General features: G+C 35.1%; 4 protein-coding genes and 2 non-coding genes across 9 annotated transcripts; 1 reads left to right on the forward strand and 5 right to left on the reverse strand.

The window, feature by feature from the left end:
- Positions 1-14,782: 14,782 nt before the first annotated feature.
- LOC123530714 (ankyrin repeat and zinc finger domain-containing protein 1-like) lies at positions 14,783-56,868 on the reverse strand. Its single transcript, XM_045311467.2, has 17 exons — positions 56,748-56,868; positions 53,612-53,795; positions 52,783-52,895; positions 51,178-51,274; positions 50,658-50,821; positions 50,224-50,319; positions 49,863-49,978; positions 29,440-29,587; positions 28,132-28,354; positions 27,153-27,416; positions 26,619-26,720; positions 25,155-25,253; positions 22,927-23,806; positions 22,305-22,416; positions 17,324-17,503; positions 16,742-16,812; positions 14,783-15,325 (listed from the first exon to the last, which is right to left on the reverse strand). The coding sequence occupies exons 2-17, from the start codon at positions 53,772-53,774 to the stop codon at positions 15,208-15,210; spliced, it is 2,946 nt and encodes a 981-aa protein (XP_045167402.2). The 5' UTR covers positions 53,775-53,795; positions 56,748-56,868; the 3' UTR covers positions 14,783-15,207.
- A 164-nt stretch (positions 56,869-57,032) lies between these two features.
- LOC123530713 (uncharacterized) lies at positions 57,033-67,079 on the forward strand. Of its 2 annotated transcripts, none has more exons than XM_045311465.1 (9): positions 57,033-57,168; positions 57,788-57,896; positions 58,330-58,637; positions 59,029-59,159; positions 60,643-60,745; positions 64,031-64,162; positions 64,614-64,699; positions 65,319-65,405; positions 66,775-67,079. In XM_045311465.1, the coding sequence occupies exons 2-9, from the start codon at positions 57,788-57,790 to the stop codon at positions 66,857-66,859; spliced, it is 1,041 nt and encodes a 346-aa protein (XP_045167400.1). In that variant the 5' UTR covers positions 57,033-57,168; the 3' UTR covers positions 66,860-67,079. The 2 variants fall into 2 exon arrangements, with proteins under 2 accessions (XP_045167400.1, XP_053373389.1); XM_053517414.1 differs by having other exon boundaries at positions 57,042-57,166; positions 57,771-57,896.
- Positions 61,309-61,381, reverse strand: Trnat-agu (transfer RNA threonine (anticodon AGU)). Its single transcript has one exon. It is a non-coding gene; the product is annotated as a tRNA-Thr (tRNA).
- On the reverse strand, positions 63,076-63,148 carry Trnat-agu (transfer RNA threonine (anticodon AGU)). The gene has a single exon. It is a non-coding gene; the product is annotated as a tRNA-Thr (tRNA).
- Positions 67,080-100,232: 33,153 nt separating the features above from the next.
- On the reverse strand, positions 100,233-111,978 carry LOC123531309 (uncharacterized). Of its 2 annotated transcripts, none has more exons than XM_045312150.2 (7): positions 111,552-111,978; positions 109,544-109,634; positions 108,398-108,552; positions 106,475-106,559; positions 105,788-105,891; positions 105,333-105,459; positions 100,233-100,699 (listed from the first exon to the last, which is right to left on the reverse strand). In XM_045312150.2, the coding sequence occupies exons 1-7, from the start codon at positions 111,713-111,715 to the stop codon at positions 100,637-100,639; spliced, it is 789 nt and encodes a 262-aa protein (XP_045168085.2). In that variant the 5' UTR covers positions 111,716-111,978; the 3' UTR covers positions 100,233-100,636. The 2 variants fall into 2 exon arrangements, with proteins under 2 accessions (XP_045168085.2, XP_045168086.2); XM_045312151.2 differs by having other exon boundaries at positions 108,398-108,516; positions 111,552-111,974.
- A 716-nt stretch (positions 111,979-112,694) lies between these two features.
- LOC123531308 (cation-dependent mannose-6-phosphate receptor-like) lies at positions 112,695-121,682 on the reverse strand. 2 transcript variants are annotated; one of them, XM_045312148.2, is made up of 8 exons: positions 121,430-121,682; positions 120,926-120,973; positions 120,001-120,091; positions 117,706-117,824; positions 115,719-115,803; positions 115,356-115,447; positions 114,244-114,370; positions 112,695-114,063 (listed from the first exon to the last, which is right to left on the reverse strand). In XM_045312148.2, the coding sequence occupies exons 2-8, from the start codon at positions 120,967-120,969 to the stop codon at positions 114,001-114,003; spliced, it is 621 nt and encodes a 206-aa protein (XP_045168083.1). In that variant the 5' UTR covers positions 120,970-120,973; positions 121,430-121,682; the 3' UTR covers positions 112,695-114,000. The 2 variants fall into 2 exon arrangements, with proteins under 2 accessions (XP_045168083.1, XP_045168082.1); XM_045312147.2 differs by lacking the exon at positions 121,430-121,682 and having other exon boundaries at positions 120,926-121,401.
- Between the last annotated feature and the right edge of the window lie 22,497 nt (positions 121,683-144,179).

Genomic DNA, 144,179 nt, shown 5'->3' on the forward strand with positions numbered 1-144,179 from the left:
TAAAAATAATAGAGGTCTTCTACTTCATTATGCCCAAACATGCTATCAAGATTGAAAGTTCTTGATGAAGTGGTTCTCAAGTTTCCGAACAGAAAAAGTTTTAAATGTTCCCCATGAACTTGACCTTTGACTTACTGACCTCTTGAAATAGGGGGGTCATCTACTTCAAAAACCCAATCATGCTATGAAGTTTAAAGGTTTTGGATCAAATGGTTCTCATGTTATTGAAGGGAAACCGTTTTCAATGTTCAGATCCCTGTGACCTTTACCTTTGACTTATTGACTCCCCAAACAACATGGGTCATTTACTTCATATGCTCAATCAAGCTTTTAAGTTTGAGAGTTCTACGAAAGGTAGTTCTCAAGTTATTCGGTGAAACCGTTTTAGAGGTTCCGGTCCCTGTGACCTTGACTTTAACCTATTGACCCAAAACAGCTACGGTAAACCTAATCAAACTAATAAGCTTGGAGGTTTAGGGTCAAGTGCTTCTCTAGTTTTTGGGCTGAAACTGTTTTCAGGGTTCAAGCTCCTGTAATACTGACCTTTAACCTATTTACTTCCAAAACTGTAGGGGTCATTTACTTGATAAGTCTTATCATGCTATCAAGTTTTAAGGTTTTCTAAAGTTATTGGGCGGAAACCGTTTTCAAGTTTCAGCTCCCCCCCCCCCGCCACCCCCGCCCTGTCACCTTGTCCTTTTATCTACTGACCCTAAAAACTGTAGGGTCTACTTCATAGTCCCAATCGTGCTACCAGATTTGAACGTATTTGGTCAAGTAGTTCTTAAGTTATTGGGCGACCGACACGAGCAAGGCAATATACAAATGTGTTGCTTTTTTTACTGTGACTTTGCTCCAGTGGCCATGCACCTCTTGCATACTTAAAACTGAAAACATGTGCTTCAGGTTAAACACTTAAATTCTAAAATCATTATAAAATTCAAAAGTTAAGAGTTAAGAGATTCAAAGTTTATGCAAATAATAACTGTAAATAAAACATGACTGTGTCCTTTTTCCTTTAACATACTGCAAGAATAGACAAGCAAGAAAATTAATGCACTGAAAATTTATTTTTCTAAAATTTCTTATTTGTTTTTATTTATTTTCAATATTTTCAATGTATTTTTTTTTTTTGGGGGGGGGGGGGGGGGGGGTAATATTTTGTCTACTTTATAACATGGAAAGGCAAACAAATATTTAGTAACTACAATATATGTGTCTGTAGGACACAGGGAGTGCCCACTGGTACATTAGTCACAAATAAGGGGCAATAATTCAAATGTTTGCATAAAGGGCCATTTATTTTTTAACTAAGAGCATCACAAACAAAATATCCACTATTTTGGCTATTTCAAGGACCGTAACTCTGTAATTAACGCTAAAGTCTAAGAAGAATATCAAGTGTGCAAGGTCACATCAAGATGAAGACTCAAGCAAGGTTTCATTAATGTATATCAAATGCTTTTTGAGCTAGGCACGTCATTAAGTATAAATGTGCACTTTTGACTATTTCAGGGGCCATAACTTTGAAAATATGGGGTGCAGCCAGACGAAAAATAGGAAGTGCGCAAGTTCATATCATGATAAAGACTCATGCACGGTTTCATCAATTTTATGAAATACTTTTTGAGCTAGGCGCGTCACAAGGTGAAAATGTGCATTTTTGACTATTTCAGGGGCCATAACTCTGGAAATAGACGAACCAGACGAAAAATAGGAGGTACGAATAAAGACTCGTGCAAGGTTTCGTCGATTTATGTACTTTTTGAGCTAGGCGCGTCACAAACCTTTTTGGGATGCGGCCAGATCTATATGACCCTCCACTGAGACGTGGGGGCACAACAAAAACAAAACATTCAGTGGGCTAATTGTGGAAGCTGGGGAGTGTATGCAATTCATAGATAACCAGCTGCCTCCGGTCCACATGACTGCATCGTGTGGCATACTTTGTTTATATACAATATCTCTACCTGTATGGCAACCCTAAAGGTTCATAAACTGAATATACTATTTTGAATAAAACATTGCTTTCAAACCTACTGTCAAAATACTTAGTAAACAAGTTACAAAATCTATACATAAATATTTCAAAGCTATATCACTTTTCCATTACATTTGTATTATGATTATTCAGTTAATTATGTCAAATGAAAAATAAATGTTAACTTAGGAATATAAATACTGATACAATATTTTATTACAATATCTTTGTACTATGTTCTATTTTTAGAACCACCGCTGTTTTTAGTTTCAGTTCACAGGCACTTGGTTGCACTAATAGTATTTTTCTTATATTAGCCTGTACCTACTGTTTGTTGGTTTTAATACCTGCATCAGTGCTCCCTGTATTCAAAAACATTATTTACTGTAAGTGAATCCCTTTTATTAAAAAAATTAAAATTTGGTCTCAGGATAAAAAGCGAATTTTCGACATACCATCAGTGCAACCAAGTGCCTGTGTTTCAGTTCAGATTAGTTCTTCATAGAAACGTGTTATCACCTTTTAAAATGTGCATATTCCGAACTTCTTTATATGAAACGAGGCGCCTGAAACGAATAGTAATTATAGTAAGATGTGATGAAACAATCTAACTGGTTTGTTGCTTTGATAAACTAATACCAGTCTATAAATAGAACATGTTCTAGAGTCCCATTTAGATTACTAAAAATAACGTTTCTATTTTTAGGCCGAAAACAACATCGGCTATTTCCGTAGTCCGCCGAAACTATACATTCTCATACATTTTACATAATTTTCAAAGATATAACTGGTAAATAATCACGAAACTTACACTATTTGTTTAAAATAGAACAATAATAAAAGTTACAAGTGAATTTCAGTTGTCCCACTGCAAATATAAATGTAAGTGCTGTGTAATTTTGCAATGATAACATACTTTTTAGTTTTGGGGGAAAAAAATGTTGATTTTCCGCCACCTATAACAACATATTCAATTTCAATTTGACCAAGTTGTGTAATATTTTGCTTGAATTAATATGTATTTGTGTAATACGTAAAAAGCTCGAATAAAGGATGAAAAAATGGAATTTTATATAGGTTCCACTTACATGCGATTAGTTCTTTCTTGGCGAGGTTGTATTATAATATCTGATGGGCAAAGTTCCTGAAAATTTGCTATTTAATATATCAAACACTATACTTAGCAACAGTTATGTGCAAGAGGTCATTGGAAATGGTGTCCATTACACCCATACTACCTTAAATTAGGGTTACGCTTCTTACAAAGATTGTTTTTCGTATTTATATCAAACTTTCAGAGGAAGACTTTCAGATTAAGTAAGATATGCTTCTATGAGTTATTGCAGTGTTTGGTCATGTGCACTGTTTGCAGTTCAGATACGAAGGAAATATCACGAGGACACAGCTTGAGTCAAATAAATGACAAACAATGACTCTACAGTATTCAGTTTGAGATAGATCTATATTAGGCGTAAAAAAAATTGTTCGTTTCCGGTATCCCGAACTACCCTAAATTTTTGGCCCGACCCTAAATGTTTTTATGGCCTTGGAGAAAAACATGTTTGTGACGTTAGAAATCAATTTACTGATGCTCTAAAGGCATAATCCCCTTATTTGTATTCATTTTTTGATACAAAAATAATTTCCGAAAAGTCTCCCTTAATAAAATAAAAGAAAGTCCAAAAAAAAAATCCGACCTACCTACCCTAATTTTCTTTAGCATGTTACCGGAAACGAATTTTTTAGGCCTTATTTCCATTCTAAAATGGTATAAAGTATTAATTACCGTCTATATCCTCAATGTCATCCACCAAATATTTGCCTGTTTATGTCGTACATGTATTCATTTTCAGCACACTGCTATTGAAGTTTGAGTCTATGACGTAATAAATGTGACAATAAAACAGTGATTTGTTTCATAATAACACAATACATTCAGTCATTCTTTGTTTAATAGGAAAACAAAACAAGTTGTCTTAGAATTTGCCTTTTATTACAGAATGAACTTTGGATATCTGTTGTCTATTCATAGAAGATAGGACATTTTATTTTCAATGCAGTTCTTTTATACTTGTGGGCCTTTAACAAACTTAACTAGGTATGACGTCAGAAAAATGAATTGTTGTATAATAAATCACCATTTTCAGCCTTCTATGTTTTTAAGGGTGGTGTTAGAATATGCAATATTATGTTTTATTACATGAATAAATCTCCAATGTAACATAGAGTCTTTTTGATTTTGTAAACATACGTTTCACTTGTTTATCTTCAAAATGACATATTATTGAATTGTCCGTAAAATAAATTTTAAAATTATAATTTGTATTGTGCTGGTCTTAGTCTTTTTAGTATCAGTAGCTCAAGGTTTTCATTACTATACCCAAGAAGAAGACGTTTCCTTTGGAAAGCCGTAGTTCAGCCACGGAGTACTATTAAGTTTTCTCTGTATAACCATATATGGTTGTTCGTCTACTTCCCTTATCCATTGTTGGAGAAGGAGTATCCAGACTATATCGTGTTCTTCTCTACCGATTGTAAAAAAGGACGAAGAACAACAAACACCGGTATTGTAAATCTCCCCATGATTTTCGACGAAGCATTTAAACTATGCCGTACGTGTTCTCTGTTGAAATTTGTAAGGAAACGAAGAACAACCGACCGCATGTTTTATAATTCCTTCGTTTTTAATTTCATTTTTTTTTTCGATTTCCCAAACTATGTGGTGTTCTTCTCCGTCGGTTGTTAAATAAAATATTGAGAAAAGCCGTACTTCACCCCAGGAGTATACATTTTTAGCTCCACTATTCAGAGAATAGAGAGGCTATTCTACTCGCCCCGGAGTCGGCGTCGGCAAGACCTTTCTAGGTTAAAGTTTTTCGGCAACCTTGGTTTTTCTGTCATATCTTTGTGACTATTGCATAATATCTTACTGTAACTACACATGAACATTGTCCAGCATACAAACAAAGTATTGCAGGGGCTGGGCCCATTATACATAAGCTCAAGGTCACCAAGATGTTATACTTTTTTTGTAAGGTTAATGTTTCTCGGCAACCTTTGTTTTTCTGTCACATCTTTGTTACTATTGCTTATACCTTATTGTAACTTCACAGAAACATTGTCCAGCATACAAACAAAGTATGTGCAGGGGTTGGGCCCATTATACCTAAGGTCAAGGTCACCAAGGTGTTATACTTTGGTTATTTTTAAAGTTAAAGTTTTTCGGCAACCTTTGCTTTTCTGTCATATCTTAGTTACTATTGCTTACATATTACTGTAAGCTCACATAAACATTGTCCAGCATAAAAACAAAGTATCTACAGGGGCTTGGCCCATTACACCCAAGGTCAAGGTCATAAAGTTGTTATACTTGGAATTATTTTCATGTTAATTTTTTTCGAAAGCTTTGTTTATAGACATATCGTTGGTACTTTAAAAAATAATGACTTGAAATTGAAAATATTTCTTTATAATCATCATCTGCATATGTTGTTACAATCCCCATAACTCTTATTGTATTTTTGACAGAATTGTGCCCCTTTCATACTTAATGTTTTTTGGCAATCTTCGCATTCTGGATATAACTTTAGTACAATAAAAGATAAAGACTTGAAACTTAAAATATATCTTTATCATCGTCATCATCTGCATGTGTGGTAAGAATCCCCATAACTTTGATTTGTATTTTTGACCAAATTATGCCCCTTTCATACTTAAATTTTTTAACAAACTTCGTTTTCTGGACATAACTTTGGTACTACATAAGAGAACGACTTATTTATCTATATGACACATATATTTACTATCATCAGCTGCATGTGTGGTAACATTTCCAATAACTCTAATTTGTGTTCTTAACAGAATTATGCCCCTTGGTGCATCTTCCTTTTAAAAGTAGGGGTCTCTTATTGAGACATATATTCATTTTCCTGTCAAATGGCCAAATAGTGGAGCGCGCTGTCTTACGGACAGCTCTTGTTTCCATATATGGCTGTTCTTCTACTTCCCTTATTCACTTAGGGAGGTGTGTGTGTGTTCGGGTTTAACGTCTTTTTCAACAATTTTTCAGTCATATCCAGACTTGGATTATAGGTGAATACGGCTCTCCATAGTTTCCCGTTCAGTAGTGTACTTGTTAAACACACGTTTACCCTGCGTGGCCTTGTACATATCTTTGAAACTTACCGAACAGTCATCAAGAGTTGTGTGTGAACATTTCAGAGCGATAAGCATATTGCAGGCGTAAATTGAAATTTGTTTGCCGCTTAATTCGTTTTTTTTTTTTTTTTTTTTTTTGTATCCAGCGTATTTATAAGTTGGGTTTTTTTTTTACTTGACCAAGTGATCTAGTTTCTGACGTCATGTAAGCCAGTTCTGAAAATGACCTAGATGTTAGAGAGAAAAACATTTTGACATCAAGTAGAAAAAATGTGGCTTCTAAAGTGAAAGTTTTTATTATGAATTAAACTAGAGACATAGTTTGAGTCTTCAAAAAATCCAGTTTTGAACTGGATCCTCGATTACATAGACATATATTATGACAAAGTTTTGTGAAGATCAGGAAGAAAATATATTCTCTAAAGTGTAAACTAGGTTTTTCTTCGATCTGATTTTGTGGCCAAATTTTTTACCTCAAGTTCAGTTTTAATTGTGACATAGAATACATAGAATATTCTGACAAAGTTTTATGAAGATCAAGCATAAAATGTGGCCAGAAGAATGTTAAAATGTTTTCCTATTAACTGACACAGTGACCTAGTTTTTTAAAGTTAAATCCCAGATTCGAATACTTCCGAGATATCACTGCCGGTAACATTCTGACAAAGTTTAATAAAGACTGGGTCAATAGTGTGACCTCTGGAGTTGTTGACGACAGACGACGCATGTCGCACGACAACGGACAAAGTACGATCACAACAACTCACACTGAGCAGCTAAAAATAACAAATCACACTTATAACTAGAGATGACTTTTATTACGGATAGAGTTCCGGAGAAAATACAATCATATTGAAAAGATGAGAACACAGATTTCTAAAGAAAGAAATAATAATAAATGGGCATATTTATACTATTTATATACATCTAAATACTGTCTAAAGACTTAGTTTTCTTGAGATCACAGTTATAAAAACAAATATTGAAACATCAGATTAACATGAACTGGAGGAGACCTCGGTGACCAAGTGGTTATGGTCACCGACTTTCAATCATTTTGCTCCTCACCGATGTGGGCTGGAGTCTCACTTCGGGCATAGAATTCTTCATGAGGAAGCAATCCAACCCCAGGATCCAATCAGTGATGATATAAAGCCAAGAGGGGCACCTGGGATCTTCTCCCGCCACCAGAAGGTGGACTGTCGCAATATGACCTGTAATTATGCCGGTGCAACTTGAAACAGAAAACAAAAACAGAATAAAAACATGAACTGGAATGTGAAACAATTGGGTTTTATTGCACACAAACACTGTTCAGTTTATATGGCACTAAACAAGAAAAAACATGGTTTTACGTTCCATTTACATAGAAAAAAATATATGAGGTATGGAATCAAAACTTTTATACTTGTTGGAGTTACAGAGCTGCAGTAAAAAATACGTATTCAGACTTTATTGGTTACCTCTTACAATCATGCAAGGATAACACAGAGGTTGATAATACAGAGGTTCAAATTCTTTTAATATACAAGTTGTTGTCGACCAGAAATATTAAACACCCCTAAATTTTGGCATATTGCAATTCCCGACCATTTTACATGCAGAGATCGTAGAAAGCTAATTTATATTCATATTCTGCATACTCAAAGAAAACTTACGGAAGCCTTGTGGTTCTACCGAGGAATCCGCCCGTGCCTTGAACAATGCCTAAATTTCACCATTAATAGCTGCTAAAGTCACCATATTTTCTAAACTGTATTGGTAAGACTCAAAACAAGAAGTCCGCACGGGCCTAAGCCTCTCACTTGAAGAGGACCTTGACCATCTGGCCTTGCTTCCGACCAAGTTTGGTGAAGATCCTTTAAGCAGTTCATTAAATGTTATTTTAAGGTTTTCTTTCAATATTTTGCTGTGATGGCCCGAAAAAAGCGTAATCATAGAACAAACTTCATGATACAAAGTTGAATAAAACATTTTCTATTTTTAGCTCCGGTGTCCCCTAAAATGGGCCGAGCAGAACAATAACAATGATGTCAAAGAAAAAGTCTGATGATATCCATCAAGAGAAACTTCAATGAAGATCCAGTAAACAATTCATGAGAAGTCATCAGTCAGTCCGCCCTTTCAGACACAATGAAGCATAGAAATGCCACGTAGAGTATAGACCGCATGCGAAGTTGTTTAAAGGTATTTCTATCTGTAGCTCTAGTGGCCTCAACAAGGGACCCAAATGCCCATATTTTAGAAATAATGGGCGAGGACCTTATAATGATGCTCTATACCAGGTTATGTGAAGATCCATCAAGTGGTTCATGAAAAGCAGTTGTTTAAAAGTATTTCTATTTTCAGCTCTTGTGGTTCTTAAAAAGGGCCAATCGCCTGCACTTTAACAAAGTTTGGAGAGGACCTCACAATGATGCTAAAGACCAAGTCTGATGAAGACCCATGAAGCAGTTCATGAGAAAGAATCTTTACAATACATTTAAATTTTTACTCTAGTAGTCCATAAAACGGAACGAATGCCCCCATATGAACAACCTTGAGAGAGCACCGTATAATGACCAAGTTTGATGAGGACCCATCAGTCCATTCAAGAGAAGCCATTAAAAGGTATTTCTATTTTTAGCTCTAGCATCCATTTAAAAATGGGTCAAGTGCACCCATCTGAACAAATTTTGGAAAGGACCTTACAATGATGCTACAGACCAAGCCCGATGAAGGTCCATCTAGTAGTTTATCAGAAGTTGTTATTATTATTATTATTATACTAGATTTGTTGAGCGCCCTTTTCATATGTAATATACGTTCAAAGGCGCTTTACAATTAAACATGTGACACATCGCAGATATGTAGGAAAATAACAAAAACATGACATATGCAATCACAAAACTGAAACTGAACAATCTGATTAAACGCCTTTCTTATAAATGATATTTTCAATGGCGTTGTACATAATAATAAAAAATAACAACAATATCATAAATGACCAATGACAATATTTACAGCCTTATTGTAACAAACAGCCATGACCGCACCCCCACCCCTGAGGTCGTTGTTTTACCCCTATTGCCAATACCAGTGCTTTAAACATCTGGTACGCCCAGACGGGCTGCATATAGTGGTTCAACCTCCCGGTAAATGGTGCCATCATGTACTGTTTTAGACAGAAATACCACACATTTCAAGTGAAACTCAAGTCTTGCGAAAAACACACACATAGAACGTCATAACCCTTAAAATGTGACATGATGAAATAAAAGATGGATTGTCAATTTAGTTAATTACATGATGAATTGTACAGTTAAGAGACCTTCGTCAGCGACGAATGACTTGCTGTAGTTCTGTATTACAAAAATAACAATGGCATATTTATTATGAGTATAAACAGTCACAGTTGGTATCTATGTGTTGTAGAAAATTTTGAAAAGGTGTGTTTTGAGAGCTCTTTTGAATGAATTAAGTGATGAATCTTTTCTGAGATTGTCAGGTAGAGAGTTCCATAGTTTTGCGGCGGCAACCCTGAAACTTCTATCCCCGTAGGTAACCAGTCGACTTTTTTGTGGCACAAGGGTTGTTGCTGCATTTGCTGACCTCAGATTTCTAGTTGGCACATTCACCTCAAGTAAGTCTCTCATATACACCGGCGACTGTCCATGCAAGGCCTTGAATGTTTGAATGAGAATTTTGTATTTGATTCTATCTTGTATTTGAAGCCAATGGAGATCTTTAAGGATTGGTGTTATATGTTCAAAACGGGTTGTTTTCGTAATAAGACGTGCAGCTGTGTTTTGGACATTTTGCAGTTTGCTCGTTGTTGATTTTGGCACGCCGTACAAAAGAGCTTTGGGCAGTAATCTAATCGTGAGGTCACAAGCGAGTTTATCAGGGTTTTTGTGGCTTCAGTTGTCAAATATGGTCGAATATGACCAACGTGTCGTATTTGCCCGTAGCATGTTCGAGTCACAGAATTAACATGATGGTCCATGTGCATGTTCGAATCAAGCGTAGCACCAAGGTTTCGAACAGTTTTTGATGGTCTTATGCTCGATTCGCCAACTTTCAGTTCTAGATTTTCAACATGTTTGGAGTGTTTTTGACTCGAAAAAAGAATTACTTCAGTTTTGTCTGCATTCAATTTTAACATGTTTGAATTCATCCATGAGATGATTTCTTTTAGGCATTGTTCAACTCGTGTGATTGTGGCTGCCTTTGATGCTTGGTCAACTGGTTTAAACGATAGATAGAGTTGGGAGTCATCTGCATAAAAGTGGTGGTTTAGACCGTGGTTTCTACAGATGGACCCGACTGGCTTTGTGTACATCGTGTAGAATTTTGGGCCTAGAACAGATCCTTGAGGAACACTGAATTTCATAAGGACTGGTTCAGAGAGTTTGCCATCGATGCATACTGTTTGGTAGCGGTCTGTTAGATATGATGCCACCCACTGAAGGGGTTTATCGGCAAATCCAAAATTAAATTTGAGTCTGTGAAGAAGGGTGTTATGGTCATGGTGTCGAATGCAGCCGACGGTCCAACATCACAAGTACTGTGACGTCACCTTTGTCAAGGGATTCGAGAATGTCGTTCTGAACTTTTAACAATGCGGTTTCAGTTGAATGAAATTTTCTGTATGCTGACTGGTTTATTTCATGTAATTGATTGTTCGTCAAATGTTCCTCAATTCTTCTGTTTACCACTTTTTCAAGGATTTTTGAGAGGAATGGCAGATTGGAAACAGGCCTGTAATTCTTGAGGAGTGTGTTTTGGTCAAGACTTGGCTTTTTTAACAATGGTCTAATTCGTGATGTTTTAAATGATTCTGGGACGACTGCACTTTCTAGAGAGAAGTTAACAATTTTCGTCAATATTGGGAGAAGTTCGTTTATACAAGATTTCAAGAGCCATGTAGGAAGAGGGTCTAATTCACATGACTTATTAGCTGACTTTTGAACAAGGTTTTTTCACCTCCTCCTCTGTTGCCGGACTGAAACTAGTCAAACGCGCGGTATCACATTGTGATATGCGTCCGTCTTCTGGAGTAAATGATTCATTCTGATCCTGGGATGCAATATTAGTTCTGATTTTTTCTATTTTATCTATGAAGAAATCGCTGAACTCCTGTGCTAGTAGTTCTGGGTTCTTGTCTGATGGAAGTGCCGCTTCACTTGGACCGTTCAATAAATGTTTCGTTATTTTGAACAAGCTTTTTTGGTCTCGTTCACTTGATTCTATTTTCTCTGAGTAATAATCAGTTCTTGCCTTTTTTAACATTTTGTTAACGATTGCGCATTGGTTCCTATACATTAAGTGGTAAACGGCGAGTCCTGAAGTCTGCCATTTACGTTCTAGTTTACGTTTCAAATGTTTGACGTCGTGGAGCTCCTCCGAGAACCAGGGACAAGATGGTCTTAATGTGATGGTTTTTGAACACAAAGGCGCATGATTGTCAATTAAAGCTGAAAGTTCACTGTTGTATAATGAGACAAGAGTTTCTGCATCTGATGTACTCTGTGACAAATTCAAAAGATCGGATGATAGAATATCAGCTTTGAAAGTATCAATGTCAATCGAACGGAGTTTCCTGTATGTCACAGTTCTCTTTACCGGAGGGGGGTTTCGCGGCAAGTGCATTAAACATTACGCGAAATGGTCCTTGGCTATTTTTCCAGAGCTGTCTGATAACCAGGATCAGTCACTACTACTGCCGATACTGTTTTATCTATGTCTCTGGTGATGACCACGTCTAGGGTATGACCGTGGACGTGGGTGGGCCCTTTCACATGTTGATACATGCCACAAGATTGCAACACACTGTTAAATCTGATGGTGTCACGATCAGAACGAATGTCTAAATGAAAATTCAGATCGCCAGTTATGATGATATTCTTGTCAACTGCGGCGTATTTTGATAAAAAAATCTGGCCACTCGGTATCCAGAAAATCTTTTGTATTCAGACCATTTTTCTTTGATGGAGGTGGTCTGTAAATAACGGCCATGAGCAATGTGTAGTTGTTGATACTAACATTACACTCAATATGTTCAAATGTTGAAAAAGTATTGTCACTAGTTGAAGAGACCACTTTTACATCTATCACCGATCTATAAATGAGGGCCACCCCACCTCCACGCCTACTACCAGGGCGTGGCACATGCTTGATTTTGTACCCATCAGGTAACAGTTCACCTAGACATGCTTTATCGATGGAGGTGCCTAACCATGTCTCAGTCACAGCAATAAGATCTAGATCATTCGAGATAATAAAGTCACAGAAGGCTGTCGTTTTGTTTTTCAAGGATCTTGGGTTAATGCAACAAATTTTTATATTTTTCTGGCTTTAACTATTGTTTGAGTTTCATATTTTATGTGGGATAAATTCATTGTTCTTTTCGAATCAAGCACTTCTTTGTTGATATTTTTCTTATGCTTTGGTCTATCTGTTGATATTACAGTTGAAAATTGCCTCAGGTAGTGTTCTAATATTGTCCAGTTTAATCCCTTGATTGATATCCCAATTACGTGTAAGTTGATTATTACCACCTCTGGCAGATCTATACATCAAAATATCATAATCCTTTAGAATTTTCAATGTTTCTTTGTCTGGTCGTGAAAACCTTCTGGGTATGTTTTCCAATTTCAATAATTGGTCTCTATTATACTTTATAAAGCACATTATGTTGTGAGATTGTGTTCACTAAAAAATATACACTATTTTACAGGTAAAAGCAGTCTATTCTATTGTACATCCAATTGTTTTACTGAATAAATCCACTATCGAATGAATAAATCCAATTAAAAACACAGAAATGTTATCTACATATATTCATGAAACACTATGCAAAAAATCTTGGTTCAAAAGTCACTGGTTTTCACAGAACAATCAAAATATCAAGAGCACAAATTTCTGCTGCCAACACTTGGCGCAATAACAATATTGATTTCAATATTACATCTTTTTGTAGCTCTAGCGGCCTCTAAAAGAACCAATCACCCCCATTTACCAAATCTGGAAGAATACATTACTTTGATGCTAAAGACAATGTTTGGTTAAAATCCATTATGCGACTAATAAGAAAAAGTCATTTAAAGGTAGATGTATTTCTATTTTCGGTGTATTTCTGACCAGTTGTTTCAGGGGAGATGTTCAAAGTTGTGACACAAGATAACAGCCTTTGGACACCACATCATCCACTTATATTAAAGCTCACCCTGAACAAAGTTCAGATGAGGTAAAAAAAAAAGGTCACACTGACAGAATTATTGGTAACATGGCAACTTTTATCTATTTGGTCATTAGATCTTAAAATCATAATTAAATGTAAGCTTTCTAAATATAAAAGCCAACTGAAAACTGTGTATGTGGAACTGCTCTCATGGATAATTTCTTTTGTTAGGAAAACTGCAAATGAGCTGAGCCATGAGAAAACCAACACAGTGCGTTTGCGACCAGCATGGATCCAGACAAGCCTGCGCATTCGCGCAGTCTGGTCAGGATCCATGCTGTTCACTAATGGTTTCTCTAATTGCAATAGGCTTTGAAAGCAAACAGCATGGATCCTGACCAGACTGCGCGGATGCGCAGGCTGGTCTGGATCCATGCTGGCCACAAACGCACTATGTTGGTTTTCTCACGGTGCAGCTCAAATTCTTTTAGCGGCAGATCAATACTGTTGCTGGTTATAAATTCATTAAATGTGTACCTTTGTGACTCTTAACATTCAAAACTATTTATACGTAAATTCCATGTTGACAAAGATGCTGTTTATTTACTGTTTGATATAAAATTTGTGCATAGGATCACACGATAAAAGAATTATCACTGACCACTCACAGCATTGACAGCAGTTAAACTACATATCTTGTAACGCTTGGAAAATACGTATTACATGTGCCAAATTACCAACGCTCTAAACTTTTTAAAGTAGGGACAATGTTTGAACAAGAATAGTTACGTTCCAGGTATTGCATAAGACACGTCTTATTCAAATGAGCTACGAAGCTCTCATGCTTGGACTAGGCCTTAATTAAATCAATTAAATAAAATATCAAAAACTGAAACATGAGAAGATGTATAATCATTACAAATTGAAACAGAAATGCTTTCATAATTATATTGTTCGTATGAAATTCATCTGCATTTTCGTGCTTATAAACCTTAGCCTAAGCAAAATTGCAACAGTTTCCCATCATTTATCTTCCAAAACACTTACCACAATTTTTCTAATATTCATGAACGATACTCTTATCTTCATTAAACAAAATTCTGAACTTTGCCTGTTGACTGGGACCCAAGATTGAGTTTACCTTTGCTATAAAGTTTCAATAATAACTACATGGGGCCCTGTTGCCAAATGGTAGCCGACTTCACATCACTTGTTCCTCAGTGTTGTGGGTTTGAAATCACACTTAGAGTGTAGAATTCTTTCATCCGAGGAAGAAATCATACTTGCTTATAGAAGATCAGTGTCTCTATCTACATGTGTGAAACAATGACGGAGGGGCATATTTCATCTTCCTCGATTACGAATAGCTTGAAAGCTGGATAGCTGCCATACGACCTATATATTATAATTGCACTGACGTGAAGTTAAACCCAACAAAATGACTCCCTAGAATCATAACAGCAACAAAACAACAACAAAAATCACAACGTAGCATAATTCATAATATATCACAAAGACTAACATAATGTTTTTCCTTATTACAACACTCAACATTCTGCATTTTTTTTTTTTTAAACATTATTAATATCAGACTTCAGTTATTTTAGTCTCTCTCTCTTAATGACACATATTTTACACTTAATATAATTAGAAGACAACATTGAAAATTGTCACCATATCTATGATTGGATAGCTTTAAGAAATCTAAATAAGTAAAAGGCAGCACAAAAATGGATTTTTCTAAATTTTGCAACAAAAAATATTTACCATAATCATCTAAAACAATTTCCACCTATACAATGTTTTCAGGACTCCTTTTAAATTTTCTTAGCAGCTGCAGACACTCTACATTAATATCACAACTTATGAATAATTTAAAAATGTTATTCAACTACTAAACATAGTCTCAAGATTTTTTCTGTGACTTTCTGTGTTGTTGCAGACATTTGGAACTGCAGAATTTATTATCACAATATTCAAACGGCACCTTCCCCGTCATGTCTGATGCACACTGGAAACATCGGCTGAAAATAAGTGTAAGTATAAATGGCATTAATGGAAATATCAAGTAAGTATATGTATAAATGGCAATAATGGAAATATCAAGTAAGTATATGTATAAATGGCAATAATTGAAATATCAAGTAAGTATATGTATAAATGGCAATAATTGAAATATCAAGTAAGTATATGTATAAATGGCAATAACTGAAATATCTAGTAAGTATATGTATAAATGGCAATAATTGAAATATCAAGTAAAGTGGCAATAATTGAAATATCAAGTAAGTATAAGTTTAAATGGCAATAATTGAAATATCAAGTATGTATAAGTATAAATGGCAATAATTGAAATATTAAGTAAGTTTACATGACAATAATGGAGAAATCAAGTAAGGATATGGCAAACATGAGACAAACAAGATACTAGAAATTGGAAACATATTCCAAATTCAGAACTTTGAGCTAAAATACATTTTGACATGAGTATGACCTATATCTGTCTACTTTGAAAAGTCCACCATATCCTTTACAATTGGTAGCTATATGATAATATTATATCATATATAAAATCATATATCAAAACGATTATGATTTAGACAAAACTGTCTTCTTTGATGTATTGCACCTCCCTTTATACTAAAGGAATGGCTGGCATGATTAGACCTGTTTATAGATGCCATACTATCAAGTACTTATGCAAATAATGCATCTAGACATAATAATCACCACTGTAGGATTTCAGCCTTGTGCTAATTCATTTCATGGTTTCTAAATAGTTTACTGAAACATAACGGTGGATAATATTTATAACTATCACTTTTCAAGCAGAGGGATTTTTGGTTTATAACTTTCACTATCACAGTATTATACTTGAACTCAAAAAGATATGAATAATAAATAATTGAAGATTTTTTCCCCAAAATATACATCAATATAGACGTATATAACTACCTATCATAACATAAATATATGAACTCTACCATATCAAAAAGTAAAGGAAATCTAAATATATCAAAGAAATATTTAATATTTGTACAATATCCATATTGTGATGTCATGCTTTTGCGCATAACCAATGCTTGTGATGTTGCGTGGGTAAAACTGATATAATTTGATAAAACCCGTTTAAAAGCGATGAAATAAAAAGATTTTTCTCAGTGTTAGATCAAATATCTTTCATGATCACCTGATTTTTACTTAAATATTGCATCTGATATTCATTCAGTGAAAGCTTTTTTAGTGAAACAAACAAATACCCTCTCTACCTTTACGACCAGTAAACAGTAAAGCAGTAAAGTTGATTACATTCTCTGTGAATACATTATCACTGATGAAGTAACAGACAACAAAATTTTGGTCTGTGCATTCCATGACTCTGAAAACATTAACCGAAACTCTGAAAAATGTTTTCCCCAATGCTACAACACATGACATACCTCAGTACTGGTTTTGCTGCACCCTGACTTGTAACCTGTGAAACCAGTCTTTTCTCAGCAGCTAAAGCTCTCTGAAACCACAATAAACACACTTGAAAGATGTTCAGAATTACAGAAGTTGTTTGATTTCACAAAATGGACATTCTCAAAAATATTTATTACTAATTCACTTGATTTTATTTTTACAGTTTTCATTTAAGAAATATACTGGGTGCTTTAAAATACAATGTGAATACAAATATTTACTTTAAGTACACCAAATGTGCTTCATACTCAAACTGAGAATTAAAGACCCTCATGATTTCCCTGAGATTAACAAAATGCTTTTTTGCTTAGATATCAATTTTGTTTCAATACTACTTTGAGAGCACTTGTCTCTAAGAGAATACTATGACAGCATTTATTTGAACAACTAATAATACACCACAACATACATGGCTGATCAACCTTTTAGAGATGTAGGGGTATGCAGTGCCAAATAGGTTGTACAAGTCATGAGGAATTGGACAGCATTCACTTTACTAATGTACTTTGGTTTAAATGCAAATTACTGCATAATATCATATTTATAAAACCCTTTACCTTTTCTCTATCTGAAAGGTTTAGGAATCTCTGTTTTTCTCTCTCCTCAGCTTTCTGCTTTTCCTCCTCTTTTCTTTTTTCTTTCTGTTGTTCCTGTTTCACCTTCTTTTGTGCCTTCTTCCTTTCTGCATCCTTCCTTTTTCTCTCATTCTCCATTTCTTCAGTGAGTGGACCTGGTATCTGTAATAACAAACAAATTCAATTAATAAATCACCATGAAAAGAAAGTTATGAAAATTTATAGGGTAGGAAAAAAAATAATTATATATGTGGTTCAGGTAACATTGCCAAAAAAATTGGGTAGGTAGGTAGGATTTTTTTTTTTTTTTTTTTTAGAAAACCCATGTAAGAGGCTAAAAATATGTGTGGTTCAGGTAACACTGGTCAAAAAAATAGGGTAGGTAGGTAGGCTTATTGAGCAATTCTGAAAGGGGGCTATTCATGGAATATTCCTGTGAAGTTTGATCAAAATTAGCCAAGTTGTTCAAGAGTAGTCCAAATAGTGTTTCAGGACAGCGTGATAACTTTTGACCGTCCCTGTCTCCATCACAGGGATGACAACTATAAAATATCAGATCATAAAATAAGTCATCCCGATAAGCCAATTGAGTAAGGCTAGTTTAAGAGATGTCATTTGAAGCCTCCCCTGGCTCTTTTACACTTGTAGTCATGACTTTAGCCAATTGCAAAAACATTTTATAGCCAAAAGTGCCAGAATTAGTACCCATTATTTTTTTTAACTCTATTTCATTTGATACTTTAACCATGCAATTTGCTGTTGAACATATACATCCTAATATCACACTGAATCAAAAATAGTTTTACAATTTTCTCATAAAACTGTTTTAGCCATTTTTCAAGAACATTTTCAAAGCAAAAGTAATTGCTCAATGTATAAAATTTAGCAATTTTGAATTATCTCCCTTTAATGGGCATTTTGCTCTTGAACATGTACATCCTAATATCACACTGAATCAAAAATAGTTTTTAATCTTCTTATAAAAATGTTTTAGCCATTTTTCAAGAACATTTTCAAAGCAAAGGTAATTGCTCAGTGTATAAAATTTTGCAGTTTTTGAATTATCTCCCTTTAACTTGCATTTTTCACTACTTTGATGTTTTTAAAATATGAATATTTAGCTCTTTAATTTTTACCTTTGTATTTCAAAATTTATATAAGGTCATTTATCAAAAAACAGAGTTGTTTTATTTCATTTGTATTGTATCCTCAACTGAAACTTTAAGAACACTAGATTTATTTGGCATATTTTACGATCGAGAACGCATAAATTATTTAACACATTTCATGAACGCGTAGATTTATTTAACACATTTCACGATCACGCATAGTTTTACGATCGCATATTTTTCGGTTCTCATGATCGGACATTACTCATGATCGACCATTACTTCCGCAAATCGGCTTGATATTAAAAACAAGAGGGCCAAGATGGCCCTAGGTCGCTCACCTAAGAAACACTCCGTAACAGTGTAAAACATGTTTGACCTAGTGATTTCATGGAAACAAATATTCTGACCAATTTTCATTAAGATTGGACCAAAAAATTGGTCTCTTGCGATAAAACAAGCATTTTCTTAGATATGACCTAGTTTTTGACCCTAGATGACCCATGTTCAAACTCGACCTAGATTTTATCAAGGCAATCATTCTGACCAAAATCATGAAGATCAACTGAAAAATACAGCCTCTATCACATACAGAAGTTTTTTCTTTGATTTGACCAAGTGACCTAGTTTTTGACCTCAGATGACCCATATTCAAATTCGACCTAGATTTCATTAAGGCAATCAACCTGACCGAATTTCATAAAAATCAATTGAAAAAAACAGTCTCTATCGCATACACAAGATTTTTCTTTAATTTGACCTAGTGACCTAGTTTTTGACCTCAGATAACCCATATTCAAAATCGACGTAGATTTCATCAACGCAATCACTCTGACCAAATTTCATGACGATCAATTGAAAAATACATCCTCTATTGCATACACAATGTTTTTCTTCGATTTGACCAAGTGACCTAGTTTTTGACCCCAGATGACCCATTTTCGAACTCGGCCTAGATTTTATCAAGGTAATCATTCTGGCTAAATTTCATGAAGATCAGTTGAAAAATACATCCTCTATTGCATACACAAGGTTTTTCTTTGATTTGACCTAGTGACCTAGTTTTTGACCCCAGGTGACCCATTTTCGAACTTGGTCTAAATTTCATCAAGGGTATCGTTCTGACCAAAAGTCATGAAGATCAATTGAAAAATACAGCCTCTATCGCATACACAAGGTTTTTACGTGATATGACCTAGTGACCTAGTTTTTGAACCCAGATGACCCATTTTCGAACTCGGCCTAGATTTCATCAAGGTAATCATTCTGATCAAAATTCATGAAGATCAATTGAAAAATACCGCCTCTATCGCATACACAAGGTTTTTCTTTGATTTGACCTAGTGACCTAGTTTTTGACCCGAGATGACCCATTTTCGAACTCGGCCTAGATTTCATCAAAGTTATCATTCTGACCAATATTCCTGAAGATTAAATGAACAAGAGGACCATGATGGTCCTGAATCGCTCACCTCTTCCCACATGATCCAGTTTTGAGTATGACGTCGTTTTTTCTATTATTTGACATAGTGACCTAGTTTTTGAGCTCATGTGACCCAGTTTTGAACTTGACCTAGATATTATCAAGATAAAAATTCTGACCAATTTTCATGAAGATCCATTGGAAAATATGGTCTCTAGAGAGGTCACAAGGTTTTTCTATTATTTGACCTATTGACCTAGTTTTTTAAGGCACGTGACCCAGTTTCAAATTTTACCTAGATATCATCAAGGTGAACATTCTGACCAATTTTCATGAAGATCCATTCAAGGGTATGGCCTCTAGTGAGGTCACAAGGTTTTTCTATTTCAAGACTTACTGACCTAGTTTTTGATCGCAGTTGACCCAGTTTCAAACTTGACCTAGATATCATCAAGATAAACATTCAGACCAACTTTCATACAGATCCCATGAAAAATATGGCCTCTAGAGAGGTCACAACGTTTTTTTATTATTTGACCTACTGACCTACTTTTTGAAGGCACATGACCCATTTTCGAACTTGACCTAGATATCATCAAGATAAACATTCTGACCAATTTTTATGGAGATCCATTCACAAGTATGGCCTCTAGAGAGGTCACAAGGTTTTTCTATTTTTAGACCTACTGACCTAGTTTTTGACCGCACATGACCCTGCTTCGAACTTGACCTAGATATCATCAAGATGAACATTCAGACCAACTTTCATGAAGATCCATTGAAAAATATGGCCTTTAGAGAGGTCACAAGGTTTTTCTATTATTTGACCTACTGACCTAGTTTTTGATGGCACGTGACCCACTTTCAAACTTGACCTAGATATCATCAAGATGAACATTCAGACCAACTTTCATACAGATCCCAAGGAAAATATAGCCTCTAGAGAGGTCCCAAGGTTTTTCTATTATTTGACCTACTGACCTAGTTTTTGATGGCATGTGACCCAGTTTCGAACTTGACCTAGATATCATCAAGGTGAACATCCTGACCAATTTTCATGAAGATCCATTGAAAATTATGGCCTCTAGAGAGGCCACAATGTTTTTCTATTTTTAGACCTACTGACCTAGTTTTTGAAGGCACCTGACCCAGTTTCGAACTTGACCTAGATATCATCAAGGTGAACATTCTGACCAACTTTCATAAAGATCCCATGAAAAATGTGACCTCTAGAGTGGTCACAAGCAAAAGTTTACGGACGCACGGACGGACGACGGACACCGCGCGATCACAAAAGCTCACCTTGTCACTTTGTGACAGGTGAGCTAAAAATACAGCCTCTATCGCATACACAAGGTTTTTCTTTGATTTGACCTAGTGACCTAGTTTTTGACCCGAGATGACCCATTTTCGAACTCGGCCTAGATTTCATCAAGGTTATCATTCTGACCAATATTCATGAAGATTAATTGAAAAATACAGCCTCTATCGCATACACAAGCTAAATGTTGACAGACGACGGACGACAGACGACGGACGCCGGACATCGAGCGATCAGAAAAACTCACCTGAGCAATGCTCAGGTGAGCTAATAACTTGTAAATTTTATAATAACTTTTTAATTTATCTCGCGTTTTAAGCAATAAGAAAATGGGTGAAGCTTTAGATGAAGCACGCAGCTAATATTTCGTTTCACTTGCTTTCGTAGCGAAGTTTGGGGAATCAGATTAACTGATAATTGTTCTTGCGTGAAGGAACACTCTCGCAACTCTCAGCGAAGTTTTAAATTATGCCACGAGGTGTAATTCGATATTGACACGTTGGTGTATTGTCTTTGTGTATTACTAAATATCGGATTATCTATCGATAGACACTGTCTTCAAAGCGTTTCAAATCGTACTCGATATTTTTCGTCCCAGGCTACTTCGTAACCGCACACAATTTTCGTTCCGAAAATCGATAAAAAGTCTTAGGGTCGGTGGCAAAAAAATAGGGTCGGTCGGGTTTAATACCTGAATCACACCTATTTTTTTAATTTAGCCCTATGGCAAACATTGCAGTATCTAATTTATTCAAGGGAAATAATTTTTAATAATGCTGGTAATAAAGTGGAGATTTTGACAGAATTTGTCTGCATTTGCATCAAACCATCCACCAGTTTAGATATAAACTTTAAGACTATACACTATAACCGAAATACTAGTATTAGCAAAAATGATCTTCTTTTAACAAAACCAGGAGCTATAACTCTGGTCAAACTGAGTTGTTTTTAAAAAATTACCAAAGGACGTATTAACTGACAGAAAACACATGTCAACACCAAAACAATATCTTTTTGTGAGGGATAGAAAGCTCACACAGATGCAACTAGTGTAACTTTGATTAGAATATGGTAAGTAAAACCAAAGACCAAAGTATTTAAAAGACCTACCTGAGCCTTTTCATAATCGTATTTATCTGGCCATTTTCCCATAAATCTTCTAAATTCATTCCTGGTTGCTTTATCTTTTGCTACCATGTATGGTGTAAGGCCACCTTTGTCCCTGTAAATATAAACATGAATCTGCATTACAACAACAGCTGTCATAAACACATCAACCCTTATCCTGCTACATTTCTATAATGGACTAGTCCATCTTTCAATTTGGGCAGTACCATTAACTGTATAAAGGGGAGCTTACCTAAAAATTACTGACTGAATAGCTAACAGTGCAGATCATGATCAGATGGCATGGGTGTGCAGGCTGATCATGATCTACACTAGTCGCAAAGGCAGAATTAATCATGTCGAGCATGATAAGGGTTACATATATTAAGTTTCCATTTATGATACAAAGCGTACAGTAATGAATTTATTCATAAAATAAAATGATTCTTGACAACAAAACAAACAGTGATGTTCTCTTATGCAAAAATTAATGTTACCTCACTGGAAATATCACAATTATCATATTGCATGACTGTTCTAACAGAATAAATAGAAAGTAAATATTTCAGATTTTTTTTCAATAACACCCTACCTAGTTACATATTATGAATAAACATTCAAATACCTGACAGCAGGGTTAGCCCCTGATTCCATAAGTATTCTAATTATTGCTCCCTGGCCCTCCTTTGCTGCAACATGTAGTAATGTTGTATTGTTATCTCCAAAGGGTTCTGTAAGTAGCCCCGGAGTGACAACTGGGGAAAAGTCAGGCCACGTTCCTGTGACACTGGAAATGCAACTGGTGGTGACTAGATGCAGTGAGGCTTTCTCTGTATGTATGTCAGTCTGAGATTTGGAATATACAGCTACATTAATACCTGTTTCTACATTTGAAATATTGGAATTTTCAGAACTGTTTTCATGTTGAAAAGTACTATCAGTTTTGTTTATTCCTACAATTTCTTCTGACATATTATCAGGTTGGTCACCCGTCACCTTCACATTAGTGCTGTCATCTACATTTGCTTGGAAATCAGAGTTCCCAGAATTATCTTTTTGGTAACCTGCTTCTTCTGCCAAATTTATACCAGAATTTATATCAGTAGATGTAGATCTTGGAATTGTGTTGGTTTGCTCTATTTCATTTTTAAAGAGATCACTTGCTGAACAACTTTTACTCTGCTGGTTAACAATTATATCTGAGTCAATAGTTTGTTTTATATTTTCTTCCTGAGATAGAGAGCATGCTGTTTTCTCTATTTCTTTGTCACTGTTTTCATTAAAAGGTTTATCACAGTTATTGTCTTTTCTAAGCTGTTGAGGCTCAGAATCATTTGTAACATCACCATCCTTTTCCTCAGACTCCTGACCTTGACCTTCCTTAGTCTGACCTTCAACAGTAACTTGGGGTGCATACAAGATAGCTAGAAGACTTTTAAGGGCCTCCTTATCTCCAACTTTACATGCTGTGTACAGACTGTTCTTCAAATGGTACTTCTCTTCCTCTGCATAATAAGAGACGATTTTTTTCTAATTATATTTGTTTCAGTTCAATTTGTTGGCAGGATTTTACAAATATAAGGGTAAAATATCGATAACAAACAGCACTGCACAAATCCAATATAATTAAATCATTAGCAAACACCAATTTATACTAATTAAAAATTGGATACAGTTACTTACATAGAAAGTTATAAATACAGAAAGATATATACAAATGTAATTTTGTTGTCATAAAATTTTGTGGACTTAATCAAAACAGTTATTTCTCTACACCTACGTGATACTGCACACAATCAGTCACAATTATGTTGTGGAGACGCAAGAATGAGACATTTGTTAAAAGTTGAGAAAGATCTAACAAAGCAAAAGGTTAAACAAATAAAAAATATTACAATGTTATGGTTAACAAGAGGGCCAAGATGGCCCTAGGTCGCTCACCTGAGTAACACACCATAACAATGTAGACATGTTTTACCTAGTGATTTCATGGAGACAATTATTCTGGCCAATTTTCATTAAGATTGGACAAAAAATGTGACCTGTAGTGTATAAACAAGCATTTTCTTTGATTTGACCTAGTGACCTAGTTTTAAACCTCACATGACCCAGAATCGAACTTGTCCAAAATTTCATGAAAACAAACATTCTGCAAAGTTTCGGGAAGACTGGAGCAAAAAAAGTGGCCTCTAGAGTGTATACAAGCTTTTCCTTTGATTTGACCTAACGGCCTATTTTTTTACCCTACGTGACCCACATTTAAAATCATCCAAGACTTCATGATAATACATTCTGACCAAGGTTTATGAAGGTAGAATCAAAAATGTGCCCTCTAGGGTATAAACAAGCTTATTCTTTGATTTGACCAGGTGACCTAGTTTTTGACCCCACATAACCAAGATAAAAATTTATGCGATATTTCATGCAGACATTCTGACCAAGTTTCATGCACATCAAATGAACAAGAGTGTAAACAAGCTTTTCCTTTGATTTGACAGGGTGACCTAGTTTTTGACCCCACCAGTTTCGAACTTGGCCAAGGAATCATCAAGATAAACATTCTGACCAAGTATCATGAATATAGGGTCAAAAAATTATGTGGCCTCAAGAGTGTTAGCGGACGGATGACGGACGAAGGGTGATCACAAAAGCTCACCCTGTCACTATGTGACAGGTGAGCTAAAAACAAAAGAAATACCTTAGATAAATGGATACATGAATTTGTGGATTTCAAATGCCATAAACACAATTTGAAGGGTGTTTTATTTATTCAATTGGATTAAATTTTGTTGACTTTAGTGGGCAAAGTTAATCAAAGTGAACTAGGCTTGGCTTATTGATCCAAATTCTTACCCATGACATTTGTCTCCGGTTCTGTTTGACATTTCAGAGAATTTGTTCTCTTCTTGGCACTCTTTTTCTTCTTCTTCGGCTTTTTCGTGTATGCAAACTCTGTTATAAGAAAGAGTATCAAATTAAGAATATTTATAATACAGGCCTTATTTTTTCAATGTCTCCTTTAACAAGATCTAAAACCTATCAACGACAGCAAAATTTTGTTTGTTCTTCACACCAACATAATTTTTTTTTATAGTAAGTTCATATGGGACTTTCTAGCTTTTGATAGAGGAGGAGGATCCCAAAAGCCCCTCTTGCCGTTTTTTTCTCACAAGAAAGCACCTAGTAAAACAACCGATCTTCCACTGCATGGTCACCACAGCTGTGATGGGCATGTGACTCGAAGTCGATGACCATAACCATTCAGCTACGGAGGCACTTTCATTTTTGTAAAATATTTTGAATGTAACATAAACACATAGTTGTCGCTGTACCTTCGTTTGTTTGTTTGTTTTGGGTTTAACGCCGTTTTTCAACAGTATTTCAGTCATATAACGGCGGGCAGTTAACCTAACCAGTGTTCCTGGATTCTGTACCAGTACAAACCTGTTCTCCGCAAGTAACTGCCATCTTCCCCACATGAATCAGAGGTGGAGGACTAATGATTTCAGACACAATGTCGTTTATCAAATAGTCACGGAGGATCGAACTCACGACCCCGCGATCCGTAGACCGACGCTCTACCTACTGAGCTAAGCGGGCGGATTCGCTGTACCTTCACACTTGTATGTTAATTTAGGTGCAAAAGCTTTTGAGCACTCACATAGTGGTACATTATACATCTGTGAAAACACTTGATTTGATTATGATAGAAAAGTTGCTAAATTCTCACACGAGAAAATCCTTACTATCCTTCATTTGTTGGAAAATTTTTAAGAGAGATATACATGTAGTTGTGTCAGTGAGTAAAGCTTTTCTGTTGCAAATGGATTACAGCAACTGTTGAATTTGAAATGTAATATACAGCAATAGATGAGGATGAAAAGCGAAAGAATTAATGATATGTGCCACACCATGAGAAAACCAACATAGTGGCTTTGCGACCAGCACATGCCCAGTCACATGCTTCCGCGCAGTCTGGTCAGGATCCATGCTGTTCACTAACAGTTTCTCTAATTACAATAGGCTTTGAAAGTGAACAGCATGGATCCTGACCAGACTGTGCGGATACGCAGGCTGGTCTGGATCCATGCTGGTCACAAACACACTATGTTGGTTTTCTCATGGCGCGGCTCATATGTGGCTTTCTCCGATGCAGTTTGTACCACTTTGGGGCACTTACAAGAACATGATATTCTTGCAGATTCTGTTAATTTGCTTTCCTTAAAAGGTATCAAAACTGACATACAAGACTGATAAAGAACTGTAATGCGAACTTGAGATTAAATGGCACATAATCGAAAGATTACATTACACTACCTTTCAGTTCCATAAAGTTGATAGTTGTCATGGTTTCAACTAGTTCTGTATCGCTGGCTGTTGATGTTCCAGATGACATATGTTCGTCCTCCAACACATGTCCTGTAAAAAAAATAACAAAATTTAATGGAGTATATTTCATTTGAATGGGAAACATTTTAAACAATATATTACAACACATATGAACATGGGGGGCCTCCGTTGCCGCGTGGTTAAGGTCGCTGATTTCAAATCACTTGCCCCACATCGATGTGGGTTCGAGCCTCACATGGGGGCATTGAATTCTTCATGTGAGGAAGCCATCCAGTTGGCTTATGGAAGGTCGGTGGTTCTACCCAGGTGCCTGCTTGTGATGAAATAAGGCATGAAGGGGCACCTGGGCTCTTCCTCCACCATTGAAGCTGGGAAGACACCATATGATTGTGTTGGTGCAACGTTAAACCCGACAAAAACAAATAATTAGATACATAATTACAAACATTGCAAATACACAAATTATAACAATGTTCCAAACATTTCCAGTACTTAACTAACCTGGCAAGAAAGATTTCAACTCCTTTCTATCATCCCCATCAGCTGTTTTTTCTGTATCTTTATCAAGAGATGATTTCTCATCAGCATCACTAGAAGCTTTATTTTCCTCCATTGCCAAAGGACTGGTTCCTAGTCTCCTGTTAAGAAGTTTACGCTGTCTTGGAGTGAGCTGAGTCTCATCCCTGGGTGTCAGTTGCCCTGTCTCTGGATTGAAGACTTGTGGTGGTGAGATAGGAACCAGGTCTTGCATGTCTGTCTCATCACCTACATAGAGAAAACATATCAACAAAACATTACTAGCTTGCTTTCTAACAGGAAACAGGGGTACTGATGTGGAAGGAGACAAACAGAAAACTAAAGGAAGAATAAATTTGAAGTAGTCAAGTTTATATTTGATGCTATTCGTTTCAATTCTAAAATAATCTTATTTCTGTCTAGAAAAAGTCCAACAACGACAAAAACACAATCTACTTACAACATTTTATATCATGAATATCACGTCTCAGTAAAACCTTAATTGAAACTGTTCCCTGTGGTGTATCTACTGTGGCAAACCACAGTCACTCAGACTACATTACTGGTTTATATGTTTTTCTCTTTTTTTAAACTTGCTGGATTTTTAACATCCCAAATATACAATTATATGTCATAAGGTGAAGTGGTACGGTTTAAGCTTTTCCTGGTGGAGGAAGAGCCTATGTGACCCTCCAAGCACTCTTTCAGGCATTGGTGGGTATCTGGATAGAACCATTAGCCTTCCACAAGCCAGTTCGATAGCTTCCCAACATGGAAGAAACCTAAATCTCAAACGAGATTTTGAACCCACAACAGTGAGAGGCAAGTGAGTCTGTGGCCTTAACCACTCTGTAATCCTTGTTTGTTTCTGTATTCTTCAATGTTGTTCACAAGACGAATTTATTAATTACGTAGACATGTTTTAGAGTATTCAGCTGTTTTGTATGTATTAAGAAAACAATACCATAACATTCTATGGATGCCAACATCTCATACACTCTCCTAACTTCATTAAATGTAGGACGTCTAGTCTGGAATGGTATCAGTCGTATTCTCTCATCATCTTTATTCAATGGAGGTGACTTTCCAGAGAAGAAAATCTTTCTGTTGAAGCTTGGTGCCCGCAAAAATATCCTGTCACAGCTCTGAATGTGTTCACTCCATGATGCAATTAGTTCTTGAATTTCCTAAAAAGCACAACAACATGGCATTCAAGGCTATTATTTTGTTCCTGCATTATATATCTGCTTTTATGCTATTTAAAGTTTTAAACAAAACCCAACTTAAAGCATTTCTTTGAAAGTGAACGTGTTTGTGAATATTTGTAAATGTTAATCTTTCTGTTCCTATCATGTATACATGCTTCTTAAATTCATTCAAAAGCATTTTTAGAAATCAATCTATACTACCCTACATTGTTAAGGATAGAAAACAAACCAGAATCAACAACTAGAATGGAGACAATAGGACACGGATGCCCCCACATATTGTGCCATCATCTATATAGCAAAAACTGTTGCAGGGCCATAACTGCAGTAAACTAAAAAATATTCATGAAAGAAATCCTTCCAATAATAGTCGTCTACACATCAAGTTTGTTCATCTGTGAATGTTTAAAACAAAAGTGTGGGAGAAATTGGACATATAAGATTTTTCTCTATATTCTATATAGCAAAACTATCAAAGGACAGTAACTGCAGTAAAAACAGTCACAGAAAAAAATGACTTCCTTTATGGTCATCTGTACATCAAGCGTCTGAAGCAAATCAGGCTAATAGTGTGGGAGGAGTTGCACACATGGGACGTATGTATGTATGGACAGCAGTAACGCTATATGTCCCCCACATAAATGTGTGGGGGCATAAAAAAGTAAAACAAAATTACTGGGAGTAGAAATATGAGAAACTGAACAGCTTTAATTATGCATGTGAAATCCATAGACAACGCTTTCCTCCAGGCAAAAATAAAAACAGCAACTAGCTTGACTAAATTGTGACCAACCAACTGGAAGGCAAACATGTCATAAACTTATAAATGTTCTGTTATACTGTGACATCATAACTGTTATTTCGCAGATGACTACTTTCCATGAATTTCGTGTCAAAAATTATATCCTAACAAAGAATTAAAAGTTCCATTCATTTTATGTTCAAAATTTGAAATCTACGAATTCATATCCCCAGAAAATAGCTTTGGCTAAAAGCCTGAAATTTTGTGTCCATAAAATTAAATGATTTCACAAGTAATATCATTTAGTACAACACCATCTCACCTGTGTAAGGGCTGCCTCATTGTATCTTCTTAATGTCGCCCCTGCTGATTTTGGAGCATTGCCCTGGCTGTCTCGGCTACCTTGTGCTGTTCCCCTCTTTGCTCGAACAACATATCTATGGAATGTTTTGTGTGCTACCATTTGATTTCTGTAAAACAAAATAGCATATCACGTTTTGTTCAGGCAGTCAACGATACAATTTAAAACAAGAGGACCATGATGGTCCTGAATCGCTCACCCCTTCCCACATGACCCAGTTTTGAGTATGAGGTTGTTTTTTCTATTATTTGATATAGTGACCTAGTTTTTGAGCTCATGTGACCCAGTTTTGAACTTGACCTAGATATTATCAAGATAAAAATTCTGACCAATTTTCATGAAGATCCATTGAAAAATATGGTCTCTAGAGAGGTCACAAGGTTTTTCTATTATTTGACCTATTGACCTAGTTTTCGAAGGTACGTGACCCTGATTTGAATTTTACCTAGATATCATCAAGGTGAACATTCTCACTAATTTTCATGAAGATCTCATGAAAATTATGGCCTCTAGAGAGGTCACAAGGTTTTTCTATTATTTGACCTTCTGACCTAGTTTTTTATGGCAGGTGGCCCAGTTTCAAACTTGACCTAGATATCATCAAGGTGAACATTCTGACAAATTTTTATGGAGATCCATTCACAAGTATGGCCTCTAGAGAGGTCACACGGTTTTTCTATTTTTAGACCTACTGACCTAGTTTTCGACAGCACATGACCCTGTTTCGAACTTGACCTAGATATCATCAAGATGAACATTCAGACCAATTTTCATAAAGATCCCATGAAAAATATGGCCTTTAGAGAGGTCACAAGGTTTTTCTATTATTTGACCTACTGACCTGTTTTTGATGGCACGTGACCCACTTCCGAACTTGACCTAGATATCATCAAGATGAACATTCAGACCAGCTTTCATACAGATCCCATGAAAAATATGGCCTCTAGTCAGGTCACAAGGTTTTTCTATTATTTGACCTTCTGACCTAGTTTCTGAAGGCACGTGACCCACTTTCAAACTTGACCTAGATATCATCATGGTGAACATTCTGACCAATTTTCATGAAGATCTCATGAAATATATGGCCTCTAGAGAGGTCACAAGGTTTTTCTATTTTTAGACCTACTGACCTAGTTTTTGACCGCACATGACCCAGTTTCAAACTTCACCTAGATATCATCAAGATGAACATTCAGACCAACTTTCATACAGATCCCATGAAAAATATGGCCTTTAGAGAGGTCACAAGGTTTTTCTATTATTTGACCTACTGACCTAGTTTTTGATGGCACATGACCCAGTTTCGAACTTGACCTAGATATCATCAAGGTGAACGTTCTGACCAATTTTCATGAAGATCTTGTGAAATATATGGCCTCTAGAGAGGTCACAAGGTTTTTCTATTTTTAGACCTACTGACCTAGTTTTTGAAGGCACGTGACCCAGTTTCGAACCTGACCTAGATATCATCAAGGTGAACATTCTGACCAATTTTCATGAAGATCTTGTGAAATATATTGCCTCTAGAGAGGTCACAAGGTTTTTCTATTTTTAGACCTACTGACCTAGTTTTTGAAGGCACTTGACCCAGTTTCGAACTTGACCTAGATATCATCAAGATGAACATTCTGACCAACTTTCATAAAGATCCCATGAAAAATGTGACCTCTAGAGTGGTCACAAGCAAAAGTTTACGGACGGACGCACACACGGACGGACGACGGACGACGGACACCGCGCGATCACAAAAGCTCACCTTGTCACTTTGTGACAGGTGAGCTAAAAAAACGCTATCAGAAACAGTCTCTAGCAAGAATAGTCAGGTAGGCATTAGATAACACTACTAAGTCGTAAACATTTCTGCCTAAATAAACAATCACTGAAGGTTCATTTGAGGTATTGTCTGTTTCTTTGGTGATTTGATATTACACATGGCAATCTTATTTGTCACTTCTTAGGTCATCACAGGCTTCTATCATGGCGCAATGTTTGTTATACAACCTATGAAAAAATGCATTGCAGCATCAGGAATTTTATTCCTTTAATTATGTCGAAAATTGGTGGACATCTGATTGCCAAGCTTGGAGTGGAAGTATTGTTCTCCTCTGCAAGTTATGTTCATGGTAGGTGAGTTTAGCCTATTAAACTGTTCCATATTTAGGAATGTGCAGCTGGTGGATTGGATCTACATAACCCGTTATATCAAGCTGAATATAAACAAAAGCGGTATCCGTACTTCCAAATGACCAAGCGATCTGCTTTGAGATAAACCCTAATTGGACTTAAAAATAGTACTTCCTTTACATCTTTTAGGGATGTGTCTTCAACATTTCTGCAAGCCTGGATGTCAAGATAAGCAAGATGGCAACCCAAAGTTTCGACTTAACATATAATAAAAAATGTTTACTTTGGAATTCACTTCTTATCTTTATGTGCTACCCAGGTAGTGCCGTTGACATTCCTGTGTGCTTATATGTCCATGTCCAATGCCTATGTTTTTATCGCTTCTTCTCATAGATTACAACGATTAGTTTCAAGTGTATTATGAATGTAAACTGCCAAATCAATTTTAATACTCGTTGGAAACATTTGTTTTGTAACTGAAGCAAGCGGAAAATTTCTTCTAAATTTTATGCTGTTAAAAACATATGCTTGCTTTTTTACTGCATCTGAATCAGGTACATGTAGTGTATACATAGTATTATATACGTATGTATACCATGAGTGTAGAAGCGTTTTCAAAGTTGGCGGGTAGGGGGAAGACTACTGGGGACCCATCCTTCAAGTAGGGGTACTGGGTCTTCTTCCAGAAATGTTTTGATTTTTAAATGCTAAATCCTGCATTCTGGTAAGTTTTGAAACAGAAATCTATGTCATAAACTGAAGTTTCACATGTGTTTTGCGTTTTTTACCTAAAGAAAATGTTGAATTCTCACTGGATTTCTTTCATTTTAGAGAGTTACAAATACTGTTATCTACATTTTTTGTCTTTGTGTTGGAGAATATTTATCAATAAAATGGTCTGTACATGAGTGGGGATTTGGAGGTCGTCCCCAAGAAAATTTTGAAATCTGTGAGTGCCATTTTCTCAATTTTATCACTAAAAGTATAGTTTTCAATTACTCTAAAATTAAGTTATCTAATGACGAATTCGCCTTTCGGAAAAAAGATGTTCAAGAGCAGGAACCCCTTCTCCTAAATAACAAAAGCAAGTGGACTAATTTTGGAGCTGGGTGGGTATATGTAACATGATAACCAACTTCCCTCCGGTCCACTCAATCATGATTACGAAAGAATTGCTTTATATATTGGGCACGTTACATTAAGGTTTTCTCACCAGTTGAACTTCTGCATTCAGCTGGTTTCAACTGAAACATACAAAACAACTCCTGATGTAAAGCATATCAGGAAATTTTCAAGCAACTCATAATCTTTAATTTCTTATAATTTGATATTGAATTTATATACTTCTATTTCCGTTTCCTTCATTTAAAACGTATAAAATAATAAACATAAACTTTAAATAAAATGATTGATTACCTGAATAATCTAAATATAGAAACAAGCTGGGTTTTCCATTGTCATTGATCATAAATGTCATTAGAGTTGTGACCATTCAAAAATTTAACAATTAACACCACTTGATCTCTTTGATCTGTAGTAACGAAAACTCTGAGCCAGAGGAGAAAAGAAAAATGACAATGTCACATAATTATAATTATCCAATGTTTTGTTAATATTTTTTTTTATGAACTGCCATGTAACTGTGCGTTTTATTCTATGAAACCTGCATTTTAGTACAATGTCAATGAAATATTGTAAGGCCTAGCCATTGTTCAGTGACTTTCCAGTTTTGTTTTTACAGTGTTTGTGGGTGCGTGTGTGCCTGTGTGTTAGCTTATTTACAGTCACAATCAGTAACCCACATGGGTGACTTTAGAAGTTTTAGTGGGAGTGAAGGCTCTAACTCAAGACCCCTTATTTTGTAGCTGAAGTACCATTTTGAAAACAACAAAAAAGGAATAACTATTTAAGTTTTGGAACAATTTAAAGAAAATAGGTGTCTTTTCTACAATAACTTTTTTTCCAATGGCAATGAACAGCTTACATAATTTAATATGCTTCACCCTCTCAGGAATGCAATATCTATGTTCGACTTGGAGTACGGACAAGATTTGTGACAGACAGACAGACGGGAGTAAATCATGCATATATATCCCATGCAAAAACAGGGCCTTTGCAGAATATATTTTTTATCTTTGCCAAATATTTGCCATAACCTTTGCAGAACAGTTGCAGCACATGATTGCTGAATATATTCCACAGACAAGTAGAAATGGAACGAACGTGCAACTATTCTGCAAAGCTTTTGCAAATATACACTACGCACACAGAATGCAAATACTTCGCAAAAAATTTACAATTCGCAGCTGAAACTTTGGCAAACACATCGCAAAGTGATAGCAAAGTATTTGCAACTTACATGCAAATAATATGCAAAGTATTTGCAGATACGTAATAAATAGCAAAAAATGAATTTCCGAGGTTCAAAGAAAAGGACTTAATATCTGAAAAACAGATGTAAAGTCACAAAACCATTTGCAGATGTGTATGCATGGGCAATATGTCTCCCACACCACGGGGATGGGTGTGGGGTGCATATTTTGTCTATTCAGAAACAAAAACAAAACAATGAGTGGGCAAATTATGGAAGCCGGGGAGTGTATGCAATTCAAGATAACCAGCTACCTCCGGTCCACCTAACTTTAAATTAGGACATGATTCGTTTATATACAGTATCTCTATCTGTAGGACAACCTTAAAGGTTCATAAACTGAATATACCACTTGTAATAAAACCTTGCATTAAAATCCCATGTCAAAACAATTAGTAAATCAGTTAAATAAACTAAACAGAATTATTTCAAGGCTATATTTCTTTTCCATAACATTTGCTTAACAATTATTCAGATAATTATGACAAATGAAAAATAAATGTTATCTTAGGAATATAAATATTTATATATAATTTATTACAATATATTTGTACAATGTTCTATTTTTAGGAACTACCGGTGGTTTTTCAGTTTCTGTTCAGTTCTTCATAGAAAAATATTATCACCTTGTAAAATGTGCAAATTCTGAGATCCTACGTTTGAAATGAAAAATAATAATAACTGTGATAAAAACTATCTTACTGATTTTAAGAAAAGATCAAAATGCTTTTTGATAAACTAATATCAGTCTATAAATAGAACATGTCTTGTTTCCCATTTAGATTGCTAAAAATAACGTATCTATTTTTAGCTTTATGCATAATGACTTTTATTAAGACTGTTTTTCACATATTGTATCAAACTATTAAAAGATACTTTTAAGACTGGTTGCAGTGTAAAGTACAGTGCAATATTTGCATTTCAGATGTGAGGAAATTACACCACGATGACATTCCCTAGTGACATAACAATATGACAAACAATGACTTCATTTAATTTTAGATATATTATTTCCATTCTTACATGATACCAAGTATTAATTACTATCCACATCCACCAAATATTTGCCCACTTATGTCGTTTACTATGACTTGTATTCATTTTCAGCACATTTCTATCACGTTTGACTCTATGACATGTGACAATAACTGTGAAACACAAAACAGTAATTTTGTTGCAACATAACATCATACTTTGTCTTTCTTTATTCAATATGAAAATAATAAAAAATTCTTTAAAACAATTTAAAGAAAATGGGTGTCTTTTTTACAATGACTTTTTTCCTAATGGAAATGGACAGCTTATATATTTATATGCTTCAGGTTAAACACTTAAATTTCTAAAATCACTGTTTCATTCAAAATTAGATTTTAATAAAACATGACTCACAGTGTCCTTCAATAAGATTTAGGTCAGCACAATGTCATATCACTCGAAATAACATTTGACAGGTTAAGTCTAGACATACCACATACTAAACATAAATACTACTACTGATTTCCAAAGATCTTAATGGCATGTAAGTGGGAAAGATATTTAATACCTCCTGTGCAGAAGTGCTATTTTGGTTTTCTGCACATGTGATCTCCTACTACTTTGGCATTGACAGCTGACTAGGCGCTGACTGATACTTGCTTGTAAAGTGTTCATTTAATGGCAGACAAAAAACAAATGAAAACTGGTCTTAAAACAAATTCGCCATAATTTTAGATTTAGGATGATCTCTCTCTCTCTAGTCTTTACAGGACAATAAAAGACTCCAAATATAATGTCTGCATTTTATCTATTTTATGTGTTTTCAGTAAAATAAAATAGGCACTGCATTTCTAAAGACAAGGGCGTAGGAGCTGGGGCGGCACTCGCCGCCCCAATATTTCGAGGAGCGGCGAAATGCCGAACTTGTAATTTTTTGGAAAAGGCTAGAAAATATTTTTTTTTTTTTTTTTTTTTTTTTTTGTTGGGTTTAACGTCGCACCGACACAATTTTAGGTCATATGGCGACTTTCCAGCTTTAATGGTGGAGGAAGACCCCAGGTGCCCCTCCGTGCACAATTTCATCACGAGCGGGCACCTGGGTAGAACCACCGACCTTCCGTAAGCCAGCTGGATGGCTTCCTCACGTGAAGAATTCTACGCCCCAAATGAGGTTTCGAACCCACATCGATGAGGGGCAAATGGTTTGAAGTCAACGACTCTAACCACTCGGCCACGGAGGCCCCCTAGAAAATATAATGGAGAATAAATACAGCCAATTGTCAATTTATCATGAAGTGCATCGGCGACTGATATATACATAAAATCTTATCATATCGCTGACACCTTGCTATATCACCATGGTGACAGGGTATTGTACAAAATCGGTAATCCGCAACGACCAAGATCGCTGTATTTTCACGCCCCGCAGACTCGGATTATAGGCGATACATTAATTAATGAAAGTTAATCGGTAGTTAATTGCTTACTGCCGAACAGATTATAGACACTTGCAATTAATGTTGTGTCTCAAATTCTACCGACAAAGATATATACCTTGAGTAAAACACAAACGCAAACCGGCATCTTTAGATGTCTTTTCATAAAATATATTAAATTAAATATTTTTGACACTTAAACATATTGTTTGAAATATGAAAGAAACCAATCATAATGATTAAATTCAATGCATCAAATGTAGAAAAATCCTCATAGATTTTACGCTTCCATGACGTTTGGTCGAAAGACACTTCGTCTAATTAAAATTAGGTCTAAATGACAATTTCGTCTACTGTGACATTAGGCCGACGATGTTAATTAGTCTAAATTATTTTTTCGTCGAAATTGGTCGAAAACTGGTCGAAACATGGTCGAAAATGGACACAACAATGTATCATACTACTTTCACTTTATTGAGATGAGGCTGCATTCGATTTATGATTACGAACAGTTACGAAATCGATCATTGTATGAACAGTCTATGACTCAATATTTAATATTATATGCAAGTCCTTTCAGAAAATCAATAGGGGGCCTCTTGTCAAATTCCTGGACGATCAAATGCACTTTCTCATTGGTTTTCTTCACCTGAAATAATAAAAAATATGAGTGTTAGATATGAATCAAAATTGAAAACGTGTATTGGTCGCACTAGTGCGTTCTGAAATAAAAAAGATGTGTGAACAAAATTGAAAATTTGTGTGTACTTCGCAATGATCGCCTGAAAATATTTATATATATATATATATATGAAACAAAAACTTGCCTTTTGTCGAGATTCTCCTGGCTTCTGTCCTGCAATTAATGACTCAATCAATGTCTCTGTGCGAGCTTGTTCGCCCTTTAGTTTCTCAAGAAAGAGGTAGATGTTTGGGTGATTTTTATCTACAATTGTCTTGAAGCGACGGTGCCATCCCTCCAACTGGTTGTTGGTCCTGGGTTCACCTTCAAGAGTGCGCTTGTACACATTCCATAAGTGCGGTGGATACATTGGATCTCTCCACTGACGCGACGACGGGATTTCTGGCAATACTTTCCGCCTTTGTCTTTGAATTTTCCTCTTAACAGTGGCCTCTTTTGGCCAGTAAGCACGAAATTCCGAAGGTAAATCAGATGCCAACTCTTTGTTAACAATTTTGGCGGGCTCATCTTGTGATGAGGCGGCAGCTTCCCGCACTCTCGCCATAGACATCTGTACGGCAATCTGAGGAAAATCAGGTCCGTGGAGATCATGGTCGGACTCTTTCGTCACACTGTCATCGGCTAAGGTAATCAGTCGTCCCTTACATTTTCTATTTTCGCATCTCCAGTATGTTTTGCCTGTTTTTGTGTCCAAACGATCTTTACAGTAAGAAAATCCATTGAAACTTGCTTTTTTCCCACCCCTCGAACTAAGAAAAAATTCCGGCTTTGTTGTCATGATGGGTATCGAAACTAATGAAAACGACCCGAAGAAATGGCTCAAATTCACTCAAAAACATAATATACTCACCTAAGGCAAATCTAAAAAACGAGCAAAAATGGGTGAACATCGCTCAATGAAATAAGTATAACTGGTCACATAATTGGTCAAAATGGGATGAATATCGTTCGCCGATACAAGCTTATAATCAATCTATAAAGAAAAAATAGACCAATTGTCTTATTAGACCAGGTGACGTATTCGACCAGAAACCAGTAGGCTAAATTTAGATTAGACTAGTTGTCTTTCGACCAAACGTCTAGTTACATTTACAAGTATTACAGCTTTAACATAATAATGGAAAAGGCCAATCAGCCTGGCAATTTTGCGTTTCCAAAGTGATCATTCGGTAAAAAGAACCCTGAACTCCGTTCATTCAACCCTCAATGGTTCAGCGTATTTCCATGGATTCACTATGATGAGGTAAATATTTGTTGCAAAATATACGATTATGTTAGGTCTCCTGTACATTTGGGATCTGTCAAGTTAAAGCCTCAGGATGCTTTTAAATAAATGCTACCATACATATTACAAATTACAATACGTGTCAATATTTCACTAGATATTCAAAATGTTTTAAATTACTGAATGCATTCATATTAGGAGTTCTTACACATTTACATGTGTATGCATTTTTTTTCAATCCAAAGATCTGGCGTTCTGTTTCATCTGTATGTCGGCTATGAAAGAAGGCAAAATCGCTAACTCGAAGGCCGAGTCTGCGTTCGTATTGGCGGGCTTTTGCAACTGGAAGGACGCCACAACAAAGTACAGAAAACATCAGCAATCAGAATGCCACAAGGAAGCAGTTGAAAGACATGTTACTCTGCCAAAATAGACAAAAGACATTGGGGAAACACTATCTGCTGCTCACTCAGAAGAAAAGAAACACAACCGCGCCCAACTACTTACTATCTTGAGAAACATCCGGTTCTTGGCACGTCAGGGAGTAGCGTTACGGGGGCACGATGAAGACGAGAGCAACTTCTTACAGCTACTCAGACTTCACGGCGAAACAGACGAGTCGATCATAACATGGATGGAGAAGAAAAGGGAGAAGTATACATCACCCGACATTCAGAACGAAGTCCTACAAATAATGGCACTGGGTATTCTGCGGAAAGTAGCCTCCGACATCAAGGAAAATCACTTCTTCACCATCATGGCTGACGAGACTACAGACCAGTCCAATCGTGAACAGGTTGTTCTGGTGTTGAGGCATGTGGATAATGAACTGAATGTGCACGAGGATTTTATTGGGTTGTACATGGTGGCATTAATAGACGCAAAGACACTGACCAGCGTAATTGAGGACACACTCATACGTATGAATCTCGGACTGAACAACTGCCGTGGTCAATGCTACGATGGTGCGAGCAACATGTCTGGCTCGAAAAGTGGAGTTGCTACAAATCTCGTCCAGAAGGAACCACGTGCCGTATATACACACTGCTACGGACATGCTTTAAATCTTGCCGTTGGTGACACTGTTAAACGATCGAAAGTTATGAGGGATGCATTAGACACCGTTCATGAAATGTCAAAGCTGATTAAATATTCACCCAAGAGAGACAGTCTGTTTGAGAAGCTGAAAAGTGATATGAATCCAGACCAACCCGGATTTAGAGTGCTATGCCCAACACGGTGGACTGTTCGGGCCGCTAGCCTAAACAGTGTCCTTGAGAACTATAATGTGTTGCAGACATTGTGGGACAGCAGTTACGATGATGTCAAGGATTCGGAAACACGTGCGCGCATCTTGGGTGTGCAGACACAAATGAGTAACTTTGATTTTCTCTTTGGTGTTAGCTTGGGATTCGAGGTACTGCGACACACTGACAATCTTAGTAAAACACTACAACACAAGGAAATGTCCGCGGCAGAGGGCCAGAAACTCGGGAGGATCGCTACTGAAACGCTTGAGCGCATGAGAGATGAGGATAGCTACGTTAAATTCTGGGACCAAGTGAATGATCAGCTCAACACTCTTGATGTCAATGAGCCAACTATGCCGCGTAGATGAAAAATGCCAGAACGATTTGAGACTGGATGCGCACCCAATGAATATCCTGCCACAGTGAAGGACTTGTACCGTCAAAAATATTATGAGGCGCTCGACCTTACTATAAACTGCGTGCAGAGCAGGTTCGATCAACCCGGGTACAAGACCTACAGACATCTTGAAGACATGTTGATTAAATGTGTGACTGGTGATCTGTCTTTTGTAGATGACATGAACTATGTTGTAGAATTCTACAAGGATGACATCGATCAGACATCTCTACTCACTCAGCTAAAAACCCTTCAAGTGTATGCGGAGAGTGCAATCAGCGACACAAAATGTGTTTCCTTGCAACCTGTTGTTGAGCTTATTCAAAACATGAACCCGGTCTCAAGGAATATGTTCTCTGAAATTGTGACTGTGTTAAAACTTGTGCTAGTGATGCCAGCGACGAATGCGACTAGTGAACGTACCTTCTTGGCTCTACGTAGAGTTAAGACTTATTTGCGTACCAGTATGACACAGAAAAGGTTAAACCATCTCGTGACACTCTATGTGCATAGGGAGATGACAGACAAAATTTACATGATGGAAGTGGCAAATGAATTTGTTTGTGGAAATGAAACACGCTAAAGTACATTTGGAAAGTTTGTTTAACTTGGATTGGTGCTAATGATGTTCTACATATATATGCTGTACATTGTGTGCAATAAATTATGTAATGAAATTAAAATATATAAACATACGAGTATATAATTAGTGCTTATTTCAGAAAGAAAACAGTGAATTGCGTTTTACCTTTATAATGCCATTTAATGACTAAAATTCAGACTAAAATTTAGACTAAATGACTAAAAGTCAGGGTCTTGTGCTCGATCCCCTACATAGACATTACTGGTTCTACCGCCATTACAGTTTTTAAACACAGTAAACTGTAATTATGGGTGAAAACTCGAAATAAACGATAAGTTTAACAGCTACTGCATGAGCAGTCCAAGAAGTCGCCAGATTGCACCATTTACTCTAGCTATATGCAAATTTTTCCCGGGGACACCCCGGACCCCGTTGCTGCGAGAGGGATCCCCCCTCCCAAACCCACCCCCTTCGCCGCCCCAATACGCAAATGGTCCCTACGCCCCTGAAAGAGGGGGATATGAAAAATACTGACTACTCAAAGACCACTCAAAGCATAAATATCAACGTCGGCTGACCCCTTGGTTGATATTCATATGTCTCAAGGTGAACATTTTTCATATTACCCTCTCAGGAATGCAATATCTATAATTGTTGTTTAAATAATACCTTGTTCAGACTATGCTTTTAATCCCATATTAACTTGGGTTTATTTTTTAAAACTTGTTTGCATCCAAACTATATGTGGTGTAAAATGTGAATTATGTAAATGTCAACTGGTTTCTGTAATATAGCATTAAAACTACCTTGGGAGGTGGTTTTAATACTATATTAAAAAGTAATACTACATTATTTTACAAGTGTGAACACAAATGTGAGTTATAACTGGTTTTTCAATCCCAAATCCCCAGATCTTACCTTTTGGCTGAAGAATACCATGTGTTTCTCTTTTGTATCAAACGATTGATGCTATAATGGCTGAAGTGTCGATGAAGCAAAAACATTAAATTGCGATATGAAGTCATGCACTGATGCTCAAAATGAACTATAGATGGAATGAACAGAAATTTTTAGATGAACACTGAAGTTTAAACCTTGATTACTTCTTCTTGTTTCTGTCAGCCTCCTTCTTTGAAACCTTTTTTGCTTATTGCAAAATATTTGTATTTATTTCAACATTGCATGTATATATTTAAACCACATTTCTTTGCCTAGTGTGGACACAAACTAGATTATATTTTGATGAGTTTTAAATGTCAAATACCAATTATAGCCAATTAGTGCCTGATAAAAATAAAACAGATCTGCTAGTGTGAACACGGTATAAGTTATGCAGCATGTATGTAGTCCTACCTTGAAAAGCCTTGGAGAAAAAAAGCTAAACTAGAGCTGTTTTTGAGAATAGCGCATGTCTCCCACAACTGCCTAATCATCTAAATAATGTCAGTCTTTATATACTGTTTACTCACTACAAATATACCTTTGAAGAGTAAAAAGGCTGATATTGGGTAATTCAAGGGCCATAATTCTGAAGTGCCTAGGGCGATTTGGCTAGTTAATAAACTTGGCCAAAGAGTTATGGTCAAAAACATTTGGTTCAAGTTTACTGAAGATCAGATGAGATCTGTTTGACTTAGAGCGCGGACAAGACTAAAAAGGCCAATTTTCTGTAATTCAAGGGCCATTATTCCGAAGTGCCTGGGCCGATTTGGCTAGTTATTGAACTTGGCCAAGGACTTATGGTCAAGCACAGTTGTTCAAGTTTGGTGAAGATCGGATGAGCAATGTTCGACTTAGAGTGCAGACACGATTTGTGACAGAAAGACAGACAGACAGACAAGACAGGAGTAAATCAATATGTCTCCCACACCACTGTGTGGTGGAAGACATAACTAGCAAAAAAAGCAATGGAAATTAAATTTTTCTTAAATTTTCATCTGCATTTTTTTGGGTGGGTGTGCATATTTTGTCTATTCAGAAACAAAAACAAAACAATGAGTGGGCAAATTATGGAAGCTGGGGAGTGTATGCAATTCATAGATAACCAGCTGCCTCCGGTCCACCTAACTTAAGTTAGGACATGATTCGTTTATATACCGTATCTCTATCTGTAGGACAACCTTAAAGGTTCATAAACTGAATATACCACTTGGAATAAAACCTTGCATTTAAACCCCATGTCAAAACAATTAGTAAATCAGTTAAATAAACTAAACAGAATTATTTCAAAGCTATATTTCTTTTCCGTAACATTTGCTTAATAATTATGCAGATAATTATGACAAATGAAAAATAAATGTTAACTTAGGAATATAAATATTCATATATAATTTATTACAATATATTTGTACTATGTTCTATTTTTAGAACCACCTGTTGCTTTTCAGTTTTTGTTCAGTTCTTCATAGAAAAGTATTATCACCTTGTAAAATGTGCAAATTCTGAGATCCTGCCTTTGAAATGAAAAATATTAATAACTGTGATAAAAACTAACTTACTGATTTTAAGAAAAAATCAAAATGCTTTGATAAACTAATATCAGTCTATAAATAGAACATGTTCTAGTTTTCCATTTAGATTGCTAAAAATAACCTATCTATTTTTAGCTTTATGCATGATTTTTATTTACGACTGTTTTTCACATATTGTATCAAACTATTAAAAGACGCTTTTAAGACTGGTTGCAGTGTAAAGTACTGTGCAATACTTGCATTTCAGACGTGAGGAAATTACACCACGATGACATTCCCGAGTGACATAACAATATGACAAACAATGACTTCATTTAATTTTAGATATATTAATTATTTCCATTCTTACATGATACCAAGTATTAATTACTATCCACATCCACCAAATATTTGCCCGCTTATGTCGTTTACGATATATTCATTTTCAGCACATTTCTATCACGTTTGACTCTATGACATGTAACAATAACTGTGAAACACAAAACAGTAATTTTGTTGCAACATAGAGTAAGTGTACTCGGTTTCGCACAGTTCACGGTTTCGCACACCAAAGAATTTTCCGTTTCTTGTAATGAAATACTTGCCAAGAGAAATTTAAACTGGTGAAATCAAGGGACCAGGTCTCCTTTTGAATGTTCCTATAGTTTTCTAAACGACAAGCAGGCATCCTGATAAAAGACAAAGATATATAAAAGTGTAGTAAAAGTATCACCCAGACAGCATAAAATTAGACACCACTGAGGGTACCTCGCTTGTGCATGGTATAGCGACATCATTATGATAATGACAGCTAAAAATACAGTTTCTACAGAAGTATCAGTGTTGTGCAATTTCGATTCAACCAATATCCGTACTGTACAAAGAATTAGAGAATTTTTAGTCACGGTGTGCGAAACCGGGTACAAATATGTCCGAATAATGGGTCATTTTCTGGCTATATTGGAGAGGTAACAGTGGTGAGCAGTTATCACATGAAGAATAACCTAGTGCATAAATAAAGAGCCATGTATCTATTCTTCTGCCTGAAAATGCAAAATAATAAATTGCTTCCACATATTTCAGTTTATTTCAAGAAGTGTGTAAAAAGTGTGCGAAACCAGGTACACTGACTCTAACATCATACTTTCAGTCTTTCTTTATTTAATATGAAAAAAACAAAACAAAATTCTTTATAACAATTTAAAGACAATGGGTGTCTTTTTTACAATGACTTTTTCCCAATGGCAATGAACAGCTTATATATTTAATATGCTTCAGGTTAAACACTTAAATTTCTAAAATCACTGTTTCATTCAATATTAGATTTTAATAAAACATGACTGTCCTTCAGTAAGATTTAGGTCAGCACAATGTCATATCACTCGAAATAACATTTGACAGGTTAAGTCTAGACATACCACATACTAAACATAAATACTACTACTGATTTCCAAAGATCTTAATGGCATGTAAGTGGGAAAGTTATTTAATACCTCCTGTGCAGAAGTGCTATTTTGGTTTTCTGCACATGTGATCTCTTACTACTTTGGCATTGACAGCTGACTAGGCACTTACTGATACTCGCTTGTAAAGAGTTCATTTAATGGCAGACAAAAACAAATGAAAATTGGTCTTAAAACAAATTCGCCATAATTTTAGATTTAGGATGATCTCTCTCTCTAGTCTTTACAGGACAATAAAAGACTCCAAATATATGTCTGCATTTTATCTATTTTATGTGTTTTCAGTAAAATAAAATAGGCACTGCATTTCTGAGAGGGTGATATGAAAAATACTGACCACTTAAAGCATAAATATCAACCTCGGCAGTGACCCCTTCTTTGATATTCATATGTCTCAAGGTGAACATTTTTCATAATACCCTCTCAGGAATGCAATATCTATAATTGTTGTTTTAATAAGTTATGCAGTATGTATGTAGTCCTACCTTGAAAAGCCTTGGAGAAAAAAAAAAGCTAAACTAGAGCTCCTTTTGAGAAAAGCGCATGTCTCCCACAACTGCCTAATCATCTAAATAGTAAGTCAGTCTTTATATACTGTTAACTCACTACAAATATACCTTTGAAGAGTAAAAAGGTTGTTTTTGGGTAATTCAAGGGCCATAATTCTGAAGTGCCTGGGACGATTTGGCTAGTTAATAAACTTGGCCAAAGAGTTATGGTCAAAAACATTTGGTTCAAGTTTACTGAAGATAGGATGAGAACTGTTCGACTTAGAGCGCGGACAAGAGTAAAAAGGCCGATTTTCGGTAATTCAATGGCCATAATTCCAAAGTGCCTGGGCCGATTTGGCTAGTTATCAAACTTGGTCAAGGACTTATGGTCAAACACATTTTGTTCAAGTTTGGTGAAGAACGGATGAGCAATGTTCGACTTAGAGCGCGGACAAGAGTAAAAAGGCCAATTTTCGGTAATTCAAGGGCCATAATTCCGACGAGCCTGGGCCGACTTGGCTAATTATCAAACTTGGCCGAGGACTTATGGTCAAACACATGTTGTTTGGTGAAGATCAGATGAGAAATATTCGACTTTGAGTGCAGACAAGATTTGAGACAGAAGACAGACAGACAAGACAGGAGTAAATCAGTATGTCTCCCACACAACAGTGTGGTGGAAGACATAACTAGCAAGAAATGCAATGGAAATCAAATTTTTCTTAAATTTTCATCTGCATTTTTGGGGTGGGGTTGGGGTGCATATTTTGTCTATTCAGAAACAAAAACAAAACAATGAGTGGGCAAATTATGGTAGCCGGGGTGTGTATGCAATTCATAGATAACCAGCTGCCTCCGGTCCACCTAACTTTAAATTAGGACATGATTCGTTTATATACAGTATCTCTATCTGTAGGACAACCTTAAAGGTTCATAAACTGAATATACCACTTGGAATAAAACCTTGCATTTAAACCCCATGTCAAAACAATTAGTAAATCAGTTAAATAAACTAAACAGAAAATAATGTATCTATTTTTAGCTTTATGCATAATAATTTTTATTTACGATTGTTTTTCACATATAAAGATGCTTTTAAGACTGGTTGCAGTGTAAAGTAATGTGCAATATTTGCAATTGTGAGGAAATTACACCACGATGACATTCCCGAGTGACATAACAATATGACAAACAATGACTGCATTTAATTTTAGATATATTAATTCCATTCTTACATGATACCAAGTATTAATTACTATCCACATCCATCAAATATTTGCCCGCTTATGTCGTTTACTATGTATTTATTTTCAGCACATTTCTATCACGTTTGACTCTATGACATGTGACAATAACTGTGAAACACAAAACAGTAATTTTGTTGCAACATAACAACATACTTTCAGTCTTTCTTTATTTAATATGTAAATAAAACAATGAATTTGTTTCTATTACATAATAAACTTTGAATACAAGTGGTCTATTCATGGATTTTCATTTTCAGAAACATTTTGTCATGCAGTTTCTTTTACAGTTGCGGGTCTTTAACATACTTATTTAGGTATGTAGTACATGTACCAGCAAAGACAAATAATAAATTTTAATCATAGCTGTATTTTAAGCACATATTTTCAAAAAATTTCATGACTGTTAATATTTTGAGAAGTATATTAGATTATAATTGAGCCGTGCCATGGGAAAACCAACATAGTGGGTTTGCGACCAGCATGGATCCAGACCAGCCTGCGCATCCGCGCAGTCTGGTCAGGATCCATCCTGTTCGCTTTCAGATCCTATTGCAATTAGAGAAACTGTTAGCGAACAGCATGGATCCTGACCAGACTGCGCGGATGCGCAGGCTGGTCTGGATCCATGCTGGTCGCAAACCCACTATGTTGGTTTTCTCATGTCACGGCTCAATTATGCTAATAAGACCACAATTTTATGCATTTAGTGGTTATTAGCACAGCTAAAACTACATTTGCACAGGATATTAGCGAGGGTGCCAATACGTGATTTAGGATGCTAGTAAGCACATAAATCTTTCACTGTCACTTAGTGAATTGTCTATTTTGATACATCCCTAAACACGATTCAAGGAACATTTGATAAGTGTAATAATCTAATCAATTCAAATATCCGCTTAAGTGAACTTTTTAAAGTGATGCCACAGAATGAAACGAGGCGGTCCATTAATAATGTTATTATGCATGCTTCCAGTTGTCAGCTGTCAGTTATAGGATTCTTACAACTTTGTTAATATTTATAGTAAGATATATTATAAAGAAAGCAAAATGAAATATAAAGATAATATAAGTATTTGAAATTATACAAACTATTTCAGGGGCAGTAGATGTATTTATTGTGTAACTCAAAATATACTTTTTCGAAACCCAGCACTTCGCCTACTGGCTGTAAACTATTTTGATACATAAACATTACAATGATCTATGAAGTTTAAGATTCACTTGAAGGGAAGTTAAAGCTTACAAAAAAAATATAACAACACTTAGACCTCTGATTACCATGTTGTGGCAGTCCAGTTTGTGTACAAGAAAGTAGTAGAATAAAACCTCTGAGAAGCAGTCAATCTATGGACGTAAAGGCACAGAATCGCTGAAGGTGTGAGTATAGGGGATTCCAAGAATGTATATGGAGTAGCATAAGAAATACATGTATGTTGCCTCAAAGGAACAAATATTGATGCCAAAATTATATCAGACTTAAAGATGTTGAGCAGTCACAAAACATTACTGACCAACATATGTGCAGATAAGCTGATTGGTAAAAACTTTTCTATTTTCAAGGGATAACAAATATGTATTCAAGCCAGACAATAGAAACAAGAGCTCCGCTAAGTGGGGCAATATACGCCCGAACGGTTACATCAGAGGATGGGAACAAAATTTAAAGAACTTGACTGTTGAAGCCCAAAGGACTGGAACAACAAAGGAGAGAAATTAGAAAAAAATTCTTAGTCCACAAAATAATCCTTAACAGGTACAGGTATTTCAAAATACACCTAAGAATTGGAGGTACCACAGAAAAGTGGTCTCGGTTTTTCCCTACGGCCAATAATAAAAAAAGTTTCAAAATAAGCTATTTATAGTAATATAAAAGGGAAGTACAAATGTAATTCAATTTTTTTTATTGTAAGAGAACAAAAAAAGGGATCTGCCAAATAAAAACAACAGCACTGCAATGCAGAGCAATATAAACAAAGCAAAGTCATATATGACCTTTGACCCCTAAGTGTGACCTTGACCTTGAAGAGAGTCATCCGAAACATGTGCTCTGCACATCGTCTGGGTTTGGTGAACATTTGTGCCAAGTTTATTTGAAATTCATTCAAGCAGTTCAAGAGTTACAGAGCTGACATGAAACAAACTGATATGACTTTTGACCCCTAAGTGTGACATTGACCTTGAAGTGAGTCATCTGAAACATACGCTTTGCAGGTCATCTCGATGTGGTGAACATTTGTGCCAAGTTTCTTTGAAATCCTTCAAGCAGTTCAAGACTTACCGAGCGGATACGAAACAAACTGATATGACCTTTGACCCCTAAGTGTGACCTTGACCTTGAAGCGAGACATCCAAAACTTGTGCTCTGCACGTCGTCTCGGTGTGGTGAACATTTGTGTAAAGTTTCTTCGAAATTCTTCAAGGGGTTCAAGAGTTACAGAGCGGACACGAAATTGCTAACGGACGGACGGACAGACGGAACAATCAACAGCATTTCCATTAAAATTTGTATGAAAGAAAACATGAACAAATCTGAAAGAGGACCATACAAGGATGCTACAGATTAAGTTTCATGAACATCCCGTGATAAAAAGCCATGTAAAAGGTTTTCTAATTTTAGCAGAACCATATGAACAAACCTGAGAGAGGAACATATACGGATGTTACAGACCAAGTGTGGTAAAGATCCATCAAGTGGTTCGTGACAATTGTCCTTTAAAGCTGTTTCTATTTTTATGTCTGGTGGCCCTCAAAAGGTCCAAGTAGAACCATTTGAAAAAGGTGAGGAGGACCAAAAAAAGAAACTACAGACCAAGTTTGTTGAAGATTTATCAAGTAGTTCACGAGAAGCAACTTTAAAAATTCTTTTTTTCTTTTTTTATCTTTGGTGGCCCTAATTGGGACGAAGTGGAAGTATTCAAATAATTTTGAGAGATATCCATGCCAGGATATTATGATGGACCAAGTCTGGAGTCATTCTGACCAGTAGTTTCCAAGAAGATGTTTAAGCAAAAGCATTGACACAGGACAATCGATACTGGACATAAGATCCACCTACACTTATAACTCACCCTGAACAAAGTTCAGGTGAAGTAAAAACAAGAGCTGCTTTTGATAAAAGCACATGTCTCCCACGATGTCTAAATAGTCAATCTTTATATACTGTTTACTCACTACAAATATACCTCTGAGGAGTAAAAATGTTGATTTTAATTAATTCAAGGGCCATGATTTTGAAGGGCCTAAGGCGATTTAGATAGTTAATCAACTTGGCCAAGGACTTATGGTCAAAAACATTTGGTTCAAGTTTGGTGAAGATCGGATGAGAACTGTTCGACTTAAGAGCGCAGACAAGAGTAAAAATGGCGATTTTCGGTAATTCAAGGGCCATAATTCCTAAGTGCCAACATGGCCGAGGACTTATGGTCAAACACATTTTGTTCAAGTTTGGTGAAGATAGGATGAGAAATGTTCGACTTAGAGTGCAGACAAGATTTGTGACAGACAGACAGACAGGAGTTAATCAATATGTCTCCCACACCACTGTGTGGTGGGAAACACAATACTGTATACAGCACGTTATTTCATAAATCAAAAGGATGCCTCCAGGGTGTCCCAACATTCGGATAAATAGAGTATAAAACACAGATTTACAGTTTCTCGAAAACTTACTTATTGAAAACTGCTCCAGCAAAGTGCCCACCTGCTGCCATGAAAACTGCCCAGTTCATCTGGTCAGGGACACTGGTTGCCAAGGTAACAAGGTCTTCTTGCTGGCTTGGATGCGACTGCAAGATCAATGTTATATTACTTTATAACTTTTCAACATTCAAGTTACTTAATAACTTCTTCTTCTGCAGAATTTTAAAATGCTGCTTTGATAATTCACAGTTTACTAGTATTATTATTCTACACAGTAGAAAATATAATATGTTGAATAAATTTTATTGATCCAAACATGCAGAACTATCTTAACCCAATACACGATCAAATATACAGAAAACCTAATAGAAATTTGTAAAAATATAATTACCTTCTTATGACAGAGAACACATCTGTATATTGACAATAAGTCTCCATTTTTATTTCTAAAATAAACCTTTGGTAGCCTTCTAGCAACATCTTCTGTCTGAAAAAAAAAAAAGAATAGTTAGAAATGCATTAGGATATTCATTTAGTTTGAAACTGATGTTTTATACAGCACTGAAAAAAGATAAAACTCTTCCCTTTTACTTGCTTGTTGCCAGTTTGTTTTCTAGAACTCTATGCAATAATTTCATATTAGTAATACCTGCTTTTGTGCTGTTTGGTTTGAAACTCACACTGGCACATTTTCAATGCATCCAGTCCAGATTTTGTGATCAAGGCATTTCAACAAATACAAGTTTGGATCAAGTCATAATCAGAGGACTCAACAATCCACTGACGTTTTCCAGACAAAAATTGCAAAACCAACCAAGTATATACCTGGTTTCCAGATTCACTTTCACTGTCAGTACTTGTATTACCAGAGTGTATACGTCTATGAGGAGAACCAGGCAGTTTTTTACCACTTCCTGTTTTAGACTCTTTGTCAGTATCAGTATCTGCTTCACTGTCTGAGTCACTTCCAGACAAACTGGATATGTTACCTGTAATTGAACAATGACAATTGGATACTCATTGCAACTAAACAAAGACAGCTGGGCTTACTGACTGCAACTAAACAATAAAAACAGACTCTGTTAACTGCAACTCAAGATGAAAACTGGTTTTATTAACTGCAAATGTCAAATTGGCTATGTTACCTTCAAATGAAGATGTCAAAGTGGCTATGTTAATAGCAACTAAAAAAGACATATTGCCTGAATAAACTGCAAGGGAAGATAGCAAATTGGCTATATCAACTGCAACTTAAGAGCAACTGATATGAAGCCTAGTTGTGCATACCACTGCTAAGCTATAATAGCCCCTAAGGCAGTTTCGACTGTATATCAATGTAACTCACCTGAGATATCTTCAAACTGTTCCTCGCTAACTCTGTCTTTACCTTTCAGCCGAAGCTTGAGGTTATATCTGTGCCAGTCTGACCTATAGTGCCTCTTCTACAAAATATAAACATCAGTTAAATGTATTTTCGGAAACACACAGCTTAAGCTGTTAACTGCCTTTTCAGCAATTTATTACAATTTCATTAAAATTTGTCATTATTTTATAAACTGATTCCTTAAAGTATGTTAATTTTCTATTATTAAATATTTTTCTGACTTCAGTTCTTTTAATGGCTCATATTGTATCAACAGCCCACTGGGCCTAGGAACTTTGTTTAAGGAAAGAATTACCAAGTTATCTTTGTAGTTAGTGCTCAAGACTATTAACCAAAAGATTACGCGTTTGATCCTTAGGCAAGATAAATGCTCCATATAAAGTGTAATGATTTAATGAGGGAAAGTTGTCAATTATTTGCAAAGAGCAAGTCAGTACTGGTTAGGAATCAAGAAACAATGGTAAGGGTACTGCAGAATCGTGTATTTTCATTGGTTTAAAAGTTCAGTATATTTAAAACTGGTAACTGTTTATGAATTAGAATACTAGAAATACGTACATGTCATCTGGTGAAACATTTAGGGCTATTTGTAAAATTAATAGTTCTTTTAGTAGGATTTATTTTTCACAACTAATCTCAGCAAACATAGCAAAAATAAATCTCTCACGAAAGTTTTTAAAGTTACTGTGAAATTGCTGTACTGGTCTTGAAAAGCTGATTATATCGTAACAAACAAATCCTTGAAGCAATAACTACACACACATTACATTTGTGTATGTAAAGTAATTAAATGCCTTTCAGCACAAAAAAAATATTAATCAGGTTAACATCTTTGTACTAAAGAAAATCTGAAATTATTAACTTACCGGTATATGCATTTTGTACCACTTACATCATTACAGTCCACAACAGTTATTTATGTTGTTTATACTACTTTCAAAGCTAAAGGGAAATAACTACAAATACACGTCTATGGTATCTTGTTTGCGTTTTTTCTCTTACCAGGTTTTAAAATGGAAATACTCAAGGGTGCTCAAAGATACTTTACATAACGATATGTAGTAGTGTGGGGAAGCAAAGAGAGCTAAAATTTATAATTCTGTTTTGCATAAATATCTTCTCTTGGCATTATTTCTATGAAAATGATTAAGTCATGTCTAAGAAAAAATGTCAACAGTACACTAGAAATGTCATTAAAACTTCCAGTCAATATCAAATCCGATTTCAATAAGTGCAGAGCACATGAACTGTACCTCTGTTACGCAAAGTTTTTACAGCACCAAGATTTAGACCATATGACGACTTTCCAGCTTTATAGTGCCGCTCTGCACATTTTTTGGCAGGCACAGACGAGCACCTAGATAGAAACACTTACCTTACACAAGCTTCCTCTCCCGACGATCCAAGCAAGGCTCAAACAAACATAGGTATATAAGTGTGTTCTGTACCAGTGAAAAATACTTGAATGTTATCACTGTGAAATTACCAAAATACACTTTACTTTTATATTTCAATAATTCACTGAAAAACATGTAATAAATTTACATAATTGGATGAAAAAAATACCTGTTCCACTCTATGAGCAAACACAGCATCGCAGTAATTACATGACATCTTGTCTGACACCGTCAACTGTAGAAGTTCTGGTGCTGGTGCAGCCACTTCTTCAACTTCTGAAACTGAAGAGTATTCAAAACTGAAGAGTATTTATTTTACAGATCTCTACAGATATAAGACAGTTATCTGTTAACACATTCATGTTACTTGTAAAATACTTCCTTTAACCTTTAGCCTGCTGGAGGCAAGTGATTCTGCCCTTGCAACCAATGCAGGCTGATCACGGTATGCACTGTGATTTCTTGGACAAGAAATTCCATGGTTTGGACCCTTTTAACTGATAATTCGTGGGGATAAGAAGTCAAGGGTTTCAACTTCTGAACCCAGAATGAGTGGGAATTTTACTTGCTTGTGTGGAGTTAATTTCATGGATTGACAAAACAATGATATACATGCAAATTAGTTCCTCACAAATATTAGAGATTTCACAGTATTTAACCCTTACCCTGCTAAATTTCTCTAATGAACTTGTCCCGCTTCCAGTTTAGACAGTACCGTTAACTGTTAAAAAAGATGCATACCAAAAAGATACTGACTGAATGGCAAACGGTGCAGGTCATGACATTGACCAAACTGCACAGATGTGCAGGCTGATCATGATCTGCACTGGTCGCTAAAGCAGAATCAATCATGTCCAGCATGATAACTTTGGTAAGGGTCAAATCTAATAGAAGCTACATCCTTCTTTTACACCCTTGACTACTATTTTGAAACTGGTTTTATGCGTTTAAGTTAGTAAGCTACATGACATTATTATTTATATGATTACCAGTTTTACCTGTATTCACTACATTCTGTACTCTAGATTTAAGGCTCGGGTTACAACTGGCCAATGTGATGCCTGAGAGCTTGCTCTGTGCTTCTGTTGTATTATATAACAGGCATGTGGAATATGATTTTGGTTTCACTCTCTGCGTCTTCTTCGGAGAATTGGTCGCCATAGTTTTCTTCTTGATTTGATTCTGAAATAAAGCATATAGCTACACTTCTTAAACAAACACTTATCATTTCATAATTAAACAGCAATTTTCTGTCACTACAACAGGCCGTATATTACTGTTAAAGTACGAGAAGGACCCATCCTCTAAGATCTGAAAAATGTTGCACCGTGGTTCAGATCAAAATATGATATACTACAGAAGGAATGTTAGTCATCACACCCAACCCTACTCAATATATCAGTTTTTATCATAATTTTGAAAACAGATGAAAATGCAAGGACATTATGTTTTTGTGTACCCATGGCATGATCTTTTTGTAATTACCTCTGTAATATTTTGAATTGTGAACATTTGTTCTGTTGTAGCTATTAATTCCTTTAGACAGAGTACTAAAGTTCTGTAGTAAGTGAGCTACCTCACTAAAATCAAGCATCCGTAGTACGGTTATTTAATAGTCACCAACTGCAGGTTATTCGTGATGTGGATTACAGTTTTTTTTGAAATTGGGAAAAAACCCATATTTTGCACTGGGAAAGTGTTTAATTGTTGGACCCATGAGACAGCAGAAAAAAGGCCTGACAAGTTAAATGCAAACAAAATAGTTAAAATATTTCTTTACACTATTCATAAACAAACTGATTACTGGATGAAGTATGTATGCATAGAAAACTCTTAGAGGTCAGGCTTTATGTCCAGTCTCTGCATAGGTCGATAGGGCTGTGATGCTTTCCTATAGAGAATAAAGGCCCCAGGTTCAATTCCTGACTACTCCAATTATGGTGTGTCCTCGGGTAAGACACATTATTACAACTGCCTCAGACGACCCATCTGTAAATGGGTACCAGCAAATTGCTGGGGGTAATTTAGACAGCTCTTTAAAGCTTATAAATGTAAATCCTTTCACAAATTGATGGTAACTGTAATTTACCTTTACCAATTACAAATTTCTAGATTTTAGCCTGGATGTCCTATACTGGACGAAAGTGTCTATCAGCATGATGGTTGTGCTGATTATTTTTCTTATTCGCACAACAGTCATGCCAACTAGTATTCTTATCCACACGACAGATGTTTTGGTAGTGTTTCTATTTTTGGGCGTAAAGCATATAGCGTAGTTAAAAAAACAACCTAGTAGCATCAAGTTCATTGTTTATGATATTAAATCAATAAACTGTAATTAGATATAAAAGAACAATGCAACAAATTAGTTAATTCAATTAATTAATCCATATAAACAAAATAAAAAAAATGCACAGAAAACATATTCTTGCATACATTAATTAGTTAGTTATCATACCTTAATGCCGCATTTCTTACTTTTCATATTGTGTTTTTAATTCAAAGAATCATGCATATGTTATTCAACATAATAAATACAGGCATGGCAATCTCACGCTGCCGCTGGTAGGTGCATGCTAAAATTGTCAAATAATCAGTAGTTATATGGAGATCTGAATAGCAGGGAAAACTTAAGAAAAGCTTAACTAAATTTTATATATGTATACAGTATTTTAAGTCCTATGTCTGTAAACAAAAATAATCAACATAACTAGAAGTTTCCATGCATGATTAGCGTGCAAATAACAAAAATAATCAGCAAGACTATCGCGCAAATAATGAAAATAATCGGCATGATGGTCTTGCAGATAACGAAATTTATCGGCAAGACGGCCGTGTGGATAGCCTTGGCAGTTCTAGACGGCTTGATGCTTCAACTAACTTTAACATGTTTAACATATTGTAGAATTTGAAAATTGGTAATCCTACTGTTTACTTTTGCAAATTTAAGTTTACCATCGGCTGGTTGTTCAATGTTCATAGTATAAAGTCAAGGCTTTATAAGCCTTTTCTTTGAAAAAAAAAATAGACAAATTTACGTTTACAAACAAATATTTATTGTCCAATTATGGCAAGTTACTAGTCAAAATAATTCGACGTTTAGATTGTTTTATATTGGTGATGGGCAATCTTATCGTCAAAACTTCAAAGGACCAAAATAATGGGAGGATAAATCACAGTACACCGTAGTGTAAAATTGTTAGTTTTATCGCTTGCGCATATAACTTGAAGACATGGTAAACATTAATCCAGTTCTGTACATACATAGGTTTAAATCACCAGAAAATTTGTATTTTTGGAAATTATTTGATAATTTTTACATAAATTAATGAGGAATTGAATCTCCTTTTGATACATGTAAGTTTTCTTTGACTTTATCTCATATTCGCAACAACAGGGTTTTTTCAAACTAATTTGGTAATATAGCCTATACCCCCAGAATTGGGAATTTTGACGCGTAAATGTTCCAAATTGGGAAATATTTAGTCCCATAGGATATAGTAAGGATGTGTGTAAGCACTTTCTCATACACTTGTTTCACATTGTAGTACATCTTTAACATACTTCCATTACGAAATTGTCCATAACTTGGTCAATTTTTGTGCAATTTTGATGAAATTTTTTTCAGAATGTAGATTGGGAATTTTTGCATTAATTTTGGGAAAAATACCTACTTTTTGGCTTTGGGAATATAGCCGAATAACGGCTATAAAAACGGCCGAAAAAAACCCCTGAACAAAATCAGCATATTTAAACCCAAATCAGCTGTGATGAAAATTTCATCGGAAATTTCCTCCACTATTTTGGTCTTTCGAGAGTTAGACACGAGTGGAGACCCCATAAGAAAAAAACCTCAATATTTCCTATGATCGCATCAAATTTGTTAGACTAGGCGAGTTACACCACAGGTATTTGGCGCGAGGCCATGTCGGAAACTACTACCCCCCATCCCTAAAGTACTACCCCCTCCCATACTCTACAACCCCCCTGATATAAAGAAATAACGGGGAAAAACAACTTTAACAATCATAAAACATCTCATTTCTGCAAACGAAACCATTTTTTTGACATTACCCATGCTTTAATGAAAGAAATAAAATGAAGACAAAGTGATTAATGAACAATAATCCTTACCTGCTCAATTACAGACTGAAAATGAAAACATGAATTTCAATTGAGATGAAATTGATTATTGCAAATGTTGTGACATATTGGAGACATGGGCGCCGCCATATTGAAATGATTTTGATATTTGCGGGTAATATTAAATTTCGTTGTCGTCTCGATTAAATTTACAGATAAAATCTAAATGCATGTAATGGAGATACTCAATTTCCTTTAACTATTTTTTGTTGAACATAAGTTTTTAAAGATTTTGAAATAAATAGCGAGCGGTTATGTGGATAATATTTCAATATGATAGTCTAGACATGAAAGGCTTAAAGCACGTCTAATTATCATTATCATCTCGCCGATAACATCAGACAGTTTTTCTCTGAAGGCCACAACATTAACGTGACCTGTTAAGAGTGTGGATATCTTCTAAACTTGCAAAGTAAGTTATAATCTTTTCTTACTAGTTTGTGTAAATCTGTATATACTTTAATTGAGTACATACATAAGGCCTATATTAGGCCTAGTTTTTTCCTGTATGCATCAATTACAGTAGTGTAGCAATATTCAAGCTGTTACAGAGATCTATATCATTTCTTCATTGTTGTGTTTAAGACACACTAACAGCCATTTAAATGTGTACATACATATAAACTTACATATATTTAAAAGCGATGAACTTTGTTTATCATGTTTATGTCGGTCGTATATAAACACGCTAGCGAACTACTGTTTTCTTTTAAATTAATGTTATTTTTTTTTTTGTTAGTTTCTGAATAGTCTGATCCGGTCTGATGCGCATTATTTGAATACCGACATGTAAAGAAAACTCGAAAACTGAATCTAATCAATTTTGTATAGATCTAGTATCGCAGCAGATGTTTAAATGTACCCAGTATAGTACCTGTAACATTGGAAACGTCTCCAAGCTGCAACGTATATGTCTTGTTGTTTTTTTAATCAATTATTTATCATGAGACCCTGCGGGTGTGTCATGTAACTACGTTATTTAATGTATATCATATTGTATATGATAATTATCACAAGTTAGATTTTGACAGATGGATCAAAAGACGCATGTATCTGGTTTCCATGACGACGCAGCGGTTGCTAAGATGACTTATCACCAGCTTGGTAACACAGGGATGTCAGTATCGGCTCTTAGTTTAGGTAAAACCATTTTTAGTTTATTTCGCACCCCATGTCCGATTGAATGAGGGAGATTATACGCCTGTTCATTTTAGACTAAACAATTAGCATACATGTAATGCATGAAATGAAAAATGAATGCAATACAAGTCATATCTGCTGATAGGGCATTCTTAATCTTGAAGAACTGTAGGCATGTCATAAACTATTAGATGAATGCAATACAAGTCATATCAGCTGATAGGACATTCTTAATCTTGAAGAACTGTAGGCATGTCATAAACTATTAGATAAGATTTCAGTTGTATAACAGATCAAATTTCAATTTTGAGATCTAACATTTATTGTTTTTAAATTATTCGTAAAGCAATATTTAAAAACATAATAATTTATATTTTTATTATCATAGTATATTGTATTTAGCCTAATTAAAACATATAATCTTACATTGCAGGTGCTTCTTCCTTTGGCAGTGTTTTCCGCGATACAGACGACGCAGAAAGTTTGCAGGTGCTCGAGCTTGCCGTGCGGAGCGGGATCAACTTAATAGACACCGCCCCATGGTACGGGCACGGGAAATCGGAGACCGTGCTCGGCAAAGGTCTAGCAAATATCCCGAGGTCGAGTTACTATCTCACAACAAAAGTTGGCCGATATCTTCCGAACCCGTCGGAAATGTTCGACTTCCGGGCAGAAAGAGTTATACGTAGTGTGGATGAAAGTTTACAGAGGCTAGGACTGGAATATGTAGACGTTATCCAGGTATTTGTCACTCAAATATTTATATTTCATTTATATGGTGGCTGATTTCTTCCATTTCGTTCTGGTGTGTTGGCGTGAGCGCCAACACGCAAAAACAACAAAGTAACCGTATATGTCGTATTCGAGCTCGCTAATTTGTCGTTTTGGCTCTTCAAACGCGCCAGCACTCCAGAATGAAATGGCATAAATCAGTCACCATACTTTTATGTTTCTTTGAATACTCATTTATAAGTGAATTTAGACCGGTCTTTTTCAAACGTTTGAACAGCTTGAATCTTATGGTGTTTAAATAAAGTAAATGGTAAATTAAAAAGAAAAAAAGAAAACAACAACCACACATATATTTGAATAGTTTAATGTTTTTACCTAGAAAACTGTTTTTACTGATCAGGTCCACGATATGGAGTTTGCGCCTAGCCTTGACGTAATTATCAATGAGACATTGCCAGCGCTGCAAAAAGTCAAGGAGGCCGGGAAAGCGAAGTTTATCGGCATAACTGGATATCCGCTGGAAAATTTCAAGTAAAATAAAATGATATTATAAAATAATAAAATGGAAAAGAATTTGCAACATTTTCTGTACAGTACGGAATACTGTTTTGTTCATATTCTTCCATCGATCGCCGCATCATTATCAAAGCGCGATGATAGGGTGGTAGGTTTGAAGGATATTAGGATGGGCGATGGTAGGGTAGTATGATAGCGATATTAGGATGGTAGGATAGCGATGGTAGGTTGATATATTGCAACCTTACTATCCTACTGTCGCTATCTAGTTATCCTGTTATCCTACTGCCCTACTATCTTACCATAACCTTTCTCCCTTTTCTTCTCGCGTTAAATACAAGAAACGCCGCTTGGAGTGCATTGCACAACCCACAGACACTATGTCAGGGAATTTGACACCACTTATTATACATCGATTAAAGGATAATTTTAAAGCCTTTCAAATGCAGCTAAATTATTAGCCTATTATTTTAAAAAAAGCAAGACATGTTATGGTAAGATTGTATGATAGCCAGACGGAAGAATATTAGGACGGTAGAAAAGCGCTGGTATACAGGATAACAGGATGATAGGATAGTAGAGTGGCCAAATAGCAATGGTAGAATGGCGATGATAGGATTGTAGGATAGCGATAGCAAGATAGTAGGATGGCCGTTTCATCATCCTATCATCCTACCATCGTCATCCTAGGATAGCGATAGCAAGATAGTAGGATGGCCGTTTCATCATCCTATCATCCTACCATCGTCATCCTACCATTTTGCTTCGCAATCCTATCATCTATTCTACTATCCTATCGCACGACTCTCCTACTATTTTTCGACCCTACAATCGTACTTTGATAACTAGGCGATGGTAGGATATGAACAAGTACAATGCATGTAAAGTGGACAAAAGTTACATTTCTGGTGTACCAGTATTTTTTGGAATGGTAGGTTATTCGTTCAGGATATAGAACTGAAATATGAATAGACAACGTAGTAGGTCACCTGTTTTAAGATAATATAATCTAAGCATTTCCTTATTATTGGGGGTATAAAACTCTCCACAGTTAGTTTTCATGAAAACTTTCGCGAAAATGAAGTGTTCACGTTAATAGAAGGTTTCACGAAAAAAAAAACCCAGACTACTTTGATATCTTAAACTGACACCACTTAAAAGAAGTTTTCATGCAAATTTTCGCGAAACTGATGATTATACAGGTGGTAACTGGAAAAATATCATAAAACAAGATATAATTGTCACGAACACCAATGATTAACAATTTTTTTATGAAAATTTTCGTGAAATCACATATAAAGATTTAATGAAAAATAGAAAATATCTTGATGAAATGTTTCTTCTTTCATGCCATTTAGCTGGTGTCATAAAATTGGTAAAACACTTACTTTAAGATTTTCATGATACTGTTTAGTTTTCATAAAAACCTTCATTATTTTCGCAAATGTTTTCATGAAAATCGTAAGTTTCATTCCACCATACTTTATATCTCTTTCAGAACAGTTTTAACACGAAGTCAGGTAAAGATAGACACAATTTTAACATATTGTCGGGGCTGTATGAATGATAATGCACTCCAAGGATATATGCCATTCTTCAAAGTAAGTAGGCCTATGTCTTCACAAATAACTTACTTAGAACATGCTAGCTTTTGCTGAAAACAAACTGTCAACAATCAAATGGTTGTCTTGTGGTATAGGTTCTGGAGCGAAGCTTTTCCCGGCCTTATGTCTTGTTACTTGCTTATCAGTCATAAAGAAGAAGGTCCAAATTTCCCTCAGTTCGAACGCTTTTAAAGAGCTAACAAACTGTGATACACTTTTATTTTATAAGTATTTAGGCCATTTGGTCCGCAAAGTCTAGACCGGTACCCTTTTCTCGTTACGGTTCATTAACGACCTGGATGTTGAGCATCAGTTTTACAGCCATTCGGGAACCACACCGAAAAGTCACGAATACCTGAAATATGACCGGAAATTCGTCGTTACCAACGGATTTGCCTACAGAAGTAATACTATTAGACTATAACAACTATTTCCGTCTAAGGTGTTGTCCAATTTGTCAAAAAATGGAATATTTTAGATTCAGATTGTTAAAAAGAAAAAGAGAATAACTATCAGTTTAATACCATTATGTGTAAAATTTATCATCATGTAACACGTAAAGGCTCCAGAGGGGATCGAACCCTCGACCTCCTGTTTACTAGACAAGCGCTCTAACCACTGAGCTATGGAGCCGACATACTGTTCTTTTTTCCTTTCACAGAATTTTTTTAAATTCACATATATGATAGGAAAATTTGTGCTGAAAACAATGAACAAATAAAAACAATAGGTCACCAGGCTTGTTTTGTGAAAAACTGTTTTGAACACACCCACTGTTGTTGAAACTGCCAGCGATTTTTCAACATTTTCATAATTTTCTGTTTTTTTTTTTTTTTTTTTTTTTTTTTTATAAATACCAGCCAAAATATACATCAAGTCTGCACAATACGTTTTTTTTTCTTTTTACAGATTTTATTATATACTTATTTGATATCATAGTCATATTTGTAATACTCTATCCTTACAATAATGGGTACAAACGAAAAATAAATATTGTTTCAATTTTACTTTTGTGAACTTTTTTTAATGAAAAATACCCAATCATAGTGAAGAATATATTTTAAATTAAAAAAAAAAACAGCTCTTTCATAGAATTTTTTCCTGTTTTTCTTGTGTATAGATAATTGTATTGTGAGCATAAAAATGGCTAAAAATATATGGGTCACCAGGCTAAATTTTATGTTAAGACCGCTAGAATACAACACTTGTTCGGACGGAAATGGCGCGAACCTGGCCAAATTGATTACATTATGTCTGCTAAAAGTTAAAAAAAAGTTTTAAAAATTCTTATTTCTTTCTATAATTGAATACTAAATAATCTGAAAGGTGACAATGTCTTATCAGTACTAAGTCAATTATCTTACATTATATGAACAACACTGTCTTTGTACTAAAATGCGATGTGAAAACACAACCACAAAATTGCAAGATACCTGTCGGGCATGATACTTGTCAATACAACGTAAACCAATATCAACATTTGATTACTGATATAACTTATCAAAAATGTTATTTCATTCAAGATTCCTCATATTTAAGATTGTCTGTAACATGTTTCAACAAATGTTGACTTTAGTTCAGTTTTCCATAGAAAGTGTCGGCTGCGCAGAAAGATGCGCATAAAAAACTATAGGAATTCCCTTTAAATCATATCTATTGATCAATGTAAAAATATTACAAGATAATTTAAGATTCACACTGAACACATAAAGGAAGTTCTGTATAGCAACAGTCTCTGTACAAAGATTTTTTTCATTCTTTCCAGCGGTTTTTGCTGATCTCTTAAGACTTCTGACTATAATACAATTACTTTGCACAAAAAATCTACCCGGGCTTATCCTCATCAATTTCAAAACAAGTAAAGTATTCAGGCTAGTATATTAGGAAATTAAATGTATTTTGATTATATCACCCACACCACTCTGTGGTTAGAGACATATTGATTTACTCCTGTCTATCTGTGTGTCCGTCTGTCACAAATCTTGTCCGCACTCTAAGTCGAACATTTCTCGTCCGATCTTCACCAAACTTGAACTAAATGTGTTTGCCAATAAGTCATTGGCCAGGTTCTATAACTAGCCAAATCGGCCCAGGCACTTCGGAATTATTCGGAACTACCGATAGGCCGCTTACTCCAACACAGTCCAAAACTATCAAATGTATATTTTCTTAGAGTAAACAGTATACAAAGACAGACTTACTAATCAGATTATTAGGCAGTTGTGGTAGACATGCGCTTTTCTCAAAAACACCTCTAGTTTACTCATGTTATCACCGAGTCTGCAACTTACAAAATACGTTTTATTTTCGAAGTAAAAAGTTATTTAAGGCTCCAGAGGGGATCGAACCCTCGACCTCCTGTTTACTAGACAGGCGCTCTAACCACTGAGCTATGGAGCCGATGCATACGGGATATTGGTAATTATATTTAGTATCTAAAGTATTGTTGTGCGAACTGTGAAGTCGTAAATTTAAATTATCTTTATCAAAATTTGCCAGTGGCCATGTCTTAAGTTTATCTGATATCATTTTGCAAACTCGAACTTAGTATTTTCTATAACTTCGTTATATCGTCTATACATCATGTTGTTGTGATGTTTTGTTGTACACCTATTAATAAAATACACCTACAAATTGCGCCGTGTTGCCAATGTTGCTTGCGACATTTTTTATTGTTTTCATATTGTTGGTTTGTTGTCACACCGACCACTGAACACATTTTCAGTTTTAAATGAATATGTCATATGCTGCTCCTTATAAGGACATAAAGCACACCTGACCCATCTTTAAACAACATCGAACGCTTATAGCTTTTATTAAAATGATCAAGCACATCCATCTTCAAACAACACTGAGCGCGCTCTTCCTAGCTATTAGCAAATTAATCAAGTACATCCATCCTCACACAACATCGAATGTCCCTCCTAGCGTTTAGTATATTCATTAAGCACATCCATCCTCAAACACCACAGAGCGCTCCTCCTAGCTTTTAGTAAATTAATCGAGCACATCCATCAACCAAAAAAATCGAATGTCCCTCCTAGCTTTTAGTATATTCATTAAGCACATACATCCTCAAACACCATTGACCGATCCTTCTAGATTTGAGTAAATTAATCGAGTACATCCATCCTCAAACAACATCGAGCGCTCCTTCTAGATTTGAGTAAATTAATCGAGTACATCCATCCTCAAACAACATCGAGCGCTCCTCCTAGCTCTTAGTAAATTAATCAAGCACATCCGTCCTTGAAACAAAATTGCTATATCTATTTGTTTCAGGAACAAGGGGTGGGGGTGATTAATGCTTCAGCTATCAGTATGGGTCTACTTTCTAACAGAGGCGCCCCGGCATGGCATCCGGCACAGCAAAATATAAAAGATGTCTGTAAGAATGCAGCCTCATATTGCCAGGTATAACTAAATGTTACAAGTACATTTGTACTTTCTACTAACGAAATATTCTCTATATTTCGGAACTCTTCGTATAATGAAAGTTTTCAATAAATTTGTTTCACTGTTTACGATCTGTAGAGTGCGTGCACTACTAATTTGTGTAGCTTTTTTAAAGTATCATACTAGATTACAAATACCGTGTATCACAAAGTTATTCTTTCAAAGTAAGATGAAAACTGTTTCAATACTCTCATAAAGTCCTGTATTTTTCACAAATGATGTAGTAGCCAGTTGGTATTAGTATAATGATTATATAGCCTCGGGTCAAACCGACAGAATAAACACATGTTTTAATTCATTCTCGCATACCAGAGGTCTACCATTGTTCTCGGGAGTTTGACGAACTCTGATGGAAGTTTTTTTTTCCATATTCAGTAGTTTTACTAGCATGCACCGCTCTTTATTTCAGGAAAGAGACGTTGATATATCTAGGCTTGCTCTTAAATTCACAGTAAGCCAACCTGGTATTGCTACGACTCTAGTCAGCACAGCCAGGTAAATATACCAAATAACATTTTGGCAACGTTTAAATATTAGCTGGTACTTAATGTTTGTAAACTCTACTTCGATAGCGTCTCAGACTTCTTTTGGTCCTTCTAAAACATTATTTAATATCTTTCGCATTGACGCATTCATTAGCACTTTATCAAGAGATTTTAAGTACTTACCAGAATTTTATTTTATGGAAAATCGGAAGTAAGGCATCGGGCATTATGGGAATGGCCAAAGGTCAGACTCTTGCAGGCTTTCCAGTTAGAGCTCTCAAGAGGGACTGAGTTTCGTACTTATGACCCTTTCACATTGTTTTGGGTTAAAATGAAGTTCTATCAAGTTTGTGTTTTAAAATGACCTGTTATGCTACGTGATACTGACGTGCACTTTAAAGTATACAATAATCAACGCTCAACGCGGTGTTTTCGTGCTATTTCCAATGTCAGATATGCATTTTATAAATCAAAATGTATGTGAATAAACATGTTTGAAATTTCATCGTGAACGAATACCACATTTTCATCTGGTAGCTTAACCATTCGCCATGTTTGGAGCAAAGAAAAAAAAATAAGTCAATGTAGAAGCGAACTCTTAGATCGAGTTACTGTTACTTACTTTACAGTTTAGCAAACATGCGGAAGAATCTTGATTCTATGGCAACGCCACTGACACCAAAAGAACAGACCGTTTTAGAAGAGGTTATGGACAAGTAAGTTTAAGTATTATATTTATTTTTTGTGTGTGTGATGTTTCATTGGGTACTTTGCATCGTATACGTCATACCCAAAATGTATGGAACGCCTAAACTGCCTTTGCGTGATAATTATTAGTTCGACATGTGCCTTTCCAGTATATTCTGTACAAATCATAATTTGGTATGTAGATCAAGCAGTTTGTTATATACATTTTACTAGTTTGTCCTGTACATACTTTAGTTTGTGCTGTGCATTCGCTAGTTTGTGCTGAACAATTAATAGTTCGTCATGTACCTTTCCAATATATTCGGTATAACTCATAATTAATTTTGTTATTTAGATAAAGCAATTTGTTATGTACATTTACTAGTTTGTCCGGTACATTTCGAAGTTAGTGCTGTGCATTCACTAGATTGTTCTGCACAATTAGTAGATCGTCATATGCATTTTCCAATATATTCTGTACAAATCATAATTTGTTATGTAGATAAAGCAGTTTGTTATATATATTGACTAGTTTGTCTTGTACATATTTTAGTTTGTGCTTTGCATTCACTATTTTGTGCTGTTCAATTAATAGTTCGCCATGTGCTTTTTTAATATATTTGGTACAAATCATAATTTGTTATGTAAATAAAGCAGTTTGTTATATACATTTACTAGTAAAAAAAAGGGTTCAATAGAATTCTACAATGTTTCAAATGTGCAGATCTGTTATAACAAGACAAAAACGCGACTGTATTAATTTAAGAAGAAAAACATAAAAAGCCGATAAACTGAAATAAACACTGATTCGTTACCGAAATGTGTAAAGAGTTTAAGATATTTTTATAACAGTGAAGATGCTATTTCGAGGGTTCAACGCAATAAGGGCGTATCTACATATGATTATTAAATGTAGATACGCCCTTATTGCATTAAACCCTCGTTTTGGGAAATAGACTTTTGTTTGCGTGTTGTGGTGGCAAATAAAACACGGTTTTGAGTTCAAATGCGTAGTAATCTAATTACGACTGCCGAAAGTCGACGCATCTGAATGAAAAATCGTGTTTTATTTGCCATCACAGCATGCAAAATCTGTTTCCATTCGAACACGTTCGAATAACAGCAGGAAGGGATATTAATCTAGAATACTCTTTAGACGTAAATGGATGGAGTAAACCAGACTAGCCAAAAGTATGTCATTTTGCAAAACCTGTTTAAATTGACAAGACAATACACAGTGAAAACCTTTTTTTGTTTATATAATCTTAAAAATGATACAATTAGAAATAACTCCCCTTCGGAAGCTGTCATACACATGTCAGATTCAGTAAATCGGTGAATCGTATTTCTGTTATGGAATAGGATACATTATATCTAGACGACTTTGTTCTATTCCAGGTATATGAAGCCCTTGGACAACCAGAATTGGGAAGGCATAGAAGTTAGCCGATATTGGGAACAGATTAACGAAGCCAAATATTAGCATTGTCACTTTGTTTAGCCGATTTACTAGGAGATTTAAAACTCACGCATTTTTTTTACAAAGCGTCCTGCTTCCTTAAAGGTCTATTATATGTTCTTTGACATAACTTGGAAAGAATTATATCAACTTGTGTTACAATAGAAGGGGGTACTTGCATCTTTTTACTTCTTAAACAGTTGTAATACCGTGAGTGTTCTTTCATTAAAAGTTGCAAAAGAAAGTGTGATTTGATCTTTCTTCCAAAAGGTTCAGATAAGCATTTAGACGGGTTTCCGGCATCCGTAATCCGTCGTTCAATCAAGATGCAACTCTGTAGCATCCTTCTATAGAGTTCTCGAAAGAGTGTTCAAATTGTTACATGTACCATCAGAAGTAGAATTAGCAATACTTTTATACAACCGATAAGCATACACGGGGGAGTGCGAATACGAGTCGAGAAATAGCGAGCATGGATCGGTCCGGTAAGGGATGACGCTCTCCTGAAAGTCGAGGATTGGAGCCTCCCTACGAGACTGGTTTTAAAACTGAAGTGTAGTAAATGCAATTTGACGTATATATGAGAGCTTATTATTTTGAAAGATGGACGATTTATTTATTAATTAGTATTAGTAAGTAGGTGATAAAAAAGTTTTTCATGAACCCGTTTTAGTTTTGTTGCTATGACAACAAATGTGTTTGCTATGGCAACAAATAGTCCAAAATAAAACAAATATGTGATTTTGCGACACTTGTAAGGGTACAAGAAATCTGTTTATGAAGTTTTGTAAATTAGATAGAAGATAATGTGGAAAACATGTTTCATGATTTTATTTTCTCCGTTAGTCCATCCGTTCGCCAGTCTGTGTGTTCAACTGTCAGTGACAACCTATGAATTCTATCAAAATTACACGATATCGTATGTAAAGATAACAGTAGGGAGAATATATTCGCCTTTTGAATTTGCTGCTGTAATAACAAATATGGTTGCTATGGTAACAAATTGTCCAAAATATGGCAGAAAGTGGATTTCACAGTAACTTAAAATGTTAAAAAGATTTTTTTTCATGAAATTTGGTGAATAGGTAGCAGATGATATGAAGGGCATGAATATTATTTTATATTCTTTTTTTCTCTCAATAAACGTTTTTATATTTTACACACGTTTCATTAAATGACGTTGTACATTCATTCAAATGTCAATAAAATGGTTCAGAATTCTTCATAAAGCGTGATTAGAATTGCTTAACACCACTGTGGTTGGCCTATTGCATTTTCAGTGATATTTAATGTATAAAAAGAAACAGTCCTATAAATGAAATCACTTCACCGATATTTGGTAAAATATAGGTCTTTGCCTTTTCTGTAGTTAGCTGTTTGGCTTCGTTTAAAGCAGTTTTGTCATAACTGGGTTGAAATGAATTGACTTTTTCGTTGCTACAGAATCGTATATCAGATACTGTGAAATCTCTTGATTTCTTGGGCTTTAATTTTCATAGCACAAGCATAAAATCGTAGGGACACGAATTCGTGGGTTTTCCAATACTAAAGATACAATAAATGGATTCTTTTATCATAAAAAAAGAAAAAGAAATTTATTTGTTTGTTTGGATAAAATTGCGTGGACTGAATAGCATCGCCAAAGCTTTGTTACGAATCTCTTCTTAGAAAGAAACAGACCAGAATTTGTTCAGATACTTATTATCGATTTTTTTCTTACATGCTTTTTTTATATGCCCGAAGGGACGTAATATGTTATAACCCCGGTGTCTGTCCGTCCTTCCGTCCGTCCGGACGAGCTTACATCTGCATACTTAGGCGGCTTAGGGAACAGAAGGTAGCTGTACTTTTTCTTTGATGTCAGTCATTCCATAAGCCTTTACTTGCCTATAGGAACAAAAGAGTAGCCACAACGCACATGTTCTTGATGGTTCACTTCAATGCCAAGGTCACACTTACGGGTCAAAGGTCATATGAGTGTGTTTTATGTCCACTCTGTAACTATTGACCCCTTTGAAGGATTTCAAAGAAACTTGACACAAATTTTCACCGCATCGAGGCGATGTGCAGAGCGCATGTTCTGTCGGGGTGGCTCGCTTCAAAGTCAAGGTCATACTTAGGGGTCAATAGTCATATCATGTCCGCTCTGTAACACTTGAACAGCTAGATGGATTGGAAAGAAACTTGGCACAAATTTAATGTTCACCACATCGAAACGACGTGCAGAGCACCTGTTCTAGATATCGTTCTTCAAGGTCAAGGTCAAACTGAGGCGTCAAAAATCATCGCTCTGTAACTCTTTAACTCCTTTACGGATTTCGAAGAAACTTGACACAGATGATCACCACATCGAAACGATGTGCAGAGTACATGTTCTTGATGGATAGCTACAAGGTCAAGGTCACAATAAGGGGTCAAAGAACATACCTTCAGTTGTATATTGCTCCGCATTAAGGTGCCCTTGTTTAATTCTGTAAGTGTATTTGTTTGTTTCGGGTTTAACGCCGTTTTACAACAGTATTTCATGTAAAATGGGTGGGGGCAGTTTACCTAACCAGTGTTTCTGGATTCTGTACCAGTACAAACCTGTTCTCCGCAAGTAACTGCCAACTTCCCCGCATGGATTATCAGAGGTGGAGCACGAATGATTTCAGACACAATGTTTTATATCAAATCGTCACGGAGAACATACGCCCCACCCGAGGATTGAACTCGCGTCCCCGTGATCCGTAGACCAACGCTCTCCCTACTGAGCTAAGCGGGTGCTGTACGTATATACTCCAAGTATACGTATATACCGATTAGAACAAAAATGCACCTCATCTGTGAAGGAGTACCTTTAAAATGTCAGCGCGCCCTTAACCTCGCACTTTTGTATAATTATATACAATCGTTATCATTATGGCATATTACGTCTCCGAGGATAGTTCTCGAATTTCTGGAGTATAATGATTCGTGGGGTATGGCTTTTCTGTTGTCAATTGCTTTGCTTTTTGTAAATTCATTACCATGTGACATGTGCGTGCTATTTATAAAGTAATGAGAACTATTGACATTATCTTATGTGAGTAAAGTTCGATGATCGGAAAACACTTGAAAATTGCAAGGCCTCAGTCAAGAAACCCATAATTAGCTATCATCTTTTAAGTGGCAGGGGACAGTTTCGTACTGCGGCCCGAGTACATTTTTTGAATACAATAGGTAGATGTATTTCTAAGGCATTCATATTCAACTAGCTATATATTTAAAAATTCCTGCTGACGATTAATTGTTGAGCGAGGAATCTAGTTTCCTAGCTCCAGGTAGACGGTTGGATCTAAAATCTTACCTGAGGTAACGGAAGTCAGACGAAATGGAAACATCCATCCATCCATCCATCCATCCATCAAGGTTTAACTCAAATTTGCGAAAGAAATTAACAGTTATGAGACACTTTTCTTACCACCGTTATTTTCGTCTTGTCATATGCTGTAAAATATACATAATTTTATGTTTTAAGGCAGGCATTTGCAGATAATGTAGGACGGGTCATTTTGGATCATTTTTGCCTCAACATTAAGTGTCTTGAAACCGGAGTTTTTCTCGTTTTTATCAAAAAACAAAGAAACCGACTGGCTGAAAATGTCATGAAGTCACGATAAAGTGCTAAGTATATGTAATACATCCGCGTTACACTTTCTTGTCACCTTTCAAATTGTAATTTTTTTTTCGCACTGGTATTTACGGATGTTTATGGATTTTTTTTAATACCAGTCGGTAAATGGGGCCAATGTCGACAACGTCTGGTTGATATATGACCACTGTTGCGTTTTAAATTGTTAGAAAAACACAGACAGTGACTGGTGGCATAAATTTTGACCGCTCGCTTCTACTGATATAAAAAATAATAGCAAAGAATATGTTGAAGTTGTTCACATTTATTAGGGCAGACTAAGTGTTTTGTCGGACCTATATACTGATATCGCCACTACCTACCGACAACCATCCAACATGGATGAATTTCTGTTATAATTGACAATTAATGCCATATAACGAGTTCGACATGAGAATTTATCTAATCGGCCGAAGGGTGTAGACCTACGAATCAATGACCAAGAAAAGACTGCATTAACCTTACTTAGGTTTTTACCAGCTTGTTTCGCTCAAATATAGAACAAGATTGGACTTATAAGTCCTTCACCCTTAGAACTGCCTGATGGATTTTTATCAACGTGGTTTACAGCTTCCGTACATGAACATCGCCGGAATATAAAACAAGAAGTTCAGCTCCTTTACCATCAATTCTTTTTCATAAACCACTTATTGAATCGTTACAAAATACGATCTGCAGCAACCTTGAATTTCAAGCAACTGAAATGAAAAACAAAGCACTTAGTCTGTTCTCACGATCTTCACCAAGCTATCATACGGTCTGTATCTGTCTTATATCTTTCATTTTTACTCATTTCGTTATACTACGTCGTGCTCAAGAATGCTAGGCAGTTTGAAGCTGTAAAAAATAAATGAAAGGCTTCCAATACTCATATGTACGTATAAGATTTAAGCTCTCATATAATATTGCCTCTTGTGCAGTTTGAAAAGAGAAATATGAAAAAGAAAGAAAGAAGAAGTGTTGTAAACTATACAAAATTTAAAATGTTGCTGTTCTTTGTTCCGACAAATAGGTTCTGAACTTGTAAAATGACATATTACGATATAGGTTTGTTTCTCTATGGAGTAAAAAGATTCCCGCAGAAAATAAATTATGTATCCTTTGTTTAAAACATCTATGTAGCTGAGATCAGCTTTGAAGTAAGCATACTCAAATCACTATAAATTAGACATATTACTAGAGGTCAATCAATAGCACAAATAATAATCTTACCTTACATTTATCTATAGATCTACACCTGTATGACACAAGTTTTAAAGGAACACAGAAGTAACGGTGTGGTTAAAAGCTAAGTGATGAATTGTTTCATTGTAATGTTAATTTTCATTGTATATATTGAAGAGTTTTTTCTTGTTTTATATATGATGTGTGATATGGTACAAAAACATTACATTTAAATTTCAGCTTTAATAGTGTATTTGAATTTATTTTATCAGATTTAAAATATTTTCTAATGTCATAAAATATGCATGTATTTGACAATGTTTTTGCATTGAGATAAAAGAATTTTTCCCGCAATAACCCAGTTATAGTTGGGAATTAAATATTTATCAGTGACTTAATAGGTAGGACTATCTGCAAGAGCGACTACATGGAAATTAAATAAGAAGTTTCAGAAAATCTTAAACATGTTAAACAACATGCTTCAGAATGATCAAATCAAGAAGTAAAAAAAAAAAAAAAAAAAACATGATATATATGAGCAACCAACGTTTATTTTTGATTGTTCATAACTTCTTATGAATTAGAATTTTAAGCACTATCTCTACATAAAGTCGGGTAAATGAGGAGGTTTTCATTTGTGACGTCAGCGTATTTCGAAATTTCAGTCACTTTTATACAGCTTTTAACTCAATTTGTTTCTCACAGATCTTTACCGATTTCATTAAGCGAGCTGATATTCGCATATTAAAAAAATGCAATCAGTTCTAGAATTGAAATAGATTTATGAGATACATCTGAAAGAAAAACATCAGCCAGACATAAAAATATAACCATGAAATATAAAGCAGCTTTCATTGGCTAGAAACTATGTTACATGAAAATAAAGCGCATATTATCGACGTTCTAGATAATGTAGATCATGAGTGAACTTTCGCATTTATGTTTTGTCGTAAACATGTTTGTCTTGGTTGTTGATTCTTAGATTAAGTCGAAATTCGGAGACGAATTGACAATTTCATCGTGTTTATTCTTGTTTAAGACGTTAAAGTAAGCCTTTTGTGAGTTCAGTTTCAGTTTAGTCTTTTCGAGCAGTCACTTGAAAGACCATTGTTACAATTCTACGCCTTCATGGGCATACATTTTAGCGTTTTGAGACATTAAGTTTAAACATTTTTGGGTCATATATATTGCTTTAAAACTTTTGGAGCATTCAACAAATTGATGCAAAGTAACCATAAAATACAGTTCATAGGTGATTTGTTGACATGACGAATGTTGGAACCATGTACAATAATATTCACTAAGGAAGTATACACTTAACAACTTTTCTAACGCTACCAGTAGCCTTTTCGCAATAACTTTAAAACTGCCAAAGAGAACTGAATACATTTTTCAGGAAATTTAGAACAATATATAAGACATCGTTTGGTACAAAATGAACATGAAATAAGTCTAAAAATAACAGGTTTCATTACTAATACGACGAAACCCCTGTTTTTCATAGTCGCAAATTTAGCCAATAATTATGCTACAGTACTAACGCTAAAGTTAACGGGTTTTCATTAAAAATGTTCTTGCAAATTTATAATAAAATGAATTTTGGATTTTTATTTATAATCGCTGTCATTATTTTTTTTTTAAATGCATGCTTCCAAAAGCCGATAAATAACTGTTTAATTGCTCATGTAAGCATTGCTTTATTTTTCCGAGAAATCGTTTTTAGATGAAACTTGAAACTTAAAACCGTTTTATTTAATGAATATTAATTAACTGCGCGGGAGAATGAATATCAACGCCAGTTTAGATAAAACCGTAATGTAAATGCTTCTTACGTCAATGACCTGGAATATTCCAATGCTATTACGGAATAAACATTGTCTTAAAATATAACTGACCTGGTATAATTGCAGCGCTCCTACGAGACAGTAGAACAACCTGTCTAAGAATATAACAACCTAGAATATAAAATTATACGAGAATATAAAATTATATACAGCCGCGACTATGTCACAGTGACCAATAAAATATCTGTGGCGAGCTGGTTTGGTCCGGTCTGTCTGTCTATCATAATACAGACATAACAATATGGGTGAAAATCTGTATTAAACACCGATATAAAATGTTAATCGTGCTCCTGTTTAAAATGATATATACCAGAGCCATGTTTTAATATATTTAAACACGACAAATAGGCTAACTGCTTATTAAATAATTTCACAAGGACATAGAGTTCGGTCAATGTCCTTTTTTCCAGGTCGATAAATCCATTTACCTGTCAGATTTAAAATGCAACAATGATTTATTAATAACTTAAACGACTCGTATATTATTTTCGGGGTGAAAGACACCACAATACGAACGTGCGACAGATTTTATATGAAATAACAACTAATAAACATCGCCAACTCGAGGTTTCGTGCCGACGGTCATAAGAATTGTCGTTCTGGTGCCCCATTTGTCGAGCTGTCATATGGTTGTGTTTCCTCCCTGCCTAAACGTAAGAACGACACTCGTTTGTTGAGTTGCTGTGCCCGTTGTTTGCTCCACCAACACGACAAGTCGACAAGGCATAAATGAGTCACCATGAAATAGATTTATCAAATTAGGGGATGTTTCAGCTTGTATTGACGTCATATTATTATGATATCACATTAAAATGTTGTCACTGTTGCATAACAGAAAAATATATTTTACCAATAATACAGTCGCTTTGTTTGCAAAATATAATGAAATGCCTTGGACACACAGCATACAAAGTAAGAGTGTTGCTGTACTTTATATATTGCTCATGAATTTCCAGATATAAAAGATGCATTTTGACATTCTAAAATATTTCTTCAAAAAATGACATAATGAAAAACATTTATATTGTTCACCTGCGAGTATATAATGTCTAACGCTAGCTAGGTATTTCCAGCCTTGCTGTCAAACGCCGAAAAATGCTAACAACTACTGTGGTTTTGATGATTCTGAAATATAATACTGTCGTAGAACCGGATATAAAGTGCGGGCTTCCGTTGAAGTGCGCAAGCGTCAAACATATATAGCGCAGTAAGGCGTATCCAATTTAATTCTCAAAGATACACTAAAACTCGCTGCTTATGAATTGTTCATAAAATGGACAGCTCCTTATAAAAAAATCATATTTTAATATATAAATTATATCAACTAATGTAATAATTTAAAATAGTTCGCAAAATGTTATTATAACAGTCTGCTTTTTAACATTCTTAATTAATTAACCAATTCATTAACTCTTCATGTGTAAGGAAGCCATCCAGCTGGTTAACGGAGGTCGGTAGTTCTAGCCGGGTACCCGCCCGTAATGAAATAATGCACGGAGGGACACCCGGGGGTCTTCATAATACCCGGAAGGTCTTTTCACCCCAAGACACCCAAAGACACCCCAAAACATCCCATGGCATCTAAAATATTAATTTATTTTCTATTATTTATTAAAAAATATATTGAAGACATGATATTACAGTTAAATTGACCTTTATAATCGATTCTTTCAAGGAAATATATCTAAGAACATCAGCTGAAACGAACTCGTTATTAATGTAAAAGGGCGGTAAAGCCAACGTTACTATATAATTACGTATGGATTTGTTTCCCTTGGATATGGTCATTCCGCTTGACAATTAAGAGTTAAGTCCATGTTTCAGAGAAGAAAGTTCGAACATCACCAAATCATAGAAAGAAAGAATTGTTTTACATGAAAATTAAAACATTTATATTATTCTACAAAACCATTGTCAAATTATTCATATATATATTGAATTTCAGAAAGGGCCTGCATGAAGGGACCACACTTCTGGACAGTTCAGCGCCTTTAAAAACTCACTATTCTTAAAAAGCTGTTACATGTCTTCGTTTTGATGCATTTGCAACAATGTACGAGTGCTTAAAGTTTACATAACTAGGTTAAACATCGTTTTTGACAATTGTTTACTTTTATTTCTTTACAAATTGCATTCTTTTTTAAAGGGGGACAACTCTTTTAGAATATTTCTATCATCCAATTCTACGGGACAGAACGGTTAAATGTATTTGACAGATGGGTTGTTTATAAAGATGTTGTTTGTTTACTAAAAATTTCTGTGGTTTTGTGATACACTTCTAAACCTTAAATCTATGATATTATAATATTATTACTAAACCTTTTGATTCTATCAATATAAAATCATTTAACTTTAGATGCTTAAATGTTGAATATTTCACTTTGCTCAGATTGTATTTGTTTATAATGTTATAATGTAGCTGCCAATATTTTTTTTGTTGTTGCTTTTTTGAAAAAGAAATACATTAATTTCTTTCTAAATCCTATTCTTGATATTTGTTTTCTCATACATGTGTCTAAGGTTCGAATATGGCTTAATATTAGAAAGTAAGCAATGTCATTTAGTGTTGATAAAATGAGATTGACCGCCTTTTAAATGTCAGCGTGACTTACTTTTATTTTCGCTTTTATAGATATAATCACGATATTTGCGTGTGTAAACCCACTTATATTTGGCATAATTATTCCGATGCATTCCTTTGTTACATTTACCTATTAATAGCAAAGAAACGACGTTTAAGTCATTTCACTCACTGACCGAATTCGAGAATTCCGATTTAACTACGCATTAAAATCACTAACAGGAGATTATATTAGTGTACCCTGTAAGCTCTAAGTTGCCAGATCAAGATGCATTTTAAAGTTCAGGTAGCTTCAATATCTGATTTAAAATAATCCAAAAGTAGTACTTTTAAACATAGTTTTTTAACAACAAAGTGTGAACTACTAGTATAGGTGGATATCTCGTCGGGGTGTGTCACATCCAAAGTCCGGCGTCAAAGACTTTTTTTTAATTTGTCATTACTTAAAACATAATTAGAATCTTTATGTCTGGTGGCTGGTAAATTAACCACAGTTTCAACAATAATTGCAAGGCTGGGTAATACTGTTCTGAAGTATGGAGCAGGTCGCATATTTAGAAGTTTGCTGTGTTACCTATGAACGCTAATGTAGCATGCTCGTTTGCGGCAAAGTGCATTTACCACGAAAGGCCAACGAAATAATAATCCATGTATCCACCGTGGCCCAGTGGATAAGGCGTCCGTCTCGGGATCTGGAGGTCGAAGGATCGAGCCCCATGGGGAGCGTTCGTCCGGGGGATGTTTTTCATGGGGCTCGTTTTGAAAAGGCCGGTTCGTGAGCCGCCAGCTAGTTAAATGAATGGTTACCGACTTCTAACCTGGAGCCTTGCATAGTGGTAGGAGTTCGGAGGTAATTGGTACCCACAATAAAGGTGTCTCATAAGCCAAATTGGCTGGCCCTTTCAATAGGGGTGACACTATAATAAACAAGACCTTTACCTTTTTATATTGTGACGCCATGAAATCGCTCTGTCGTCATGACGTTGCGCGTGATGTTACGCGATCAAAGTGGCAAAAAATAATCAAAACGATATTATGTAACAGCAGCCGACTCCAAGTGTTGTGTTTCGGCCATAAAATATTTCACCGAATTTGGACTCTGTGTTGTAGTATTTTCTTGTCCTTTTGGATCATTAGGTCCATTCAATGTATATGTAACAGAATTTCGCCAAAGCTGGTACTAACGGGAATTTAGGCGTCTTTCTTAATCAATGTTTCTCATTACAGATCTGGAGCCGTCGTTCTGCGCATGTCACAAAATCATTATCATCGGAGCGCACGGCAAAACATTTTTTTTGCATGTCCGCACGTATTTAGTGTATAATATGTATAATATACTGACTAAAGGTTAGGGTAAGTTACATAGTTACAGAATATATTCATTAAAGATACTCTTCGTTCCAATCGCTTGAATCCGTTATATACCGGTCTAGTATATATCACAGGCGCACCAGATCTGTTTTTAGTCACTGTCTTTCATAATACTATCATGATTAAATAAATGATGAGTCTGCTTTTACTTTGATGGGTTGCGTTCTGTGGTTTCAAATGATCTTTTTACTGCTAAAGTTCTTGAAATAAAAATAAATATATGACTTGCATGTACGGTCAGGTTTTCTTTTCTTTAAAACTCATGAACACCAGAGATTATATTTTACGTTATACAGGCAAAAATGGATAGAACAGTGTAAAATTTGTTAAAAATATATGAAATAAAAGACGAAATTGTTTGTTTTATAATTATGTAAGATTAAAGCATCTTTCATTAGTAGTCGTTAAAAATCATTGTCATCATTATAAATATCATCACCAAGATCGTCATTATCATCATTCTTATTATTATTGTTAGATCTATTACATGTGTATGAATGTCTATATTTAAGAAATGATATAGGTCTATCCCAAATATCCCAAACAGTGATATGTCATCGAAAAAAATTATTGTTTGGAGTTTAGATGCGAAAGAATTATATATTAAGACATAATGATACGCATCTAAACGACAAACAACGATTTTACTTAAGAGCATATCACTGAGATATATTATTTCGATTCAGGATTATAATGTACATTATCTTATGGCGCCATCCACCAAATGGTTGCCTGTTTTCTGTTGGTTTCTTTTCCAGCGCGCCGCAATGGCGTTTGACACTATGACACAATTATAGTGACGTCAGAAAAATGAATCGTTTAATAACACACAATATTCAGCCTTCTTCTAGGAAAACAAATCGGGTAATGTTAAAATATTAAATATTAAAAAGTTCTGCACTCGAGCATAGTGCACCGATAATTATACAATACGTAATAATTCTGTTATTGCCATGTCTGTAGTCATTTAAAACAAACCTCGTTCAGACACTACGGGTGATTATTTATAGAAAGAAGTTTCAAATTTTCCCCCAAAACACTGTTTGTACTGGAAAAAAGATTTGCAAAACCTTTTTGCAAAACTCCTCTGAAATAGGAACAATATCATTGATTCTATTTGGGTACTTATTCTTATTACCGATATTACCGATTTTTACATTATGTTTTTATTTTTCATTTAAGGTATATTTTTCTTTCACAAATAAATATGAACAGTTTAACTCTTTCTATGAAGGAACAAGGTATTTTGAATAACAAAGTATCACTTATCTAACTGCATTTGAAAACGTGATTTCTACTGTAAACTTGATACAGTAGACTTGAAATAGCTTTATAATAATAAGCGCAAGAATCGTAGGCAAGTAATTTTAAACTAGGTCTATCTGACATTTGTAAGTACATATGAGCCGCGGCATGTGAAAACCAACATAGAGCGTTTGCGACCAGCATGGATCCAGACCAGCCTGCGCATCCGCGCAGTCTGTTCAGGATCCATGCTGTTCGCTTTCAAAGCCTATTGCAATTAGAGAAACCATTAGCGAACAGAATGGATCCTGACCAGACTGCGCGGATGCGTAGGCTGGTCTGGATCCATGCTGGTCGCAAACGCACTATGTTGGTTTTCACATGGCGGGGCTCATATAGGTTCTTCGGCATTCTGTCATTTCTCGCCCATCGTCGGACGTTCTTCTCTTAACAAATGGTTTTGAAGATCTTCAAGAAATGTTTGCTGCAGTATCTTTGATACTAGTAAGTCCTAAAATGTTATCGAATTTGTTCAAATGGTTCTATTGAAATGCCCACCGGCTTAGCTTGATTTAACTTCTTAAAGGTAACCAGTTTTATAGCATCCGAGTATGAGCCCTCGTAAAATGTACTTCCCTAGTCCCTTTCCATTTCGAATAAAGGTCATCACTTCCAACCCCAATTAAAACGACGTTAACTCTTAAACCGATTGTTGGATCGTTACGAAACATGGCCTGTAGGTCTTGTAAGATAGCTTTGCTGGAACTGGAAAACTCAAGTGTATTTAAATAACCGCTTGATGGATCTCAGCCAAGTCAAGTCTGTATCATCCTTGCATAGAACAGTGCCAGGTTTAATAATTGGTTCTATGCTACTGTGTTTTATCCACTACTGTTTTGTAAAATGGGTATTTTCTATACAAGATTCAGATATAAGTTAATTTTCCGGGATGGAAGAAAGATTTTTTTTGCAACAATGTAAAAAAGCAAAATGCTATTATTTCTTTAAAAATGTCAGCATTTATGGCTGATATGAATATTTACCCATTTTCCCACGTGCGTTATTAAGAAAATTTGCGCCAATGGACGAAGTATTCTGAAACATATTTATTTTTACAAAAGTATTACCCTTTCTCTTATCGACGATTATTTAATTGTGGTTGCTTTATTACGGTGTCTGAAATTATTACATATTCCGGGGTTACCTGATATGGAGGAGGAATATTCATTGTTTAACACACAACAAGCGTTTCGGAACAGTCTTATCATTGTGCGCACGACATCTTATCACGAGCGATCGACATCTTATCTCGATCGCTCGACATCTTTTCTCGTGCGCACGAGATAAGATGTCGTGCGCACAAAATAAGATGTCGAACGATCGAGATAAGATGTCGAGATAAGATCTTGTTCGCACGAGATAATTTAATCTTAAAAAAATAAATTAATGTCCTAAACATATCACCGTAGAGACGTCTCCAACTTGACGATGTTTGATTTGATACATTTGTAACGCTGAAATAATGAATAAGTTACTACAGGTTTTGCGTTAAATGACGTGGTAGACAGTAACCTCATGATATCTGTATGGGATTTTTGAGCATTTTTGTACTTTGAACTAACTTTATATGGCCATTTTTGCCAAAACCTGTTTCACGAATATCCCGCTTTGAATAATGATAAATATTTAGCACCTGTTATGTATCTGTAGAAAAATATAGTGCGGAATGTAAGAAAATGATTGTTGGTGACTGATTTTGCTGGGTAGATAGGCGGATGCAAGAATATTATATCACAGTTAGTTTCAAATGATTTACAATATATCTGTTTTTCCTTTTTCACCGATATATTGGTATTTATGCCGTGCCATGAGAAAACCAACATAGTGGGTTTGCGACCAGCATGGATCCAGACCAGCCTGAGCATCCGCGCAGTCTGGTCAGGCTCCATGCTGTTCGCTAAAAGTTTCTCCAATTCCAATAGGCTTTAAAAGCGAACAGCATGGAGCTGACCAGACTGCGCGGATGCGCAGGCAGGTCTGGATCCATGCTGGTCGCAAACCCACTATGTTGGTTTTCTCATGGCACGGCTCATTTATGTAACAAAGACCATGCTAAATTTGTCCGTATCTCAGAAAATTTCTATTATGATGAACTAGTTCATGCTACTGGTTACTGTGAAAACGAATCGCGCGACCTATATATCTAATTTTACAATTCCAAGGCATTGACTATGTCCTATTTAAAGAACATAGTTTCAGCTTTTCCACTGTATTTCAGAATTGTTCTTGAAAGAAAATATGTTTTTTTTCCATATAAAAGACAGAATAGGAATTCTACATATAAATAGCTAAAGCCTTGATTTTTGTTTGAATAAATAACTATAAAATATTACTTTAGAAGTTAAATGTTTTTAAACAAAATGAAACAGGACAGATAAACTATTTTAATATTTTGAAGAAATGATGGGTAGGGCAAGATAAAAGATTCAAAGAAGTTTATTCAATACAATCATCACCTCGTAGTGACAAATAATCATAGGTTATTAGATAAGTAACGAGAAAAATGCACGAGTTCTGCAGCGGACATACTGCGCGATCTTATAGGAGCGCAATACTACTCCGCGAAAGAACAAGTGCATATTTCTCAATGCAAACCCAACAATCTTTTTATTAAATACACATCTACGATTAAAACTAGTAAATAGATGATACAAATCTGATATTAAGCCTAAGTGAAATTGAAAATACCGTCGGTAAGGAACTTTGGAACGCGACGACATACATGAAAGTGTCGTCACAAATGACATCGCACACCAATATGAAAATTGAACGTCAATTGGAAAAATATTGACGTATAAAATTACATTGTAGGGATAATACACGTTTTTTTTGTGTATTAACATCTGCAGAAGCCTGCGGGATTGTTTGTGACCGAGACCGAAGGTTGAGGTCACAACATTCGGTCGAGGTCACAAACATATCCCAAGGGCTTCTGCAGACGTTAATACACTAAACAAACGTGTATTGTCGCTATTCTTGCATAAAAACATTTCACGACGACTAAATGTATTGTTTTCATACGTGATGACTTTACAATTCCGGTACATTTTCTAATTACCATTCTGGTTGTTCTTGGAAACGGTAAACATGTTTTAAATATCCGTATCCAGGGCCCAGAAATAAACAACACCATCAGAAGTACATCCTGAAGGTTTTCAAACGATTTTTTAATCTCTAGTTATTACAAACATGAAATTACTAATAATTGTTCATGTAACTTAACAATTTGGTGAACAGGAGCACAATTTCAAGAAGAATAACTTTACATTCGAGTTAAATTGTGTACGGACACATTTGGAGTACGGATGAGTACGAACGTAGTGTCAAGGTTTCAAACTCGTACATATGTTTTAGCTTTCTGTCAATCTGCGCAGAAATACATTTACGACCCTGGGAAAGCATTTCAAAAATAAAAATCAGGTATTAACAGCACGTGAATTGCCTTGTTTGCACACGATTTTTCTCCCGTTAATACATGGGCGGATCCAGTGAAAAAAGTAGTTTTTATGATAGAATGTAAGTAAACGGGGATTAAAATGTGTATGTTATCATAAAGTTTTCATAACAATTGCAAAATTTTAGTTCCAGACATGCTCGGTCTTTTATAAAATATGGCCTAATATATTTCTTTCTTAAATCATTATACAGAACACATTCTAACAAAAAATGGGATTCATCTTCTAGTTTGTTACAGGTAAGACATATTCTATTTTCAAATGGTGTATTATTCCACCTTCTAGTTTCTGCTTTAAGCCTATGGGATGAAACTCTAAAGCTAGTAAGTGCAATCCTATATTTCTAAACATTTACTTGATTTAGGTATATTTGATGATTAAAAATTGTTGAAAAAGATCTATAAAATAATGCTCTGCTTGATTCTCCGATCCTTTTAGTCAACTCTTGTAACTGCATGTCTTTTATTCTTTGTTTAAAATTTGATAAAAGGATGGTTACATCACCAACATTTTGTGTTTCTTTCAGGTGTGTTTACATCTTTTAGCCAGTATTTTGTTATTTTAAATAATCGTAATGATTGAAAATTAAACCTTCCAAGTTTACCGTAAATGAAGTTGTTCTGTGTAATAGTTTTAGTCCCCAAAAGAGACTTACAAAATTGTAAATGAACTCGCTCTATTTGATTGGCCTGAAAAGAATCCTCAAGTTTCGCTCCCATAGTTCAAAATTGGTGAAATCAGTTTATCAAATAGTTCTAGAGAATGAGAAATACTAATATTAACAAATTTGTAAAGATATTTTCTTAGTTTGGAAACGGCTTTATGTGCTTGGCCAGCTAGCGTTTTTTTGTGCTTCGCAGAAAGAGCCCCCTGAGGTGAAAACAATACCTAAATATGAAAAAAAAAAATATTAACTAGAGCTACTTCTAACTGAGTATTGTCAAAATAAAAGCTTAAATTTCTTGGTAACATACCCCCTTTCCTGAAAACTATAACTTTTGTTTTTTCTTTATTTACTTTCAGTTTCCACTTTAAACAATACGAATGCAGAATATTCAAAGCTTTTAGAAGTTCTCCTGGTGACTGCAAAAATATAGAGGATATTTGTTTGTTTTAGAACGAAATCCTGCCTGATTCAATGTAAACATAATACTGCTCAGCCCAGTTAGATAATCTAGAATTTAACAACCTACTAAAAAGTTTTCCTACAGTACTTAAGAGAGTTATCCCCCTAAAATTATTGACATCTGACAAGTTTATGAACAGGCACAATAAAACCCTCACTCCATACGTCTGGAAAATAGCATATATGTAAGTAAGGAACAAACACATCCTCTCCGTGTATAATAAACTCATTTAAAATTCTATCCGGTCCTCCCGATCTACCTGTTTTCAGATTTGAAATTTCCTTTTTAATTTCACTAGTAGTAAATGGTACGTTTAATTCTTGAAACATAATTTTTAATTCTGAATTAAGGAAAGAGTCGTTAAAATACAGCACGTCTTCATCTGGTTGGGGAAAAATATCATCGGGGTTGTTTACCGCCTTAAAACATTCAGAAAATGTGTCTAACGTAATGTTTTTGGGTTTCTTAATTTGACACGATTCTTTAAGCATCTTCCAGTACATTTTTGCATTTTTCGAATTTTCATCCAATAACTTTTTAGTATTCTGTCTATCTTGTTCAAAATTGTATTTTCTGACTTTCTTCTTATAAGCAGTCCGAGGTTGTACAATGATTTTACGATTCACATCAGACGTTTTTTTTTTCTAAATAAATTTAATTTTTTGTAAAATTAGGTCCGTTCGTCTTGGCATACATCCTCAAATAAACTATCGCCCCTAGCTTTAAAACTGCTATTAGTATTCTTTTTAAAGTGCTCAATACATACTGTATTAAAACATGTCATAAAAGAGGACAATGAATTATCGATACCGTCCGCTGATTCGAAATCATTCAACGAATAAAGTAGTTCAGACAGTTTCAGTTTAAAAGAATAAGTATTTAAATCTCTTTTGTATAGCTCTTTTTTTTTGTCGTCTCTCCATTTGTAGTAATAATCAAAAGTTTCAACATTTACTGATTCAACAGTAGCTGGGTTTGGCCTACCATTGTTTACAAAAAGTGAAAATTCAATCAAACAGTGATCTAATAAAATATTTGGGTCGTGAACATAAAAAGATGAGAATATTTTCAATAACTCCTGGTTTACAATACAGTAATCTACTACACTTTTACCAGATGATGCAACATAAGTAAAGGATCCAACATCTTCGCAAACACACCCATTTGCTATCCGGAATCCGGATTGTTTAAGAAATTCTATTAGTAACAGACCATTAGTATTAGTAGTTTTATCTTGCGAGATTCTTGGAAAAAAAATCTGATATGTAATCATCGGGTAAAATATCACTTTGAGTTAAAAAAAGTACTATCGTCTGAAACTCCCACTCTGGAATTCAAGTCGCCAAGTAACATAAAATGACAATTTTCCCCACCATACATATTTTGTAAATGTATGACATTTTCTAGTAAAGTATCATATATACATTTTGTTCAATAAAAACATTTCTGCTAGAGCTATAGAAGGTACAATATAACAGAGACATAGAAAAAGATCTTTGTCTAACCCTGTAAGGTTTTTACATATTTTCAACCATAAATGTGAATCAGATTCTGTTATCACAAGCATGCCATTTGAAACAAACTTATTTCGTGCATGTACAATAATTTATCCCGAATTTCGAGTTCCGTTCTGTTCAATTCAAAATGTGAAAAATCTTCAACACAAAAATCATGTTCAATACCACTCCATGTCTCAACGAAACATACAATGTCGTTATTGTCAAATATTTGTTTAACATATGAGGAATTTAATTAATTAAAACGTTTACTTATCAATGACTGAATATTCAATATTCTAATATGCTTGTCTCTATTAAGGTAGTTCTGCACGTTTGGATCAAAATTTTTTCTACAATGTAGAATTTGATTAAACACTGATTTTTCAAAACTTCCGGATATACTTAGAAAAATCAGCAAATAAAAAAGATATGGTCGTGCGCTTGATTTTTTGCTAGACTGATTTGCAAAAATAGGACACCATGCCAGTTTTCATAATGGAAGTCTATGGACAAATCACAATTTTCATAACATTTTCGCGAATTGAATTTTTTCTACAATGTAGATTCTAATGAAACTTCTCACAGTCGTAAATAAACATATGGCCTATAATATGGTGAAATATAATGTATAAGTCCGTGTGCTTGCTTTTGAGATATTTGCCAATAATTGAAGTGACCCACACATTTCAAGCTGGTTTTAAGCAATTACTTTGAATTATTTAACGTGTCAGATGTTTTAATATCATATTTTAACTTTAGAAAGATAGTTACCCTGCCATTGTAATAAATTTACTCACGGGTAGCCATTAAGTCATGAAATGATTTTCATTTCCGTACGCCGAATCCAGGCTTTATTCTACGTTTTCCGGATAAATGACGTTACGCCATCACTTCCGGTTTAACAAACGTGCAGAACTACCTTAAAACACTCTTACGCTAGAATGACGTCACATCAACGTGCGATGACGTCAATTTCTTTGTTGTGACCAAGAAAGAGCGCTTCTATATTTTACCTACTATTTTAGATTAAGGGCATATTAGTGTGTTTTAACACTATTTATACACTCGGGCAGTAATAGTCGAACATTTAATTTCATTCGGGCTTCGCCCTCGTGAATAATTACGCCCGACGTATAACCACCCATCGTGCGTAAATACTGTTAAAACACTCTTGCTATAAATTATTTCTTAAATGAAAATCTTAAATGTGTGTTAGCTTCTACAGGTATAATGAATGTTAACCTGTCGTCTGGCCTAACTGTGCGTAGCTCCGCCCTTTGCATCGAATATAAGACAAATTTTAAACATTGCTGTTTCGATTGATTCTTGTAACTTTAAGATATAATAGGGTATCCTTTTAAGTTCTTTGACATATTTATCAATAAGTTGACCCCGATATTAGACAGTTATGTTGTGAAGAAAATGGAACTGAAACTGTTAGACAACTCATTTTTATCTAGAGCTACTTACGAAACCTTTAGCCTGCTGGTGGCAAATGATTCTGCCTTTGCGACCAGTGCAGACCAAGATCAGCCTGCACATCCGCGCAGTCTGATCATGGTCAGCGCTGTTCGCTATTCCGTCAGTAAATTTTCAGTAAACACCCCTTCAAATGGTAAATGGTATTGCCCAAATTGAATGATGGACCAGTCCATTATAGAAATTTAGCAGGCTAAAGGTTAAAAACCTAAGGCAGGTTCAGCTGTGGTTATTTGGTATTATTTGTACAACAACCGTCTGTGGTTTCATGTTCAAATTGTTGTAAGAATATTAATAAGCTATATTCCCTATTGTAAAAAAAGTACATGGCAAGATAACTAATGGAATTTTCATTTTCTGCGGACATTAGCCTTTGAACATTTTCAATTATAGAAGATATTGTTTATATAAATTAATCTTCCACGCAATATCGTCTGGTTTTATTCAGTGCACATGTACTTATTATGCAATCTAGAAAATATTTTCACTAGAATAAAGAAACGACTTAACAGTTTAGAATAACTGGAATCAAGATTTTGGCTAAAAGTGATTTTTCTTTAAAATTGAAATAATGCCATATTAAGAACATTGGATCATCAGTTTTTATTTCTTAACTATTTCAAAATGCTAAATCAAGGAAAAAGTAATGCCTGAGTCGAGAATCGATCCTGAGTTGCCTCGGCATTTAAACCTTTTCTACCTTCTTGACCAATTATGCGGAATTCGCATACTTGAATGGTTTATATAGAGCTTTATAAGTAAGACAGTTTCAAAGCCTTCTTAACAAACGTAGCAATAATTTCATGATATCTTAAAATTTTCCTCTTTCCTTGTTGTCAGTCAGTCCCTTTAAATGAAAAAGTATCTCACAAAAATCTCCTGAAACACTGAACATGTTGCAAATATAATTTACGTTAGAGTTGAGTTTTAAAGTAATTGATGAAGATATCAGTTCTAGACAGATTTATTTCTACATGATATGTACTTGTAAGGAACCGGTTTCCGGACAATGTTCCATGTTTTTTATTCATTATTTTCAACGATATCATTAGAAAAAAATGAAATTTACACACCACCTTAAGCTCCTATAGCAACCAAAAATATCACCACTTTCAACCTGGCGACGGAAAATTTAGATTACCTATGGGTTTTAATGAGGTCATTAAAAGTGAAATAATCTCCGATCAATAAACCAGTATCCGCACAAATATTTCGAAGATGATTGACTGTTATTTTGAAGAAGAAAAGGATGTGATTTATACATTTTTATGATTCTCTAAACTTTCCTCCAATAAATATAAATGGTAACCCAACTGTAAACAGCACCATTGCAAGTAGAATCAAACTCACTTTTACTCGAATTTTGAATTTCACGATTACTTGATGATTCGAAAAGATTTTTTTTTTTGAAATAGTGCAAACTCATCGGACCTGCATATTAAAAAATCAATAGCGTTAAATTAAAAGGTAACTTGTGCCGTAATCATAAACAGAATAAACTGTTTGATTCTGTCTACCCCACTTGGTACATAAACAAGTCTTCATGTCCCAATGCTGTGGAAGGCCATTCGTATATCATTAAGAATTTTACATCAATACTTAGTTGTGAAAAATATTTCATTGTGATACGGAATCAAACATGTGAACGATCGATATTAAACTATTTTATAAATGATGCCAAAATAAAGCGGTAGTTTTACTTGTCCGGAAACTTGTCCTGCCCGGAATCTGGTTCCATACCAGTACCCCAACGGCTTATTTTACACCTTACAGAAATACTTTTTTTTAAAACTAACTCTTGTACATTATAATAATTTTAAAAGAACTTGCGTGTGTGTATTCTGTAGATATATAGAGCAAAGGAGGCAATTATCGACCCCTTAAGACCATAATCTACCGTACATATTCTTACTTTCACTTTCGGAGACAAAGTGACACATATATTTGAGACAATCTATCATTGGTCGATTTCAATCAATGAAAACACTTGTTACAATACAGAATAAGGTATGGTCTAATATTCTGTCTCGTGACATGTGTCTGCCATTATCGACCCACTTCTGCTATTATCGACCCCCTAGTTTTTTGTTTTTTTTTAAACTTTGAAAACACTGAAAATCAAGCATAATATTATTATTAACTTAATATTAATTTAATTTTTATTTGTCCTTTATTGTCATAATTGCAATTTGAAATTATGCAACTGAGCATATAAACAAAGCATAACTTTACTACGATTTCATGGAAAATATTATTTCATGTGTGTTTTTTTTTATTTATAAATTTGGTCTTTCATACTATCACAGTTTCATATTTGGTCTTTTGACTGACAAATGGTAAATATTAGATAAAAGTTATTTGTAATATAACATTAGCCACACACAAGAGATAAATAATTCAAACATTCAGAAAACGTTGATTATCCATTATTATCTACAGCCTTAACAACATATTTTAGCATTCATTTTTTATACATTTAAAATTAACTTTTTGTAAGTCCTCTGGAGTCAACAAGTGAAGTTCTGGTTGCTCAGTACATTTAATGTGCCACCATCCAGGGCATTCATCACAGCCTTTTCACTCATTTGGCTTCACATTAGACTGACCACACCCCTGACATTGGTCTAAGCTGTCTGCACTGTCCATCATCATTTTGTCCATCAGAGGAATCGTCAAAATCGTCATAACTGTCACTATCATCATAAATGATAGAAACATCAGACTATGACGAACTTTCAGAGACTCTGCGCTTTTTTTCATTTTAGGAGATTTTTAATGCTTGTGATCAACTAAAATGTGCATTCATAACTTTATCATGAGTCATCACAGAACATTAGGGTTTCTAACTGACAAATCAGAGAGCTGCATTTTAGAGTACCTGCCAGTTTCCACTTGGGTATAACAAAGTATATTTACAATGAACATAATAGTGACTTTAGAAATAAATATCACACTATTTTAGAAATAAAATCAAGATTTTTCACTGCACATGCTTCAGATGATGCTACAAACAACAAAACTTTGAAGTTTAATTGAAATGTTATATTGATTTAATACCTTTATTTTAGTTAAAAGTTTGAGATTTTACACTGAGAGTCTATGATAAAGTCCGAGTAAAATGTAATCAATACCCAAGTGAAATAAGTATCATTCCACAAAGTTTTGGACATGTTAAAGTTATGAATTAAGTGCTTTTCTCAAAGCAACAAGAAATTATATAAATTTAATTAGTTGGGGGTCGATAATAGCAGAAGGTCATATTTTCAATCTGCTATTATCGACCCCCACATAATCTTTCCAGAAGTTGCAAGAGACTACAAAAATGGCTGATAGAAAGGGGTTCTATATGTGTATAGTAGGATTAAATACAAAATTAAACTGATTCGATCCATAAAAACGGTAAATTTGATTTAACAGAAAGATACCTACCTTAACAGACGATGTAGTGGTCGGCACTGAAATTTATCTCATGCAGTCACACTGTATGCAAACATTCAAAATGGCGCATGAAGAAAATTTGTGACGTAAAAATGACAGTGAATGACATGATCACATGATTTCTAGTAATAAATGTGATTAAGTATCAATTAAGGGTGGGGGTCGATAATAGAAGAGGGTCGATATTAGACTCCTTTGCTCTATAGTGAGATACATATAATAGCAGAGCTACCGGCGCCGCGAAGCGGCGCCGATAGCGTCGCATTACGGTTAGACGTGTGAAAAAGAAAATGAATTTAAAACTGTGTACAGACATTACTATCGAGTTGAAAATTCGTGGTAAGTTTTTGGAATCGGCGTTGTTCGGGTTTCTTCCAGTACGCAGTGCTCATAGTAATTAATCAGTAAGACGTCAATAGACGCTTGCTGTTTACAGTTGACAAAAGCGTTTCGCTTACTGCTTTGAACGTTGAATAAGAATGTAAATGAGCGCCTGATAATAAGAATTTAGTGTTAAATACATTTTCTACGAAGAAAGAAAGGTAAAATACAATATTTTCAATGTGAAACGGTTGTCGTCACGCCGCCGCAACTGAAATTTATTGTATATACTTATATTTGTGTTGATGACGTCATACTTCCACACTGGTGCAGTGGTTAGCGAGGTCGCGTTGAAGTCCAAAGATCGGGAGTTCGATCCTCATCAGAAGCGTCTTTTTTTTTTATTTCTTTTTTATTTCATTTTTTTTATATTTTATTTATTATGGGTTTTGAAAGTATTGTAAAAAAAAATAAAGTCATTCATGTGATATTTAACAAGTGTTTTGTTAGTGATGTCAGGTTCCAATGTAGTACTGTCTGTAGCCTACAGTAGTCAGTAGATAAAACTTTTTTTAAAAAAGGTTTTTGGATCAAAATTTACAGGCATTGAACTGTGAAAAGCACAAAATGCTCTTCTCCCTGTTAACATATATTTCATCCACAAGCTTAAAAATCACTGACCAGAGTTTATTACTAGGAAACAAACTATTGACTATGAATTATCAATAAACATCAAAAAGGCTCCTACTAGTAAGTACCATTCCTATTCTATATCAGTTGTGCTAAAAGATTAACCATAAAAATGTTAACTTCGCAGTTCAGTAAATAAAACAGAAGTTTTCGAGAATTACGGCAAAAAAGTGATTTTCTCTGGGTACAATTCTCATCATTTACATGTACAAAGCTAGTCTTTTGGTTTTTAAACAAGCTTTGTACATGTAAATGATTTTCATTCTCTCATACCAGAGGTCTATCATAGCAGTATTTTGCCTTAAAGTTGGACACATTCTTCTTTCTAAAAAGAACTGTAACTTTCTTTAGTTTAATCTTAATGCATTCTAAGACATTCATTCAGAAATCAGGAATTATCATTAATTCATGAAAATTTTAATAGATCTTAAAGAACATAAACTTTTTAAAACGGACCCATAATTCCAGGTCATTCCAGCAGCACTCCTTTAATTTTCAAGGAGCACTGGTGATTTTTCAAGGGAGCTCTGCCTTCTAGGTAGCACCTAAGTTCATATTATGAAATAAGGCACTGCCTCAATCAGGAATCGATCCGACTTCAACTCATCTCATAACATTTGAAAAAAAACAAACTGTTTAATGACGGCACGGATCGAAGTACACATTTTTCAAGTCGACAGTAAATATCTCATTCGGTATATCGCATGTTACCGTAGAGGGATCGATCCCGATTTTCGTCGCATCGCGCAGGATCAATTCCCTATCAATTTAAAGGTAGATTTTTTGATAAAAACAACACTGCCCATATTTGTACTGATGTGCAAGACCTTGCGGTTCGGACAAGTTATGTGGGCGCTTATTAGGCACAAGGAAAAAGCGTATTCTTAAAACAAAATCCGAAGTCAGACGCTCTGTGCACGTGCCGAAGTACACATTTTTTAATTCGATAATATTATTTTATTCGGTATATCGCATGTTACCGTAGAGGGATCGATCCCGATTTTCGTCGCATCGGTAGAATCCAATCCCTATTAAAAATTAATAAGAGATACACAGATATAGTTGCTCAGGGAGCAGAAAGAAAAAGAAGAAACAAAATTGCCGTTAAACGCAAAATACGATAATGGGTTAGATCAAATGTAAGGTGCATTTGTCTCTAGAATGCGTATGATTAACCAAGTCATACATCTGTACCCAAGGTAACTGCTTGATGACTTTTTACAAGAATTTTGCGAAGCAATGAACAAGAATACACAATGGACAAACGTACTGAAACATTTACGACAACAACTTTTACTCCGATGAGTGGAATTTAATGCAACTAGACACAATTATAGTTTGCAATGTGAGTAACTGAAATGTATAAGAGCCACAATTCTATCCTTTCCAATATCTATTGTTGATATCTTTTGGTGTAATATTTAATTTGACAGTACTAGTACTGTTAGTACTAGCTTTCAAAATCAAAAGTTTGTCTACTTGCCAGATTATTTTTCCTTTCATTATTTTAATTATCGACATGATTTTATTTTTCAAATAGTTTTCTAGATTAAGCTATAGAAATTTCAATTTATTAGGCAAAAACAAAACAAAAGACAACAAGAAATATCTTTAAAAATGATGGTCGGCGAATTGTAATAAGGAAAGAAGTTTATGAATTTTTCATCTAACATTCATCTTTCATCTAACATTTTTCAAATTGCAAAACTAAACACCGCACTTTAACAATTTAAATGCTTCTCTTTTTATTTTTCGCAAAGGTTTCGTAGGGTTGCAATTTTGTTTCGTTTATCATTAGACGAATAATTACAGCAGTAGTTTGATGAAGATTCATGAAGCGGTTCATGAGAAGAGGTCATTAAATGTGTTTATATTTTTAGCTAAATTGGTCCCTATCCCCATTTGTAACAAAATAGCAGGAGACCTTACGATATTGTTACACATCGAGTTTGATAAAAATCCATTACATTTTAGTGGTTAATGCGAAGAAAGGCATATCTACTTTGAGCTATAGTGGTCCCTAATAGGGCCCAAGTTCCTATATAAATAAATTTGGAAGAGGACCTTATAATGATGCTCCAGACCAAGTATGACAAAGATCCACCAAGCTGTTCATGAGACGCTGTATAGGCATTTCTAGTTTTAGCTCTAGCAGCCCCTAAAAGGGGTCAAATGTCCCAGCTGAACAAAGTTGGCTGCGGGCCTAATAAAGATGCTACAAATCAAGTTTAATTAGAATACATGAGAAAAAATCAATTAAAGGATTTTTTTATTTATTATTTTTATTTATTTCTAAAATAGGCCAACTGATCCCGCTTTAACAAATTCATATTCGCTATTCATGAATCTTTGGACAATGACGTCAATCCTATAAAAAAGTGAAGGTCAAGCAAACACACAATTGTAATTATTTCTGTTTCATAAGCAAAGTTTGACCGTAGTCATATCACATAGATAAACTGTATGCAGCGTACCTTCATTTCAGTGTAATGAGATTCAGTCATTATATAGCATATATATAATAAAACAGATTTCAACTGAGTTCAATATTTGCATACCATACTAAAGAAAAATATTCATATCTAATAAATCAGTTAAATAATTTATAACAAATATATCAAAGCAAACAAGTACTCATTTTAATATGCAATCTGAATAAGTCACAAAAGCAAGAAACCTTTTCATATACAGACGACAATTGTAACAAGGAAAATCTTTTAAAAAGCACTTCTCTAAATAAAAGAATCTTATCACACCCTTATTCATGTGATACGCAGACCGTATTCAGCTCTTTCTTTAATTTGATATATGTTGGTATTTGAACAGGTTTTCATCATATTTATTAAACTTACTTATCATTTTGAGATATATCAATATTCTTGCTAAATATACTGAGCAAAAGTTAGCTTTAAAACTGTGAACAGCGTTGTTTAGGATAAACGCTTAGTCTACATTTCACTCAGCGTAGCACAATCAACAGAGTGAAAGAAATTGACACTCTCGTCCAATCAGGCATAGTGTTGCACAAATCTTCCATTTTGATAAATTATCTATAATGCGTTATCAAGTAGTTTGATTTGCAAACTGAAGTCACGTGGCATAGGTAACGAAAACGAATTTAGACGGCGTCGCCGAAAAAGAGGGTCATTGACCCTAAAGCGCTCACATGTGTACAAGGCTTCAAGTGTGTTTGTATAACGTAATGGTACAAGTACAGAGTTAGGTTTCTTCTATGTTAGCCTATATTATATACATGTCACACAAAATATTTGAAACTAGGGCAATAATTTGAACAATTACGGTAGACAGTACAACTCTGATATTACACGCTAAATATCAAGGCTCTAGCAATTACTGACTGAGAGAAGAAGATTGTCAAAGTTTCTTATATCTATAGCCTTTTTTGACGAATCAGAAAAATTTGAACAATATTTGTAGAAGGTCACAAAAGGACAATTTGTGTGAAATTATTTTAAAATCGGACTAACAGTTTCATACGAGAAGATTTTTGAGTTTCTACCATATACATATAGGGAAAAGTGACCACGTCCCCTGGCAGCCATGTTTTTGACGAATCGCAATAGTATGAACAATCTTGGAAGAAAGTCACACAAGAACCATTTGCGCATTATTTTAAAATCGGGCTGGCAGTTTCACACGAGAAGATTTTTAAGGTTTCCACTATATAGTATAGGGAAAAGTGGCATAAGGACCATTTGTGTGAAATTATTTCAAAATCGGACCATCGGTTTAGGAGGAGATGTCGTTTGAAGATTTTTTCTATTTTCAGCTCTGGCGGCACCTATGTACAACCAAGCGGAACCGTTTGAACAACTTTGGTAGTGGACCATTTAAGGAACATCTACACCAAGTTTCATCAAAATCCATTCAGTGGTTTTGGAGGAGATGGCGTTTAAACACAATTGTTGACGACGGGCGGACGACTTGACGGATGGACGGAGGGAATTTCTATCATCCCCTCCCGTGTTCCACCGGTAGTGCACTAATAAAGCGCTATGTGAAGACAAGTATTTGTAAATGAGCAGACGTTAAAGTGTTGCTTGACCAAAATCTGATTAACCACGTTTAAAGACTCAGATATGAATGTTCCGTCATGATAACTAGTTTTGTTTTGAACTCGGTTATATTTGTTTTGTATGCAGTTTAACTTGAACGAAATTCTCACATCAAAAGTGCTGTTTCGGGCCAATGTCCTTAACTTTTAACCTGCTAAGTTTCTAAAATGGACCGATCCATCATTCAGTTTGGGCGGTACCATTTATCATTTGAAGTGGTGTTCACGGAAAATTTACTGACTGAATAGCGAACAGTGCAGACCATGATCAATCAGCTGTGCAGGCTGATCTTGGTATACACTGGTCGCAAAAGCAGAATCACTTGCCACCAGCTGACTAAAGGTTAAAGCATTTAAATAAATTATTTGAATCATCGAATATTTTGTATTTCCTTGACGTCACGTAAATAATCTTGGAAAAGAGCAATATCAATTTACAGCAGAGAGGCCATTAACCGTATGATATTAATAATAATGAGCCGCGCCATGTGAAAACCAACATAGTGCTTTTGCGACCGGCATGGATCCAGGTCAGCCTGCGCATCCGCGCAGTCTGGTCAGGATCCATGCTATTCGCTTTCAAAGCCTATTGCAATTAGAGACACCATTAGTGAACAGCATGGATCCTAACGGATGCGCAGTCTGGTCTGGATCCATGCTGGTCGCAAATGCATTAGGTTGGTTTTCTCATGGTGCGGTTCAATTATTAATATACATTTGAGGACGATTCTCGGATTAACTTTCGATATCAGAGCAAAACGATCTACAGTGTCAAGTGAATGACATTTGTCGGTTGTTCTGTACGAAGCACGTTCACTTCGAATTGCGTCATGTAAATATTCAGATATTGTTTAGAGGAAATACTTATACGCAGTTGAATACATTAGCCAGTCTGTCTGCGAAGTATAGTTCCAAGAAATGAAAACAATTTTAAAAGCAGCCAGAATATTGGCTTTCCTTAATCTTGAGGAGTTAAATAGCCTTGTACCAGCATACGTAATGCTCCAGTTACCATACATTATGAAACAGTGTCCTTGTTCTTAACCGACTTGTAGACTTCTATTAAGTTTGTTATATAGGGTTTGGAACGATCAAGAAGGGTCGTAGAGGTGTAGATAAGACATTGCACTCTGGTTTTTGTTCATGTGTATGCAATGGTGTTTTCCTTCCGTAATCATTGTGGGACGTCCTAGTAATAATGCGATCTGGGCATGCTGCAGTTTTTTTCAAAGTGGTATACAGTAATCTTATCGTGAGGTAACTAGAAAACTAACATGGTTAATTCTGCATGTCCAACTAGGCACACTTAATTGGTTTGCAACATATCCGTTATGGAGTCCAGTAAAAGATACCCCGCGCAGTATGTTGATCTTGTCACAGAGGTACCAAACTTCAATGTTTAATACGTCAGCAGTGCTTTCATGTGGATAACATTATTTCTATTTTAACAACATTGTGCTTTATATGATCATCATGTTGCAATGTATCCACGAGACGTGAGGTAATCCTCGTTGCGGTGTAATTCCTCACTCATAGCCGTAGGTTTTATTTGCTTGAAAGACAAGTATAATTGGAGGTCTTTGGCGAGACGTGATAAAGAAATGCGTGGTATCTGTATATGGCAAACGTGGTTTCAGTACTTACAACTACGTTTTGATCTCTGAGGGAAATTGTATTTGAGCCGTGCCATGAGAAAACAAACATAGTGGGTTTGCGACCAGCATGGATCCATTCTGTTCGCTTTCAAAGCCTATTGCAATAAGAGAATCTGTTAGCGAACAGCATGGATCCTGACCAGACTGCGCGGATGCGCAGGCTGGTCTAGATCCATGCTGGTCGCAAACCCACAAAGTTTTCTCATGGCACGGCTCATTTCATTAATCAAAGTTTCGATAAATTCCAGACAATGTACACTTTTGGATAGCGGCCAATTCATTTTTTGGAATACGATTAAGTGTCGTAAGGAGAAAACTTTTCCTCGCATTCTTAAAATTCTTGTACATGCCCTTATTACTCCGTGAAATATATATATTATGTTGTAATGGTAGAGTTCATTAAGTCACTTCTGCAAAAACCATGATGGTACTTGAGAAAGTTTACATGAGTTGTTCGGATATTTGTTCGTCTCTATTATTCCCTCCTTTGATTATCGATTGGCGTTGAAACAAGTCCTGATTGGTTTTCCTTATATGAGAATAATTTCTCTTTATTGGAATTGATAATGACTTGAGCAATAAAGCAAGATAAAACCCACATGTTACCCTTCTGCATTCATGTTTAAATTGTTGAAAATATTTTCTACTCTACAATGGAGAAAATTGACGACTTTAATATTTTCACTATATGCTCAATATAAGTGATGGAGATAATTTTAAAACATAATTGGAAGCAAAAAGATGCCCACTTAGGTTAAATATTTTTACATCAAATTGAATAGGAGAATCTTAACAATACCTGTCTTTTCTGCAAAAATATTCAAAATTTAAAAAAAAATAATAACGAATGAATATAGTTTAGTTTTCCTATATATTAGGTTTCGCAAAATTTTGTCAAACGCGTAACCGATATTAATTATTGTGCTAATTTCAAGAGAGACAACCAATTATAATATGTCAGTTCAAATGGAAATATAATCTGGGTATGTACGACTTATTTGACGCCTTATTTTGTCGGAGGAGACAAAACGTAATGACAGACAAGAACTTCATATGAAATAAGGTAAAGCTAAACAGATGTCATACTTTTTATAACACACAGTTTATTGTGCATTTTTTGGCTAAAACAAAACATGATGCCATAAAGCAAGTACATTATGTTTACAAGATCCCAGTCTGTAATTTTAGTAGCTTCAAATTATTTAAACGCAACAAGAAAGCAGGATATATTCTGGTATGGATAACTCGCCACTGCCGCTTGCTATTGAATTGTTCTCATATACAACCGTACCATCATTTAGTACGGTAAGAACAAGAAGACATTTCATAAGTCAATAACCTAGAAACCACTAGACAGTATTTGACTTGAAATAGCAATCCATTTACTGGAGATAAATTTGTTATTAATGTATATACAATATTATATTATGTAGACAGCTCGAATCAGGTGAATCACTGTTGAAATAAATATTGTTTATTGCAAAAAAAGTATTCTCATACGAAAATAAAATAAATCTTACTAGTTCATTTAATTAAGACGAAAGCAAGAGTCAATATATGTTGTATGATTTAATCATAAGAGCTCAACCAATATTTTACTGCAAAGATGACATTTATGTGTTATTAACTCAGTATCGAGAGAAACACTTGTGACTAGCTTTCTAAAGATATAATATAATATTTAAGAGTTTGACACGTTAGATAATTCCAATGAATGTCTTGTGTTTGAACTAGTCTCAGTTTGAATTTTGCATATCTCTATAATAGATAGCCAAAGGTTAAGAATGCACGATAACTTACATATTTTATATCAATATATTATAAAAGGCATGCTTATTACAACTTTGAGAAGTTTATTAAGATCTATATGTTTTAAAAAATAATACTTCCTGCGAAAATGTCACAAGCGTCGCCATTTACTGGTACACTCCCAGTATGAAAACATTTTGTGAGGTCGAAATGTCGCTGATCAGCCTGTTAAAAAATCAAGCATAGGCCCCTATTATTTTAATTTGCCACATTTCTAAGTCTTGAAAATTCGGGGATATATTCAAATTCTACGTTGTAGATTTTTATCTGAACGTCAAGAATACTCTTTCTATCTACCAAAATGGCAAACATGCGACGTAAAAGTAATAAACATGTTTTCACACTCTTCATTTTACTGGATTCATAATGTTGATCACACCAGGCCATCCACCTACCAGGTCAATCACCTGTCAAGCATATTTAGGGCGACATTACAGTAATCTGTTTTATAATCAAGGATCTTTGTCCCAAAGAATATATATATAGACAGAACGCTCATATCTACTCCCGAAATAGCTAAACTGAATATATAAGCCAAAAGCTTTAACGGAATGACCGAAAAATCAATATGAGCCGCGCCATGTGAAAACCAACATAGTAGCTTTGCGACCAACGTGGATCCAGACCACTCTGGGAAACCGCGCAGTCTGGTCAGGATCCATGCTGTTCGCTTTCAAAACCTATTGCAATTAGAGAAACCGTTAGCGTACAGCACTGATCCTTACCAGACTGCGCGGGCTGGTTTGGATCCATGCTGGTCTTAAAGCCACTATGTTGGTTTTCTCATGGCGCGTACCTAAATATAGTTGAAACTCGCTTATCTCAAAAGTCCGTCTATCTTGAAGTCGAATTTCAGAGTAAGGAGGAGGAGTAATTGGTGATACCACTATCATCTTAGGGAGAATGCTGCAGAAGTGATAAGATTAAAAAGCTTAAATCTGAATAAAAGACAAGGTCTCTCTACACATGAATGTAACAATGGCTATTTAAACTGAAACATGAATAAACCTGATGAAAGTTTCATTTCGCCACAATATTCATGACTGAATTTAAGAATCAGTAAATCAGGCATACAGATACCTAATATGACAAAAGATTAATTTCAAGTCTGTATTTTGAATTACAGAAGTAAGACGATCATTCATTGCATTGTGGCATCTTTTGTCCAAACAATGGAAGTTAAACGCTTTATATAGCTTGGTGAAATGTCTGGTTAATATATACTTCTTTGAGAAATTTCTCATATTTCAAGTTATATACCTGTAACCTACAATCGAAAGTCATTGCATTTATCATTTGTTTTTCTTTACAGCGGCATACATGCTCACTTACGACCTTGAAAGTTTTCTCAGAATCTTTAAAAAGTGTCGTGCAAGAGAAAGAGGTCAAATGGGGGACAAGAATGCAAACCTCTCGATTTGAAGGACGTTTAAGGTTAGTTCCATTAACCTTTTTAAGGCGAACGTAATAAAATAAGCATAGATAGTTCTAAGTGACATTACGTAAAGTCTTTAAGACTTTTCAAGCCCGCCCATTTAGCTCAATAGGGAGAGCGCAGATCTATGGATCAAGGGGTCGTGATTTCGATCCTCGGACGAAGCGTATGTTCTTTGTGACGATTTTAGGTCATCCATCTCTGGCAGTTACTTGCGGAGAACATGTTTGTAATGGTAAAGAATCCAGGAACACTGGTAACTGTGGTTTAGTTATCTGCCCGCCGTTACATAACTGAAATACTGTTGAAAAACGGCGTAAACTCAAAACAAACACACGAATGGAGAAAGGAAATAACCTGTATACCGATTTGTCGTATTGCTAGATATAAACTTTTCTGCCGTTACAAGAGAGAGAGAGAGCCTAGTTACTGCCCAAAACAGTTACCCTGTAGCAGGATATTCCCATCTGCCCCTAACACCAGTGAAAGAATCTTAAAATATTTTACGCAGAACCATTTATTTTATAAATTCTTTATATAAATGCAATTTTGTATCAGAAATGCTGATTATGCAAAGGTTATGGCTATAAAAGCAAATACAGTTTTATCTAAATCTTTCTACAAACAATACAACATTAAATTAAAGTATATGCTTTTCAAAATATAAATGTATATTTTATTTGTACAAGAAGCTATGCTAGTTTTACGCTGTCTGCACTGCCCATCTGAAGACCATCTGAAGATGGTGAGTGACTTTGTGCCAACTTCGCCCTTTTATTACATATTTGTTTTGTATTTTCTCTTGAGTCAGTCAGTATATATCAGAGAAGAAAAAGACATTACAAAACCCTAGCAACTCAGATGCAGTTATGATTCATTTACAATTTTTCGACAACTTTCATTACATTGACACATAAACGGAGCGTTTTCTACATACTGTTGCCAAACTTAACGCACATCCATCCTGAAAAGAATAGAAAAAGTTAGACATTGGATAACAAGAACAGAGCGGGCATATCGGTTTGCTATTTGTCGGTATGTCTGTCCGTCGGTTGGTCGGTAGATCATTTGGTCTACGATTAATACCTAAAGAACGCCTGGTTTCAGAATTGTTAGATGATTGCCTGTAATCAGTAAATGATCCTTATTGATTTTGGAATGAGTCAATCGTTAAGATCACAATTATATATAGACTGAAAACGTTTTCTGATCGGTTATTAAAGAACGCGGTCAAACTTTATAGGATGTTTGCCTGTGATCATTAAATGTATCCGTAGGCTATTATTTTGAGGCCAGTAGGTCAATGTCAAGGTCATAGTGACACTGAGACTGAAAAATGGTTCTGTTCAATAACTAGAGAACGCTTAAGCCCACAGTCGTCAAACTTAAGGTGAAATGCGCCTAATGTGAAGTTACTGGGTTTCGTTTCGAAATTTTGATTAATATAAAATTCAGCATATTCCTCATAGACTGTGTATTTTACTTTTTTTATTTTTCTGTAACTTTTTTCTCTTCAAACCTTCAGAAACGGCCATTGACGTCCATTTTTGATTTCACGTCAATCAGACGATTTTTGTAAATCGTTCTGTTTATTCTACAAAAATTGATTTACTTGCTACTCATCATATTTTCATTTAAAAATGTCTTCAAAATGGTGCATAATTTATGGAGATCATTTTAACGTAAAAGTCGATATTTACGTTAAAGTGACGTTAGAGAGACAAATATAACGTTGAGTTTCGAAGAAAAAATTTGCTTTAATCTTGTCTCATGTCAAATCCAAACGATAAAATTTGAGAAAAAACTAATATAATGATGACAATTTTATTTTCTATCGATTTATGGAATAAAATTATGGGGTCACCCAATTCCCTTTTCGCGCAAAATTACATTATGCTACCCCTACCCCCAAATCACAACATAGCTATATTTACGTGTTTTTCTGATATATCTCTTTCCAAATCTTAGTATTTTACATTCTCATCCATCACAGGCTCACTCTACAGACGTGAAACGAATCTTGTTTCGTGAGAAAGAGGGTTTTCTTTTCAAAAGGGGTATTTATTACTTTAAAACTGGCGACCGGTGCGAAATGGTTTCAATGCTGAATTCTTTACATACGCCAATGCAACTAACTTTGCGTAAAATACTGATAATGTTATTTTTTAAAATCGCTATAGATATATTTCTTTATAATAATGATTAGTTTTTTTCATCTTTTCCTTATTCAAAATACCAATAAACAAGTTTTCCGTTGTAATACACTTCAAACATAATTATTGTAAAATATCATTGTTCAATATTATACAAGTTCAAATATTTTAAAGTTTGTTATTTCAGACTATGACCTTTGACTTAGCCGCCCCGCCACGGGAGTAAAGGTTGTTTGAATCTTGTTTTTCTTCTTATTATCCCTAACACTCCCTAAGCACGCACGCACGCAAGCTAGCACGCACGTACGCACGCTGGCACGCACGCACGCACTCACATCCCATAAGATGACCATACGATTGGTTGCCACGGGCTTGCTCGGTAAATTACCTACTCTACGCAAATGTTCATATTTTATATTGACGGCAGAATTCGGTTACAGGTCAGAATTTATTTTTCATTCTTTTGATATTTATACCACAGGCGCTATTTGAAATGAATCATAACTTCTATCATTTCCAGAATCGTGATATAAGAGATACTATCCCTAGGTTACATATACATGTTAGCGTATCCGTATAAACTTCGAATGAATGTTGAAAATTCACGGTTTCATTCTGAATTTTGACACCTAAGGCGCTTATCAAAATAAAAAATGGAACCTTACACATATACACGTGCCCGTACAAATCCTAATATCTCGTAAATACGAAAGCAGGGGTTGCAAGTTTGAGCGTCCAGTCCTCCGTACAAAGTTACGATTCTTGAGTCGCACATATAGATAATGGCAACATATAATTACACGTGTTTAACAATCAACCGCTGTTGAATTACAGAGAGTCTCAGTCAAAACCGCTATTTTCTTTCTTTCTTTTACCCCACCCGCTGAGCTCAATAGAAGGAGCTCAGAATTATGAATCGTGAGTTCGATCCCCTGGTAGGGCGTGACGACTTGATAGGAAGCACGTGTCCGAAATCATTCGTCCTCCAACTCTGCTTTATGTGGTGAAGTTGGAAATTACTTGTTGAGAATACAGAATCTAGAAACTCTGGCTAGGTTAACTTCCCGTCGTAACATAGAAAACAGAGCTAAACCCAAAACAAACAATTTTTTTTTCGTGGAATATTTAACAGTTTCTACTGTTAGGAAAAGGAACTACATATGGAATATGTTTCTATTACGTGTCTATGAATACAAGGATAACCATCTTTACACACATATCTGGAGAGCTAAATCCTCTTTGCAAAGGATGGTGTTTCTGTTCTAGCCAAGTTACTAAATAAATCAACCTTTTCAGAGCAACAGCCTCCGTGTAACATTTTTTTTTATTTAACCAGTTTTACGCTCAGATAACACGTCACGGAAATAGCGGCCTGTGATGGAATTTTGTATAGGTAATTGTTAAAATTAAAAGGTTGAGATAATTAAAATCAAAGATTTTAATTATATTCTGTCGTTTTCTTATTTATTTCTGTAAATGTGCATCGATACAGGACTGTTCATGTATTACCATTAACTTGAGAAATAAATCATTTCAATCTTAATGGTGGATGAAATCATTGCACAGTTGTTAAAACTCAAAATGTGTTTGTCTTAACACAAGACATAAGAAAATCTATTGAATTACGCATATTTTTTTTTAATCTGGGATAGGGGTAGAGAAATGTAATTCAGGCAACTGTAATGCAGTGTCGAATTTGTCGCATTTTCTTAAATTGAATATAATCGAGACTAAAATCTGAGTTCTACACTGAAATGATTTCGCCGAAGTCAGCAGAGTTTTAAAGAGTATTTTGATTTAATTGTATTAAATAATTAAAATAGTAGATTAATAGAAGAAAAGAGAAGATACTGAAAAAAATACTCAGTTGCACTATGTTATGATTTGGGGGTAGGGGTAGCGTAATGTAATTTTGCGCGAAAATGAATTCGGTAACCCCATAATTTTAATCCATAAATCGATAGAAAATACAATTTTCATCATCATATTTGTTTTTTCTCAAATTTTATAGTTTGGATCTGACATGAGACAAGGTTAAAGCAAACTTTTTCTTCGAAACTCAACGTCATATTTGTCGCCCTGACGTCACTTTAACGTAAATATCGACTTTTACGTTAAAAGGATCTCCATAAATTATACACCATTTTGAAGACATTTTAAAATGAAAATATGATGAGTAGCAAGTAAATCGATTTTTGTAGAATGAACAGAACGATTTACAAAAATCGTCTGATTGACGTGAAATCAAAAATGGACGTCAATGGCCGTTTTTGAAGGTTTGAAGAGAAAAAAGTTACAGAAAAATAAAAAAAAAAGTAAAATACACAGTCTATGAGGAATATGCTGAATTTTATATTAATCAAAATTTCGAAACGGAACCCAATAACTTCAAATTAGGCGCATTCCACCTTAAGGGTGATTGACTGATTGCCTGTGACCAGTACATGGCTCCCACTATTTTGGGTTGTTGGTAGAAAGTTCAAGGTCGCAATGACATTGAGACTGAAGATGAAGCTGCCTCCTAATAGCTTAAGAATGCTTTGGTGTGAGGTTGTTAAACTTTACAGGATAATTGCCAGTGTCCATTAGAATAACCATTCTGTTTAAGGGGTTAGTGGATCAAAGGTCAAATTCACGGTGACCTCGAGACTAAAATGGTTTTCGCTCATTTACTTAAGAATCTTCTGGCCTACTGCCATCAAACGCCCTTAGATGATTAGTTTTGATCAGTAAAAGACCTCTGCTTTTTAGGACAAAGTCAAAGTCACAGTAACCTTGCCTCTGGAAAACAGTTTCAGCTAACTACTTAAACTGACCTTGCATTCACAAACTTAGGATGATTGTCTGTGGATGACCGTTACTGTCTTGGGAGTCAGTAGTTCAAAATGACCTCTTTGACTGGAACTGGAACAGGCTTTCACGGGGCATACTGTTTAACGTGTTTTAGATTTTGAATATATAATGAATGGGAATTTTATATGTTTGATGCGATTTGAATTCCATTAAATTTACCTCTACGGATATTGATAACTTTGCAGTATTGCATTTTTACATTAATTCGGATCATGCACAAGTACATTTCGATTACGAAACACTCTAAGCTCGTTATAATTAAATATGTATGTACGCCTGATACAGCCAATGAGAGAATGTTATCTTATCTCGTTTATCCCGTTAGACCTGCCTCGTTCATAGATTATAATGTGGAAAATGCATTTCTGAGACTTCTTGAATAAATACGCTACAAAGATGTACTTTCTTGGTTTCACTGCTGCAAAACATTCCATTGTATAAATGCACTTCTAAATTTTGTAAAGTGCTTTTAATGCTTTGGTGAGACTGGTGTCATTTATAACTAATATTCAAAGCTTCTATGAATGGCAAATAAACATATTTTGACAAACTTTTTATAGGCGTAATATTATCAATAAAACAGTTTTATACCCTAACAAGTCCGGGCAGAGTTGCCCAAAATTCGCTGTTTGGTATCACCTCAATCCCTCTGAAGTCTCGCCAGACTTTGTTGAACGTTACACCAACCGCGAGGTACACAAATAGCAACACGAAGAATCTGGATGAATCAAAATTTCAACATCATACGTAATCATTCTACGTTGTCTGGATACGATTTATGTTGAGTGAGTTTTCTTTGAAAAAATGTTTAGGTTACGAAGCAAATTATATCAAGCCTTAGATTAAGTAGAGCACAATATAGTGCCAAATATATAAATGTAGAAATAACCATCGGACCAAAATGATTTGTCATAAGGTAATGGAGCATGAAGTACCGTAATTTAAAGGCAAAATTGCAAAATGAATTTAACATAGATGTTGTGTCAAATATAGAATTAAGCACTAAATGACAAAAAGATTTGTTAACAGGGATTTAATGGTATTACATTATCAACAATATAGAGCCTGTACTGAGCCCTCCCCCTTCTTGTTCTGGTGATGGTTGCGGGGAGGGCACAGGGCACGCAGCGACGGTAGTCAGAGTCATGTACTGAAATAGAAGAGCTAAAATATTGACCAATGATTAATTATAAATCCGCTCCAAGGAAAGCTAATGATATCAAATATTCGATTGCCGAGTGGTTATATTAGCTGAATGAGATCCCTTTTGCTTCTTAATCCGTCCGAGATGTGGAATTCTTTCATATGAGGACGCTTTACTAGGTCTGTGTTTTTACCACGGTACATGCCTGTGCATGAAATAATTATCCAACGGGCATATCTGGTTTTCTTCTACTATTTAAGCAGAATAGTAGCAATACTCAAACAATATAAACAGAAACAGATTTTGATAACCGCTGTTTGCTTATATTCCGATACACGGGGGCATTACGTTTGCAAAAACATGTAAATATAGCAACAATAAAGCTTCCTATGTTTAATGGTTTTTTTTCTAGACACATCATTTTATAGCGGGTGGTCTTTTTAAAGAGGTTTACGACTATTGAAATATAGAAGGAATAACTCAGTTTGGGAAAAAAGTGGTCTTAATAATGAACAAGTCTTAATTTTGGGGCGGTCTCAATATAGGAGCGGTCTTAATACGGGGTTCTACTGTAATTATTTTTACGTACATAGTCTGTCCCTGTTGTTCCCCCGATAACGTCTAGCGCAGGTTGTGTTTTCCTTTGATCACAGACCAATGTCACAAAGGTATTTCTACAAGTAATTTAACATTAAGTGATTGCATATCTTTAAATATGAAGTTGAAATATACGAGTTCTTGAATTATAAGTTTTATTAGCTACAATGTTTGAAATAAGAGGGTCATGATGACTCTAGATTACTCACCTGAGTTTCACAGCTACGATAGGTAACATTTTTTTCTAGAAATAGTCTTGTTTACTAACAAATTTATTTAGATGTGTTTGACAACTAAAATAGAGGAATGTGTCTATAAAATTCTAAAATCAGGAGATGTATTGGGAAAAGGAAGCAGGCCCTCTCACGTTTCGACAAATAAAAATGATTTGTACAATCTTTAAAGAGGATTGCCTAAGCAGTAATTGTGTGAAATTATTTTTTACTACAACTATTAACAAGAAGGTTATTTTCAAAGTTCCAACTTCATAGTATATACATATAGAGAAAATGACCACATCTTCTAGTATTGATTTGAACTGGATAAATTTGAACAAAGTTAGCAGATGTCACCCAAGGAACACATGCAATTCAGGAGAAGACGCCTTTTGAAGATTTATTGATGCCCTTAGTAAAAACGACATGTTTTTGACAAATCGAACTGGTTCGAACAATCTTGATAAAGGGTCACCAAACAATCCTTTTTCTAAATATATTTCAAAATCAGGGCAGCAGTTTCTAACAAAGAAGTTTTTTTAACGTTTTCACTATAATATATATGTAGAAAAACCTGACAACGTTCCCCAGCGGCTATACTTGTTTGTGCGAATCTAAATAAGTTATTCAATGTCATTTGAAGAAACGTATGGACGCACGTACACAAGACGGACAGTGAGTGGCCACAATAATTCATCCCAAGCACCATAAACTTTACATTTGTAGCACTTAAAAGATCTACTTAAATAATGTGTATATATTATTTCGTCATGTGACTTCATGTCTAACTTCAATAAACATCACGGTTTAGCAGGTTTCTCTTTGAAATATATGAGAACACTGGTGTTAATCCGTTTAAATCCATCAATAATATGAGCTGTTATCAAAAATCAGCTACTAAATAAATACTACCAGTTTTTGAGTATAACCACTTATAATTTTATCTCTTTGAGCTAAGTTTACCACATAACCTCATAAAAGGAAAATCGGTAGCTTTAATCGAGAAACACGTGCAAAAGAAATTCTAATCATTTGGCATGTAATGAAATAATGGCATTTTTTTTGACAAATACACATTATGGACCAATAATCTGGTATGTAAAGCGTTGCAGTTTCTGTTATTTCTACTATGAAATTTGGTAATAAACAATATTATCATAGAAAAGCATGGTATCCCAATGGGAACTAAAGTCGCTCCACTCATTAGCTGTTTTTTTGTTTCTATTCTGTTATAAAGAGACTGTATATTTGGTTTTCTCGCTAAGATCCAGTTTGACATTATTCAAGCTCTTAATGAAACTTCAACGTACCCGGATGATACTTTAAATATTGACAGGCTATATTTTGCGGAAGTGCTGAAACATATTTATGTAAAAAGTACAATTTGACAAAGCTAATATATCAGATTTTGAAGTAACATGTTTTGACCGACAATAAACAACTGGTAATTAAGAAACAATATATATATAAAAAGAGACGATTCAAATTCGGTATTGTCAATTCCATCCACCAGGATTAAAATGTTCTTCAAGCTACATCATTGTCAATATATTTTGTCACACTGTGCACATTTCTCGTTCTGTCTCTTTTTGCAGGGTGGAAGAATACGATAACGAAACTTGGCAAGAAATAACTAACAATATATCGGAGGGGGACTGAGCAACAAAACGTCAGCACGGACTGGCAGAAATCATATTTACCTGAACCCGTCTTGACTCTGGTATTGAGCTACCACATAAAGTCCATTGTAGTTGAACGATACTTTATCAGGAACGCCTATGTCCTGGAATACGTATTTAACTGGGTCATACTGGCATACCTGAAATATGTAATTGGCTGCATCATATTGACATATCTGAAATTTGAGGTACCTTTGTCATACAGATATACCTTAAATGTGTAGTTAACGGGCTCATACTGGCGTACCTGAAACTGGGTTAAATGGGTCATAATGACAAACCTGAAAAGTGCAGTTAACGCGGTTATATCAATTTGCAGGATACTTGAAATGTGTAGTTAACGAGGTTGTATTGTCAACTCTTAAATGAGCAGTTCACATGGTCATTTGGACATATATGAAATGTGCAATTAACGGAAAAACAAGGATAAATGAGCCGCACCATGAGAAAACCAACATAGTGACCAGCATGGATCCAGACCAGCCTGCGCATCCGCGCAGTCTGGTCAGGATCCATGCTGTTCGCTTTCAAAGCCTATTGCAATCAGAGAAACTGTTAGCGAACAGCATGGATCCTAACTAAACTGCGCGGATGCGCAGGCTGGTCTAGATCCATGCTGGTCGCAAAGCCCCTATGTTGGTTTTCTCATGGCACGGCTCAAATATTCAACATAGAATGCCACGTTCCAAAATACGCAGCCTCTCTAAAACGAAACTCACGCATATGTGCACACTACCAACACAAACACACATATACAAAGCAAAACGAGGACATTGTAAAGACTGACAGACAGTGTCTGTTCTCATATATTGTATTTCGCTAGTATAGGAATTTAGAATTCAGTTTAAACCCTAGAAGGAATATTTGAATAGCTAAAACTTGCAGAACTAAGCACAAGTAAATAACGTACAAAGACAGGCACTTGCTTAATTATTGGTGAATGTACAACTAACAGAAGTATTACCATAATATAACAACAGTATGGAGACGCCTATAGACTTGGTTTTATAGAAACGCTTGCGAAATACATATATCTTAAAAAAAGATACCAGACCCAGACAAGTTTGGTGTTTGTTGAAAACAAGTGATGTAAAATTAATGAGATATTGTTTCATTTTTCTCTCTGTCCATGTTAAATCATAATTAATAACCATGAACTATACATACAGCAACATTTACACAGGCAGCTTCGTAGAAAGTTCCACATGGGTTGTAAGAGTACCAGTAGGCGTCAGTAGATGAAGGTCGATCTACAAATCTATAAATAGAATATCACTTTATGACTGACAGCTGTTATAGATAATTTTCCGCAAGACTGGTGAGAGTACCAGTAGGCATCAGTAAATAAAGGTTGATCATCTAAAAATCTATAAATAGAATATCAAATTATAACTGACAGCTGTCATAGATAATGCATAGTTTTCGAAAATGTAAATAAAGTTGTTTATTAATTTGAGGTTTTAGAAGCATTTTCAAATGATAACAACCTAAATTCGGCGTGTTGTATGCTTCTGCCCTATTTTTATTTACATACTGTCATGACACCATACAGGATAAGTATTCATACTGTGAAATTGTACGCCTGAGATTTTGTTTGAGATTTCACTCAGCCAGTTCAGAGTTGTGACCCTTGACTTAGTCAGAAATAGGCTTAAAGGGAATAAAAAATTGTGTCACCCATATCTCCAAAAGTGTTTGACCTAGAGCCAGCAAGCGTCACAGAAATTTTACTTAACGTATGAAGTTGTGCAACTTCGAATTTGTTTGGCATTTCTCGTAGCCAACATAGAGATAAGGCTCTTGACTTAAAGGGCATAAAAAAGTTTTTATGAATGTTTGACCTAGAATCATGAATCATTATTGGATTGTTATGTACCATATGGAGATGTGCACCTAAAGTTCAGTCCGATTTAACTTTGCCAGACTAAGTTATGCTTCTTGGCTAAACAAAAATATGCATAAATGCCTTAAAAGTTTGTTTCTCATATATTTCAAACAGTTTTTAACGTTGAGTCATGAAAATACCCAGAGAGATATTATTCTGCTTTAGAATTTGTTCACCAGGATTTTGTTTCGGATTACTCTCACCAAGAATTATGGCTGTTGACTAAGTCGAAATATGCATTAAGGGACTGAATGATTGTGTCGCAAATATCTCAAAATGTATAAGCCTTGAGTCATGAGACTTCATAGGGCTGTGTTTAAGCAAGGGAAGTAGTTGTGTACATGGTCTTTTGTGTTGGATTTAACCTCTCCTATCCCGCTGTAAGCACTGTTGAAAATTGTTCTTTTACTTTGTCCGTTTCTTTTATCTTGTGTTTCTTGGTGATGGTTAAAAGTATCTAAATCAAATAGTTGCGTTTTATATACACTTTGCCATGTATTGTCAAAACGTTACGTATGATAGTACAGTTACAGTAAATGGGGGTACCATGTAGTGTCCAGTGGCCACGCGTGTAGTTTCTTTTGGATTAAGTGAATAGTAATAAATGTAAAATCATCATTATTTTCTTTTGAGAAGTCTTTTCGTGGATTCTACGGTTTACAAAGTTAAATCTACGGAATGATACATATCTTTAAATAGAGCATGCATCTGCCAACGAACTCTAAAGATTCGGCAGTGTTGTTCTGTATGAATTTGAACCAATGGTTGAAATGTATATTACTTTAAAAATTTGAAGTCGTGGCTTCGCCATCTGGCCACATCCTCTCTAAGACGTGAAAAAAATGTATTTAGTAAGTTCCTCGCCTGGCGCTCTGCATCAAGAAATAGCTTTATCTCTAGAACTGGTCAGCCCAGTGTTAGTATAATGTTACTGGGTTGGATATCAAGTCGCCTGTCCACGGTAGGGCACCACTACAGGGTTGGGCATTGTGCTCAGGGCTACAATTTAGACGAATGAAAAAATTGCTGAAAGAAAATCCCGCTTAAACCATACACACACGCGTATCCTATAGCTTGTACTTTCATGCAACATTATTGCCAACATTGTGTAAGAACAAATTCTATAAACTTCAATTTACACAGTGTATATAAGGTTGTATACATAACCAAAATGTACGGAAAATACTAAGACTCTATTTGTTCGCAACACTAGACTATAAGTAAAATGTTTTAGTAAAGAAAACTAATTAACGCCCGCTGTAGAATGAAATAGGTATAAAAGTAACTTACACTGCCGTTCCATCTTTGTGGCCTATAGGACTGAGATCTATCGTTCCGCTTCCATCGTCAAAAACACAAGCACAGTGGTTGGATTTTACACACTGTTTACCAGTGACTATAGCAATTTTCCACAAAATGCCTAGCACATTTATAACCGAGATTACCTTATTCATACTAGAAAGATTTATGTCCCACACTTATATATGTTTTATTGATAAAACTATGGTTTCAAATGTTCGGAAACTACCAATATCAATTATAAATTCTTCAACAGAGCTACGTGCATATAGGTTCTCATGTTCGTGCAAACATTAGAGAGGTATTCCAGCACAATAACACCATGGAGCATTATTTACATATACTTCTTTATAGTTAGTACGGGTAGAAATCATGTTACTTATTTGTTCATATCTGGGCATTTTTTTCCGGCCGCGTGCTTTAAAAGTAACTTATATTAATGTTACAGATATGTATATGAATATAAATTAAGACTTAGGTCATACAATAATACAGTATACTATTGATAAAGAGGTATCCAGATGTAGGTAATTGTATAAATTTCAATTTTCTATACGTGAATATGAATATCATTAATAGAACAATGAAACTTTGCATCCTATATTAAACAATTTTCATTGTCTAATTATTTTTATAAAAAAATGTTTAAATTTTATACATATTTTACTGTAACTAGTATCATATACCTTCATGAATCTGACATAGATCGGAAAAAAACCCCACAAAACAATGATAAATATCAATCAGGGAATGGTACATTCCAAAAACGCAGTCTCCCAAACACGAAACTCACAGCACGCAGATGTACACACTGCCAACACACACACTCACATGCAAAGCAAACACACGAGAACAAAACGATAAAATAAAGGAACACAGTTGGGCACCGCCTTGGAGCGGTCAGTGGCAAACACACCACTGGGGAGCTTAAACCTGAAGTCTCATTCTCCAGAGGACGTTCGACATAGCAAGGAACTGACACAGTATTAATTTACATCAAATATATTTTGTGCCTAAGTAAACTTGTTTTCTTTTCCTACCATTTTTAATATTTTGTTAAGCGTTACGTTACATTTTGAAAAATTAACTTACTTCATAATTATTTTCTGTTATTGATTAAGGAATAACACTGTATGAAATATAACTTTTATTAACTTGTATAATACAGAACACAAGTCTGATTATTTAAAACATTTTAAGTCTTTTGTAATAATTTTTGGTTTTTATGAACAAAAATGAAGTATTTACCGGTTAAGTCGTTGTAACGTAGTTTGATAGTGTATAAATGGTAATTGAGCCGTGCCATGGGAAAACCAACATAGTGGATTTGCGACCAGCATGGATCCAGACCAGCCTGCGCATCCGCGCAGTCTGGTCAGGATCCATGCTGTTCGCTAACGGTTTCTCTAATTGCAATAGGTTTTGAAAGCGAACAGCATGGATCCTGACCAGACTGCGTGGATGCGCAGGCTGGTCTTGATCCATGCTGGTCGCAAAGCCACTATGTTGGTTTTCTCATGGCGCGGCTCATATCCTATTTTTAAAGGGATGAGATGAAACATATTCATTAGATCGTCACGATTCAGTCATGTTAATTGTATTTTGAATTATCAAGCAATCATAGACATACAAAAACAATGTTCACTTTTGTAAACAAACTCTTCAGCATCAATTTAGCATTTAAGTGTATTAGAGAGAAATATTGTATACACGTGCTTTGTGAAAAACATGCCGTATATAAACACAACACACAACTTAACATCTGTTAGCCTGGCTCCCTGGCTGCCTGGTTATTTTTATATATATTACTGCAAACATTTTATAAGAAAACTTTAAGCCCAATTTTAGCACATTTTTATCTGATGGCCGAACCTATATTCGGAGCCATGCGCAATAAAATATGTCAATGTAGAAACTAACTGCTTGAGTCACTTCCATCTTAATGAAGAGAACATGTAAATAAGAACAAATATAAGAACAAATATAGGAACGGGAGCCAGTCTAAATATCTGTTTGCACTGAGCAAGCTCATTTAAAGCAGTTATTAATGTCACGTTGAATCACTCAGAATGGTATAATATAGAACATAGCATGTAGTCACGTAATAAAATACCACATGAAATCATAATGTACGATGAAATATAACATTTTTAGCGCTCTAAATAATACAACATGGAAAATAACAAAGTGAAAAAGTTCACTGTATGAAACTGCCGCTTGGCGTCGCAATAAATAAAATCAAACACAAAATGCCATATTTAAAAACATCACAACTGAACATATCACGATGAGTAATACAATATAATTATCTTTTAAATATAACATGGAATAACATGGACGAAACATGTCAAGATGAATACTTTGGAAAACTATATCATGCTGTTCTACATTGCCAGGAATAAGTCACATGCACATTAAAACATAAAAAAGAACGTTGGCGTTACACTGCACCATATCCGGATTTTCTTTTGCAAACCAAACTCAAACTGTACTTGACACCATCCTGCAAAGATCATACAACCATAAACAAGTCAATGTAGATTCTTTTCAAATTAAGTGCATTAGACTTTCTAATTGTACAGTATTAAAAGATAGTATGTAACACTTATCAGTTTTAGTCAGTCAGTAATAGTATGAAACAAATGTCTGCGACCCGAAAACTTGCTAACTTAAATAAACTTACCCGAACTAGAGCAGGAAGTTCTGTCCAGAAATTTAGGTTAGGTATAAGTTCTTTCCCACTGGCACTTCTTCTGAACTTGTTAAATGCAACACCAGTAGCTAAATATACTGCTAGAAGCACAAAAAAGCTGAAGTAGAAATAAACATTAAAATATTGACAAAACTTGTAAGTGTTATGTACTCTAGCGTGTAGTTAATTGTACCACTTTCATTTGTTTTTATTTTCAGTGTAAGATTGAAATGAGCCGTGCCATGAGAAAACCAACATAGTGGGTTTGCGAGCAGCATGGATCCAGACCAGCCTGCGCATCCGCGCAGTCTGATCAGGATCCATGCTGTTCGCTTTTAAAGCCTGTTGCAATTAGAGAAACCGTTAGCGAACAGCATTGATCCTGACCAGACTGCGCAGATGCGCAGGCTGGTCTGGATCTATGCTGGTCGCAAACCCACTATGTTGATTTTCTCGTGGCGTGGCTCAAATATCTTTCACGAGTGAACACAAGATGCAATATTTTCATGAATGGCATAGCCACGAGTGAAAATGTAAAACATTTTGTTCACGAATGAACGATATTTTGATGTTACATTTAATTAAAGCAAACAAATCTTCTTTTTATTTCATGTTTTTTTCCCTAAATTTACCCATTTTATAGATTTTTACCAGTGAAAAATGCATTTTATATTTTACACCGTGAATATACCAGATATATTTCACTTCAATATTTCGATAATTCACTGGAAAAAAAATGTAATAAAATTACTTTTACAAAACGTGCAGGCTTATGTTTATATCTCCAATCTTTTTATACAAGTCATTAAATTGTTTTCATTTTTGACGGAGAAACTATTACTTTAGTGCACTAAATAGTTCTTCATCTCAGTCTCAAGTACATACTTAAAGCCCCGCTGTTAATTGCTAAAAGTATATTAAGAAAATCAAGTATTAAAGGTAGTGTGTAAATAGACAAAAAAGAGAGAAACAATACACTTTTATTTATAGAAACACCATATTGACCCTAGTGGTGAAGGTCATTTTGAACCATACATGACTGAGGCTGTAATCAACGAATGGATGAATTAGACATGACAAATAGGCATGAAAAACACATTTACATTATCAAAAGCACAGAACCACCACTAATACCACCACTGCTTCCGAAAGGAGAAGGTACCGGACAGGCTGCTGCCGAAGTAAGTGTCATATACTGAAAGATAAAACAAACAACAATAAAAGTGATCATCATTATGATATCAATGATGAAACACAATAATCAAATGGTAATGAAGATGGTTATGGTGATGATGATAATGGTTCAGATGTTAATAATGATATCAGTACGTATATACGATAATATAGGTTTTAGAAATTATAAATCTAAAGAAAAGAACAAAAATATTATTATCCTCTTAGAAGAGTTAAAAAACTAGATACTGGCAGTACGCCAGTCTAACAAACATGTAGCGATCTATACGTACATACTGTGTGGTTGTCGACTCCCCCATAACATCCAGACTTGGCGTGGCGGCCCCGGGATCACACACCAACGTGATAAAGCTTTGCCTTAAATATTTACAAAAATAGCCGATAGATATGTTTTACTTGTACACAAAGTTAAGTTTCTCGACTTCATTCTGATCTTAACATATCGCAGCACCCTGAAAACGACGCCGCATAATATTATCCATGCTCGTGTTCTACAATTACACTACAAGTCAAATGGTTTATCGCGGCCAGAAATTTGTACAAACCGGACAGAAGTTGCGAAATTGTCATTTGTGCAGGAATGAAGCGTTTACCATAATGTCCAGTACTGGACAGGTATAGTGACCATGCACGGACACAGCCAATTTTCTCAGAGGGGGTCCGATCCCCTGCCCCCCCCCCCCCCCCCCCACCCGCCCTGGAAATTCTGCAATTTGGCACTTCATTTTTTGCATTCTGGGACAGTTTTATGGACTAACCTGTTAAATTTGCGAAAATGATAAAATCAAGCTTTCTTGAAGGTAAAATTCTTAATTTCTTTTAGATAAATAATATGAATTATGTCGGGGTCGTATGTAGCAGCAGCCGCATATACTTTACATGCAGTCCTAATGTTGCCTTTTTCGAAAAACATTTTCTTTCCTTCTTGTCTTCTTTCCTTTTTAAAGATTTTCCAGAGGGTGTCCGGACCCCCGGTCCCCACCCCCCCATCTGGATCCGCGCATGGTGACATATCATGCTTTCTGTTTATGCAGGTAAACTTGTGTTTGGTTAAATTTCAACAGAGCACTATTGTCTGATTTTGTTTGTTTTGGGTTAAACGCCGTTTTCAATTGTCTGAACAGTGTACAAACTCATTACTGTTTTTTCAGGCAAGGGTGGAAAAAAAGTGGTAGACAATGAAAGCAGTAACATTTTTATTAAAAAAAAAAACAAAAAACAACGAGACAAACATTTCCAACATCTTTGGACGGTTCAAAAATCCCATGTTAAACATACGATAAAGCCCGAAACGCGTGAAAATGTTCCGAATGTAAATCGGGTGAAGTAAGCGCTCTATGTAGATTATGCGTCTAGATTGATTAAACTGGGCGTGTCTACTTACTTATTACTTGAGGGTGAAAAAAAAACGTGTTTTTTAAATGTTACTCTTAAACAAGGGTGGCGGTTGAACTACTAAAAGTACAACAACAGTTGATTCACAACAAATCGTACGGTATGTTTTATAATCAGTAGAAGCTAGTCGTATTTACGCTTATTAGACATGTTTCACCCATAAGTAAAGAATTGACAGGTCCATCATGAAATATTTTCCCCATCGTGCAAATACTTGTCCTATTCAATATGATCGCGGCCTCATCGGCCGCGATCAACAATTTTATATTTTTAGGTTTAGGTATGTACGTAGAGGCAAAATTTTTCACGTTTGTCTTAGATTTTGTTTTGGGAAGTGTACAAATGGGATAAATATTTGTTTTCTTTCAAATAAAGAAATATACAATGTTGAAATGGCTTTGTTCATTCATAAATGCAGTATTAGATAATGACATTTATTCCATCAGTGTTTAAGTAGCTGTTAGGAAATTAATAATCTATTAACTGACGTTACTTAGAAACTGGCTGCTTACTGTGCAATTTGACAGAGTTAATAGGTAAATTCTCATTACCTTAACAATCTTGCTTGTTTTACACAGTTTTATGTAATTGATCATTTCACTGATAAAATGTCATTACTTATATATTGTACAATGACCGTTCGTCATAGATAAAATGTCAGCACGTTGTCCAATTTTGATTGCTATATTGGACAAATATAATGATTTCTCCATGCATAATTGATCATTTCACTGATACAAAATATCATTACTTATATATTGTACAATGACCGTTACTCATAGATAAAATGTCATTACCTTGTCCAATTTTGTTTGTCATATTGATCAATGATATTCAGTTCCATATCGATAAAAATGTCATTACCTTGTTCCATCCTGACTGACGTAATTAGCGATGACATTTAGTCCGTCATAGTTGAACGAAACTTTGTCTGGCACACCAATGTCGTATCCAGTATAATAGTATGGACTATATTGACATGCCTTTAATGAAAAGTATGTTGTTTTTCTAAAGCTTGGCAAAAAGGTTGTACATACATAGCAATGATAATTGTGTTAACATCTGTCTGTCAAACTGTCACGTTTTCTGTAAATAAGTAATAGAAAGAGCAATGAAACTAGAGGGTAAACGATTTGTACGAGGGGGCGTAGCCCCCGAGTATAAATCGTTTACCCGAGAGTTTTAATGTTCTTTCTGTTTTGTATCATAGCCATCCATATATGGTAATTCAGTGGGCGTTCCACATTGCCATATACAGCAGTTCAGTGAGTACTTAAAATCCTTGCTTTACAAATGTGTAAAGCCCAGGTAAAATAAACCAATGCGAGAGCAGAAAATCAATAAAATACACTTCACTGTCTGCTGTTCCAGACAGCTGGCATACCTTCCTATCCAACAGTTCGGTAACTAGCGTGCGGGTATTTAATACCTGCACACTTTTAGTTACCGCACCCTGTAGTCAGTGTATACGATTTACCTGCACAAAATTTGTTAAGAAAAAACACCGAGCTATGATACAATTAGTATTTAATACATAGGTTACTATATATAGTAACAAAAATGAATGTGTTTTCAGCAGATTATTGCTTTCATGCTCTGATTGTCACATATCGGCCCAGGCCGAAAACTTATAATCATAATCGGCCCAATGAACAACGTACGCGTGAAACCAATGGCCACATAAAACGTGATCATGGTCAGTGCGCTTTCAACATGGAGGGCGAGCGTATATTATTCATTTTAATGTTTAAACTCAAACTGTTTATTTCTTTTCATTTCAAGACCAGTAATTCAATAGTTGTTTGTCACCTTAATTGATTACCCTGTCGGGTTCCTCTCGCAGAGTTCAATGGTAGTTGTCTCCCCTTATCGTTACTAAGAAACATGTAAACTAACAACTGATGGAAACAGCTGATCGCTTCAGTTCTCGACAATTGTGATTTAAAAAGTTTCAGGTTTCTTCTCAGATCATGGAATGGCTCAGATTATGTGTTGTTCCATGTATTTTTAGAATGGCAAACAATTCTTGCAGTCTGATAGATACATAGATCTAAAAACGAATTAACTTAGTAAGTGGACGCATTGGTCAAAAGGGTAAAACGCTTTCCTACGGAGGTCAAGGCCCCTGGTTCGAATCCTGGCTACTCCCATTGCGGTTTGTCCTTGGGCAAGGCACTTTATCACGATTGCCTCAGTCGACCCAGCTGTAAATAAAATGGGTACCAGCAAATTGCGGGAGTGAGGTATAATTGGTTTTAACTGTTCTTAATATAGGGTCGCAGAAAAGCTCTATAGAGCTTATGTTAATTGTTTCACCAAGCGACGGTAAATAAAACTTACCTCACATTACCTTACCTTAGTTTGATAGATACATAAATACGAATTAACATCGCGCCTTACCGACAAGAAAGTGTGTAATTTGTCTAAATGTGCAGGAATATGTTTAGTGCACCCACTTAACTTCCGCGTACGACTAAACACAGATTTTGTGAAAACTATCGACAGGAGTTGTAATTACTCCCCTTGAGTAGTGCAACCAAACATATGTATTAAAGACATTGATACATGCCATAGCCGGGCCGGTGGGAAAAAGAAACATAAAAAATAGTTTGCGGGGTTTGGGTTTGGTGGTTGGGACGGGAGTAATGTGGTGGGTGGATGTTGAAAGATACCAAGAGCCAATATCAAGAAACAGAAGAAACTGAAAGTAAACTAGGACTGTGTGCGGAAAAGTTGTTTTGTTACAGTGAAGTTTATATAAAAGTTATTGACCTGACAAGAAATGGACACAACTCTTTGATATTTGTTAGCTAATGACCTAGGTCGTACACACGACAGATCATAAAAGTATGGTAATTGTTATTGCCAAGTGTTATATTACTCCGTTCAGACATAAAATCTTTGACCTATGACGGCGACCTTGGCCTTTTAGTTAGTAGGGGTTTTACATACAGCCAATCGTCTAGTTATGAATAGGGTTTGTCCCTAGTAACTTAGAACGTTCATCCATTCACATAAAAAAGAAAAATGAGTTTAAATCTTTGACCTGTAAGTATGAAATTGACCTTTAATGTAAGTGTATAGATCTTGAATGTGACATGTCATCTTATCATGATAAATGTTTATATGTCAGATATATTTCGATAAAGGTATACATACCGCGACATCTACACACGTGAGTTCCGTGAAAGGTCCGCATGGATTGTATGAATATAAAAATTCATCAAGGGTTGACGGAAGGTCATAAAATCTAAAAACAAACCATAGACATTCAGACAGATATACAGGACAGGACATCTGTTCTAGAAAAAAAGATACTTTAATAAATATTTGATAGTATAGCTTTAAAATCCACACTAATCCACCCTAAGAATGACTTCATTTTAATGTATTTTCTTCACAGAGAAACGTGTAACTTCAGTCAGTCCAACAACATTATAAAAATTAAACCATGATGAAGCCAATTCCGTCTACTCGCAAACCTGTCTGAAAATATTATCCTTGGAAGAAGAAAATGGCTAATCTTATAGAAGGTGGTACGCCGCGCCATGAGAAAACCAACATAGTGCGTTTGCGACCAGCATGGAACCAGACCGGTCTGCGCATCCGCGCGCAGTCTGGTCAGGATCTATGCTGTTCGCTTTCAAACCCTATTGCAATTAGAGAAACCGTTAGCGAACAGCATGTATCCTGACCAGACTGCGCGGATGCGCAGGCTGGTCTGGATCCATGGTAGTCGCAAAGCCGACATGTTGGTTTTCTCAAGGCGCGGCTCATATTCTATTGTTTTTGAATTTTACTAATTTGCATAAATGACGAAGTAAGATATGTAAATTTTGATGATCACATTTCTGGTTGGATGAGTTGTCAAATATTTTCGCGATATTTCGTATATTGTCAGATAACAATTTGTTTCCTTCAATTCATCAAGTACATAAATTTGATATATTTCATGAAAGATTACTAGAGTTTCCCTTGTTTGAAATACAGGGAACGCGTACTCAGCTCTGTCTGATAATGGGTGCTTGCTAGCAAAACATTAGTTTTGCTTGAACTTTAAAATACAAACAAAATGTGCACTTACAAAGGATTTCCGTCTGTGTTGCCTACAGAAGACAGATCTATCATTCCACTGTCATCATCAAATACACAAATACAATTGTTATGTTTTACACATTGTTTACAGTATGTAACACTAAACTGACAAATAAACATCATACTTATTAAAACTGAGATTGACATATCCATTCCTTTAAGAATATGTGTAAATAAACCCAATGAAAATAATTTATATAAGCTAACTAAATAAAATTAAAATGTTTGATGAGTGTCACATTGAACCATTTTCATATCTATTTCGTTTTATCTTTTTAAAACGCGACATTTTAAAATAAACGTAGTAGTATCTGCTTCTGTTATCTGAGATAATAATTTAACTGTGATAACATTTTGATGAAATTTAAATACAATTATACACCTTATTGTAATTGTAATATGGTTATTGTTAACATGTGCACGTGACGTAGGAGACTTGTTCTGTTACAAGTGGGACACTTTTACATTATTTTGGTATTAATCAGTCAATTACCATCATCATCATAACCAGGTTCAGCAGCGTTGGCAACAGCAGCATCAGTATCTCCATCATCTTCGTCGTCGTCGTCATCATCACCATCATCATCTTTAGAAGCAGCAGCAGCAGGAACAACAACATCATCATTCTCAGCTGTAAGAGTAACATCAGAAGCGCCCTCCTTTCCTTCAAAATTATCATCATCATCACAACCACCACTACCATCATCATCACTTACCATTATAAACGTCATTAACATTTAATTATCTTCGTCCTCATCATCACTATCATCATCATAATGATCGGAAATATCCTCATTGTCGCCCTACACCTGATCAACATCAAGTTTCTCGTCGCAAACATGATTTTAATCGTCAAGATCATCAACGTAACCGTCATAATCGGTGTCTTTAGTATCATCATTATTAGAATAATAAATGAATCAGCGATGTACTCGTCGTCATCAGAAACGTTATCACAATCGGCGCCATTATCATAACCAATGTTATATCATTGTTATTGTTATTAAGTCATTGTTATCATTACAAAAGCAACAACAGAAGCACAAGCAGGCAGGAAAAAAATACGATTATAGACTGATATGAAATAAAGAAATATATAATCCGGTTAAAATGAATTCAAATCTCATACTCTTACCGATCGCTAACTAAGGACAATCAAATAACAGTCAATGAAAGTAAATGCAAATGCAATGCCGGTAAAGCAGAAACAAATAACCCACAAAGAATAAAGCTAAAATATAACAAGTATTGCACTTTCTAGTCCATCTACACTGAATTATTTAAATTCAATTTAATTTTGATAATAGGGTTTCTTGTAGAAGTTTTTAAATATACAGCAAATTTCCTGAAACCTTTTTTTAATTTCGAAAGCGTACCATAATTCCGTAAAACCGCATTTAACTCATCCGGCCACTGAATTAATACACAAACAGTGTAAAAGTCACAAAGAACTTGATACTCAAGCGCATGATGTAATGCACATAATGAATGGTTTTCTACTCTTATAAAATATAAGAAACTTCCGCTTTTCAAGTGTTGCATGAAGTGTCGACGTCCGCAAAACTGATTTTTTGCAACAATGAATAATAATTCTTAAACGTTGAAGAGTGTTTTCACATTCAATTATATCTTAATAAAGAATTGTTGGTACAGCGCTCAGTACATACATTTACCATTATTACGCTAGTTCCGATACAATGTCTTCAACTTGGATATATTTGTGTTCACTTATATTTTTGTTTTGTGCAAGTTTTGCAATTTGCCATGAAAGTAACAAGGAAATTCTACAAGACCTTGAAAAAAAGGTACAAGCGATAAAAGAAGGTCAGGCGACCGTCCGACTTGGAACTCAAAGTCTACAGGACTATTTGCTGGAAGAAATCGTTCAGCCTACTATCGACGAAAAAGATAAAACGGAAGGAGAACCTGAAGATCCTTCGTCACATCCTAAAGTTAAAAACTTTATACACAGACTAAATAAACTGGAAAAGAATATTGAGGCAATTGAAAGCTATGTTCACGATGAAAGAGAAACAGACACGTTCTTGAGTGGACTTCGTGGAGATATTGGTAAAGCTTTTGATAATGATATGTTACAAGTTAAAAATCTTGCCGGAAAGATGAGGGAAGAACTGAAAGGGTCGTTTGTAAATGTTGATCATGAGTTAAGAGCCGTTGAAGACTTTGCTAATTCCAGAAATGTTATTATCGGTGGGGTCCTTTACTATGACGGTATCGGAACTGCGTGTGGTCATTCATTCGACGTGTGTAGAGTAGAAAAAAGCGAATGTAGAGACGGAAAATGCCAATGCGAGCCAGGCCTCAGCTATGACGGTCTGCACGAAGAATGCGTGGACATTTGCATAGACGGATACGGAAGTACGTATCAGACTGTGCAATACTACATCATACGTGGTTATAATAATGCAACAATGAACGAAACCAGTCTGGAAAAATGCAAAGAACGTTGTCAGACTGAAGATAGTTTTGAATGTCGATCGTTTGATTACTTCCCTCGCTGGAACGCATGTTACCTATCTGAGGCCGTGAAAGAAGACGCCGATGAGGATTCGTGGGAGTATAACTCCGCCGGCATACATTTTCAGAGAGACTGCATTGTTGATAAACAGTAAGAGCGATACAGGGGAATAACTCAACCGGCATATATTTTGAGAGATATTGTTGGTAAACAGTTAGAGACGGTGCCCATACAGAATATGATGGAGATTTTCGTAGTTTCTTGTTTATAGACTTTCTTACACATTTTGGTCATTATTACATTCATTTATATTGTTTTTGATATCCTGTGAATATACTACTTACATGTATGTACAGAGTATACCATTTATGTGCCATTCTGAGGAAAAAGTGTATTGGATATTTAAGTAACACAATGATATTTATCATAGAACGTGTTTTATACTTCTTTTTACTTGAGCATAAGCAATGGCATTTTCTTTCTTAATATTTGCCTGTCATTAACGGTATTTGGACGTGTATAAGGTTTTGTTACGGAATAATCCATAGGAAAAACCAGTTGTGTCATAGTTTGGATTTGTTGTTCCTGAAATTATATTTCCATTTTTTTCAACACCGTTTGTTTTTGCTACAGTTACTTTTACTGACAGTAATCGTTCATTAGACAGCAAATTAATTTGACTTATTTTGCCATTTTTATTATTAGAATATTGGCAGCACAACACAACTTCGAACCTAAGTCTAATTTTGGGGATATATTGAATTGAAGATATCACTTGCATTAAAAAGGTTTTGAAGTCATGTTTCCATTTTTCATTCAATATTGACATTTTTCTTCCCGAAAGTGAATTTAAACAGATCCTTTGTGTAAAGTAAAGACAGCTATTAAATGTGTTTTACAATTGTAGATAATAAAACAGTCAAAGCTTGTTTATATCGTTTTAGAAATTCGAATATGTGGTGAATGAACTTGTAAATAAAACTTTCAACAAAGATGTAGTTTAAATTTTCACTAAAGCTTGACCGTAAAATCCTGCCTCATAATCAGTGTTTTTTTTTTAAAAATCAAAGTGTTTATTGCTTGTTTCTGTAGAATTGTCTCCACCCAGAGTTCACATTAAGCCGGTGCTAGGGATTGGAGTGTGTTGATAAGAAGCTATACATAACTTATGTTACACTTTTAGTTTATACTAATATGTTTTAGCGCGATTATGACTTACTGGAACCACTCTCGAGTCCGCTTCTTAGACAAACCAGTACTGGTGTCATATTTGAAGTCATGGTCGTGAATCCAGTGGGGCTCGAACCCACGCCCCGACACCTTATCCACTAGACCACCGCTCCCCTTATTCAGCGGAACACCGTTCCACCGCTCCACTTTTAAAACTTTTCCCACAATAAATAAATTTTGAATTGACTTGGTTTGGGGAGCGTGTGGGTGATGCGCAGTTTATTACCTCTCGTGAACAGCCTATGTCAAACCGAGTTTACAATTATTTGGCCTGGTTAGTTTCCCTGCTTGCACATGATCTTCTCATAGATCTTAATTAATTAAGACGCTATTTTATGTTATTTTACTAACGAAAATCTACAAGTATTTGATTTGACACATGTGCCGTCAAAACATATCTTCATTTTTACCCTTAAAAGTACGAGACACTCTCAGGTTGAAATAATCAAACAAACGAAGGAATAAAACGCGTATATGAACACACGAACACTACTTTTTAGGTATCAACCGTATAATGAATGAATATATTTAACGTATTTATGAATATCACCTTTGCACATATTTCGTATATAATGATTTGTTTGTTTATTTTGGGTTTAACGCCGTTTTTCAACGGCATTTCAGTTATATAACGGCGGGCAGTCAACCTAATCAGCGTTTCTGGATTTTCTACTAGTACAAAAACCTGTTCTCCGCAAGTAACTTCTCCACATGAATCAGAGGTGGAGGACGAATGATGTCATTTATTTTATTTTGTTGGGTTTAGCGTTGCACCGACACAATTATAGGTCGTACGGCAACTTCCCAGCTTTGATGGTGGAGGAAGATCCCAGGTGCCCCTCCGTGCATTATTTCATCACAAGCGGGCACCTGGGTAGAACCAACGACATTCCGTAAGCCAGCTGGATGGCTTTCTCACATGAAGACTTCAACGCCCCGAGTGAGGCTCGAACCCACATCGATGAGGGGCAAGTGATTTGAAGTCAGCGACCTTAACCACTCGGCCACGGATGCTCCCCGAATGATGTCAGACACAATGTCTTTTAACAAATCGTCACACGCCGCGCCATTTGTAAAACAACCAAGTAATGAAGGAATTAAAGGTGTTTATTAACAGCATTTTCTGTAATCATGAACTCATTTTAAAGTGTTAATTAAAAAACAAAACAAAAAACAAAAACAAAAACAACAAAAAACAGGTCGCATACATACCACTCGTATAATAAAGCCTTTCAACGTCATTCGGGTTATGCCACACCAAATTGAAAAGTTGTTCATCGGATTTTTTTTTCAATGTATGTTAAGAACAAATACCTTAAATAATCACTAAAATATATATTAAAATGTAAAATACAATAGTAAAGCCTTAAAGAATAGAAACTGTGTAGCTAGAAAAATGTAATAAATTGCCTTATGCTGCAACCTTACCTAATACATCAGGTTTGATTTGACTAGAATTAATGTAGAATACAATGGTGGAACCTTAAATATAGGAGGTGGCTTAATATGACTGGCATAAATGTAAAATACAATGGCAAAACCTTGAAGTACGGACTAGAAAGATTTCTTCTAATGATAACAACACACTGCTCTTTTAAGTTCACAAACTATAGTCATTCACAAGATATTTCTGGTTCTTTGATTTTCTGATGCCAAATTAAAGTCAAATCAAAAGATAAATTAATAATACTTCTGGTTATGTTTCCTTCGTATTTCCACAGTTTTGACCTTTCAAGTATACTGTTCCAAACTATTAGGCATTCCAATGTTTGAACAAAAGTTATTATAGTTGTGCAGTCTGTAACTTTGACCATATTTCATACATCAAACAAAATCTAATTCAATGAACCGGTAATTTATATCGTTCAACTTTTGGCAACTCGTGTTTCTGTCCACTAAAATTCCATTGTCAGGTCCACCTTTATTAGGATTTTCATAAATCATGATAGTTTTAATGCCATTTTCGTCACAAATGATATTACCAAGACCCTTGTTTTTGATAAATATGTCAAGAAAAGTATTCTCTGAGCATTATATCCTCCATAACCGAGTCCCGTGTAACAGTTCCTCCCCCGTGAAAACGTACAAAATGCAAGACCTGTATGCTAAATATCATGGGGGAGAAACTGTTACACGGGGCTCGGTTATGGAGGAAATCATGTTTCAGAGTTAGGATGCTGCTGCTACAGTTTTCCCGGACAACGTTACAGCATATGAAGGGTAATAATCGCTGGCGATGGTTTGTCCACAAAAGAATAAATGGTAAAAATCATCTTTTTTTTCTTCAAAAATATAAATTAGATCAGTGGTACGTACGGCATTTGAGACATGACTTAACATGCTAAAGACAGTATAAATGAAGTTTATCAAGTATTTTACGGCAGAATCAATCGTGTATTGCATGATAAGGGTGAAACTACTAATTTAATACTAATGTATGCTTGAAAGTGTCTTGTTTTAGTTACATGAAGGACCATTAGTTATTTTTTTACGTACATTAAATGTATAACGATTATTCCCCTTTGTCCTATATAGTTTTGTAATTCATACCATTTGTACAAACTAACACACATAACCTTTCTTACAATGAATCTGTCTGTTTAGTTCGAGCGATATCTCCAGTTAAGGTACGTTAGTCTGAGGTAGACAGTAACTGCAAATATCCATGACTTTACAAACTGCAAAAGTACAGCGGTGTTAATTGTTAGTGAAAGCCATTACATAATTTACTTTTTAGTGTAAAAATGCCTTGGTGTCATTTTAGGTATAGTAGACGTTGGTCGAATTGACAAATTGTGACGTTCAAGCGGGGAAAACTTACATGTGATAAAAGCAAAAATACATTTAAGTCTTTCATCTCCCCTGCATAATTCAACTTGTTTAATAGATTTAATATGAAAAGACACTTATGTTATATCGTCAATATACATATTATTATATTCATTTTATTACCAGAAAAAATTACATCCATGAGAAATTATTTTGACCAAGTTTCAGCACACAGTTTCAAATGATTAACGAGTTATTGTGACAAATCAGGTTATATTAAAACAAGACGAGCACTGTGAGTTACCGCATTTTAAGTGTGCAACATTTGATTCATTAAGGGTCAGCATACCTAAAAGATATACCAAAATCAGAAGTTGCATGATAACCCATTTACGTAAGAAAAGTGTTATAAAAATGACCAAACAATGTCGCTGCAAATCTTTCTTGAGTACGGATATTTGAATTTTGGTAAAAATACAAAGTCCTGAATTTAGGGTGAAATAATGAATAATAAAAAAATCTGCTGGTCTACATATCTGTATAACTATCAAGCATGTAGCAAACTGCTGCTACATTTTCTTTCTAACAGGACACAGAACATAGGAGACTAATATATTTGAAGGATTTTTGTCACAATGATGTGTACAAATGTTTACTTATATGTGAAAGAAAACAGTACGTTGTACAATCAATTTCAATAGTAGAACTATAATTCGCACATGTACATACTATTGTAGTATAATTATAAATCAGTATAATGATATTTATTTCTTCCTTTTTATGCGTGACTAATACATTACAGAATGAAAAAAAGAAACAAAAAAAAAAAAAAAAAAAAAAAAAGCAGGTTTTCCACGTCAGGAGTTTCAAAGGAGCGGCATGCAAAGGCTCAAAAGGTGCTTTCTTTAAAGATCCTAAAACAAGTAAAAGATTCCATTTGGGTACTAAACGTTTCTTTGATGGACGTTCGTTGAAAACAGCTCCTAACAAACGAATAATGAAAGGGTGTTGTCCAATAACTTATAACCTACTGGCTGTAACACTGCTAAGAAAATTATGCTGTAAAACCCAGAATGAATGTCTGGGATTTCTATAGCATTGTTCTACTTCTAGACATTTTGAATTTCTTTGAGGATTATTACTTGATTCTTTAAAGGAACATTGGTTGTTTTAAACCCCGAAACGGAGGCATTTCTAGATATTCTAGTTTGTAGCCCTGTTCTATCACCCATTTGTCGGATATTATTTTCTTCCATTGTGGAAGGAAGTATGAAGGGCGCCCGCCAACAGGTATCTGCACTTTTTGCTATGATACTTACAGAGTCACTTGTTATCTGTCCTACCAGATTTGCGTCCAGACTTGGTTTGGCTGCTGCCGCCATTGCATCGTTTTGGGTAGCTTTTTGCGAAAGTAGTTCTAGTTCGTGCACTGAATCCTTTTGATCCGTGCTCGGGTCTTGGTACATGTGGGATACGAAAATTATTCCAATTGACACTTTAGATCCCGGGCCTGGTTTAGGATCATAAGCACGTCGTTTGCTGGTACTAAACAAACGGTTGTCAGATGATTTTCGCTTTGGAGCTCTCTGCTTCGGAAGCAGGTCCTCTTATTTCTCCTTTCTTTCTTTTCTAGACTTGAGAAGATCTTCAAGACGAGAGCCTAATATTCCGTCACTAGTTAACGGTAGATTTGGAACTTTTCTACTGTCTGGTTGTTCATACCATCTGATGTCTGTCATTGCTGCTGTCCTTCTCACAATGTGATAGAAAGCTCCTGTCCTTTCAATCTGAGCTCGACATTTCGCAGAAACTGCAAAAATGTCTGTTATCATAGAAGTAGTCTTATCTTTATCAACATCAGCACTTGTTACATAGAACATCAACGTTCCAAGATGCTGTTGCAAATACAGCTTCATAGTGAGTCCTAAACAAGCTGCAGGTAGCCCTTGATAGGAAATCTGCTCATCCATTTTAGACGGCTGAGTAAATAAGGAAATACCGTCTTTCTTGGCAAAAGAGGCTCTATTTCCAAATTTTTCAAGTAAACCCCTTTTCCACTAGCTAATCCAAAGAATGAACTTCCAGATATTTTTCATATTTTGAGTCAACTGGAAAAAGATTGTCATTTTCTTTTGAGAAAGCAGTAAGTTCATTTCAAGTTTATTACCTATAACTTTCTTCAAGCACTTCAATTTGAGACTTGTCCAAGGTGATTCCCTCTACTGATGCCCTTTTCTTAGTGGTGACATCGTTTCCAAAAAGGCCATATAGGCCCCGTTTTTTCATGATTTTTCACGTTATGATCACGAGACGAATCTTCAGAGTCAGACTTTGTGTCACTGTGTTTTTGCTCCGCATCTTTGTGACGGGTGTTTCGAGGCCCCTATTCATCGTTAGAATCAGACTCTATTTGTCTCAACTCCGCGTCTTTGTGACGGGGACGAGTTGGAGGCGCATTCTCGTCACAGCTAAAGGCTCCTGTATCTGCATACAAAGAAACTTGATCTGTCTTTCTCAAAACGGAATTACTATCACTGCCCTGGGAAGAATCATCAGAGAAAAATCTGAGTCTTTGTGTCTTGGGTTTAATCTGTTTTTACTGTTCTGTTCTGGAGTTTGTCTCTGAACATTTTTTGTGTCTTTATAAACCCGTTCTGAGACCGACGAGTTTGTCTCGCCGTCAGAATACTTCCCAGTGTCATTTTGTACCTCAAACATAATTGAAACTTACCAAGCAAATTTATTAAGTTCTTTTAGAACTTAAAACGCGTCCGAACGCTTCGCAAGAAAGGTTATAACACACTAAATAGTTGTTGTTCTTCTATCAAGGGTCTGTATGCCAAAGAATGAACTGAGAAATCCAACATGGGGAGGAAGTGATTCACCGGTGCGTGGATAAAAACAATCACTTCCGGTTAGGGCTAAAAACGCTGATCTGGTACACGAAAAGGGACATCCAGACTGTAATAACAGGTAAATTTATTTACGAAATAAAATTGCCCACACGTTCAAAGTCCAACTTAGAAAGGCTAAGCATCCCGAAAAAGTGCATGTGACCAACTATAGTATGGAGTCCTTTCGTATGTATTGCTATCTACCACAAGGCCCAGGAGAACGAAGTCCGTGCGACAACTATTTTACTTCGCAAATGTTTTCTTAAATTCACAATATCATACGATTGTCGCAAATTTGCGAACTTTTATGAAACAGCTTTTTCATTCGTACGAAAAATAAAAACTTCGTTTATTCCTTTTATTGTTTTTGATCAAAACACGAGCGCGCGAAAAGCGAAGAAATATATATACCAAATATTGGTCAAATATTTGACAGGAAAACTTGAGACAAACAGTTCAGATAAAAAGAAAAACTCAGAAGAAGAAAGGAGAGCATACACGTTCTTAACAGTATTACAAAAGTGATCAGAAAATATGACAAGAACAACTGGGGACTTAAATTTGCTCATTTTAATCATTTAAGATACAATGTTGTAACCTTTAAAGACGGGAGTTAATATGATCAAAATATGCGTAAGTACAAATACCTTAAATAGTCACTAAAATATCTATTGAAATGTAAAATACAATAATCTTAAAGAATAGAATGTATAGCCAGAAATATGTTAATTTATTGCCTGGTGATGTAACCTTACACTTTAGATCAGGTTGGATATGACTAGAATTAATATCAAATACAATGGTAAAACCTGAAACATAGCAGAGGACGTAATGTGCCTGGCATAAATGTAAAATACAATGGCACCACCTTAAACACAAATATGGACTAGTATACCTTTATTTTATGATAACAACATAAAGTTCACAAACTATTGTCATTCCTAAGATATTTCTGGTTCTTTGATTTCTTGAGGCCAAATTAAAGCCATATTTAAAGGTAAATTAATAAAACATGTGTGTGTTTCCTTCATATTTCCTCAGTTTTGACCTGTCAAGTATACTATTCCGAACTATTAGGCACTCCAATGTTTGAACAAATGTAATGTAGTTGTGCAGGCTGTAACTTTGGCCATATTTCACACATCATGACAAACCGGTAATTTTGTACAAGTTCACTACCAAAATTCGCGAAACAGACGCCATTTTTCTGGTATGTCCAAAACTCACACCATACCGTCCAAAAAAGGTTGCGCACCACCGAATTTTATCTTCAATTTTGTTAGGGTGTGAACGCATGCAAAAAAAAGTACATTTCAAACAATATGTGCTGCAAATCCGATGAACAACAAAATAATTTTGTGAAGCATAAGAAAGATTTATGCAACAGTTTTGCTAATTGGGTGAAAGTGTTCAATTTTATTTTTTTCACATTGTGTCTTGTGAAATAAATGATCTGTTTACAGTAATAAAGATATGTGCTGGTCAGTATTTGCAAGTACATTGGTATGTCTGAATGAAAACAGTAAGTATGTCTAATAGATACAATAAAAGATCCCATTAAAATACTTTTATTTATAAATTTACAGGAACCACTTCTGATGATTTTAATCCCAAAACAACATTAAGAAAAGTTTAAACTTGCTTATATCTCATTCATTTCATGTTAGATCTCTTGAAATTCAAACATATTACTCTTAGTTAGTCAAAAGACATTCACAGTAATGAAAAGACATATATAATTATGTATAATGTAATATTTATGATAATGAAAACACAAACAGCAATAAAAAAACAATAACAATCCTTGTTTATATATTTTTATTACAGTGCCATATCAAAATTTGAGAGGTATACAACAGTTTGTTTTCTTTACCTTACGTGTTCAATGAGTAAACTGCAGCTAGTTCTAAAGCATTTGTAATTAATTATCTATTTGGCCCAGATAGGAGTCACCAAGTCATAAACAGACATGTTTTCGGGACTTCACTTGTTGTGAGAATACAGCCCAACTTGTGCTATCGGTCTTTTTTCATAAGCGGTCACCTGACATTAACGGTCCCTTTGAGTTACCCCCCGACAAATTACTTTCTTTGGATTACTGCATTAAACAGCCATCTGCTTTATGCGATAAGTGGCCAAGGTTTTTCTTTCCCAATGCATTTTCTGACCCCATTAATGGTCACGCTACACATTCTACTCAGTTGCAGACTCACAGACTCACAGACTCACAGTCACAATTTCGGATACAAACGTTTTTTTTTTTTTTTTTTTTAATTTAAAATACCAAAAGTATCTCACATTCAGTAATACGAGAGAAAAGTATCCATTCTTTGGCTAAATTGGCATGAATGTGTACCACAGTAAGAAGACGTGTCGCGCGCAAGACCCAGGTCCGTAGGTCAAAGGTCCTAAACTCTAACATCGGCCATAACTATTCATTCAAAGTGCCACCGGGGGCATGTGTCATCCTATGGAGACAGCTCTTGTTTTTAAATATATTATATAGTTGTGTTGAATTTGTATCAAATAATACTGTAAGATACTTCCGGGAATGTCTCTCCTGTTTGGTACGAATGTCCTTGCCAACAATAAAAAACATCTTTTATATGTAGACAGAGCCAATCTATTTTCACAAAGATAATTAAAATACTACTATCCTCAGTTGGTATCGTTCCCTCTAGCAAAAAGGAATCAGAAATGGCATGTCTAGCCAGATGCTTATAGAATTCATTTCATTCTTTACGTCTATAAGTCTGATGAAATTTGAATGTCCTGTAATGTTTTAGAATCACTTATAATGCATTTGCAGACATATCATAACAATAATATTAATCGCCTGGAAGCAGTCTGTGTTTGTGTTAATTTCTCATTATATATAAATTTTCACTTCAGTATCATTTAAAAGTATTTGCGTTTCATGTTTCATATTTGTCGCAAATATACCAGTCTTCCCAGACGCATGATCTAACACTCTCAGTTAAAATATGTTCATGATATGCACATTCAGAATATGAAAATCCTCTTATGAATTTCTCCCTCGATAACAAAAAAGAAAATTAATTAATCAAAGTCTGTACTCTATTGATTTGAAAAAATACCCTTTAAAATATCGCAAAGTTATGATGACATTTTATTTTTTTCCATGAAAAGCAGGCTGATGGCAAACAGAATACGGTAAAAGTTTCGTATTATCGTCTGAAAGGAATTAGAATATAATTAAACACTTTTCCGCCTGAAAAATATGGACACATGACGGCGAATTAAGAGTACATTTTCTATGACGATGCCAAGCCATTGTGCACCACCGTGATTTCTGACAGACAGATGTGGTTAACATATAAACTAACAAAACACCTTTACTGCATTTCAATGATATATTAAATTGTCACATATATATAATGCTTATTCTTTAATACCAAAAGTGGGCAAATAACATAGAAACTTTATGTAAACATTTCGTATTTGAATTTGAAATGAACTGCAATAAATAACACTTTTTTCCTAGAGATTCTGCAGAAATATTACAGCAAAATAAGAAACCATAATTTCTAATTTCTGACTTTCACCTAAAGGTAATTGGCACCGAACAGAGTTTATTTACCTCTAATTATGTAAAACATAATCTAACCAAATACCTTATAACGATCCTTGGAAAAAATATAGTTGTCAGGCAAAAATAACTAATTTTTTGTCTATGTCCACAGAATAGTAAATATTTATATAATTCAATACAGCGATATAAAATCCGAAACAATATATAGGTTTGAGGTTGTTTTTCGGAATGTACTTTTCTTGTTTATATATGAGAGGTTTTCTCCATTAATAAATTCAAAAATGTTTAAAATACGGAGCGCCAAATATGGTAATATCATTTGATTGTTTATTAAGAAAGGTAAACGCATAAAGTTCTACCTATCAAACCATTGTCCTAAATCACACATAAACGTTTCATTGGTGGACGTTCGTTGAAAACAGCTCTTAAAAACAAATAATGAAAGGGTGTTTTCCAACTAACTTATTACTTACTGGCTGTAACACAGCTAAGAAAATTATGCTGTAAAACCCAGAATGAATGTCTTTGGGATTTACTACTTCTATAGCATTTTTCTACTTCTAGAGACTTTGAATTTCTTTGCGGATTATTTCTTGATTCTTTAAAGGAACATTGGTTGTTTTTAAACCCCGAAACGGAGGCATTTCTAGATATTCTAGTTTGTAGCCCTGTTCAATAATTTCTATCACCCATTTATCGGATGTTATTTTCTTCCATTGTGGAAGAAAGTGAGAAGGGCGCCCGCCAACAGGTATCTGCAATTTTTGCTATGATACTTACATAGTCCCTTGTTATCTGCTCTACCAGATTTGCGTCCAGACTTGGTTTGGCTGCTGTCGCCACTGGAGCGTTTTGGGTAGCTGTTTGTGAAAGTAGCTCTAGTTCGTGTACTGAATCCGTTTGATCCGTGCTCGGATCTTGGAACATGTGGGATACGAAAATTATTCCAATTGACACTTTTAGATCCCGGGCCTGGTTTAGGATCATACGCACGTCGTTTACTGGTACTAAACGAATGGTTGTCAGATGATTTTCGCTTTGGAGCTCTCTGCTTTTGAAGCAGGTCCTCTAATTGCTCCTTTCTTTCATTTCTAGACTTCAGAAGATCTTCAAGACGAGAGCCTAATAGTCACTAGTTAACGGTAGATTGAAGTTGTTCTACTGTCTGGTTGTTCCATCTAATGTCTGTCATTGCTGCTGTCCTTCTCACAATGTGATGGAAAGCTCCTGTTCTTCCAATCTGAGCTAGACATTTCGTAGAAACTGCAAAAATATCTCTTATCATAGAAGTAGTCTTATCTTTATCAACATCAGCACTTGTTACATAGAACATCAAAGTTCCAAGATGCAGTTGTAAATACAGCTGCATAGTGAGTCCTAAACAAGCTGCATGCAGCCCTTGATAGGCTATCATCTCAACCATTTTAGACGGCTGAGTAAATAAGGAAATACCGTCTTTCTTGGCAAAAGAGGCTCTATTTCTAAATTTTTCAATTAAACACGTTTCCACTAGCTCATCCAAAAAATGGACTTCCAGATATTTTTCATATTTTGAGTCAACTGGAAAAAAATCGTCATTTTCTTTGGAGAAAGCAGTAAGTGCATTTGGTGTGAATTACCTATAACTTTCTTCAAGCACTTCAATATCAGACTTGTCCAAGGTGATTCCCTCTATTGATGTCTTTTTCTTAGTGATGACACCGTTTCCAAAAAGGCCATATAGGCCCCGTTTTTTATGATTTTTCACGTTATGATCCCGAGACTAGTCTTCAGAGTCAGACTTTGTGTCACTGTTTTTAGCTCCGTACCTATGTGACGGGTGTTTCGAGGTCCCAAATCATCGTCAGAATCAGACTCTATTTGTCTCAACTCCGCGTCTTTGTGACGGGGACGAGTTGGAGGCACATTCTTGTCAGAACTAAAGGCTCCTATATCTGCATACAAAGAAACTTGATCTGTCTTGCTCAAAACGGAATTACTATCACTGCCCTTCGAAGAATCATCAGAGAAAAATCTGAGTCTTTGGTTTTAATCTGTTTTTCATTGTTCTGTTCTGGAGTTTGTCTCTGAACATTTTTTTCTGGCCAAGGACATTTTGTAACATCGACGAGAGCAGTGAAACGTATATCTAAATCTTTGTATCTGCTAGATTTCTCTTTCTTTTCGACATTTTTAACGAGGTTTTTGTGTCTTTGTAAACCCGTTCTGAGACCGACAAGTTTGTCTCGCCGTCAGAATACTTCCCAATGCCATCTGGTACCTCAGACATAATTGAAACTTACCAAGCAAAAGATAAACAAGTTTTTTAGAACAACTTTAAACGCGTCCGAACGCTTCGCAAGAAAGAGAAAACTGAAAAATCCATGTGATAAACTATGAGTCCTCTCATAGGTATTGCTATCTATCACAAGGTCCAGGAGAACACCGTGCGGGTATAAAACTAATCTTTAAACTAACGAATATTTTTTTAAATTCGCAACTTCAAACGAGTGTCGCAAATTTTATGAAACAGCTTTTTCATTCGTACGAAAAATAAAAACTTCGTTTATTTTTTTTTATTGTTTTTGATCAAAGCACGAGTGAGCGTAGAGCGAAGAAATATATATATCAAATATTGGTTAATATTTGACAGGAAAACTTGAGACAAACAGTTCAGATAAAAAGAAAAACTCAAAAAAAGAAAAGAGAGAACACATGTTCTTAACAGTATTACAAAAATGATCACAAATATGACAAGAACAATTCAGGGGACTTAAGCTTAATCATTAATCAAAAAATGTTGTTACTAATAAAGATTGGAGTTAATATGATCAAAATATACGTAAGTACGAATACCTTAAATTGTCAATAAAATATCTATTGAAATGTAAAATACAATAATCTTAAAGAATAGAATGTGTAGCAAGAAAAATGTTAATTTATTGCTTTATAATGTAGTCTTACACTTTAGATCAAGTTTGATGTGACTAGAAATAATGTCAAATACAATGGTGGAAGCTTAAACATAGGAGAGGACTTAATGAGTTTAGCATAAATGTAAAATACAATGCCAAACCTTAAACAAAAATATGGACTAGAATACTTTTATCTAATGATAACAACATACAGTCACTGCTCTTCAAAGTTCACAAACTATTGTCATTCGCAAGATATTTCTGGTTCTTTGATTTCCTGAAGCCAAATTAAAGTCATATTAAACAGTAAATTAATAAAACATGTGTCTGTTTCCTTCATATTTCCACAGTTTTGACCTTTCAAGTATACTGTTTCAAAGTATTAGGCACTCCAATGTTTGAACAAATGTTGTGCAGTCTGTAACTTTGACCATATTTCACACATCAAACAAAATCAAACTTGACAAACCGGTAATTAAGTAAAATTTCACTATCAAAACTCGCATTTTCTGATATGTCCAAAACCCACACCATACCGTCCAAAAACGGTTGCGCACTACCAAATTTTAATTTCAATTTTGTTGAGGGTGCGAGCGCATACAAAAAACAGAAACAAAAAACATTTTTACATTTCAAAAAAATAAATATGCTGCAAATCTGATGAACAACAAACTAATTTGGTGAAGCCTAAGAAAGTTTTATGCAACAGTCTTGCTACCTGCGTGAAAGTGTTCAATTTTATTTTTCACACTGTGTCTTGTGAAATGAATGAACTGTTTACAGTTATAAAGCTATGTCCCGGACAGTATTTGCAAGTACATTGATATGTAAAAAAAATGAATACAATAAGCATGTCTAATAGATACAATAAAATATCCCATTAAAATACTCTCATTTATAAATTTACAGGAACCACTTCTAATGGTATTAATCCCAAATACAACATTCGAAAAACTTAAACTTGCTTATATCTCATTGATTTCATGATAGACATCTAGAAACATAATTATATTACTCTTAGTCAGTCAAAAGTGAATAGACGTATAAAATTATGTACAATATAATATTTATAAGAATGAAAACACCAACAACAATAAAAAACAATTACAATCATTGATTATACATTTTTATTACAGTGCATTTTTAAAATTTGAGAGGTATACACCAAGTTTTTTCTTTACCTTATGTGTTCAATGAGTAATCTGCAGCTAGTTCTAAAGCATTTGTAATTAATTATCTATTAGGCCAAGATAGGAGTCACCGAGTTATAAACAGACATGTTTTCGGGACTTCATTTGTTGTGGGAAATACAGCCCAACTTGTGCTATAGGTCTTCTTTTCATAAGGCGGTCACCTGACATTAACGGTCCCTTTGAATTACCCCGACAAATTACTTTCTTTGGATTATTGCATTGAACAGTCACCTGCTCTATGCGTTGAGTGGCCAATGTTTTTCTTTTCCAATGCATTTTCTGACCCCATTAATGGTCACGCTACACATTCTACTCAATTTCAGACTTACAGGCTCTCAGTCACGATTTCGGAGTTGGAGGCACATTCTTGTCAGAGCTAAAGGCTCCTGTATCTGCATACAAAGAAACTTGACCTGTCTTGCTCAAAACGGAATAACTATCACTGCCCTGGGAACAATCATCAGAGAAAAATCTGAGTCTCTGTGGCTTGGTTTTAATCTGCTTTTCTGGAGTTTGTCTCTGAACATTTTTTCTGGCCAAGGACTTTTTGTAACATCGACGAGAGCAGTGAAACGTATATCTAAATCTTTGTATCTGCTAGATTTCTTCTTTCTTTTCGCTTTTTTAACGAGGTTTTTGTGTCTTTGTAAACCCGTTCTGCGACCGACGAGTTTGTCTCGCCGTCAAAATACTTCCCAATGTCATCTTGTACCTCAGACATAATTGAAACTTACCAAGCAAAAGTTTATTAAGTTTTTGTAGAACATTAAACGCGTCCGAACGCTTCGCAAGAAAGAGAAAACTGAGAAATCCAACATGGGGAGGAAGTGATTCACTGGTGCGTGGATAAAAACAACACTTCCGTTTAGGGCTATAAACGCGGATCCAGTACACGGAAAGAGACATCCAGACTGTAATGACAGGTAAACTTATTTACGAAATAAAATTGCCCACCCGTTCGAACTCCAAGTTAGAAAGGCTAAGCATCCCGAGAAAGTGATGTGACAAACTATGAGTCCTTCAACAAAAGTCCGCAACTTCAAACGAGTGTCGCAAATTTGCGAACTTTTATTAAACAGCTTTTTCATTCGTACGATAAATAAAAACTTCGTTTATTTTTTTATTGTTTTTGATCAAAGCACGAGCGAGCGAACACCGAAGAAATATATATATATATATATCAAATATTGGTTAATATTTGACAGAAAAACTTGAGACAAACAGTTCAGATAAAAAGAAAACTCAAAAAAGAAAAGAAAAGAGAGAATACATGTTCTTAACAGTATTACAAAAATGATCACAAAATATGACAAGAACAATTCAGGGGACTTAAGCTTAATCATTAATCAAAAAATGTTGTAACCAATAAAGATGGGAGTTAATATGATCAAAATTTACGTAAGTAGAAATACCTTAAATTGTCAATAAAATATCTATTGAAATGTAAAAATACAATAATCTTAAAGAATAGAATGTGTAGCAAGAAAAATGTTAATTTATTGCCTTATAATGTAGTCTTACACTTTAGATCAGGTTTGATGTGACTAGAAATAATGTCAAATACAATGGCGGAAGCTTAAACATAGGAGAGGACTTAATGAGTTTAGCAGAAATGTAAAATACAATGGCAAAATCTTAAACAAAAATATGGAGTGGAATAATTTTATCTAATGATAACAACATACAGTCACTGCTCTTCAAAGTTCACAAACTATTGTCATTCCCAAGATATATCTGGTTCTTTGATTTCCTGAAACCATATCAAAATTCGCATTTTCTGATATGTCCAAAACCCACACCATACCGTCCAAAAACGGTTGCGCACTACCAAATTTTAACTTCAATTTTTATTTTTTTCACACTGTGTCTTGTGAAATGTCCATCACAATTCTTTTATTGATAAAATGCATTTTAGACTGAAACGAGTCGCTGTCTGCTTAAAGTACATCGCAATTTCAAGTGGTTGCAATTTTCATAGGACGTAAAATAGATGTTAAACGAACGTTGACGTTAAATTATTGTTGAAAATGCTATGTCCTGAATTCTGAAACATCAGAATATGACAGCAGCTACGTACCACACGCTAATAGATGTTATTGAACTATTTCCATGTAACGCTGTTGTTGTTGTTGTTGACGAGAAATACGGGTTTTTGTGTTAAGGTCCTGACGCAAGCAAACAGTGTCTATACGGCAACGATAGAAATTAAAATATACGACAAAGAAAGAAGTTACAGTAAACGACGAAGATACAAATATTTTACCTATCGTTCATCAGTAACATGGTTCATCTTGAAAAAAAAAGCTATTCTTCATGGAATGTTTCAAGATGTGTGTAAATAACGGTATTATTTAACAACCAGTATGACCGAGTTATTAGGCATGGTTCCAAAATATCATGTCCGGCATGGACAGGCATCTCGGTAGTACCTGTGATGTTTCACAAATAGGCTGAATAGCTTCCTTCCCCGAACAAAATATATGAACTGATGGATTCTAGTCATCGAAGTAATTTTATCAATTATTTTACAAGGCTGAATGCCTATTGAAACGTTTAGTTACCTTTATTCCATCGTTCGTGTGAAATAAAGCATGTGCATGTCTTCATTCGCTGTTGTTAATTTATCAAATATATTATATAGTTGTTTTTGTATATTGTCAGACAAAATGCAGATACACTTTGTATCAAATAACACTGTAAAATACTTCCGGGAAAGTCTTCCTGTTTTGTACGAACGGCATTGCCGACAACAAAAAACATTTTTTGTATATAGACAGAGCCAATCTATTTTCACAAAGAAAATTAAAATACGTTTATCCTCAGTTGTTATAGTTCCTTCTAACAATAAGGAATCAGGAATGGCATGTCTAGCCAGATGCTTATAGAATTCATTTCATTCTTTACGTCTATAAGTTTGATGAAATTTGACTGAACTGTAATGCTTTAGAATCACTTATAATGCATTTGCAGACATATCATAACAATAATATTAATCGTCTGGAAGCAGTCTGTGTTTGTGTTAATTTCTCATTATATATAAATTTTTACTTTAATATCATTTAAAAGTATTTGCGTTTCATGTTTCATATTTGTCGCAAATATACCAGTCTTCCCAGACGCATGATCTGACACTTTCAGTTAAAGTATGTTCATGATATGCACATTCAGAATATGAAAAACCTCTTATGAAATTTCTCCTTCGATACACGAAAAAGAAAATTAATTAATCAAAGTCTGTACTCTATAGATTTGAAACAACATTTTACCTTTTAAATTGTCGCAAAATTATGATGATATTTTATCTTTTTATTTTTCCATGAAAAGCAGGTTGATGGCAAATGGAATACGGTAAAAGTTTCGTATTATCATATATTATATTATATACTTATATCTGAAGTGAATTAGAATATCATACTACAACACCTTTTTTCCTAAAGATATGGAAACATGACGGCGGAGTAAGAGCACATTTCCTATGACAACGCCAAGCTATCAATGACTTTAGCCTAATGGCGATTTCTGACAAACAAATGTGGTAAATATATAATTTAACAAACACCTTTACTGCTTGTCAAATGGTATATGGTTGATTTCCATGATGTCTCTAGTCTTAAATTGTGGGTTATATAGTACTCTGTCTGACAAACAAAGATAATATATCAAATCTCTTCGTTTTGTAGTTTAATAGTGAATCGGGGCCTCCGTTGCCGAGTGGTTAAGGTCGCGGACTAGCCCTTCATCGATGTGGGCTCGAACCTCACTCGGGGCGTAGAAATTTTCATATGATGAAGTCATCCAGCTAGGGTACGGAAGGTCGGTTCTACCAAGGTGCCCACCCGTGATGGAATAATGCACGGAGGGGCATCTCGGGTCTTCCTCCACAGTCGAAACTAGAATGTCGCCATATGACCTTTAATTGTGTCGGCGCGTCGCTAAACCCATCAATGATAACAATTAATACTGGATCGAAGTAAGCAAAGATTGAATAGTTTTCACTTAAGAAAAATACAAAATTTTTTTTTCTATTTTGGTAATTTTTTTATACATTAATTTTGTTAATTATTTTCTTATTTGCCTTTTAAAAACTATAATATAATAATAATCAACAGGATATCCAATCATATTAATAATGGTAAAGGATACCGTAGATAACTTAGAAAGAAACTATATAAATTTCATTAGTTCTGATTGATTGAAATCATATTGACATGCTAATGAGTCTACAAGTAAAATATGGGGGACTCCGTGGCCGAATGGTTAAGGTCGCTTACTTCCAATCACTTGCTCCTAACCGACGTGGGTTCGATCCTCATTCAGGGTGTAGGATTCTTCTGATGAGGAAGCCATACACTGGCAGCTGGCTTATGGAAGGTACGTGGCTCTACCCAGGTATCCGCCCACGATGAAATAATGCACGGAGGGGCATATAGGGTCTTCCTCTACCACCAAAAGATTGGAAGTCGCCATATGAACAATAACTGTGTCGCTTTGACGTTAAACCTTACAAGTGACGTTAAAATAGAAAAAAAAAAGAAAACCACAGGCCGCCCAACACGACAAATATTAACATGTTTGAATTCATGAACGGTATTGAAAATACAAGCTACCGTCCATGTCCTATAGCCCCGGTTGAGCAGACCTCAATATCTACACATGTTACAAGTACCGAAGTAAGCTTTAGAGACACCCGCAGGTGTATACATACGGCGATGTACATGGAACCTTTCATGATACACGGTGCGCAATTCCATGGAAAGCGGCGTATGGTCCCCAGTTAAAATAATAAATTTGCCCTAAACGAGAAAACAATTGGCAGAACTATACAAAATATTCCTGGAATTGACAGGGGATCGGAGTTTATAAACCCAATAAAAATGACAGGAAAAAAACATTGACTTAATCTATCTTTGGCGGATAGTACTGGTCGATGGCATTGTTTCTGTTTTAGAAACGTTTATTCCATCACCTGTTTGATAACGTATACTTACTTCTTATTAGATACCTAAAATTTTAAATTATGAACGTAATTAAAAGAACTAACGTCAAGAGCTTACATTTAAGACCGAAAATAATACATAAGTCTTGCTATGAGCATTCTAAAGCAAGTTGTCTAAGTTTTTTTCTGGAACGTTTCATCAAACTTCCATGTAAGATCCCCGTGCAAGTAGTCCTACATATGAAACCATTAATTGCCCCATATCACACATCATATCTTGAAAAATATTATTCAGTTAGGTCATTGTTCTTTTTGACTTGTAGGTGCATTTATAAATACCAGGTAGGATTATCATTTGAGACTTGGATTAATCTCTAGTATTATATTTTTAACACTTGGTCACACAGGAAGCCACGGAAACCGCTGGTATTATAGGTGGCATCGAATGTTCTGCCCAACATTCAAATATCTCCTGAAAATTGACCCTAGTCTGAACAGTTCAATACGACACGGAAAAGGGCGACTAATTGTCTCAACCACAAAGGAGATGAAACGTTAAAACAAAAAAGAATTAACTCAGTGCTGGTTAAGAGTGTAACGATATATCGCAATTCACTGTATCATATCATAGACCTGTTTCACGATACAAAAATGATACAGTGAAAAGTAGAAACATTTTAGGAAAACTTTTATAAAATCAGTGTTAAAGATAGTAACTAAACAAATGTATCGTTTATAACAGTTTCTTTAACTTTAAAACAAAATTTAAAGTGCTTTCCAAGTGAAGAAACTTTGTTTTTCCTTTTTCTGTTTGTCACATGAATGCTCAATGTGTATCGCGATATGTATCGTATAGTTGCATCTGTATCACGATATGTATTGTATCGTGATACTAGCGTATCGTTACACCCCTAATGCTGGTCTATTTAGCTAAGAGCGTGATACACAAAATTTGTATTTTCGGGTTAGATAAAATCAACTATAGTGGTGTGCTCTATTTCATGGTATAAAATTCAATTATAAACTTTCAAAACTGAAAGCAGTAAATATGCACATAACGAATATGGCAACTGGCAGAATATCAATTCATTTCATAATAACATTTAGGCGGTCAAAATCGCTTAGTTAACAAACATTGATTTCTTTAAAAGGATAGTGAAATGACCTACCATGTGTTTGAAAGCATTATATCAACGTCATAAAATAGTCCCAAAATACATAGAAAGTCAAATGATTGTAAATAAATGTCGTTCATTCCACTTTACATCCGATTAGTGATTTATAAGAATTAATTA

Source organism: Mercenaria mercenaria, chromosome 11 (genome assembly GCF_021730395.1).
Source record: "Mercenaria mercenaria strain notata chromosome 11, MADL_Memer_1, whole genome shotgun sequence".
Classification (NCBI taxonomy): domain Eukaryota; kingdom Metazoa; phylum Mollusca; class Bivalvia; order Venerida; family Veneridae; genus Mercenaria; species Mercenaria mercenaria.

Excerpts from the sequence above, each read along its gene's own strand:
- LOC123531309 (XM_045312150.2), bottom strand. The coding sequence starts at position 111,715 with ATGAATAAGGTAATCTCGGTTATAAATGTGCTAGGCATTTTGTGGAAA. Across the intron at positions 105,892-106,474 it reads GAACAACAGGGACAGACTAT|TACATGACTCTGACTACCGT; the intron begins GTACGTAAAAAT and ends CTTCTATTTCAG. Across the intron at positions 105,460-105,787 it reads GGCTCTATATTGTTGATAAT|ATTCTTCGTGTTGCTATTTG; the intron begins GTAATACCATTA and ends TGATTCATCCAG.
- LOC123530714 (XM_045311467.2), bottom strand. The coding sequence starts at position 53,774 with ATGGCGACCAATTCTCCGAAGAAGACGCAGAGAGTGAAACCAAAATCA. Across the intron at positions 23,807-25,154 it reads ACCGGAGACAAATGTCATGG|AGGAAGAGAAGTACCATTTG; the intron begins GTAAGAATTTGG and ends CTTATTATGCAG. Across the intron at positions 15,326-16,741 it reads GCAGCAAAACCAGTACTGAG|CCGATGTTTCCAGTGTGCAT; the intron begins GTATGTCATGTG and ends ACTTATTTTCAG.
- LOC123530713 (XM_045311465.1), top strand. The coding sequence starts at position 57,788 with ATGGATCAAAAGACGCATGTATCTGGTTTCCATGACGACGCAGCGGTT. Across the intron at positions 59,160-60,642 it reads TATCCGCTGGAAAATTTCAA|AACAGTTTTAACACGAAGTC; the intron begins GTAAAATAAAAT and ends TATCTCTTTCAG. Across the intron at positions 65,406-66,774 it reads TTAGAAGAGGTTATGGACAA|GTATATGAAGCCCTTGGACA; the intron begins GTAAGTTTAAGT and ends GTTCTATTCCAG.
- LOC123531308 (XM_045312147.2), bottom strand. The coding sequence starts at position 121,089 with ATGGATATGTCAATCTCAGTTTTAATAAGTATGATGTTTATTTGTCAG. Across the intron at positions 117,825-120,000 it reads TCACGTGTGTAGATGTCGCG|GCATGTCAATATAGTCCATA; the intron begins GTATGTATACCT and ends TTTTCATTAAAG. Across the intron at positions 114,064-114,243 it reads AACTTCCTGCTCTAGTTCGG|GATGGTGTCAAGTACAGTTT; the intron begins GTAAGTTTATTT and ends TGATCTTTGCAG.